We start from the raw sequence: 144,179 nt of genomic DNA on the forward strand, positions 1-144,179 counted from the left end.
ATAGGCTTAACTAGCTCACATCACTATATTTCTGGAATACCTTAGTACTATCTCATAGTACTATAAATAAAATTCTGAACTTAGTATTCCATTTAGCACTGCCCAAATCACCCAAATCCTATGGTACATACTTGAAAAAGACAGCAGAAATTCACTGGAGGAAATTAAAGAAAAAATGTGGGAAGCTCACCTGACCAGAGGTATACAAGCTCCTGGCAAAACCAGACACGACTGAAAACTGCTATGTCAACTATTTGCCACATTATTTCATCATTCTTAGAAGGACCTTCCTGACCAGGCAGGCAAAGATTTCAATCCATTCTAGAGACTAGACAAAATATTATTAAGTAGTAACACATCATGAAGTCTTGGTTCTGATGAAAAACTATTCAGCCTAAGATTGACTGAGAAACCTGTTAGGTACCTGACCCTACCTTACACGGACTGATTTTTGACAACCACTTCCTTTCATAGCAATCACAGTTCTCAAGACGAGAAGTTCTCACTCCACATAGAACAAAACCATATTTCGGAAGCCAATCACAAAAGACCAGAAACGGCAGGAATTCATTCATATTAAATGACCAGAATAGACAAATCTATAGAGACAGAATGTAGATTAGTGGTTCCCCTGGGCTGAGAGGCATTGGGGAGAAATGACAGTTGATTGCTAAAGGGTACAGGGTTTCTTTCTGGGGTGATGGCAACACTCTCAAATCAACTGTGATCATGGTTGCACAATTTCATGAATATATTACAGAATCACAGAATCGTACCCTTTCAATGGGTGAATGGTATGTGAATAATATCTCAATAAAGTTATTATAAAAACATATTAGGGAAGGAAGACAGGCCCCCAAAGAGAAGAAAACAGGAGGCTCCTGCAAATCAAGTCATACCTGAGGAAATGGTAGACAAACATGATGTAAGGAACTTGTTTCTCATACACTATTTCAATTTAATTATGATCACTTTAGCTCCTGACTTCATATTTTTAATTCATTTCTAAATCATTTTAGGTTTTCAACAGATTTCTAACTTTGTTCTCCTTAGAGAACAGAGTCAGTGTTCCACAGACAGACTGAGTTGGCAAAACAAAACTAAACAATGATAGAAACCGAAAGACAAAATGATCTTGTGCTTCGGGGCTATGTGTTACCAGGCAGAACAGAGGAGCTGAGGTTCATTTCTAATGGAAAAAAAATGCCATCGAGTATAAGGGCATCTTATGACTCTTGCCTAAAGCACATTTCCTTTTCAAATCTGCATACAGTTATTCCCTTTACACCTATACAATTCGACAAAAGCAATGTTGTCATTCCTGTGCAATTCAACAAAAGCAACATTTTCGACAAAGAAATGTCAAGCTTCCTGCAGATCAAACAGCTAGACACATTTCCCTAAAACTAAAATTACTGTTCCTAAAAAAATTCTGCCCTGTACCTTCATCTTCACCTTCAGCAACATACAATGAAGACGGAAAACTCTAAGCCTGCTACAAATCAGAAGCTATTAAACAGTTTCCTAAATGACTTTCCTTTTTTAAAAAAATTAAAGATATTAGTTCCAAATATTTAGAACATATTTGGCCCAATTCCTTTGAAGTCGACCTTTAAGAAGACGTTTCCTTTATTTTTACTAATTCACTAGCTTGATATGCAATAAAATAACAGACTTTGAATAAGTTAAACTGGCTAATGACAATCAGTTTTCCTCAGTGATCACTATTCTTCTACATAGGCAGGATGATTAATTCATGAATAGTCTTTTTGGTCTATCTTCAACTATTCTTAGACTACATAATCAGTTAGGGAAATTTTTTACAGATAAATGAAAAGAATACAAGTAGCTTTACAGCAAGTTGAGTCTGTTAAGTATATTTGTTATGACAAAGGATTTCTGACACAAAAATTGCTCACTGCACACAGAACCCCAGAGAAGTGATGAAACAAGACAGCTGATGTTAAGAGGTATATGGGAGCGGGGTAGGGTAAGAATTCACAGAAAAATTAAAAACTGGCAAGTATCTGCTAAAGCAGAGCCACTTTTTAGGGGGCATAAGAAAAACTGATAAGTCACCATTTTGGTCTCCTTAAAGAAGTCCATTTGTTGTTAAGAACTGAAGACCATTTACTGTCGTTCATGCTGCAAAATGCAGTAGTCACACTATTTCGAAAAGGATCCTAAAAACTGTAGTGCAAAAGAAAAGAAATCTAAGAAAATAAATAATTACAAAACCATTAACATTTTTCAAAGAAATGTGTTCAAAACAGTGACTCTTACAAAAAATGTGAATTTGTTTTAAATGAAAGAATTCTCTCTATGAAAGATCAGACTCATTTCACAGATAACTTATACTGCATTAATGATTTGATTAACAGTGTACAAACAAGGGCCATAGACTTTTTCTAATTAGGTCTGAAAGATCAATATAAATACTGATGGGGGGGGAGTGTTTTGTACCCCAAACTCCAATATTCCAGCTCTGTGTCCTGTCCTATTATTATAATTTGTAAAAATCTTAACGACGCAGTGATTCAAGTTTTCGTAACTTCAATGATGTGTTAGAGGATAATGCATCTTGGTTTGAAGAATTTGTTGTATCCGAAGGCCGGAACAGTACTCGACCACGATGATTAAATACATAAAATGACGGGTGATTCCTTAATGTGTCAAATGTCCTTGAAAGAAAAAAAGCATCAATTTTAGATAAACCTTTATAAAAGCCTATTTGAAAATAAGTAGGCTTCTAATGAATTTGAATTTGCTGTGGGTTATATTTTTAACTAAGTTTAAAAATCCATAAAAATCAGACTATAATTGGTAATCATACCATATCTCATTTTTTTTCTCCTATACAAAGAAAACAAGAACTGGAAAAGCAACATAAAACCCTCAACAATTTTTTTATTCAGGCATTCCTTCCAGGATGCCTATGAAAATACAAACAATCACTCAACTTTAATCACTTCTATAAATCTAACACTAGCCCATGCCAAATAGTCCTTAAAAAAACAGTATATAGATTGTACCTTTGATTATTCTCATTTGTCCCTCGCTATTCAAGGCATCTGATCATTTCACAGATCTGTCTTCCAAGAATCTTTCAACAAAAAATTCCTTTTGGCCCTTCTGTACCCGCTGTTGTCCAAACTCATATATTTTGCTACCACCTACTAAACTCATGCATTTTGCTACCACCTACTTAATGCCATTCTGTTTTACTTCTTTCTTTCCTGGCCCCTTGCCTGTGATTCTTGGTAGACTTTGTAAGAACACTAGTGGGTGGTGATAGTGGAGTATCCTTTCTTCTTTCCAGTGGGATACATGTCATCTAAAAAGAGTTCACAGACACCTAAGTGTATGGTTTTTGGTGTTGGTTTGTTTTTAAATATTAATTTCCTGGGGGAAAAAGAGAACTCTTCTTTTGACAAAAACTCAAATCTCAAAGTCAGTCCCCCTGGAAATCCAAGCATACCCCCATATAAAACAGGAAGCGTGAGATGTGACTATTTAAAATGTGAATTAAAAAGTAATAGTAAAAATGGGGTGAATTTCCTCTAACACATAAATGTTTATTGTGAATCCTTCTAAGGAAATAGCGTGTTAAAATTTGCAGGATCAAAAAGGTGGGTAAAGTCCAGAGGTAAAATCAAACAAAGCTAAAGGATGATATTATGAAAGTGAGAAATATGAAAAGAAAAGTAAGCCAAGCTCATGAAAATAGCTTAGAAGTATAGGAGAAAAAAAGAAAGCAGAATAATGAAATATACTTTAGTCCAGGGACACAAAAGGGCCCAAGAGCAGAATTTATGTCACAGAATAGGTTCAAGTGATAGACGAAGCAGAAAACCCCTTATTCTTCCAAAGACTAAGCTGGGACAAGAGGATAAAAAGAGGAAAAAGGAAAAAAGGGAGGGAGAGAAGGAGGGGGAAGGAAGGAGAAGGGGAAGCAAAGGGGGGAAATAGGGGAGGGAAGGAGGGGAGGAAAAGGAAGGAAGGAAAAAATTCCTGGGGGAATAGCTTCCTAGATATCTTTTTTCCATCCATCAGTCCATCCAATCAACCAACAAGTAATTTTAAGCAATCATAATGTAACATCTTATTCTAATGTCAGTAATCTGTCATTGACCTCCCATTTTTCGTATCATATCAAACAATGTCTTAATATTTTTACCTCATTACTCAAACTGCATACTCAAAATGTAAAAACAAAATCAACTTTTATGTACCAGAAAACATAGATTTTAGATTATGTAAATGAAGCAAAACCCCCATGAAATTAAAAGTCTATGAAAAGGAAAAGACTTACTTATTTTTTAGCTCTGAAGTGGCATCCATGTCTTTAAATTCCCCTGCAATATGAACTATACCGTAACAGGTAACTGCAAAGGCCAGAAGTGTCTGAAGAACTATCTGTGAGTATAAAGATTGAGATTACTAAACAACATACAAATATAAAAATCGCAATTTTCTCTCCATCTCTTTCTAGCCTCTAACAGGTATTTCTCCCAGATCCTATTAAGGAGTCAATTCTCGCTTTAAATGATTTGGACTGAGACACAATAAAACCTTCTATAAGTTCTGTGGATTGGCTGTAAAAATACTTCTAGGTATTGCTGAAATAGCAAAAATAGGTACCAAACCATTTGGAACTTAGTTATCAACAATTATTAGCTTCCAAGAGCAACTAATAATGTTTCAATGTATTATTGCTAAATATCACAGAATATAAGAAGAATAGCCCTTACTCACCACCCAGCTGAAGAAATGGAACATTGCCAGTAGTTTTCAAGGCCTATATGTCCCTCTCCAATTATACTCTTCATCCTCCCTCCCAGTTAACTACTGTGTAATCAGTTCCTTGCTTTTCTTTATAATTTTACCAGCTTTGTAGTACATCTAAACATACATTTCTTACTTTCTCCCATTTTGAGCTTTTGTGTGTGTGTGTGCGTGTGTGTGTGTGTGTGTGTGTGAGATTTCTCCCTATTGTAGTACGTAGTTGTAGTCTATTCATTTTCACTGTGTTTTGTATTTCATTGTATGAAAAAATCCCACAATTGACCCACTCCACTGTTGATGGCCATGTGGGCTGTTTTCTGTCTGTGACTTTTACGTCAGGACGGTATCTTTGTGTATGTCTCCTGGCCCATGGGAGCGCAATCACTGGCATAGAGCATATACAAATTCAACTTTATCAGGTAATAGCAAACTGCTTTTGAAACAGGCTGTGTGAGCAAAAACTTGCAATGTTTGATATTAACCAACATGGGGTTACAGGCATATTTTGTTTTCTTGATTGTGATTTTCTGTATTTTTAAAATTTTCCAATTTGTAAACAGAAGTTATTTTAAAGAGGTGTAAGTGAGAGTGTGTGTGTGCGTGCATCTACCACAAAACAAAGGTGATAGGAGAATTAGTTAATAGCCACAACTACTATAACTTTAATTATAGACCATTAAAATCAAAATTAGCCACAAGCTATTACTCTGCCTTTCTAAATTAAAATCTAATGTCATATGTTATACTGGTTTACATTCCTACCACCAGCACAATGCAGTCATAGGCATCATTCACAAGGATGTGGTAAGTCTGAGTTGTCATGAAAATATGTCAAGATAAGTTGTTAAGTAATAAAAAGCTAATCATACAACTACACATATATACACATGATAATTTTTTTAAAGAAAAACTCTCTATGTTTGATTAGATAAAACTATACGTACACAAATAAAGATAATGTTGCTTACGCATAGGAGAAAACTAAACTACTAATATACTTCAAAGTGTTGGGAGTAGAAGCAGAATTGTGAGCAATGGGGTCAGTTGGTTTTTGTTTTTTTAATTGTAAAAGGTCAGTTTTACTTTTGACGCTTACTCTTTGATTCTGTTATAAAGAACTTACTACTTTTGTACTTTAAAATCCAATAAAGATTAAAAACTGTGAGTGAAGCTCACACATGATTTCAGCTTTAAAAAAGCACTTCCTTGTTTTTCTTGTTTTGAATATATCCCTAAAAATATTTTGTTAGTTTTGGTTGTTTTTAAACTTTATACTTAAAATGAACTTTTCTAAAAATAAAAAATACAGTCAAATAATCAACTGGTTAAGTCCATCTCAGACTATGGACAGAGCAACTTCTAGAAAGACTATTTAAACTAAGTTCTAGAAACCAAACAGAGAAATATTTTGTTTCTGAATCTTTGGGACTTACAGTAAGTCACAAAAAGTAGGTAACAGATGCTATTTCATGTCTGGAAAATTAAGAGAATAAAAACCAGTTAAAAATTGTAAGCTATGTGGCTAATTTTTAAAATATATTTTTTAAATTGAGGTATAGTTGATTTACAGTATACTGTTAGTTTCAAGTATACAACAAAGTGATTCAGGTATATATATTTTAATGGAATATAAATAACCAACTTACATCTATTGGCAGTGATTCATCTTCCTTTTCTGTTAATCGCATATAAGAACGATCTATAAACCAGAAGCATACCATTAAGGAAACTGTAGCCCATTTTTCTTAAAATGCAAGCAAATCAATACACCAAAGAAGCGACTGACTTATATGCTACAAAAAATAATGCTAATCCCAGATTCCTCAAAAACCTCTGTCTTCTAAGGCAGTCAGTCTGATCTTGAACTATTTTATTCCCATCATGACCTGCTTTGTCACTTTATAAAACAGGAAAAGAGTGAAAAGTGAGCAAACATGAGGAAGAAATACCTAAACATAATTTTTCTTTCATTAGTACAGGAAAACTAGAATTCTCTGAAATTTTTTCACTAACTGGTCAAAGAAATCACAATTTTATTTAAAAACTGAGTCTACAGAAAATCCCAACTCTTAAATAGCACCACCATCACACAAAATGGACAAAGCAGTATTGGTATGGAAATGTTTTTCTTGAAAAAATACGCTGGGGCAATGTTGGAATAGGAGACATTCCCGGACATCAATTTCTGCTTCTATGATTTAATTACAATTCTGCTACTGCCTTAGCCTCAGAAGGCAGCAACATATGAAGGAAAAGGATCGGGATTTGGAAGCTGCAAAGCCTGGATCATACCACCAGCTCTTCAACTTGTCTTAATGGACTATATCTCATTCAACGTAAGACATCCTTGTGGATTGCAACATTTATCTCAATTTCAGAGTGTTAAAATGTAGGAGTGGGAGGGGGAGTGCATCTGAATCAAAGAAATATAGTATGTATCTTTTCATTGTCTAATTTTCCGTAGCAGTAAAATGGCAATAATATGAGGATCAAATGTAACGCATGATAGGTGCTCTGTGGTAACAAAGTTCATCACAGCAAAGACCAGCATGCACCGTACCTCCGCGTGCTATCTGCTGCCCAGTGTGACAGGATACAGCCTCAAAGGTAATTACTGGTCTCTTTCCAACATGAGCATTATAAAGAGGTCCCACCGCAGTGACAAATGCCACAAGGCATTCCCACCTTGCATAAAAACACAAAATTCTAATCCTAGAGGAATCTTGCACAATCCCTACTGGTTAATAACATGTTTAAAAACCCAAATCATTGTGAGTGAGCATATATTGCCTCTTAGAAGAGAACGTATTTAGAGACATTTCTGAAGGTTATTTCACATGTGTTATCATAAGGACTGGTGTAAAAGAAATCAAATCCATACCAAAATAGGCTTTGGCTAACTTCCTACTGACCATTCAATTTCCAGCTACCGTTCTTCCTTGCATGAAACCTAATCTGACTCTAGCATTACCTGTGGTCAGGCATTTCCTCACCTGTAAAACAAAGGGGATGGACTTCAGTGATCTATTTCCTTGCTCCAGTACTTTAAAATTTTACAGCTGATGTCTACTATAGAAAATGTCGCAGTACTCCACAGTATTCTAATCTTCTGTAGGGCAACGCTTCTCAAAAGAACATGCAAATCACCCGGGGATCTTATTAAAATGCAGATTCAGATTCCACAGATCTGGGGCAGGACCTGAGTTTCTGCATTTCTAACAAGCTCCCAGGTGATTCTCAAGATGCTGGTCTATTGACCACACTTGCTCAGCAAGGCTCTAGGATACCTTCCTTAACCCCTTTGCCCCCCGAAAAACGACTGCCCTCATCTCCGTGTATCTTTACATACTTTAGCATAGCATCTATATCACTTTACTGTGACTGTTTCTTGATGCACTTGTTTCTCCACTTCACTTGAACTCCCTCAGGGCATCACTGCACCTTCTAGCACCTAAGCAGAGCGCGATTTCAACCAGTTACTTAAGAGTGAATTTTACCAAGCAGTGTAGCACACAGGCTCTATCAAACTGCCTGTCTTTGAAGCCCGGCCACGCAACTTATCATCTCTGTAATTCTGCACAATTTTCCTAGCAGTGTGTCTCAATTGTTTCATCTTTCAAAGGCGATAACAACAATATCTACTTCACAGGAGTTTTGGTAGGATTGAATTATATAATACATGTAAGGTGCTTAGTTCGGTGCCTGGCACATGGTAAGCGCTTAATAAATGTTAGCTACTATCACTGTTATCATTAAAGATTAGAATTTTGGAGAAACTGTCATAAAACAGAGTAGCCTGGGGAAACATGACAAGTAAATGTAATGTGATACCCTGGAGTGATTCCTGGAACAGAAAGAAGACATTAATAGGAAGACTGGTGAAATCCAAATAAAAGCTAGACTTTAGTTAATAGTAATACACCTATGTCCATTTCTTAGTTGTGACATTATACCATAGTAATATGTTACCAATGGGGGAAACTGGGCAAGGGGTATTCGGTAACTCTCTGCACTGTCTTTGCAACCTTTCTATAAATCTAAGATTTCAAAAAAAATTAAATAAAGCTGATTTCTGTCAGACAAATCTCATCATACTACATGTATGTAAAAAGTAATCTTAATAATTGATTATATTAATTATATATAATAAATAAAACAAAAGGTTTTTATCTTGAAAACAATTGGAGCTTTGAAGAAATTCACATTCCATTTTCTACTTTATTCCTGAAGATGGAAAGTAAGCTAGCAAATAAAGTAATAAAGTTCAACTCTGAATTTATTTCCTTCATTCAACAAATTTATTGAGTACTTACTGTAAAGAACATTGTGCTAGACACTGAGATCACAGCAATGAACAAAATATATATTGTCCCTGCCCTCGTGGGCTCTATAGGTTAGGAAAGAGGTCAGGAAACTTTACCTGTAAAGGGCCAGATAATAAATATTTTAGCCTTTGCAGACCTTACTATCTCCTTTGCAACTACTCAGCTTTGCCCTTAGAAAGCAGTCAGAAAAACCTAAATGAGTGAGCGTGGCTGTGTGTCAATACAACTTCACTGATGGACACTAAAACTTGGATTTTACATAACTGTCATGGATCACAAAAATGGTATTCTTTTGCTTTTCTTCCCCAACAAATTAAAAATCTAAAAGCATGCTTAGCTCACTGCAAAAACAGGAGGGATGCTGCACTTGGCCCACATGCCAGAGTTTGCTAACTCCTGGTCTAGGAGAGAAGGAAGACCTCAAAACAGATCAGCTGTCACAAGACTGGACTGCATCCTCTGCTGGATTCCAAGTTTCTTCCTGGCAATATAATTGTGTATGTATGATAAAGTATTTTTACTTTTTTTTCCGTTTAAACTTCCCAGTCACTCTTCGACATAGAAAGGGCAAGAGTTAAAATCCACTTCAATGAAGCCTCAAGGAAAAGATATGATGCGCCCAAGGTCACAGATTTAGCGGTAAAGCGAGTTTTTAATAACCAAGCCCTCCAGTCTCCCAGTCCAGTGCTCTTTGCCCTGTATCACAGTGCCTCCCTGAGGCAAATGGTCACTTATCAGTCTGCCTGGACAGCCCAGGAGTGCCTAAGACGTTGTCCACCTAGTTGTCATGGGACCATGAGCATCCGAGGTCCTCGATCTGACACTTCGCCTGATCAGCCCCATGCTGCATCTGACATCACTTGTCGGGGATTCCCGGGTAGACTCCCTCTCTGCCCACCCTGCAGCGTGCCCGTTCTGCTCTGTGCCCTCCGCCCGATACCCCGTTCCAACCCTGCTGCAATCCCAGGTGCCCCACTCTCCTCAAACTCAGACTCCAAGCCTTTCCACCAGGGAGCCTCGCACCACTTCTCACTGTCACCCCAAACTCTAAGGTTTCAAATGACCGTTCCCGGGACACTCGGTCTGACACTCCCTCAGGGGTGCGCCCACACGCCGCCCCCGGAGTCCCGCACCGGAGCGGTCCCTGTCCCCCAGGCACTTACGCTGCGCAGCGGAAAAGGCCGCGTGGGCTAGGGCAAAGAGGCCGATGCCCACCAGCCCCTTCCACAGCGACGGCGCCATGACTCCGGAGGAGCAGCAGCCCAACAAAAGAAGCAAAGGGCGGCGGAGCTGTTCCTTCCTCCACCGGCGGGTGTCCGCGCAGCGCAGAGAGATGACGTCACTGAACCCCCTGGGCGCGAAGTGTCTCAGAGGTGGAAAAAGCAGGGAGCCGTGAGAAAGCGGAAACAGGAATGCCGGGAAGAAGGGGAAACCGACACGGAAAAAGGTCTGCGAGTGCCCGGGAGCCGGGCCTGCGCTGCGCTGCTGCTCTGCGAGGGGCGGAGCTGAGCGGAGGGCATAAACGAAGAGGCGCAAGCGGCTCAATGGGGAAGCGGCGAGCAAGGGCGCCAGCGAATGAGCGCGGGCCGCGGGGCAGGGGCGGGGCCTGTGGAGGGTGCCGGGCGGGGCAGAGGGACCAGGGCCACTGGAGGCGGTGGTTAAAGGCGCTCAGCTCTGGGTACCTACCCCTCCGCAGGAGAGTTTTGTTTGTTTGTATTTCTTTTCCATCATGCTGTGCCCTTTGTTTTCTGTCGACCTTTCCTGTGCTTCAGCCTTCTGGGAACCAGCACTGCGGAAGGAGGCAGGGGTGTGAAAGCGAGGAGGCGGGTGGGTTGGAGAGGAAAACCACCCCAGATTTGGAGCCCCAAACACGTGGCACGCGAGGGATGCTCAGTAAAAGTTACTTCCCTTCAGAAGGTCTATGTAAGATAAAGATTTGCCCCCAAAGGGGTGTAGCGCGGCAGGAGTGTTTTGTCACGAAGAGAACCAGTTTACATTAGGGAAAAATGAAAGAAGACTAATAAAGGGAAGCTGACAACACAGGCCCATCTTCTCTGTCTCTGATCGGAATAAAATACACTCTTTCTCAGCTTTTCTTTGTCTTCATCCCCGAAAATGTAGACATTTTACATTGACCTCTTTCCACTCTGCTCTCCTTTGGCCAGCTCACCTATTCATTCCCACCGCTTTCAGCCATCGTCGGTATTAGTGATTCCAATCTGACATCTCTATCTCAAATGTCTCTCCTTAGCTCCAGACCTGCATTTCCAACTACCCGCTGATCATTTATTTTCTACCCTGTGGCACTTCAAACTTAATATGGCCAAAATGGAATTCATCCCTTTTCCCAAACTCCCCACTAACTCCTCCAGTGCCCCCTGACTGGTTGACACAGCGTTGTAAACTGCATATTACAAGGTAAATACAAAGTATAATCACCATTCTTTCCCCCTCAACCCTTTCAGAATTCTACGTTTTAGCTGCATCAATTTCCTTGGTCTCACTTGCTACTAGATACCTACCCTGACCACCCTTTTAAATGTGCAGTCTTCTCATTCCTGATCCCCCTCACCTGCTCTATTTTTATATCACCTTCTAACATACTCTATAATTTACCTATTTATTATGTTTGTTGTGTTGTTATTATTTACTTTCTCTCTCTTTCCCCAGGAATGTAAGTTCCAAGAGGACAGATTTCTGTCTATACCTAGAACATTGCCTGTCACATGATAGGCATTCAAAAAGTGTTCCCTGAATGAATGAGTGAACTATGGGAAAGAAAGGGGGAGGGATGTATCCCTGTTTGAAAGGATCGCTATAGAGTATCCTTCCATTATTTTGAACTGGGCTCAAAAATCCCTGTGGACTTGTACACACCCTTAAATTTTGATAACATTTTGACTGATGACAAACATTTTTCTGATATACTTGAGCTTCCTCAAAGGTGAAAAAAACTAGAAAATAAAGAAGGCGGCGAAGACTCATCAGAGTTCCTCAACTTCACCTATATGGTTTTTGCCCTGGATCCTGTTTTCCAGACATTTAATTATGGTCATTATTTTTCCCCTGGTTCTCTCCAATTTCTTCACCTCTAAGCCAAGAGTTGACATGGTACTTGATGAATGTCAAGTACAGCATATTGTATTCCTTACAAATGTACCTTCTTATAAACCTCACAATCAAGAAGAACCAGGAAATAAACTCTCTGTACTTGACAGGAAAGTGCTTCCTTCTCCACCCCGAAAGGTGGCAAGATAGAAGAGATAATTGATCAAAAAATTTTTAAATTTGTTTTGGCTTTGATAATGGTCAAATTGAAATTAGCCTTTTCAGGTACTCTATTAAATTACTTCATCTAATATTAATTTATCTAAAGCAGAAAATGATTAGGAGATTTCTTAGAGGAACTGAGATCTGGTGATTTCCTCTTAAAAAGATGAAGTTATAGAAAAAAGAGCCAGTAGGGAATCTGGTATTTGTATAAACCACCCATATATTATCCTAGTCTTCGAGGAAGTGACCTGTGTCCAGGCATTGAATTTTGTTTTTATCATTACACTCTTAAAATGCATTCCCCATTCTCTTCTTTTGAATCTCTTACCACATACTGAATGCAAGAGAAACTAGGCTAGTTTTGCATTTTCTAGAAATAGTTAACTCATATTCATAGAGTGGGATTTTAATTGCCTTATCTATAGATTCCAACCTGGAAGGAAGCCAAGATATTCATAGTCACAGTTACCAAGGACTGTATCATTCAAATAAGTACCTTGGGTCCACTCACACAGTGTTCTCTACTTTGGAGTTAATCCCAAAGGTGAAAGGTACAGCTAATGACAGCACTGTTTTCATAAGCTCTTAGAACAAAAGTCAAACCTCATGAGAAAGAGCATTTAAATTCCTAGGTGACCCCAGAAGTGCCTTTAGTTTTTCCAGAGAAACAGCCATTGTCCATATGCACAGTGGATAAATGATGTGGCTGTTATTAAAGGTGAGGATAACCATATCTAAAGCGTTTCCTACGGAGATGGAGATATTGTTTATGAAGACCCAGCACTGTTTCCCCAGGATAGCTGATTGCACAGAGGAAGCACTGTAATCTCAGAATTGTCTTCAAGTTAATTAACTTTGTTACATGCCACCCAACTGGAGGAGTAACTTCATACACCACTCATCCATGTATCCATTGCCCACAAAGATTCCCCCTCTGCATAGCACACTCTGTGTTTTCCTACCTAGTTCAAAAATCCACTTTCTCTAGAAATACATTCCTGACTATTATAGGTATCTGTGTGAGGTATCTGTCTACGGTAGGCACTAAAACTTTCTTCAAGCTATTTATTATAACCTCCCTGGATGACAAATTCTAGACGTTTACTGCCTGCTAGGTAAACTAGTGTTTTCAATATATATATTGAATTTGCATCCTCTGATTTTTTTTCCTTTACAAAAGCGGTGTGTGCTCACTAAGCTAAGTCTAAGAAATTCAAACAACAAAGCAATGTATTCCTCTTAAAGCATTAATTGGTACCTTGGTATATCAGGTTTTGAATCTTAGTAAACAGACTGTGGTTACTTGATTCATATCTTTAAGTTTGTTTTGTGGGAAGGTTTATACTACCATGGTCAAAAGCAGATGATCAAGAGTCAGACTGAGTTTATTTTTCATTGTATTATTTATTGTTTCTTCCAGTTTAATTGAGACATAATTGACATACAGCATGGTATAAGTTTAAGGTGTACAGCATAATGATTTGATTTATATAAATCATGAAATGATTATCATAAGTTTAGTGAATACCTGTAATCTCATATAGATACAAAATTAAAGAAATAGAAAAAATATTTTTCTTGCAATGAGAACTCTTAGGCTATGCTCAACAACTTTAACTTATAACATACAGCAGTGTTAATTATATTTATTATGTTGTACATTACATCCCTAGTACTTGTTTATCTTATAACTGAAAGTTTGTACATTTTGATAACCTTCATCTAATTCCCCCTCCCCCATCCCCCATCACTGGTAACCACAAATCTGATCTCTTTTTCTATGAGTTTATTTGTTTGTTTTTTAAGTATAATTGACCTACAACACTATGTTAGTTCCTGTTACACAACATAGTGATTTAGTGTTTCTATAAATTTCTAAATGATCACCACGATAAGTCTAGTTATGATATGTTACCATTCAAAAATATTAATAGTTATTGACTGTATTCCTCACACTGTATATTTCAGGCCCATGACTCGTTTATTTTGTAACTGGAAGTTTGTACCTCTTAATCTATATGTGTGATTATTTTAGGCTTCTGATATCTTAAGTTCAAACACATTTTAACAACCCTACATTTTTACTCCCCTCCCCCAATGTTTACTGTTTTGAGATCTTATTTTAGGTCTTTTTGTTTTATGTATCCCTTGTTATAGATGATTCTACTACATTTGTCTTTCAGCCTTCCTACTAGCTATATACATGGTTGATTAGTACTACCTTTGCTGTATATTTGCCTTTACCAATGTTTCTAGTTGTGACATTTCTTTTTTGCTTAGAGAAGTCCTTTTAATATTCCTTGTAAATATGATTAGGTGGTGCTGAACTCTTTTAGCTTTTGCTTGTCTGTAAAACTTTTGATCTCTCCATCAAATCCAAATGAAAGCCTTGCCAGGTAGAGTATTCTTGGTTGTAGGTTTTTCCCTTTCATCACTTTAAATATATTGTGCCACTCCCTTCTGTCCTGCGGAGTTTCTGCTAAAAAGTCGGATGATAACCTTATGGGAATTCCCTTGTACATAACTTGTTGCTTTTCCCTTGATGCTTTTAATATTCCCTCTTTATACTTTTTGCCACTTTAATTACAATGTATCTTGGTGTGATTCTCTTTGGGTTGATCTTGTTTGGGACTCTGTGCTTTCTGGACCTGGATGTCTGTTTCCTTTCCCAGGTCAGGGAAATTTTCAGCTACTATATCTTCAGATATGTTCTCAGCCCCTTTCTCTCTCTCTTCTCCTTCTGAGACCCCTGGAATATGAATGTTAGGATGCTTGATATTGTTCCAGAGGTCTCTTAAACTGTCCTCATTTCTTTTTAGCCTTTTTTTTGTTTTTTCTGCTGAGTTTCAGTGATTTCCAGTACTCTATTTTCCAGCTCGCTGATCCATTCCTCTGTATCATCTAATCTACTGTTGATTCCTTCTAGTGTATTTTTCATTTCTCTTATTGTATTCTTCAGATGTGTTTGGTTCTTCTTTACATCTTCTCTGTTAAAAACTTCTAATTTCTCATTCTGTTCATCCAATCTTCTCCCAAGTTCTTTGAATGTCTTTACAATCATTACCTTCAACTCTTTATTGGGTAGATTGCCTATCTCCACTTCACTTAGTTCTTCTGGAGAACAAGTTTTTTTGTTCCTTTTTTTGGAACATGCTTCTTTGTCACATCATTGCCCCTAACTCACTGTTGTTATATTTATGTATCTGGTAGATTGGTTACATTTCCTGACCTTGGAAAGTGGCCTTTTCTAGAGATGTCCTGTGCATCCCAGCAGCACACTCCCCAACTCCCCTCTGGTTACCAGACCCATATGCTCTAGGGGCACCCCCTATGTGGGCTGCATGGGTCCTTCTATTGTGGTGGGCTGACTGCTGTAGATGGTCTGATAGGCATGGCTGGCCCCCAGTCTGATTGGTTGCCAGGCTCTACCTTGTGCAGAGGCTGCTGGCTACTGGTGAGTGGGGTCAGGTCATGAGGCTGTTGGCTGCAGAGCCCCATTGGGTCCCAGGGCTAGTTCTGGCCCACTGATAGGTAGAACCAGGTTCTGGGGTGGGTGGTTGGAGAGCTGAGGTTCCCAGATCTAGTGTTAGCCTGCTGGTGGGTGGGGCCTTTTCCTGACGAGGCTGGCTGTGGGGTCCAGGGTGTCCCAAAGCTGGCACTGGCCCACTGATGAGTGGGGCTGAATCCTGGGGTGGCTGGCTAAGTGTTCCAAGGCACCTCAAAGCTTGTGTTGGCCTGCTTGTGGGCAGGGCTGGGGCCCAGAGGCTCTCGGGGCCAGTGCCAGCTTACTGGTGGGCACAGCCTATTCCTGGGGTCTCTGGCTACAAGGCCTTAGGGGTCCCAAAGCTGGTGTCAGCCAGCTGATGGGTGAGGCCAGATCTTGGGGCCACTGGTTGAGGGGCCCAGGGTGTCTCAGAGCTGGTGTTAGCCTGCTGGTGAACAGGGCTGAGGCCCAGGGGTCCTGGGGCTGTGTTTGCCCACTGGTGAGTGGGGCGAGGTCCCAGGGGCTCCCAAGGTTGGTACCCACCCAATGGTAGGTGAAGGCGATCCCAGGGCTAGGGCTGGTCCGATGGTGAGTGGAGCCAGGTCCCAGGGTCTCTGGCTGCAGGGCCCTGGTAGGAGGGAGGCCAGGGGCTAGTGCCAGTGCAGTAGTGTGCAAGGCTGAGTCTGGGGCCCTTTGGTGATCAGGGCTGGGTCCTGGGGCGGCTGTGGGCTCGGGGGGTGTTAAGGCAGCAGGCCTGGGTGACTGCGTGACTGGGGCTAGGTCTCCTCTCAGCTAGTTACTTGGCTTGAGGTGTCCCAGTACTAGTGCCGTCAGGCTGGTGAGCAGGGGTGGGGCGAGGTCCCTGTGCTAATAAGCTAGAGGGAGGACTCCAAAATGGCACTTGCCAGCACCAGTGTCCACGTGGTAGAACGAGCTCCCAAACATGACTGCTGCCAGTGTCCATGTCCCCAGGTTGAGCTCCAGTTGCCTCCTGTCTCTCCAGGAGACACTCCATGAACAGCAGGTGGGTCTGATCCAGGTTCTTTTCAAATTACTGCTTCTGCCCTGGCTCCTGGAGCATGTGAGATTTTGAGTGCACCTTTTAAGAGTGGATCTCTATTTCCCACAACTGTCTGTGTCTCCCAAAATTAAGCCAGCTGGCCTTCAAAGCCTAATGTTCCTGGGCCTCATCTTCCTGGTGCAGGATCCCAGGATGGGGAGCCTGATGCAGGGCTCAGACCCATTTCTCTTTGGGGAGAACCTCTGCAATTGTAATTATCCTCCCTTTTGTGGGCTTCCCACCCAGGGGTGTGGGTCTTGACTACACTGCATCTCTGCCCTCCTACCTGTCCTTTCGTGGTTCCTTCTTTATATCTTTAGTTGTACAAGATCTTTTCTGCTAGTCCTCCAGTCTTTCTCGTCAATAGTTGCTCCATAAATAGTTGTAATTTTGGTTTGCCCCTGGGAGGAGTTGAGCTCAGGGTCTCCCTACTTCACCATCTTGGCCACTTTCCCCTAGAATCAGATTGGGTTTAAACCCTGGCTTCTCCTTTACTACCTCTGGAAGATTGGACAAGTTATTTCACTTCACTTTGCCTCAGTTTCCTCATCTGTAAAGTGGGAATAATAGTACTTACCTGATGAGATTGTTGTCAGGATTGAGTGGGATGATGCATATGAATTGTTTAAAATAATGTCAAACACAGGGAGCACTCAATAAATGTTAGCCATTATTATTGTTGTTGTTGTTGCTGCTGTTGACTCTTCTAGCTATTTTTCCAGACTGAAGAGGTTCTTTATCCCTTTCGTCTTTCCTAAAACATCAGTTGGTTCTCTCTTTTGATTATTTTAATTGCTATTCTCTGGACTGTTTCCAGACCCGCTAATATTTCTCATGGGGTTTCATTACTACATCTGCACAAAGTATCCTAGGTTACTTGTCTGAGGTTAATGTGATTATTCACTTCAAACAGCCTTGACACTGAAAATGACACCAAAAATCTTAGTTGCTTTTTTAGCACTTTGGGCTGGTATGTTCAGGAAATAAACTGAAAACTCCAACATAACTATATTGGGTTTTAACTGATAGGTGTCACCTCTTATTTCTTCTACACTTTGAATATAGGCATTCTCTATACTACTGCCCGAGGACTGGCTCTCTTTCCACTCCCTCTTCTTTGGAGAACACATGACTCCCATAGCTTCAATATTGTGCATACAGCTCCCAAATCTATCACTAGTCCTGACTTCACACCTGAACTCCAGACCGCAGCTTCTAACTGCCCATTTTGATACCTCCACTTGGATAGCCCACCAGGCCCTTAAATCCAACTTGTCCAGAGCTGAGCTCTACCTCCTTACTCCCATTTTAATGCTATTAGCAGTCCTATGTTTTCCAGTTATCCAAGGTCAAAACCTTGGAGTCATCTTTCAATCCTTCTTCCTTAAGCACCCAATCCACCCACCCAATCTGTTGCCAAAAACAAGTTAATCCTACCCCTGCCTTTGCTTTCGCATCCAACCTTCCATTTCCATTCCTACTGCATCTGATGAATTAAGGCCTCATTACTTTTCAGCAAGACTACTTTTCCAACTTTTTAACTCGCCTTCTCTATTGCCCATCTCTCTGCAGTGCATCTATCCCCCTTTCAGCTGCCAAATTAATACTGGAGAGGTTTTGATCAGGGAAATGAATGAGCTAAAATTTTCTGCAGCATAAAGGCCTTCTACAATACGGCCTCAAGTTAGCTTTTCAGCCTTTCCCCCAACGAATTAGTTCAGTGTTTATCACGCACCTCCAAAGAACCAAGGACTGCACTCAACATTGGACTAAAAAATGTCAAAAGTATTCTTAGTTGTGATACAGGAAAAAATGGGGCATGAAAGGATAACCATATCTCAGGTCTCGTTCAGGTCCCTGGGATTCGTCCCACCAAGTGAGGGCCCTTGGCCTCACACAGGAAAGAATTCAAGAGCAAACCATAGTTGAGTAAAAGTAGATTTTTCAGAGAGCTGCACAATCCATAGACCAAGTGTAGGCCATCTCAGAAGGCCAGAGAGGCCTTGAGGCAGAGGGTGGGGGGGGGGTGGGACAGTTGAGGTAAAAGTAGATACTCCATAAAGACAGTGTCAGCTGTCTCAGAAGGCGAGGCGACCACAGGTATGGGGTGGTTAGTTTTTATGGGCTTGGTAATTTCATACTCTAACAAGTGGGAGGATTATTCCAACTACTTTGGGGAAGGGGCAGGGATTCCCAGGAACTGGGCCACCGCCCTCTTTTTGACCTTTCATGGTCAGTCTCAGTACTGTCATGGCACCTGTGGGAGTGTCATTTCTCATGCTGATATATTACAATGAGTATATAATAAAGCTCAAGGTCTACTGGAAGTCAAATCTCCCACCATCTTCGGCCTCCTCTGCCATCTTGGTGCTAGTTGCTGTGTCATTCCCTTTAATGGCTGTGCCCTGCCCCCTTCCCTCCTGTCTTAGTTGCAGGTTGTACCAAAAGAGGCAGCAGGCCGGGTTTGGCTGGCTGACTGGCAGATGGGAGCATAGAGCTTGTAGATGACTCTTGAGAAGCTCATGTCTGAAGGGGAGGAGAGAAATCATTTGATAGTAGAGGTGGGTATGGATAAGGGGCTGTTTCTTAGAAGAGACCTGAAAGTGGTTCTAGAGAACAGAAGGGGAGTGTGAAGATGGTGGAGGGAAATGGTTGTTGGAGTGGATCCCAGAAGAGGCAGGAAGGAGGTGGGGGAATGCAGAGTGCAGACGGAAGCGTAAGCTTTATAAGGGAGGAAGGAACACCTTTTTCATGGAGGATGGAGGGAAGAAAGAAAGGATGGGATACTGAAGGAGATCGCGAGGTGAGGAAGGTGAGATCTTGAGGATCTTGATTTTCCCAGTAAAAAAGCAGGCAAGGCTCAAATTCCAGGTGACTTACTAGTAAGAGTGTGAGCATCAAAGGCAGGAGGCGGGGCTGAGGGGGAGGGTAAGGGTAGACCTCCGGAGTGGAGGGTGAAGAGGCTGTAAACCAGATACCCAAGCTCAAGCTCTCAGTGAATGTGTGAGAGTGACCAGAAAGTCACTAGAGGACAAGGAAAGGAGAGGGTGTTAGAGCTTCAGTGAAGGGCAGAGCAGTAAGGAGCTTGGAATGACAATCAATGGGGTGTGAGTGGAGTGCCAGCTCCTCCTTCAGGCCACATGACAGGACGTGAGTTGTGTGCCTGTGTGTGTAGGACAGTGGGGTGGTGAGGAAATAAGCAGCCTCCACTTGAAACAGCTTCTGAGCATTTGATGTGCTGGGCAAGATTTAGGTACCGGGAAAAGGAGGAGATGGAGGGGGCACCAATGCAGCAACTGAGAGGGTTGGGTGATTTGTCCCTAACAGAAGGCGTTCCAGAAGCATGTGACAGGACTGTCAGGGGGAGCAGTAGTCAGAGAAGCTGGAGGGCGTGAGTCACAGAGGGCTGTGTTAGGTGGAGAGAGAAGCACATTCCAAGGTTAGCCAAAGGCTCACGGGGGTTGGCCAGCTCAGTAGAGTTATTGCTATCCCGAGTCCTCCTGGAACTCTGCTATAAAGATATAAAGTTGCTGGGGGTGGAGTCAGGTAAACAGGTAGAGTCTGGAGCTTGAAGACATTTGCTAACTGTGGTCAGGCAAGCAATCTGTGTCTTGTTGTTTTTTTTATTTTCCCAAGTGTCTCCAAACACTTAGAGAATGAAAAATGGTTTTGTGGCAGGGCAAAATAGCCTTGGACTGGGTGGTTAGGCTTGAGTAAGCAGGACTACTCACTCGCTAGGCCCTCTGGGGAGACAGAGCTAGATCTGGGGAGGGGGCAGTGGGGGGACCGGGAAGGACTGTCATGTGGTCTCTTGCCTCTACAAAGCCTAGCCCTGTGTGAACAGGGCACTGTGGTCAGGCTGGAGGCAGGGGACAGGGGACAGGCAGACCCAGGTACTAAGAGGAGAGAATGGGCCCACAGTCTTGGGACAGCTCCTGACCCGACAGGAGCACGATTCCAGCACTTTTTTTTTAGCTCACCATCCTCACACAAGTTAATGAACTGGTTAGAAGGAGTGAACCCATACTGTGGCAGCTTGGAGTTGCCTGAGTGTTATTTCTCTTAGCAAGGAGGTTATGAGGCCATGAGAGGAAAACGTTTGAGAATCATGACTTGTAGGCAGAATGATAGGAATTGGATTGATAGCTAGATGGTATGAAAATATTGAGAAAGAATACGTGTTGATGGGGGCAAAATGAGCTCATTTAAAAACGTTTTCAGTTTCTGAGATTGGTAAAAGCCTTGACAGCATTTGCTCCATATCCAACAGGTAGAGGCCTGAAGGGAGGGTGGCAGGCAGGTCAGGGCTTGGGGTTTGGAGTTCCTTCATCAGGAGGTAGACAAGAAACTGTCTAGAGAAAGTCTAGCGAAAACAAAAAGCCCACACAGATTAGTGAGTGATCAGAGAAGAATCAAGAAAGTAGGAATCCACCATTTTCAAAGAGGTGAGAACTATGAAAATACTGGAGCGGGAGGTTGAGAGGCTGAGAATAGGGAAAATACTCTTTGAAGAAGAGAGATGAGAGATGGTGTCAACGGTGGCTTGCGAGCTGGGGAAATATGCTTTAAGACATCAAGGAAAAGGTGCAAGTGGAGGAGAAACCCACCACCCCACAAAAAATTTCTTCGGGGAAGGAGGAGAGTGCTTGGAGTACGGGTAAATTTGAGCACAAACCGACTGAATCTTTGCGACATTGAGTTTATCTGTAAGAGATGACTTACATCAAGTGTTTACGTGTGAAGAAAACCAAACATACGGACATACATAATCCTTGCCTTTGAGTCAATTATTTATGAACTACTACCGCGCTGTTATTTTTTTCCCAATGAGGACAGAACAAGGAGAATCCGATTTAAATTAGAGATGGAGATTTAGGCCTCTCCCGAGGGGACAACTTCTTATCCTGTTAAGAGACACTGGGGGACAATATTGAGATGGGTTATGAGAGATCGATTTCCCCCGAGAGCCCTAAGAATAGGGTCAAAGTAGAGCGCAATCTGCCTCTGCTTTGATTACGCTGAGCCCAGGTTTCTTTTCCAGAAGGGAGTGGGCTAGATTCGACGGCCTTTCATTCCCTGGCGGTGGGACCTAGGGGGAGCTGGTGCAATGGGGTACAGAAGGCCAAAGGGATGGTGCCGAGCGAGCAGGGAGAGTTGCGTCTCCTTTAAGAGCGGCGGTGGCGGCGGCGGCGGCGGCGGCGGCGGCGCCGCGCTCTCCGACGGCTTCCCTGGGGCCCCGCCCCTTTCCCGTGAGCCCTCGGGGAGTGGTCCGACCGCGGGCGGCTGCGGGTGAGGAGCGGGGCGGGGGGCGGGGGGAGTCATGGCTCGGCGCGGCTGGCTGCGGGCGCCCCTCCGCCGCGGCGTCGGCGGCGGCGGGCCCCGGGCCCGCGGGCTCACGCGGCCGCTCTGGTTGCTCCTCGCAGTGGGCGTCTTTGGCTGGGCCGGGGCTTCGGACGGCGCTGGCGAAGCAGCGAGAGCCATGGACGAGGAGATCGTGTCCGAGAAGCAAGCCGAGGAGAGCCACCGGCAGGACAGCGCCAACCTGCTCATCTTCATCCTGCTGCTCACGCTCACCATTCTCACGATCTGGCTCTTCAAGCACCGCCGGGCCCGCTTCCTGCACGAAACCGGCCTGGCTATGATTTATGGCAAGTGCCTCAACCCCGTGTCCGCCCCGGCTCTCCCCCTTTCTCTGCCCGCCGGCTGCTTCGCCTCCTCTCCTGGCTCTGCTCGGCCTACGTTCGGCTCCCCTTCGAATTCCTTCCATTTTCCGTCTCGCCTTTCTCTTCCACCCCCGTTTCTCTTCCTCGCCCCCTTTTTTTCTGCTACGCCCCACGCTTCTCTGCCTCACCCCATTTACTCCTCAACCTCGCCCCTCATTTTCTCTGCCTCGCGCCCCCCTTTCCTTTGCCAGTCCACACCTTTTTTCTCCGACCCCACCCCCTTTTTCTTCGTGTGCACCCCCACCCCCCCGCCGCCTCTGCCTACCCGAGCTCGAGACCTGGGACTGAGGATGGGAAGGGAGTGGGTGCGGTGTCTGGGATTGGGCTGGGAACTGGGGGAGGGGAAGACAGCATAGCTAGCCATTTCTCTGGGGTGTCAGTTTCTTTAAGGTCTGTTGAAGCTGCAGTAGTATCTCTACTGCTCAGAATCTGGCGTTCTTCTGGAGCCAGAGTCCACCTTTCCCCATCACTGAGCTATTGCTACGCCCTGTCCTTTGGAGGTTGAGAATGAAAAGCCGACTCCCGTGTAGCCCAAGTAAAAACCTGAACGCGAAAGAAGCTAAAGCAGGCTTAGGGCATTTTTTAATGACGTCCTGATTTATTGTACTATGCTTGTAATATTTGATATGGATACGCAGGGCTGACCCTTCTAATTCACGCCGTTCCGAGGTGAGGACAAGGAAGAGTTAAAGATCATCCAGCACTATGTTGTACTATAGGATGATCAGGACAGTTCAGCCAAACAGTAATTAGGAACACCACGCATATGCAGTATTATGGGTGACTTGGTGGTGGCAGTGATTACTGACAGATCGTTGAGTAAATGGCTTCAGTCCTTGTGCCTCTGTGCTTCCTTTTTGAGGTTTCTTATTTATCTTTATTTTTTGGTCATGGTGAGAGAAGGGCAGATCAAACCATGGACTCAGAGGCATTTTGGTCTGTGCTGGGGCCTCATGAAAGGAAAAGATGCACATTGCTGACTGTCTTAATCTCAGATGACTGGGAGGACATATATGGCCGGAGAGATGAGGGCAGACAGTCCTTTCTGTGCAGTACATGAGTGAAGATTATCTTCATCTGGAACAGGCTTAAACTGATGAGCTTGTTAAGCTTTGTTTCTCAGACTTGCAGATAGGTGGGAGAAGCCTTGGCAGAAAAAGACATTTCTCCACGCACCCCCTCCCCCAACCTCCACCCCTTTCCAGTAAATACGGACTTCTGGAATCTGCAGCTCAAGGGTAGCATAGCAAGGAAAGGTAATTGTGGGCATCAGGAAAATGCATGAACTCAGGCTTATTTTTCATTTGTAAGGTAATAAAATTCTAAACCTGTGTGCAAAATATCTCTGCTCCCTGGGAGTCTTAGTTTTTAGACATATTAGGTGGTTTTCATTATTTTATGTTTTTTGCATTCTATTTGCAGCACTCCTGAAGCTAAATTGGCCAGATAAGCTGTACATCTCTATATAATATCTCTGCATAATAGTGTATGATTTATTTACTATCCTCAACAAACATTTGCTACTCAGCCTACTGTGTTATGCACAGAAAATACAAAGAAATATATGATCCCCGCCTTCAAGGAACTTATCCTTCTTGGGTAGACAGGGCATATGAAGAAAATAAAGGCATCTTAAATCCCATTAAATGCCAAGTGAGTATTACGGTGTTAAAATAAGGAACCGATCACAGAAACCTCTTTCCTATAGAGAGATGGTGTGATGAAGTGGTTAAAGATATAAGGCTTTATACCAGAGGTCTGCAGATTTTTTCTGTAAAGGGCCAGATGGTAAATATTGTCGGCTCCATGGATCACATCAATCTCGGTGTTGTGAAAATGTGTTGCGTTTTCTTATTTTTTTCTGTTTACAAACCTTGAAAAATGTAAAAGCCATTCTTAGCTCTTGGGCCATACAAAAACAGACTGCCACTGTCATTTTCCAACCCCCACCTTAAAGTCAGCCCCAGGTTCCTGTCCCACTGTGCCAGTAGCTCTGTGTGACCTTAGGCAAGTCCCTTACCCTCTTATCCTGTCATCTACAAATTAGGAACAATGATAGTAGAATTATTGTGAGGAAGAAATGTTTTTAATTTAGTTCCTGACCTCTAAGTAAATGCTCAGTAAATGAGAGCTGCGGTACTACTATTATTGCTGTTAACACTGCATTTTCTCAGGTTAGGCTCAGAATAGTTCTTTTAATTGCTCAGTCTTGTACGTTAAGAGACAGACATAGTATTTTTTATAAAAATCAAGGAGGGACTTAGAATTAGCTCTGAAAATATTTGCTCTTTGGTAGTTGATATCATTAACCTCTTCTAACTCTTGAAAGGTGGGATAACTGATTGCATTTCTTGACATTTCTAAGTTAATGAAAAGTGATGGAGTACTTTGGTGTTGGTATTTTGTGAAGGAAAAACAAGGGCATCTCTTGTGGAATATACACTGAAAGAGTGTTGTCTGGGAAACAAATTGGGTTGATTTGCCACTACTTGGCATTCTTTAGCCTGTGCCATTTTCTCAGTATGGGCTGGGGCGGAGGGTGTGGTGGAACAGCCTCCTGACTGACTCTGAAGTCCAGTTTGAGAATAGATGGGATTGGGTCAAAGTATTTTCAATGCCATGGAAATTGACATTTTCTAATCCTAATTACCACCTGCCATTTACCTTTTCTTACGACTCATGTACCATTGTAATTATTATGTTAATATATTATTTTAAGACCTCTATTTTTCAGCTTGACTCCCAGACGGAAAGGCTTGTTACTCTAGGAATGTCCAGACCCCCCAGATTCAGCCCACTGATGATTTTATTTCTGTGATGTCGGCTTAGCTACCTAAATCCCAGAAAAATGCTACTTAAAATAAGCCTCTCCTTTATCTTTTTGAGAAGCAAGAGTCAAAAAAAGGGAGATTATCCTCTTAAAAAAAATCAGTAAACCTAATTACCTCCCCCTCCTGCCAAAATAAAAAAATAATTAAGTAATATAATAATAAATCAATATTTTTTAAAAGAATTTATTTTTTAAAAAGGGAGATTAAATTGCCAATGTGGTCAGTTTCTAGATTGTAATATAGCCTAATTGCTCCAGTTACAAACACAATGTCAGAGCACCCAAGTGTTCTGTTCATTGGGCTGGCTTGCTTAAGAAGCTTAAAAGTGAGTCACCATTAGTAAGTCTGAAAAGTGATCACTCACTGCAGTGTGCTTACAGATGGTATAAAAAGCAAAAGACAGGAAAGTAATATTTATTATGCCTTAAACTACAGCATCTAGAGTCCTAGGTTTAATTAATGTGATTCATCAATAAATATTTATTAAATGTCTTTGATGTATGAGCTATAGTGGGAAACACAGATGTGAGCCATCATCCCTGCCCACAAAACACTTACAATTGAGTGACTTATTAGGTTGTGTTTACTGAGCATTATAATGTGTTAGATACAGCTAGGTGTTCTACAAATATCATTTCATTTAAACCTCATAACAACCCTGTGAGATGGGTAATATCTTTGCCATTTTACAGATGAGGAAATTGGCGCACAGAGAGGTTAAATGATCTGCCTGAAGTCACATAACTTGGAAATATTAAGGCAGGTTTCAAACACAGCCTGCCTGAGGAGCCCCATTGTCTTAGTCCCCTAACCATGTTACCTTATGTTGGAGAGAGAAAACCTATCTGTAAAGACAACAGGTTAGTATTATCATCACTACATATGAGGAAACTGAGGTTCAGTGAGAGGTTATCTACCCTAGGACCAGAGACTAGACTTTGATGCAGCTGGAATTCATGTATCTGTCTGACTTCCAAACTTGTGCTTTTTCTCCTACCCTCTACTGCACTAGATTTCATAAGATCAAATATGAAGGAGTTAATACTTACAGTTATAGGGGTTTTGGAGGTGGGTTGTGAGGGAAGGCTCTGAGAGAAAGGAGACCTAAACCACCAGAGAACAAGTTAGTGGTGATACGAGAGCAAGGAGGTGATTAGAAAATTATGGAGGCTTTGGAAATAGAAAACCCAGATTTCAATTCTGGTGTTGTCACTTAATGCCAAATAATGTTGGGCAAGTCATTTATCCCCATTTTATAGATGAGAAAATTATGACTGAGAGATTTATAATAATTGAATTAGCTTTTAAGACAATCTAACAGCATTCTTTTTTTTAATTGAAGTACAGTCAGTTATGTCAATTTCTGGTGTACAGCACAATGGCCCAGTCGTGCATATGCGTACATATATTTGTTCTCATATTCTTTTTCATTATAGGTTATTACAAGATATTGAACATAGTTCCCTGTACTATACGGAAGAAACTTTTAAAATCTATTTTTATATATAGTGGCTAACATTTGCAAATCTCAAACTCCCAAATTTATCCCTTCCCACCCCCTTACCCCAGTAACCATAAGATTGTTTACTATGTCTGCAAGTCTGTTTCTTGTAACAATATTCTTCAAGAAGTAAATAAATGTTATATACACACACATATATGTATATATATGTGTATGTGTGTGTGTATATATGCATACACAATATGTAAATATACTTTTTAACCTGTAGAAATATCAATTTTGGCCACACTTAATACCCCAGTGATGTTCCTTCCATTTTTGACTATCAGAGGCTTCCAGTGTGATAAGCGGGAAGAATGTGCTGAGCTCTATTAGAAAACCACTTTTTACTGTGAGGCTCATATAGTGGTGGGGCCTTGGGTGATCCTGAGTTCTCTGTCCCTGGGAGGGTCTCCAGCACAAGAGGGTCAGGAATGTATAGGAGGGGTGAGACTTCTCTGTTTTGTGAAAGATATCTCTTTGTGGTTTGTACTCTTTGTTGCCTGTTAGTGGTAATTTTAAATTCCATGATATCAATATTTTTGTGCTTCTGTCTATGTGGGAGGCTAGAATTTTCTGCCTTATTCCCTTAACAAAGCACTCCTTTTGTGTACTTTCTCTTTACTGAGAATTGCTTTAACTCCGTGATTAGGATTTGACCTTTCACAGAACGCAAGTTAACTTGATCTGTCAGCTTTATCAGAGAAATTCCAATTTTTCAGCTGTCTGATGCTGCAGTAAAAGTATCTTAATTTTTTCCAAACTAAGTAATTATTCTCCTTGCTGGTGTTTTAACTGCCAAGGTGTGTGTTTCAAATTTGTCCAAGAGCTGAGCCCTCCCTAGGGCATCCAATGATATTTCAGCATCGGCTCGGGGTACAGTAGAGCTAGTGGGTATTCTTCCTTACACAGTTGGGTTTGGGGGCATGGAAATAATTTATGCTATTATTACTATTTGTAGTAGCTTAACTGTGATTTTTACACATAAATGTAAGGGGATAACTTAGTACTGAGCCTCTTAATTGGGAGGTTTTGTGGGATAGTAGAGAAAAGAGCTATTTCTCTATCATATAAGCAAGGTGACTGTGGATCTATAGCCTTTTCTCTCCCAGGTTATGTCTCTCAAACACAGTTGATACCGAGATACCACTTTTAATTTTGTTTTTTGGGGTGAGATATTTTCAAAGTGTATCTTTCACTTATTATTTTTTAAATTTTAAATAAATTTATACCTCCTTTACTCATTTCTCCCACCTCCCATCGCTGTCCCCCTGCCTCTGGCAACCACTAATCTGTTCTCTGTATCTATTGAGCTTGCTTTTTTTTTTTTAGATTCCACATATAAGAGAGAGAATATGGTATTTGTCTTTCTCTGTCTGACTTATTTCACTTAGTATAATGCCCTCAAGTTCCATCTGTGTTGTTTCAAATGGCAAGATTTCATTTTTTATGTGTAAATAATATTCCATTGTGTATATATACCACATCTTCTTATCTGTTCATCCATAAATGGACACTTAGGTTGTTTCCATGCCTTAGCTATTGTAAATAATGCTGCAGTGAACTTGGGGGTGCATATATCTTTTTGAGTTAAGGTTTTCATTTTCCTTAGGTAAATATCCAAAAATGAAATGGCTGGATTATATATAGTAGTTCTATTTTTAATTTTTTGGGAGCATCTATACTGTTTTCCATAGCGGCTCCACCAATTTACATTCGCACCAACAGTGCACCAAGGGTTCCCTTTCCCAGCATTCTCACCAACACTTGCTATTTTATGTCTTTTTGATAATTGCCATTCTTACAGGTGTGAAGTGATATCTCACTGTGGTTTTGATTTGCATTTCCCTGATGATTAGTAATGTCGAGCATCTTTTAATGTACCATTGGCCATCTGCATGTCTTCTTTGGAAAAATGTCTATTCAGATCCTCTGCCCATTTTGTAATCAGATTGTTTATTGTACTGTTGAGTCGTAGAGGTTCTTTCATATTTTGGATATTAGCCCCTTATCAGGTATATGATTTGGAAATATTCTATCTTTCATTTGTTTTGTCTGAACCTTTGTTAAAACTTTCTAGAGTTAACATCATTATACTGTTTACCAGTTACTCACTGCTGCTCACTTTAAAAAAAGTATGTGTGACTCTAAGTTGACCAGTAGTCTCCTTCATCGCTGCTTCCTTTTCCTTCCCAGCCAGCTACCTCTCTTACACTCTCCATTTCTGCTTTATCACTTCCCACTCTGGCCTGGCTTCTGCCCCCACCGCTCCACTGAAACTGCTCTTACCAAGGTCACCTATGACCTTGTTGCCAAACCCAATGGACACTTCTTAATGCCCATCTTCCTTGACTTTGCTGCAGCATTTGCTAGTTTTCATCACTTCCTCCTCTCTTCTTCCTACTCCTGTGGCTTTTCTTTCTTAGACTCTTTCATCATCTCCTTCTCCCCTACCAACCCTTTAATTTTGGCATAAAACTCTGGGCATATATATCCATAGCCCTCTTTCCACTTTATTTTCTCCCTAGGTAATCTTATCTGCACCTGGCTTCAACTATCTTACGATTGCCAAGTGTATATCTCCACTTGGGACTCCCTTCTTCCTTGAGCTCCAGATCCCACATACTCAACTGTGTGTGTGTCATGGGTACATCACACTCAACATATCCAGAACGGAACTGCGCGTTTCCCCCTGTCATTCTGTTCCCTGTCTCACTGACTGACCCTCCTACCCACCTGATTGCCCAGGCCAGTTTACCTGCCTAGTTGCCAAGTCAGTTTAGGTTCCTCTTAGTTTTTCATCTCCCTCCCTGTCTACTCAGTCACCAAATCCTTCTACAAGATAATACGTTCTAAAAAACCCCCTTTCTCCCTATCTACTCTCTTAGATCCGACCCTGCACTCTTAGTGCCTGAATGACTGCACTGGCCTTCTCTCTGGCCTTTGTGAACCTCTGTAGTCTAGGCCAGTCTTTCTAAAATAGAAATCTGATGTCGAGCCGCTGCTTCTAACCTTTATATGGCTTCCCTTTGTTTTCAGGGTAAAGTCTGAACTCCCTTCCCCAACATGCAAAGTCTTTTATGATTCAGCTCCTGCCAGGCTTTCATACCTCAACTCTTGCTGCTCTATCTATATCCCAGCCATACAGAACTAGTTATGAGTCCCTAAACGGGCTGTGTTTTCTTACTCTTCCTTGATTGGATATGTATTACTAGTCTTCCTACCTGGAAAACCATTTTCTTTTACTTTGTTACTTGCTTAGTTGACACCTCTGGAAAGACTTTCCGAAAGTCCCACTCCCTTGGGCTTGCTTAGATACATGTTTTCTGTTTTCATCTGTGAACCCCGGATGCCTACTTAGCGTAGTAGTCCATTCACATATGTTAAAAGAAGGGCTGACTGGTTACAGTGAAAGGAGATGGGGAGGTGAAATGTAACTAAGAGTAGAGTTAAGGAAAGTTCCAGACGTTTGAGTTCAATTTGCAGTTGAGGTCTATCTATACAATAGAACAATATTTGACCATAAAAAGGAATGAAGTTCTGATACATGCTACAGCATGAAAAGCCCTGAAAACATTATGCTAAGTAAAAGAAGGCAGACATAAAAGGTCACATAGGATTCTGTTTATATGAAATGTCCAGAATGGACAAATCTATATAGAGAAAAAGTAGATTAGTGGTTGCCAGGGGATGGGAGTTGGGGTGGGGGAAATGGAGAGTGACTCCTAATAGATCTATGGTTTCTTTTTGAAACAATGAAACTGTTTTGGAATTGGATAGTAGTGATCAATATACAAGTTTGTGACTATACTAAAAACCACTGAACTGTACAGTTTTAAAGGGTAAACTTTGTGGTATGTGAATTATATCTCAACAAATTCATTGTGAAACATTTTGATCAATGTAGGCTTATAGTACCTAGAACATTATGAATATTTAAATATCAACAAGTAAAATTCTAGCAATATGTTGATATAGTGTCAGAGTCACGACTTCTATTCCATGTTTTGATTTTGAAACATATATTTTTAAATTAAAATCTGACCTTTTAGTATTAGGGGAACTCAGTCAATCTACAAACATCATTGACTTTCCAATTTGTAAAATGTGTATTATTTGGCCAGCCATGTGCTTGAGGAATAACTTGAGAAATGCGTGTGTTTAACAGTCTTGTGACTTGATGGATGGATGTGGTAAACACATTTGTAATGTGATTACACTGTCAGGTTGGGACGGCTTGGAACATATTTTGTGTATAGATGTTTTGAAAGTGTTTCCTCATTTTGTTACCTTCCTAATCACTTATATCTTGACCTAGGAATGCAATGATATGTGTTGTTACCCTAGGAAATGTTTTTCTCTCCTGTCCCACTGGATTGTATGAATATTGCACTCTTAGATTTGTGAATTTAGTAATACTTTAAAATTTAACTGCATTTGGTCTAAAAATGAATTACTCTAAAGGTATATGTGGGGTATAAAAGAAATAGTCTCTGTCTAAAAGAAGAGCTTATATTCTTTTATTATTTCCAGGTCTTTTGGTGGGCCTTGTGCTTCGATACGGCATTCATGTTCCAAGTGATGTAAATAATGTGACCCTGAGTTGTGAAGTACAGTCAAGCCCAACTACCTTATTGGTAAATGTTAGTGGGAAATTTTACGAATATACACTGAAAGGAGAGATTAGTTCACATGAACTCAATAACGTTCAAGATAATGAAATGCTTAGAAAGGTAAGTTCATCATTAAAGGGAATCTTTGGACTTTTTTTTTAAAGTACAGAATAGCAGCAAATTGATTCAGGAGGAAAAGACTGAATTTTTAATAATATTTAGAATAATCTGTCTTCAACCTCAATTAAGGAACGTAATGCAATGCTAAGGAAATTGACATGTCTGTAGTTTCATTTTCTGATTGAGGCCAAGTACTATAACCCTTTTTGTTTTACTCTGTGATATTTACAATTGTAATAAATGGTGACCAGTATTGAGTTAAGCTGAATTTATAAGTGTTTCTTCCAATTTGCTTGTGGCCCTTGGAGTTTTATCGTACTTCAGCACTTTTGAGTTTATTTGATAATACCTAAAATATTCCATTAATATTTTTTGAATTCTTTCTTGTCTTGATTGTGTTCTATACTGAGCACAATTTAATCTTTCTCTGACTCACTATCTAGCACAACTTCAGGGGCCTCTGTCTGAGTATCAGTTATTGTACCACACTGTGCATGAAGCTTGATGTTGGTTAGGTTGCAGTCTTACTGGCTCCTGGACATACCGGGCGCTTCTTTCTCCTGTTCCCTTCATAGTTTCCATCCTAAAGCTTCTCGGGGTCTCTTTGCTCATGTCTCTGTTTTCGCCCACCCTTGGCCATTCGTCTCCGCCTTCTACATTGGCAGGACCTGGCTTTTCTAGCTACTTGGTTGTGTTCCTGGCCATCTTTAATGCTTTGTAAAATTTCATCCAAACTTAAAATTTACTTTGCAGCAAGAGTTCTTTCCACCTGTGGAAAATTCCAGGTCCTTTAAAGTTCTAGGAAGTGAAATTTTAGCATGGGTATGTGTGTAGCTGCTTTGTGTTCATGTCAAATCCCACTACAGCCTTATGAACAGAAGGGGGCATCTGTGTTATTACATATTGAAAGGAATGGGCTCTCAGGACTAAAAACTTTTTACCATATTAGGTTATATACCTTTAGAGGTGTTACCTGTGTAAGAAGTCTGTTTCCTCTTGCCAACAGTAATGCTGTACCCCCAAATTTTATGTTACCAGTTTTGGGTCTCTTTTATATAAAGCAAAGATGTGTTCATGCTTTCTCTTATTTTAAAGATTTTTACTGTCATAGTATTTTAACATACTTTGCACAGATAAAATTTAACTGATTGTTCCAATGCTATCTCCTTGTCATGTGGTTGAGCAGTGGAACAACAGCTACCCTGTGTGAAATATTTTTCAGTTACCACAGTGGTAATATTTGTGCCTTTTGCCGGTTTAACATTTTTTCTTTTTTCTTTTTGCTAATGTAATATGAAATCTTCTGAAGGAATTCATCTAAAATAACTCTTTATTTCAACAGGTTACTTTTGATCCAGAAGTATTTTTCAACATACTACTTCCTCCTATCATATTTTATGCAGGATATAGTCTGAAGAGAGTAAGTGTTTCTGTATTTCATGTACTTCGAACAGGCAGTTCTTTCCAGGTTCCCTCCCTCTTCTCTCTCCTTATCCTTTTGAGTTGCTGAAATTTATGTCTATATAAAAATCCTTTCTCTTATTTATTTCCTTTAATGAATAATGCATTTAATATAACCATAATACATTAGAATAAAAAACCCTTTTTTTAATAATTGCTGAGTATTGTAACACAGTGTAACTTTTTTTTTTTTTTTGTCAGAGACATTTCTTTCGAAACCTTGGGTCTATCCTAGCATACGCTTTTCTTGGAACCGCAATTTCTTGTTTCGTAATTGGGTGAGTACTTGAAGCTTAAAACACTTTAAGCCTTCAAATTATAATTTAAAAGTAATGCATATTTGATTTATGCAGTATTGTATTCTTGAATGTGTCTAAGGACTTTTGCAGTAAAATATATTCACACAGATAATAAGTTGAATTTTCCTTGAGGCTGAGGTATTACCATATTAAATAACATGAAGCAAATTTGGGATTAGTCAGAAAGTACTACAGTGGACTGATCTTCTGATCTTACTGTATTCTAACTTCTTTAACAGTTGATGTTTTTTCTAAAGTAGAAATATGTTTATTGAACAGATCAATAATGTATGGCTGTGTAACCCTGATGAAAGTAACTGGACAACTCGCGGGAGATTTTTACTTTACAGATTGCCTGCTGTTTGGTGCCATCGTATCGGCAACTGATCCAGGTATGTTTGACATGAAAGTGGAGCTTAAGTACTTAAGGCATACAGTGTTTTCCCATCAAAGCACATGTGGCTATTTCTTCCTTTGAAATGTAGAATTCAGGATTAGGTACCCCCCATATTACCATACTTTCCAATTGTGGAGAGAAAAATAAATAAAATTCATGGTTCCTTTTGGCTTAAGCACATATTTTTTTTCTTTTTATTTTATTTCCTCTTACTGGTCCACAATTTGATGCTGCTTAGACAAGGACTGTAAGGTATTTTCTTTAGAATTTTGGTTGGTCTCTATTCCCTAGTGACTGAGTATATGAGAAGATGAACTATATTCGTTAAGATGGGTAATAATTACACATTTCCTTTCAAGCTGCTAGAAAACAGCTCCCTTAAAATCTATTTATATTCAGCTACCTGCATTTAAGAGTAAGAAAAACAGTTTTTAAATGAGTGCTATAAGGCCGTTGTGCTACAATATATGTGATTTGGGGTCATTGGTGGGCTATACTATACGTTTAAGAACTGGGTTTTTTTAATGGGCTTTCGGATTATGAAATAGTTTTGATATTAGCATGTCTAGAAGATGAATTTAGTTGTGCTGAGTTAGGTTGTAGTTTTTCTAATATAGTACTGGTGAGCTTCACAGCTACATTCAAATTAAGAATTTAGAGAATGTGTAGGCTGAAGACTTTGGGATAAGAGCACAGACTGCATTTTTTGAACTAAGGACGCAAGTTTTCTTTTACTAGACTTCAGATCCTTGGTAGAGATTTGTTCTGTTTTACCTTTTGACCTTGTGTAAGTTAATAATCTTCTTTAATTATCATACAGCATAATTAAAGGTAGGATTCTAAGGTTATCTCTGCATTCCTATGTTAACTTTGATAACAGAGGGCATTATAAAAAGTAGGAAAATATGCTCTATACTCTGTAAGAGATGATCTTAAAAGCTCAGAGGACATTGTAGAGAGGCATTTGTGTAGTTTGGCATTTTTAAAACTGAAAATCACTTCACCTCCTTAAAGACAGGCAAGGATGCCCCTGTATTGTTTACAGCTGTTCCCATTATCAGTATGAAGATGGGATGGTTTTTCCAAGGTCTCTGTTTTCCGTGTTCTCTCAGTAGAAGCAAAGTCTTTGACTTTTCAAAAGACATCAGAAATCTGAGCCTGTTGGACTAGCTTCATTACTTAAAACTTCTGGTTTTGTCTTGGTGGGAGTATTGCCGGAATGGCTCAAGTAAAACTGTTTTGCTTATATAAAGCTGGATACTTATATTTCTTCTGAATTACAGGGGTATTTGCCCCTATAATAATTCTGTTACTTTGCCGTTGTTCACTTGATAGAAGTGTGAGCCATAGGTTCTCTTTTAAAAATTCTACAGCATTTCTCTTGCCCTCTCTTCTCCTTCTCTTGGTTAGCTTTTGTATCAGTATATTCCAGATGAAATGCTTTGCAGTAGAAACTATATCTTTTAAAATGCAAGCTTCCTGGTTTTTGGTTGGCATTTGAAGAGGCGCTCCCAACTCTGGTTATAATAATCTTTCATGTCTGCTTAGGTTTATTTAGCAAGAGAGCTATATATGACTCAGCAATTAAAGTTATAATGAAATTTCAATCTCTTCTGATTTTCAAAGAATCCTCATGTTTGTTGCCTAAGAGGTTTTTTTTTTTTTTCTTCTCAAGCTATAATAGCCTGATAGTTGGCTTCTTATTAAGTTAAATATAGCAGCTGTAATTCTGGTCATAAATTTTAACCCAACCGAAAACCAAACTTGTGTTTTCATTTGCTACTGTCTTTGCTAACATGGCATGCTGGAAATTTGTAAGTCAAATAGAAGTGAGCTGTAAGAAAAAAAATGAAGTTTGCAGCAGGAAATGCTTTTCATAATAGTCTTCTTCATCGAAGATTAATGATCATCTGGTCTGTAAGAAATTCTGAATGTATTCTTTACGGAAAAGAAATGTACAAGACAAGACTTAGAATTGGCATGAAGAATGTAGGCCATCTCAGTCCTCCAAGGTTATTTGCAGCTGTTTGTAAGAGAGAGAAAGGAGATACTGCACATACACAGTTAGGGGAAAAGAAAAATATTGACATAAAATTACTGAATCTTTAATATGGTAGGAGAATGTTTATTAGGATTGAATTCTGAGATGAAGAAATGAATTTTTAAATAACTATTATGATCATCTATGGAGGGGAATATGTTATATTTGTAATATCTTAATATTCCTCTGACTCTTTCTGCTTGCCAGTGACTGTTCTTGCCATATTCCACGAGCTTCAAGTTGATGTTGAACTCTATGCACTTCTTTTTGGTGAAAGTGTCCTCAATGATGCTGTTGCCATAGTGCTATCTTCGTAAGTGTTCGTTTTCTTGTTACATTCTGTATATTGAATGTTAGGGTTCTAAGAACCAAAAGTCACTTATTGAGTGAAGTGCATTATGAAAGGAAACATTTGAAAAACTGAAGCATCTTTTTCCTGTTGAAGAAATATATACTTATAGATAACATGGAAAATGCAAGGAAGAAAAGGAAGAAAAAAAATGATATGTACTCCTAACACATAAGAAAATTACTATAAACATTCTAGGGCATTTTTTCAATTCTTTTTTTCTATGCATAGTATTTCTACGTAGTTGTGATTGTAGTGTATGTATAATTTTGTATTCTGTTTTCACATTGTAACATGGACTTTTTATTTGCTCATTAAATTTTTGGCATAGATATATATTCACATGATTCAAAAATCAAAACTATATAGAAACATATACATCGAAAAGTCACATTCTTAACTCCTGTACTCATCCACCTGTCCCCTGAGCCCCTTATAGGTAATCATTTTTATTAGTGTCTTGTGTATCATAGTATTTCTTTATTCAAATGCAAGCACACATATGAATAAAATATTATTTGCCTCTTACTTCTCATTTTAAAAGTAGCATGCTATGTATGTTCTATACCCACCTTTCTCTCACCTAACTGTATTCTGGAAATCTTTCTGTGTCAAAACAGGCAGTTTTCTCATTCTTTGTTTGCAGCCACATAGTATTCTATGTACCATACTGTGAACTGTACTATAGTTTATTTAATCAGTCTCTTATTGCTGAAAATAAGGGTTTTCAATCCTTTGCTATCCTAAATAATGCTGCAGTGATTAACCTTGAACTTAACCAGTTTTATACATACATAGGTATATTGGTAGGGTAAATTCCTGGAAGTGAGATTAGTGGGTTAAAGGGTAAATACATTTGTAATTTTGTTACATTGCTAAATTGCCTGTCAAAGGTATTATGCTCTTTTGCATTTTAACCACCACTAAATTATGGGAGTACGTATTTCCTCATAGCTTCACTGACAGAATATGTGCCAGACTTTTGTATTTTTGCCAATTTGATGATTGAGGAACACCCCGTAGTTTAATTTGTACTTCTCTTATTTATCATTTCAGAAACTTTTTAATTTTTAGAAGTGTTAAATAATATACTTTTTAAAGGCAATTAATGAAGATGAGCAACATTTTAATGTAATTATAGAAATTACTATACATGCAACTAGAAGATGTTTGAAGGTGAAAGAATGGGTCTGAATCTCTGAGGAACTTATTCCTGCCAGCTCCCTCCTACTAAGCAAATATCTAACCCTATAGATAGTTGCCTTTATTCCATACCAGAACTTTCTACAAGAGAGAAGTAAAAGCTCTTCACATTTCCTCTTTACTTTTATTTCCCTCATAAATTTCTACTTCATTAACTATAAAAGCACAGTCACTGACTCTAGTTTACATAACTTGATTGCTCCCATTGTCTTACTGCAAAGTGGAAAATTATCCTGAGATGTAACACTAATCCCTTAAATGTTATGTATGAAGATACGCAAAAGATTAGACCCTCTTTTGTGAATGTAATGTATGTAAATTCTACTCCCTCTGCCATATTTATTGCCAGAATTTTTTGCAGCTGTCTGCAATTAACGTAAATTTAATTTCAGAAATAAAGCCCAAAGGCTAGAACTAATATTGATGCTGAACGCATGTACCTTCAAGGATGATAGGTGCAAAGTAAAAGTTTTATATTATTCAAAGGGAGGAAGAAATGGATAGTGTGGTTATAACTTATGTGTTATAAAAAAGAAGCTGTAAAAAAAAAAAAGAAGCTGTAAATATTGTTGAAGTTTTCAGTACACAAGAGCGTGTAAGATCACCAGTGCTACCAGGCAAAGAGGATAGGATACTGCGGTTACTTTTAGCATCAATCCACCGTCCTAGATAATTATTCTGTTACTTAATCATCTTACTAATAAGTGTTCCTTCCTCATTGCCCTAATGGATTAAGAGCCAGGAAACTCTGTTCTGGTCCTGTCTTAAACTGATGTGCCCTGTGCCTTCCATTAATAAAGTAACTTATTTCCTGCAACTTTAAGAACAGTTGAATAGAGTTAAAAGAAAAAAAAAACTCATTAGAAAATTTTGAGCTTGGAGGTGTACATATCAGTGTTGGTGAAGAAAAAATCTGGCAGAAAGAGAATGCCCTTTCCATGACGCTTCTCACAAAAGGAGAATGACTTCTTGTCCTTCTGTTGCAGCCTTTCTCAAACAGGGTCCTGTGAGAGAATTAAGCCTTGTAGAGAATGACTCAAGTGATTCTTCTCTCAATTTTCCCAAGGATGGTACATAGATAGTACTATTCTGGATTCATAGGAGATAAGTTAACTCATTACATAGTCTGGTGGAATCTGGTGGAGAAGGACTGTATCTAGGGAGTATCAATACCAGGGAAATCATTAGCTGTGTAAGTGTCTGAATGCAGGTGAGCAAGTGAATTCCTGCTCGAAGGATGAAGGGAAACCCACTGTGTTGCTGACTTGGGGAGGTTACTAGGTGGAGTGCTCTGCATTGTTTTTCATCATCTTTTATTTGCCTTTTAAAAGTACATTAGATAGAAATAGTCTGCTTTGTGTTGAGTTCTGTTAGTTTGATGATTTTCTAATGTGTATATTCTGTAGAAACAGCATTGTACAAAGAAAGGGACCCTTTTCTGAGGGACCTCTGTTTGGCAATTAACAAGTTAAGATATCCCTTCTTGAAATTTATGTTGGAAGTTGTTTTTGTTTTTTGACCTGTTAACTTAGCAGTACTTTTTTTTTGTTAATATTACTACTTTTAATCTGGTGAGGGAGGAGTGAAACTGGTTCCCTTATATATTGCTGTATGAGGTGGAGCTATATGTACCGAGACAGTGTAATATGTATCTAGTTAGAGATGCGATCTAAGTCACCTAGTGTTTCTTTGAATGGATACACCATGATTACTCTGGAGACTTAAATTCACACTAACTTAAAATATGTTTTAAGGATCATTTGCATTTTATAAAATGTAAGCGTGAGTAAACACACATGATAGACAAACTTTAACTTTACTAGTTACTAGAGATATACATGTTAAATAAGTGGCCATTTTTACCTATGCACTTAACAAGAGAAACAATTGTTAATGAAGATAGTTACTGCTGGTAATTGTCTAGTGCAGTTGTTCTTACTGTATCACTTTTACATTGTTGTTAACATTGAAATTGGTATCACCTACTCTTTTGTATTTTATCTTTTGTCACTGTTTATGATAATGAAATTAATACATGTTTGTAACAAATACTCAAAGTACTTTACTTAGAAAGTAGAAAATTCCTGAAATTTCTGCTCTCAGAAATAATCCCTATTAAGATTTTCATCCAGACTTTTCCCATTAGGATATTAACATGCATGTAAATATTTTAATTTTTAAACAAAAAGAGGCATAGCACTACACATACTTTTCTGTAACTTGCTTTTTTCACTTGGACTTTGTACAATATTAATACCTCTAGTATCCCATTGTATGGATGCACTACAAATTTGCCTTTCCAGTCCCCTTTTGATTCATATTTGGTATTTTCTAATATTGTATTATTGTGAATAGCGTGTAAATTTCTGTGAATCCTTGAGAGTATCTCTGTAGGATATTATTTATAAGTAGAATTTCTAGGCCAATGGATATGATCACTAAAAAGACTGAGAGATATAGTCATATTTCCCTCCAAAAATGTAATGGAGATCGATTTGAAAGCTGTTTCTTGACATTAAAAGGAGCCATAGGTATAGTAATACCCTATTTCTTGGAATGTGGCACAGGGAAATAGTCCACAATTTGTGAAAAGCACAAATATGTTCTTTCACACTGTTATTTCTTTTTTTTTTAAGTGAAAGCAAGTCTATTTAGAGAGATAGACACTCCATAGATAGAGTGCAGTCTGTCTCACTCAGAATGGAAAATGACTTAGAAGGCAAGAGAGAGAGAGTGACCACGAGGTGCAGTTGTTAGGTTTTATGGGCTTGGTAATTTCATACACTAATGAGTAGTATTATTCTAACTACTCTGGGGAACAGGGCAGGGATTTCCAGCAATCAAGCCCCTGCCAGCTCTTTGACCTTTTATGGTCAGCCTACGAACTGTCATGGCACCTGTGGGTGTGCCATGAGACTCAAGGTCTACTGGAAGTCAAATCTTCCACCATCTTGGTTCTAACCAGTTTGTCCTGTCCTCAATTGCTGTGTCATTCCTTCAGTGGTTGTGCCCTGATCCCTTCTATCCTGTTTCATTCCCCTCTCAGACATTTTACTCTCATGATCTTATGGGGATGCAGAAGGGCCCACTGTTATTTATAGTAGAAAAAGATTAGAAGCAACTTATAAATGTCCAACAGTCAGGAAATGGTTAAATAAATTATGTTATATCTCTTTGGACCATTTTTGAAGTCTAACTACAGTTAGAGAGACTAATAATTGTTATGTCATTGTCATTTGAAAAAGCAGAATTCAGGACCGTATGTTCACTATGATTACAACTAAACATGAAAAAACATGTGTGTAGCAAAAAGAGGGGAAAGAAATACAGAAGGAAAATAAGAGACCTGTCAGAGTAGTGGAATGATGGGTTGATGTTTCCTCCTAAATTGTACGTTATATTACTCTCAGGATTTTTTTTAAAGTATTCCTGAAAATGTTGCTGCGTCAAGATAAAATATTGACTTATGTAGAAAAGACAAGTTAAGATTTCAAACCAGAGGCCAGCATTTGACTGGAAAGGAAGAAAACAAACCTCTCATCTGTTCTCAGCCCACCGTGCTTTTCCTATTTCCTTGTACATTTTAGCAATTAAAGAATATAACATAATTATTAGTGTGAATCTTGGATTTCCATGAACTACTCCAGGGAAAGCAGTCTCAGGAGGCATGGCATCAATATTTCGCTCTTGCCAGCATTTTGAAAACTGTCACCAGGGAGAAGGATTGTTGTTGTAGCAATATCCTTTCTTTCCTCTAGCCAGCTGCTATATTTCATGTTTATGTGTTCCAAATCTCATTTACAGTGGTGGGGCCCCTTGTGCGTAGGTAAGTTAGAATGGCGTTGAAGGCCATTTCACATTCACTAAAACAACACCACGTCTGCTACTCCCAAAATGATCTGGTCACTTTGAAGATTGAAATACACATTTTTAAAAATTTTCAGTTCAGATTGAGCCTAGATGCCATTACCAGAAATTCATGTTAGAGCTGTACTTTGATAAAATAGATAAAATGAGGGCATTTTAGTTTGGTTTTAGATTTTGTTTTGTTTTGTTTTTTAACTTAACCAGGAATATATGAAAAGAACTTGGTGTACATGGTATATTAAGGCCACTTTTTTAGCCTTGAGCCAGAAAAAAATCGTTGTAGTAATCACAGGGAGAATTCATTATATTCTTAGGAATGTATTTTTTTCTCCTTCTTTTCTTTGACATGTTTTGTATGATGTCTTTGAGTCTGGACTTATTATAAAAACACTGGTACCTCAATTAACTAAGAACTGACTTAGTAATGGCAGGCACTCCTGCCAGAGACCTGTTGGCAGCACTGATTTTCTCAGCTGTATTTGTTTCCTGTGGCAACTGTTTTAAAAGAAGTATTTTTAGACCAGGTTTGGACTGTGAGTTCAAGATGAAGAGTGTCCCTTGTAATTGCCTGTCTTGGCCTCTTAGAGAGTGACTTTCTTTCAGAAGTTTGAAGTGGAGAATCCACTAAAAGTACTGTTGAGTGGCTTCTAATTCCCTGGAAGGCCTTTCAAGCCCTTTTCCCCATAAAAGTCCATTTCAGTGAGTCACTAGATAGCAGGTATTCTAAAAGTTGAAAGGCTACTTCAGTCATCTCTTTTCTTCCCATAGGAAAAACAGAACATGGCCGAGTTGAGTGTTGAACAATATTCTTTATATTCTTATGCCTCTGTTGGAAGTACATGGAATTTCTCATTAGTTTGTTCACATTAGTATGTTAGGGCTTTCAGACACTCAATAACAGTAAGTCAAAAACAGAGTCACGAAAGGATAATACTACATAATATCTTGAGGCTGGACAGAAAGGCTTGGCACAGCCTTCATAGACAGGATCTTAAAATTAAAATGTTCTACCTTCTGAAATTGTCGTTTAAGAAAAGCTGAGTTTTCTTGCTGGCTGGATCCACTGCAGTGTGTCTGGATAACCTTTGGTCCTTATTTTGGCAATCCAAATCCAAAATTTTTGGTTTTTCCCCCACTCTGATTTCATCTTTGAAACTCTATAGTAAATAATGGATTTTTAATGTATTTATTTTATTATTTTTTAGATAATGTTTTAAAAGTAAAAGTTGCGCCTAGAAGTAAGAACAGTCTTTCTTTTGTAGCTCAATAGTAGCATACCAGCCAGCTGGAGACAACAGCCACACCTTTGATGTCACAGCCATGTTCAAGTCTATTGGAATTTTCCTTGGAATCTTCAGTGGCTCTTTCGCAATGGGTGCTGCTACCGGCGTGGTGACAGCTTTAATATCCTTTTATTATATTTATCTTTTGTTGTTAACTTCACCGAGTAATTGAATACTGTGTTCCGTGGTCTCTCCTAGTTCCATAATAATTGACATTGTGTTACAGTTATTAACCTTATAACCAAGTAGTTGGTGTGAAAACATCAGGCAATCATCTTTACCAATGAATAAATAAAAGAATTTCATTGTTTTGTGTGGGGCTCCATGTCCTCACTCACTACAAAAGTCTAATTAGACACAGTGACCCTTTAGGAGTGAATTTCAAGGTTGTAGACTAAATTGATAGAAAGGTAGGTATATTCCAGAGAGCTTCTAGGTGTTCTGTGCTGCTGTTCAGCCCGGCAGTCTTTTGCTCTTCATTTAATAGGAGAACTAGGAATGTTTGACCTTGATGCCAATTGAACAAAATAGGGCTTCCGGGTTAGGACAGATGGGAGTTCATCTCAGCTCTCACCGATTTTAACCTTTTGCTCTGGAGTCCTACGTACTGCCACTAGTTTGCTATTGGAAATACTGAGCAAGTCATTCTTGTATTTATTTTTTAAAAATCTTGATTACCTGCTGCATGCCACACGCTATGCCCTGTGTATCAAAGCTAAACAAGACAGACGTGGCCTCTGCCTTTTGGAGCTTCTGGTATAGAAGCGGTGATATTTCACCTCGTGGGACCTCAGCGTAGGAAGTAGAGGGCGAGGACAGCCGGAAAATGAGTGGGACTTGATGATCCCTAAAGAGCTTCCAGCTCTAAAACCTCCAGGGTACTTTCATATAAAACAAATACTTTTTCCGAGAATCTATTAGCATGCTATACTTCAGCTTTGTGCTGGAATTGACTTGTCTTAGGGCTTTTTACAGACCAACTGAGGCATAAAGGGACAGTGAAAAGAGTTCTGAAGAAGGACCCAAGACAGATAGCTTCTCTTCCCCAGCACAAGTTCCTTGAGGAGCTTAATTTCTGTGTTGTAGTACACACTTGTTGAGATGAAGGTAGAGTCCAGCCTGAGATTTACCACAGCTTGACACAGGTCCCTCCGCTGGCAACTAACAGATACTTGTTAGAGTGAGCGAGTGATGCCTGTTTCTTCCTCATGGAATGCTGCGCACCGCAGAGGTGTTGGAGGATTAGATAAACATGGAATCTCATGGAAATGATATATTTTTCATAAATGTAAATTGCTGTAATTACAGAAGCTGTCTTGCCTTGGGTCACGAATTACTAGAAGTGGGCATGTTGTGTATCTGCTCTGTCACCCCCATCCTTTTCTGTCCTTTCTGTTCTTTACTGGGTGCTTCCTAGTGAGGCACATGATACCCATAAGACAACTGGATGCACTAAGCTGTAGGACTTCTTAACCAAAGGGAAGGCTGCTGACTCCTTCATACAGTGCTTAGAGTCAGAGTTTCTTCACTTTCCTGCCTCCTTATTCTGTGCCTTTTGTGCTAGAGAGACTAGAGAACCCTTCTTTTGCTTTCATGGTTGCCTTGCTTTGACTTATTTTGTTCTAGCCACATTTCTGTATTACGAGATCTTGTTATCAACCTTGACAGTGTGACGTGACAAAATTCACCAAATTACGGGAGTTCCAGTTGCTGGAGACAGGCCTGTTCTTCCTGATGTCCTGGAGCACCTTCCTCTTGGCTGAAGCATGGGGTTTCACAGGTAGGTTACTTTCTCCTTTTAATTGTAAACTTTACAAGGAGTGACTTCACCAGTCATTTTTTTTCCTTCAGGTGGACCAACTAGTATTTGAGCCTCTGATATTTGAGCATACTTGTTAGGGTTGAGATTTATGCTGTCCCTTTAGAATGTAAAAGATTTTCAGTGGAAGCAGTTCCTCTCAATAAAGTAAGTCACAACTGAAAATTTTAATCCTAAGCATATAATTTACTTCTGTAAAATAAGAGCCTCAGTATTAAAGTTAGGAACTCTCCTTTTATGTGAACTTGGATCTCATTGTTTTTCTAGGTGTAGTTGCAGTGTTGTTTTGTGGCATCACACAGGCCCATTATACATACAATAATTTGTCCACGGAGTCTCAGCATAGAACTAAACAGGTAAGAGAAACTTTATAGTTTGTGAATGAACTTCTCCTCTTTGCAGCGAAACAAATACAAATCTTTGTTTTGTTTTTTTACTGAAAAATAATCTTTGATCTGTTCCAAGTGATGTCTACTCATTTCAGCTCTTGTTTCATTGACTCCAGAAATAGATGGGATTGGCAGGTTGAAGGGTGACAGCTTTTAGGGTAGAGATAGGTCAGCAGAATATTATCAGACTGTTATTATTGTGGCTCCAGTGGTCAGTCAGATAGCTTTCTTTCCTTGTGTTCCTAATCCAATGGCTTCTTTTCCTTCCAGTTTTATGGAGATACAAGTAACTTACAGCACTGTTTAAGTTTAAGATGAACAGAATAATGATGTGACTTACATACATCATGAAAGGATGACCACAATAAGTTTAGTGAACATCCATCATCTCATACAGATACAAAATAAATAAATAGAAAATGTTTTTTTTTCTTGTGATGAGAACTCTTAGGATACTTTCTTAACACCTTTCACATATAACATACAGCAGTGTTAATTATATTTACCATGTTGTACATTATGTCCCTGGTACTTATTTATCTTCTAACTGAAAGTTTGTACATTTTGACCACCTTCATCCAGTTTCCCCATACCCCCATCCTCCACCTCTGATAATCACAAATTGGATCTCTTTTTCTATGAGTCTGTTTATTTGTTTTTGAAGTATAATTGACCTACAACTCTATGTTACTTCCTGTTACACAACATAGTGATTTGGTTTTTCTATACATTTCAAAATGGTCACCACGGTAAGTCTAGGTTTGATATGTCACCATTCAAAGATATTGCATAGTTAATGACTATATTCCCCACACTGTACATTTCATCCCCATGACTCATTTACTTTGCAACTTGAAGTTTTTACCTCTTAATCTCCATCATCTATTTCTTTTCTTCCCCTCCCCCCTCCCCTCTGGCAACCACCTGTTTGTTCTCTGTATCTATGACTCCATTTCTGTTTTGTTGTATTTATTCATTTGTTTTGGCTTTTAGATTCCATGTGTAAGTGAGATCATATAATATTTGTCTTTCTCTGACTTATTTCACTTAGCATAATACCCTCTGGGTCCATCCGTGTTGTCACAGATGGCAAGATTTCATTCTTTTTAATGGCTGAGTGATATTCCATTGTGTGTGTGTGTGTGTGTGTGTGTGTGTGTGTGTGTGTATAAAATCAAAGAAATAGAAATAATGTAGAAGAATGTGGGTGTGTATACACACACACACACACACACATCATCATCACATCTTCTTTATCCAGTCATCTATTGATGGGCAGTTAGGTTGCCTCTACATCTTGGCTATTGTAAATGCTGCAGTGAACATTGGGTGCGTGTATTTGCTGATCTCCTAAGTTCAAATGCATTTTAACAACCCTGCTTTTTTATCCCTCCCCCCACATTTACTGTTTTTTGACATTATATTTTACATCCTTTTGTTTTGTGTATTCCTTAACTATTTATTGCAGCTATAGATGATTTTACTACTTTTGTCTTTTGACCTTCCTACTAGCGTTAGATGTGGTTGATTTACTACCTTTATTGTATATTTGCCTTTACCAATGAGACTTCTCCTTCATAATTTTCATGCTTCTAGTTGTGGCCTTTTCATCACAGTGATGTGTATGAGTGGAGGTGGGTGGGCATCAGGGTGGGGTACAGAGCATAAGACTATAATATGTGAGTCCTTGCTCCCTCAGTGAGGGCTAAGACCCATGTAAAAAGTGAAACCATATGGCAAGGTGGTGTTGTGAGAATTGACATGAAGAACTCTATGCTGGGATAAAGAATTTGAACTGGCTCTTACAGCCTGTGAAGAGGGAAGGGTCTTGGAACTGCTGTATTTAGAGAGATTCATTGGGTAGGGGTATAGACGGTAGGGGTGGCACGTATAGCAGTTAGGGCCCTTTTGCAGCATTATGGATGGAAAGTGATGAAAATTAGACTAAGGCAGTGGCAGGGACAGCAAGAAACATTCCAAAAGAAAAATTGACAGAGTTTGGAGGAGGAGGATAAGAATGACTGAATACAGGGATTGGAGAAGGGAAACTGATTGGGGAAGTGAAGAGGTAACATTTCTGGATTTTTCTGTGGGACCAGAAATGTCATCTCTCATTTGCTCCCCTCTGAATCACATATTTTTGGGGATATACATGAACTTAACATATTTGAAGTGTATGTTTCATTATCTTAGTAATACTTATGTTTCAAATTATGTAACTTAATTTATTTGCTGGACTAACCTTCTAAAATTTCGTTTCAGTTGTTTGAGCTTCTCAATTTCTTGGCAGAGAATTTCATCTTCTCCTACATGGGACTGACACTGTTCACCTTCCAGAACCATGTCTTTAACCCGACCTTTGTAGTAGGGGCATTTGTATCCTTTGTCATGCATTCTATTATGAAAACTTTTTTTTTAAGTGAGATTTGCATGTGTTTTCTGGAGGGGTGGTTGATAAGAATACATTTAAATATATAAAAATTTCCTCCGTGTGAAACAAATAAGGAGTTCAACCCTTTTGTCCATTCTAGTCTATTTCCACTTTTGTTTACTGCACAAACAATACTGGCAGATTGGAATGACAGAAAAAGGTCTCCTACCATCCTGCCAGCCACGAAAGATAAAACTGTCTGTCCTCTATTACTGAAGGGAAGAAAGAGGGGGTGGATGGTGGGGAGCAGTTTGCAGTGTGTGCCACAGGGCAGTGGTTGAAAGATGATGAAAGATTGAAGGAGGCTTGCACTCTCTCTCTCTCTCTCTCTCGCTCGCTCTCTCTCTCTCTCTCTCTCAAATTTTTAAAATCCAGCTGAAAAGGAGAAGCTGAGTACATGAAAGAGAGCAATCAGTAGTACCAGCCTCATGAGAAGGCAGGAGGAGATGGAGTCCAAGGCACGTGGGGAAACACTGGGCTTCAGTGGGAGGAAGCTCAGTTCCGCCATTGTTCCAGGAGAGGGTTAGGGTTTGTAGAGATGAAGGTACATTTGCAAGATGGCATTCCTGTCTGATAACTTCTATTTTTATCTGTAAAGTAGGAGGTGAGATCTGCTGCTGAAAGTGAGATAGGAACAGGTGGCCTATCAGTTATCTATTATGTAACAAATTACCCTAAAATTTAGCAGCTTGAAACAACAAACATGTATTCTTTCACACGGCTTCTGAGATCTGCAGTCCAGGGGCAGCTCAGCTGGGTGGTTCTGGCTCAAGGATCCTTGTGAGGCTGCAGTCGTGCTCTGGGCCGGGACTGCACTCTCGAGACTTGACTGTGGATGGAGGAGCCCCAGGCTGACTCACATGGCTGTTAGCTGGAGGCTTCAGTTCTTCTCCACATGGACCTCTCCGTGGGACAGCTTCCCTCAGTGGAGGCGAGCTGAGAGCACCAAGATGGAGGCCAAAGTGCCTTTTACAGCCTAATCTTGGAGGTGACATCCCATCATCCCTTTTGCCGTGTTCTATTGGTTGCACAGATGGACCCTGGTACAGTGTGAGCAGAGACTACAGAAGGGTGGACTAGTAGGGACCCTCTAGGAGGCTGGCTTCCATGGGTGGTAGGAGTTTTGAGGAGAAGGTTTGGAAATAGTTGTTGCAGAGAGTGGGACAGTGAATTGACCAAAGAAATGCAGTAGGATTGCTGAGCAGTGTTGGGGACCCATTTCAGTTTGAGGGGTTAGTATTAGCAGTAGAATCAGTCTGCCCTGTTGTATGACTCTGTCCAGGAGAGTCTCTATAAGCACAGAGAAAATAGATAGTCATGTCAAGTTGGTGCAATGAAAACACCGAGAGGGACGAGTGAATGTAAGGTATTGGAAAGAGTATTATTAAAGATGTGGCTAAGAAAGGAAGTGAAGAAGGGAGAAGACTGAGTATTTGAGGCAAAAGTAGAGGGATCTTTGGACTGGAGGTCCCAGCGAGGTGGGAGAATGATCCAAGATGGATGAACGTGGAACATAGAAAGATTGTGATCAGAGAGAGGGCTGTTTGAATTAGCGACTTCCAAAAGAAGTAGTATTTTTCAAAAACCACCTCGGAATGAAGATTCTGCCAAAAGAGATTAGCAGAAATATTTTTTAATTAAAACTCTAAGTAGGATCTCTGTTAGAAAGTGAAGTATTACTGAAATGCCATTCTGCAGAGTCTTAGTCTTCTGAGAATGAACTTCAGGCAAAAAAGATAAAGCCATATTAATTAAAAAAAAAAAGAGCCTTAGCTGGAAGACTCCCATGAGATCAGTAACTTCATATCCTGCTCGTCTTTGAGAAATTTTTGAGCATTCAAGTGGCTTGGTCCACTAGACTTATCCAGAAATAAGGCTAAATATTCTCTGTAGGTTTCTGAGTCTGTTAGGAACTGAAGTTCCTCAATACAGAATCCTACCATGAAAACTGACTCTTACCAGGAGAGAATTGTTCTCTTGCTGGCTGTATTACTTAAGATGTAAGTTTAGTTTCATGTGACAAAGACCTAAATTAACTGAGGTTTAAACAAAGTGGAAGTTTCTTTCTTTCTCATGTAAAAGTCTGGACTGATGCAGCAGCTCTGCTCCACAGAGTCATCAGGGACCCAAGCAGCCTTCTTGCAACCATCCTTAGGGAGTGGCCCTTGTTCTTAGGGTCCAAGGTTGCTTACCCCTATGTCTGCCAATTCCCTTTGAGGACACGAGCCACAAAATGCACACATCACTTCCACTTAACATCCACTGGTTACACCTACCTGCCAGGGAGGCTGGGAATTACATTCTTTATCTAGGTGGCAGCGTGCTCAGATGAAAATTGGAGATGAGAGGGAGGAGTATGTGCTCCTACTAAAGGAATGAAGAATAGATACTGGGGGTATAATTAGCAGTTGATGCCACATTGGCCCACATGTTTTGTTGTTACTGTTTTATTTTCTTTTGCTTTTTTTTTCAGGGAATCACTGTTTTTAATAACCTTCATATTCTAAAATAGTTCTAGATTTACAGAAAAATTGTGAAGGTAATACAGAAAGTTCTCACATACCCACACCCAATTTCCCCTATTATTAGCATCTTACCTTAGCATGGTATACTTGTGACAATTAATAAACCAGTATTGATACGTTACTATTAACTAAAGTTCATGTTTTATTCAGATCCCCAAAGTTTCTCCCTAATGTCCAAAGTCCCAGCCAGGCTGCCACGTTTCATTGAATCATCATGCCTCCAGAGGTTCCAGTTGACCGTGACAGTTTCTCAGACATTCCTTGTTTTCGATGACCTTTGACAAGTTTGAGGGGGTGCTGCTCAGGTATTTTCCATAATGTCCCACAGCTGGAATGTGTCTGATGTTCTCCCCATGATTAGACTGGGGTTGTGCATTCTTTAGAAGGAAGACCACAGAAGTAAGTACCATTCTCATGGCATCATATCAAGGATACATACTTATTAGCATGTTAATAATGTTGGTGTTCATCTTAATCACCTGGCCTAGATAGTGTGTGTCAGGTTGCTGTATATATGTATGTGTATAGATATTAACATAGGTAACCATCCCTATTTCTATTAAGCCAAAGGCAAGTTCATACCAGTGTCTCCAACTCTAATCCATTACCACATGGGTAATTCTAGCCTCCTCCTCTTGCTGATCAGTAAACTCCCGTTCCAACAGTGGGAAACCTGACTCCCACCTTCCACCCTCCATTACTTGTTCCATTCCAGCATACATGGCAGTGTCCGGATCGTTACCCAGTGCTCCATGGGAAACAGCTTTATCAATGAGCATGTTAATACTTCTGCGTAGTTCCTTTTACCTTTACTCCTACAGACTCCCGCCCATTTCTAAAGTTACTCAGGTCAGCACTGTTTCCCCTCATCTTGCTTTGTTTTTAATCTTAGATTTCTCCTTTGTATTCCTTTCAGAAAGTGAGGTGGAGACTGTCTTAGAACCCCTGAAATAAAAATTGTATTTGTAAAGGAAGAGCATCTATAGACAGCAAACTGGAGAAAAAGACACTAAGATTCATTTCTAGTTAAAACCATTCTAAATTCTCATCAAGACTTCCCTTTGAAGCAAAGTGGAACTGTAGACTCAGAGGAAGACGCTAGAGCTGGCAGGAATGTCAGCGGTATGAGGTGTCAGAGCTGCCCTGACCTTTGTTCTGAGGAATCAAGGGCAAGTTTAGCCAGTGTTACTCTTTCCCCGACCAACATTGACAATTAAAATGAACTACCCTGTTATATTAGTAATCTTAAGATTATGCCAGAGAAGCTCTGCTTTGAATCATGTTTCTATTCATCTCATGAATTTCCTATATGTTAGACCTGCATAGTCCAGTTTGGTAGCAGCTAACCACATGTGATCATTTACATTTAAGTTTATTAAAATGAAATTTGATGAAAATCCTCAGTTCCTCAGTCACACTAGCCACACTTCAGGCACTCACCATGTTGGACAGTGCAGATACAGAACTGTCGTGGCAGACGACGGAATGCAAAGGCTGTGTGTTAGAATCTGAGCTCCCTAAGATAGTCTTTCACCACCCTGAATGTGTAATCTAAAGAATGTTAATAATAAAAATAATTATCCTTAACCTATTAATAATTTTAGATTGCTATTTTCTTGGGAAGAGCTGCCAATATTTACCCATTGTCCCTCTTACTTAATTTGGGTAGAAGAAGTAAGATTGGATCCAATTTTCAACACATGATGATGTTTGCTGGTAAGTTGTAACTCCCTCTCTTGCCTATTCCAAGAAACAACTCACCGTGCATATACTAGCTTGATTTTAAACGGAAATGATAATGCTAGTAATGTAAGACTCCCTTAAACATTGAAGTTGCAGCCTCCGATAGAAAATTCTTTTTAAAAGTGTTCCATTCCCTTCTTTGGGAATTTTTTTCATGTTCTGGTTCTAAATTCCTGGTTCAGAACTATGTCATGTGTGGTGAAGAAGATAAACCCCTTTTCACACAAAAACCTGTATGTGAATGTTTATGGCAATTCTATTTGTAATTGCCAAAACATACAAACAGCCCACTTGTCTGTCTTCCAATGAGAGAGGGAATAAGCAAACTGTGGTACAGCCACGCCACGGAATCCTACTCAGCACTAAAAAGAATAAACTGTTGATCCACACGACAACGTGGATGAACCTCTGAGGCACTGTGCTGAGTGAAAGAAGCCAGTCTCAAGTGGTTACATACTGTAGGCTCCATTTACACGACATTCCCAAAAAGACAAAAGCATAGCAACGCAGAACAGGTCAGTGGTTGCTAGGGGTTTGCTAGGTGACAGGGAGGTTAGACTAAAAATAGGCAGCACAAAGGAATTTGCTGGGGGGAGGCAATGAAACCATTCTGTGTCTTGGTTGTGATAGGTGGTCACACACCTCTGTACTCATGGACCTGTACACCCAAAAGAGTAGACTTTAGTGTAAGTAAATTTTAAAATAGATTTCAATAAATTGTTAAATGATCAATGCCTGTGGGTGTCATCTACTAATTCTTTTTCTGTTTGTATATACTTGTGTACGTTAATATATATTACACATCTGTTCATGCTCCTCTAAGTTCTCAGAATGTGCCTTATTTCTCTGAATTTATGAAGCTCACACTGTCCTCCTTCATTCCCTTGTAGGCCTTCGTGGCGCAATGGCATTTGCCTTGGCCATTCGAGATACTGCCACTTACGCCCGGCAAATGATGTTCAGCACCACACTTCTGATCGTGTTCTTTACTGTGTGGGTATTTGGTGGCGGCACCACTGCCATGCTGTCGTGCTTGCATATCAGGTAAGTTGTGACTGGGGACCTCCTTTTAATATTAAGTTATAATTCAGGTTATTTTGCCTTTAATCATGAGAAAATTTTAAGCTTTAACCAATGTATAATATTCATTTCTTCCTTTTAACAAGTATATAACGTGTAGTAGAGGGAAAAAATGGAAAATATGTAAAAGAAAAATAAAAACTGTTGTTAACACTTTGAGGGCTGTTTTGCCAGACCTCTTGGCTGTGCATTGTATTTTTTTTTAACAAAAAGGGGCAACACTACAGGTACTCTTCTTTTAACTTTTTTTTGGGGGGGGGTCGGGGGGAGGTAATTAGGTATTTATTTATATAGAGGGCCTGGGGATTGAACCCAGGATCTCATGCATGCTAAGCATACACTCTACCACTGAGCTAGACCCTCCTCCCTACTACAGGTACTCTTGTAAACTGATTTTTATATGTAATATAGCATGGACATTTATGTTAGTAAATATCATTATTTTAATGGCTGCATATATTATAACTTATTAACCAAATTCCTACCATTGGACTTTTGTATTGTTTCTAGGATTATGCCATTACTGTTAACAACTGAGGATTTCACTATTACCATTACCATTAACAGTGTAACACTTGTAAATGCATACACCATTGTGCACTTGTTTATTTCCTTCGGATGCATTCCTAGAAGTGGAATTGCTTGATCAAAGGATATGCATATATTTAAGGCTTTTGATCCGTATCACCAGATTGGATCAAAAATTTCCTTCTGTCTGGAATGTATGAGGCAGTCCGGTTTATCTCAGCCCCAATCAATGACAAGATATTGTCATTCTTTCTCATCTTTATGATCTGCACTGTTTCTGACCTGACAATCCGAGGGCAAGATTGTGAGGTCTTAGTCTCAATGGCACGCTAGTTAATGTATTCAGTTGGACAGCTCCCTCGTATCTCAGGAGTCCTGCGTTTGTTTCCATGGGTACAGCAGTCTGTGTTGCTAAAGCCTTTGTAGATTTCACTTCTGTGTTTGCTGAAACATCATAGACCTTAAGCGCTGCTGAGCTTCCAGAATATGTGGGGTTCATTAGAGAAAATAGTATTTCACATTTTATAGACTCTGTTCTCCATTTTTTTTCATTCTATTATGCCTTTCTTTTAACATTCTAAATAGCAACCAGCCCTTAATCAGACCTGGAATGTTGTTATTATTGTCTTTATCTCTCTTTACTATTGAAATACCTTTTTTAAATTCCAGTGCTGTTATTGTAGATAATTGAAAATACACAGAAATAATGTTCTTATAACCCTGATTATTACCTCAGGGAGTGCCTGACATTTGCTGAGCACCTACTGTATGCTGGACATTGTGCAAAGTGCATTTTTCATATTTCTCTAATCACAATAGCTCCGTTTTACAAGTGAGGAAATAGAGGGTTAAAAAGTTTCTAAGTAGTGTAACAGCTCTTTTAGAATTTGTCTAGCAGGCTTTCCGCACTGGAAAGCCCAAAAAAACAAAAACAAAAACAAAAACAAAAACAAAAACAAAAAAAAAAGTTTCTAAGTTATTCAAGGTCATACAAACTATGAAATGGTGGACAGAGAAGCCACCAGTCTCACTTAATTTTTCCTAGATTGCTGCATCAAGAAATAAGGCAGTCAATAAAAAATTTTTTTTAAATGAGGTAGTCAATTTTGGAAGGATTAAACTCCTTTTTCTCAAGAGCTTGTGAATAAAGTCTTCCTTATTTTACTAAGACGAACTAAACTAAATGTAAGATAATTTAGGAAAAATAACACTTTTAAATTAAATGGAGTCTTAGTGTTTAAGTAGAATCAGTTCTCTTCCCTAACTGCCTTCCACACAAACCAAACAAAATACGCATGCTTACCTGCCCCCCAGAAAAAACCCACCTACTCACATGAAGTCAAATCCAACTCCCCAGATTTGCACATTCCTTGGCCCATCTTGTCTGTCCGATAGTAGTTTGGCATTTAACTGTATACATTACCTTACAGTCAGGTTCCTAACTGGTTGCTATTGTTGTTGTTAGGGGTTTTTTTTTTTTTGGCCTCTTTTCAAACAGAGGAATTTAAGTTTCTCTTACCTCCCCCTAAATTTGTCTAGTACAGTTTTGAGGATACTGATAAATCCTTCAGTTTTAAGGTTCATGCAGGATTAAACTTGACTTTGAGTTCTTGCCCCTTCATTTATTAATTTTGTGACCTTGAGCAAGTTCTTTAACCTTTCTAAGCCTCAGTTTCCTCATCTGTAGTGTCTGTGATAGTACATACCTCCCAGGGTTGTTGCAAGGATTCAGTGAGCTCATATCTGTAAAGCTCTTAGCACAGCATTTCAACTGTGCCTCTTATTCATTCATTCGATAAATACTGTTTGAGCACCAACCATGTTTTGAGGTGCTGTTTTAAGCTCTAACTTAGTGGTTCTCAACTGGGGATGGTTCCCCCTACAAGGGACACTTGGCAGTGTCTGGAGATATTTTTGATTGTCACAATCAAAGAGAGGAGGCTGCTACTGGCATCTCATTGGTAAAGGCCAAGGATGCTGCTGAACGTCCTACAGTGCACAGAGCAGCCCCCATAGCAAAGAATGATCTGGGCCAAAATGCTGGTAATGTGAAGGTTAAGAGACCCTGTTCTGGAGAGGGACAGTGGTAGTAATAACATTGAAAAGTCCCTGGTCTCATTAAGTCTATACTTCAGTGGGAGAAGACAGCCAGTAAACTAGCAAGCAAATAAGTGAAGATGACCACTTTAGATAGTATTAAATGCCATGATGGCAAACGGGGTAGTGTGACGGTAGCTGGGGGTAGAATGTGTTTTATCTAGAAGTGGAGATCAGGAAGGTTCTCTGCGAGATTACATGTGAGCTCAGTCTACCTGAATGACAAGATATTGCCAGTTAAACAGTGAGCAGGAAGACGAGCAGTCTAGGCAGAGGGGAGAGCAAGTGCAAAGGCCCTGAGGCAGGAACAAACTTAGCCTGTTGAATGAAAACAAAAAAGCCTGCCTAGCTGGAATATACTGATCAAAGGATAGATAGGAAATGAGGTGGGCAGGGATTGGCAAACGTGTCCTGTAAAGGGCCAGAGTAAAAATTTTAGGGTTTGAAGGCCTTACGGTCTCTGTCTCAACTACTCAACTCTAGCGTGAAAGCCCCCAAAGACAATATGTAAATCAGTTGCCATGGCTGTGTTCCCACAAGACCTGATTCACAAAAGCAGAATGTGTACCGATGTGGCCTGTGGGCTGTAGTTTGTGGACCCCTGCTCTCAGATCTTGTAGGACATGGTAAGGAGTTTTAATTTTACAATCCAGTTGGCAGTCTTACAGGATTTGAAAGCAAGAGAGTGACACAATCTATTTACAGTGTAAAAGGATCACTCCAGCTGTTGTGTGAACAACAGATCCTCAGGGAGTTAGAGCCAGCCAGCTCTTCCTACGTCCTTCCGCGCAGTTTGTGCCAGTCACGTTTGGCTCCTTGTCATTCACCACACATATCTGCACTTCCCCAACTCCAAGACTTTGCTCATACTGTTGCCTCTGCCTGGAATTCTCTTTCTTTCCCTGAAAATGACACCACTCCAGTGCCTCCTCCCTCTGCCCTCTTCTTTCCTAGCAGAACCACACTTCCGTTTGCTTAAGATGAGGTATCTCTATTATAGCACTTGTTTCAGTCAGCCCTGTAATGACAGTATTGTTACAAGAGCTACCATTCAGCGAGTGTCAGGGATGTATCAGACACTCTGTTTAAATCTTTAGACACATTTTCTCATTTAATCTTGCAGCAACTCTGCGTGGTAGAGATCATCCCCATTTTCCAGGTGACAAAACTGTGGTTCATGGGGCTGCATGACTGGACTAAGTTCACACAGCCAGAAAGGAGCTGAAGTCAGATGGGAGCCCAGCTCTCCCTGACTGCAAAGCCCTGGGGCTTTTTTTCACTTGTGTTTGTCTCCCCCTCTAGTGTGTGAGCTCCTTGAGGGCAAGGTGATGTCTAATTCATGTCTATGCCCTGTGCCAGCACAGCACCTGCAGATAATGGCAGATAATAACTGCTCTTGTAAATGTTTATTATATTGACTTGGCCTCCAGTAATGTTCCATCTGAGAGTTACAAGTGTGCTACCTTCAAGACCACTAGATGTCACTTTAGATACACAAATGTGGTTAGAATTTAATGTGCCTAAGAAAATTAAACAGCTTCTGGCCATTTTAGCAAAGAAGAAATGAGCCTTTCTTTGAATTCTGAATAAGGTCTCGCATCGCTTTCCTCCCTTCAGTGTTACACGTATTCTGCGATGCTCCTGCTGCAGCTTCTCACACTGCAGGTTTTTTTTTGTGTTGTCTGTAGTAGTGACTTTAATCAGTAAATACTTGAGCACCTATTATGTGTCAGGTACTGTTGCTAGACTCTGAGGGTACAGAGATGAAATGAACCATGGCCTTTACCCTCAAGGAGCTCACAGTCTGTTTGGGGAGACTGACAGGTAAATAATATTATAATAGAGGAATCTCGAAAGTGCTATAAAAGCACAGAGGAAAGATGATTCTGCCTGAAGGGTTCATAGAACGGTTCATTTGGAACTTGAAAAAGGAATAGAGAAAAATGAGGGACAGTGCATTTCAGGTCAAAGGAGCAGCACGAGCAGAGGCGTGGAGGCTCAGGAGAGGACAGGACTGGAGAGAGGACACAGCACAGAGTACATAGGAGAGAATGAGGGGGAGGAAGGTTGGAGTGGCGGGGGTCACTAGTTTGTAGAGAGTCTCGAGTGCCACACAGAGGACTTTAGACGTGACCCTCTGGGTTGTAAGCCGCTCTCAGAGTCTTTGGTCAAGGGCATCGCGCAGTGAGTTCTCTGCTTTAGACAGCTGGCTCTTGGGGAGAGCCTGGCAGCTGGAAAACCTTACAGCCCATTGCGACAGACCCCATGAGTCAGAAAGAGGCCCGAGCTTGAACAGTTGGAAGAGAGAGACGGACCGTCTGAGAAACAGTTTAGAGAAAGAATTAACAGGGTTGCTGAGCATTCGTGTCGTGGAGGTAGGGGAGTCAAAGAGAGCTTCTTCATAATGAAGCTGTTTCCTGGGATATGGAAAGCAGGAATTTTAAGCAGAGAAAAAAGAATTATAAAGAACCAGGGCAATGTCTGTCCATTCACCTATGAAAAAACCCCTGTGATTAGACCCTTTCTTCAGTCATCGTAACAGGATGTTGCCATGAGAGCTGAGAGGTCCGAAAACATGCAGCTCCCTCCCGGAACAGCACCGGGCCGGCCTTGGTTTTGGAGCTACCCCGTATTCCTTATTCAGCCCCTGGGGCAGTGCCGCTTTCCCAGGCTCTGCTTCTAGTGGACTTACAGTCAGGGAAGAAAGGGTTATTTTTCTGAAACTGGTAAGTGGGCTGGCGGGAAGAGAATATTAGTAAACCCTGCTTGCCTTAGGATCCAAGCTGTTGCTAAGGAAAGTGGCAGGAGCCAGAAGTCTACATCAGCAGCCGTCTCGAAGCATGGAAATGTTAACTGCTCCATAGCTTCTGTGTTGAGAAAAGTTGCCTGACAATGTACGAATGTGAACAGACCTTTTATTGGCTTCAAGATCTCATTTTCCTTTTGTGTTTCTCCTATAGGGTTGGTGTCGACTCAGACCAAGAACATTTGGTAAATATGCGTTTGTGCTGTCTTTGGGATTTCTGTCCAATGTGCAGTCACTTAGAAACAAAACAAATCTACTGGAGACTTCATGCCACTGTTATTTAGATCCTGTCCTATTTGCACCAGCTTTTAACTGACATTATTCCTGGCTTTTTTCACTGCTCGATAGAGACAAACCAAATTTTAGGCAGCGTGTGATTATGAAGGGTGACAGCTCTCCTATCTGTGGGCCAGCCTGGGCCTTGGCCACAGAGCAGAGCAGTCCCCTGAGCACTGCTGGGTTTTCAAGTGACGGCTCTGGCACAGGGAGCCTTTTTCCACTTTGGTTTGCGCATGAAGGCTTGTCTCTGATGTAAGCCCCACTCCAGCTGCTCTTCCTGTGTAACTTTCAAATTGGATGACCAGCAGCTGCCCTTGAGAACTGCCGAGAAGTTTTGGACTCTTCAGCCATTCTTCCCTGCCTGTTCTGGAGAATGCACTTTCTTGCCCCGGGCCCCAGCCCTGCCCCACAGTTCCTTGCTTCCTGCCATATGTCACTTTCTTGGTTGTCCTCTGAACCTGAACCTAGTAGACTGAGTGCAGTGTAACTCAGTGCCTTCTCTAGACTGACCACCCTTGTATGGTATTTTCCCTCCACTTTTTTTTAATGCTTTTTGAGCACCACTGAATATGTGACTCTGCCCTCAACATGAGAATGGGAAATCACAGAAATTAGGTTTTTGAAGCTAGAAAGCATCTCTTTCAAAACACAGTTCTTTTTTTTGTCTGAAACAAGCCCTGGTCTGTTTATCTTCAAAGTGTAGTTCAAAAAAATTTATCAGATTCATCTCCTAAATGCTAATTTTGCTAACTGTTGAGTGATGTTTGTATGTGACATAGTAAGTACTTGCCTCTTTTGTGGTCAGAACTTTAAAGTCTAATTTCCTGGGCTTGAAATACTTGTACAAACCAGGCTGGATGAATTCTCATGATGCCAGTTGGCTGGGGTAGTTTCCAAGGGGTAATAAATAACTCCTCATTGCCACGACCACCATGTCCAAGTAAGAATAAAGTTATCAGACAGCTCCCCAGACAGATGCTTAATCACCGTCTCCACCTGCTATGTCACCTCTGTCACCACAGAGGAGAAATGGAAGTGAAGTGACAGGGAGAGAGCCAGGTAGGGGAGTGACCATATGTGACATCCAGAAAAAATGCCATTTTCCCCTTGCCCTCACAACTGTATGGATGCCTCGGCTTATGAGTATATTGTTTACTCAATATTTCAAGTGTCCACTGGGAAGCAGAGAGGGATGCTATAGTAGGTATGGAGCGTGGGAGTGGGTGTACAGCTGTTTATGTGGTGAGACGATCATGAGATTTATGGATACATTGCTCTTCAAAAAGCAGAGACATACAAACCAAAGGAAATACAGGTGGTTTGGGGCTCTTGTAAACCCATACAGTGTTCTCAAACATTTTTATGTTACGTGTGTTTTGAGAGGAAGATGGATTTATTTCGAGGATCAGGAAGGACAGGAACCAAAACCCAGAATCCAAACTCTGTGCCCTTCAAAAATCATGGAACTGTAGAACATTCATGATAGAGAGGGCCTCCGAGATTCTCTGTCAAGTTGTATCCTTGAAGAAACTGAGGCCAAAGGAGGGAGAGGATTGCCTAACTGCTTTGTATCAGAGCCGAGACAAATGGCCTAACAGCGCCACTGCTGAGTGCACCATAATACACATAAGGACCCAGTTTGGTTTTGGAAACTATTTTTGAAGAGACCTGCTTGCTATGTTAGTTTTCCCTCCTAGCCAGTCAGGCTTACCATGGAATTTCCCTACTTACTTCCTAGTGTTCTAAGAACCTGGTAGCAACTTTGAAAATGCCGGTTACTTTTGGAACTCCATGGTAGCTCCCCAAGATCGGGATGTCCATGTGATGTTTTCCGCTTAAGGTGTAAGCCTTTTAGATTTAGGGGGTGAATTATCCCACAGTGATTTTTTTTTTAATGACATTAGACTCATAAATCAGCAAGCAGCCTGAGTAATAGATGTGTTCAGAAAAAGATTCAAGTTCTTATTCCAAAGCTGCAATATACAAACTATTAAATTTCTAATGTTACCCATATTGGAGAGTCTTTCATTCATGGTAGCCTATATTTCTGATTCTACAGAGAAATGGCTCTTAAATAAATGTGTTTTTATCTTTGTGTATGTGTTGATTTCTTTATTATCTGTTTGTAGGGTATTCCTGAGAGTGAAAGAAGAACTACCAAAGCAGAAAGTGCCTGGCTCTTCCGGATATGGTACAACTTTGATCATAAGTATCCTTAATTGAGGACAAAGTGGCAATATAGATACAAATAATTATAATTTAATGGGACAACTCTTTTGACCATTCTCTTGCTGAAGTGGAATATAAAACCTACCTTTGATCATCCCTTTCCCCTTCAGTCTAGTGGAGAAAGTCACTAGAGGAAACTCACACAAATGAATTCCTCTGAAAACCCATGAAACCAGTAGGGACTGGTTATTGCAGAAGCTGACTGTGTGCATGGACTCAGGAGCCCTTATGATAGACTTGGTTTAATATATAGGTTTGTTTATTGAGAGAACTTCAACATTTATTGTCCTTTAGCTAGTCCAGTGAATGCTGTAAAAGGTATTTGTTGTTTCTTGTCAGTGTACTTGGTAGGGTAAAAGAGGAAGGGCTGCCTTAGGAAAAAACATGAGAATGAGAAACGCAGTAATTTGAGATACCACGGTAGTCAGCAATCTGCCTATTTTTCTGACCTTTCCAAAGACTGGGGGACTCCTCTCTATTCAGAATGCCCATGCTTCATTATTTACCAAATTTCTTTCAAGTCCTATTTTAACAGTCTTCTTCATAGCTATACTTTGGGTTGGGTTATATCTAATAACCTATTTAAATCATCCCATTTAAAAAATGTTATCACTCACTATTTATTCAAATTACTTTCTTATTTGAATATCAAACTAGAAAAAGGGACCATGGAGTTCTTCCTGGCTGAGACTTACCAGGAAATGAATCAAAAGTAGGTTTATGTTCCATTGAAGCAAATTTTGGGACAACCATGTAAAATGTTTTTTCCTTGCTTTTGACTTTCTAGTCAAAACCTTCTATGTTTAAGAAAAATGCACTTGACATTTATCATTAGAAGCTACTACTTACTATATTCTGTTTGCTGGATTTTTACATTCACCTTTTCAAATGATTCAAATTAAATTACTATATGGAAATACGCATGCAAGCATATCTATGGCATTAAGAGTTTCATTAGCATAACCTTTATTTAATTATTTTTTTAATGGAAGTACTGGGGATTGAACCCAGGACCTCTTGCATGCGAAGTACACACTCTACCATTTGAGCTATACCCTCCCCCAGCATAACCTTTAAAAATTGTGAATCACTATATTGTGTACCTGTAACTTAGATAATATTGGACATCAACTATACTTCAATTAAAAAAAATTTAAAGATATTATAAATAGAAGAAACTATATTCTATTGCTGCTAATTTTGAATGGTGCTGTGATTTTATAATTTAATAATTAAAGCCTGTGAGAATTTTAAAAAAAGAAGGCTCCCATTAGGGGGAGAGATCCTGGCTCTTTAAAACTGTTTAATGATTCTGTCATTACTTTTGGCTCCATTTTTAGCATTTTGGGTATCAGCCACTCCTATATCTCTTAGGGCTTTTTCAATCCCTCTGATTTAACAAAAATTGTTTAGTTTTTCCTGCTGAAATGTCTTGTACACTTTCCGCATAATAGACAAAATAGTTAAATAAACTTCATGTAGAGAAAGAGTAGAATAATAGCTTATTTTTCTGTAAATTCTTATAGAAGTAAACACCAAGAATTGTTTGACTCAGTACTACTAGACTAACCTGGTAATTTTAATACCTAATGCCCTAGTAGAATTAATCATTCATCATTCTAGATTTCAGTTCCTTTGTGCAGCCAGATTGTTTGTTATAATTGAGATACAACTTAAATGCAATAATGTTCACAAATCTTAAGTGTACAGCTTAATGAATTTTGACCTATGTATACACCTGTGTGCCTGCCACCCATATAAAGATAAAGAGAACATTTCAAGAACCCCAGAAGGCACCCCCCTGTGTTCCCTGCAGTCAGTAATGCCTTCCCTGAAGGCCTGCCCCATCCCAGCAAAAAGGCCAACCACTATTCTGATTTCTAGCAACATGGATTAGTTTTACCTGTTTTTGGTCTTCATATAAATGGAATCATATATTATGTATTACTTTATGTTTTGCTTCTTTTACCCAGCATTGCATAATTTATCTATATTGTTGCCTGTACCAGTAATTCATTCTTTGTCATTGCTGTGTAGTATTCCATAATGTGAATATACTACAGGGTTTTGGTGTTTGGTTTGGTTTGGTTTTTGGTCAGATGTTCTACTGTTGATAAATATTTGGATTGTTTCCAGCTTTTGGCTATTACAAATAAAGCTAAACATTCATATGTGTATCTTTTGATGAACATAGACACTCATTTCTCTTGGGTGGAATTTGGAACAAGTGTGTGTTTAGATTTAATAGATATTACCAACCAGTTTTCCAGAGTGGTTCTAACCAGTTTACACCTCTACCAGCAATTTGTTGTTTCACATCTCCCCCAGAACTTGGTATTTGCTAGCCTTTTAAATTTTAGCCATCTCAGTGGGTGTGTAGTGATATCGCCTGTGGTTTAATTTGCATTTCTCTGATGGCCGGTGAGGTCAAGCATCCTTTCATGTTTCTTGGCCATTTGGATATCCTCTTTTATGAAGTGTGTCTGTTCAGTTCTTTTGCTCATTATTTAATTGAACTGTCTTTATCTTTTTCTTACTGACTTACAGTTCTTTCTATATTCCTGAATTGAGGTTTTTGTTAGTTATATGTATTGTGAATATCTGCTCCCAATTTGTAGCTTACTTTTTCATTTTCTTAATCTTCTCTTTTGAGGAACAGAAATCCTTCATTATAATGAAGTTTATTTTATTAATCTTTTTCTTTATGGCTAGTAGTTTTTGTGTCTTAAGAAATCTTTTTTATCTTGAGGTCATAAAGATGTTTTCCTATTTTCTTCTAAAAAGTATGATTGTTTCAGCTATCAGATTTAAGCCTTCAACCCATTACAAATTAATTTTTGCATATGGTGTGAGATATGGGTCAAGACTTACTTTTTTCCATATGAGTATTCAGTTGACCCATCACCGTTTATTAGAAATGCCATCCTTAACCCACTGTACTATAGTGGAACTTTTATTGTAAATCACTTGACCATATAAGTGGGAGGTCTATTTCTGGAATCTTTCTATTTGTCTATTTTTACATCAATACCACACTGTCTTAATTATTATACTTTATAATAAGTCTTACTATCCAATAGGGGAAATTCTATAGGTTTGTTGTTCTTTAGTATTGCCTTGACTATTTTAGGTCCATGGCATCTTCATCTAAATTTTTTAAATTAAAAAAAAATTTTATTGACATATAGTTGATTTGCAGTGTGGTGTTAGTTTCTCATGTGCACCATAGTGATTCAGTTTTGTGTGTGTGTGTGTATATTTTCATTATTTTTGATACTCTTTTTCATTATAAGTTATTACAAGCTATTGAATATAGTTCCTTATGCTATACAGTAGGACCTTGTTGTTTATCTATTTGTATATAGTAGTTTGTATCTGCTAATCCCAAACTCCAAATCTGTCCCTCCCCGCCCCTTCCACTTTGGTAACCATAAGTTCATCTAAATTTTAGAAACAACCTGTCATTTTCTAAACACACATACACATGTGCACACTTGCAAAAACAAAAAACCGCTAGCAATTTTATTGAGTTTGTATTAAATCTATAGATGAATTTGGAGAGAACTGACATTTTAACAATATTGAGTCTTAATCCTTGAACACAGTATATCCTTCCATGTCTTTAGATCTTCAATTTCTCTCATTAATGTTCTGTAGTTCTCAGTGACAAGTCTTGCACATCTTTCATTATATGTATCTCTGAGTATTTGATATTTTTGATGCTCTTATAAATGGTATTTATTTCTTTTTATTTTCTACTTGTTTGCTTTTTTTTTTTTAATGGCATTACTGGGGAATTGAACCCAGGACCTCATGCGTACTAAGCATGTGCTCTACCACTGAGCTATGCCCACCCCACCTTATTTGCTCTTAATATAGAGACAAACAATTGGGTTTTTATATATTGACCTTGTATCCAGCAATCTTGTTAAGTTCACTTACTATTTCTAATAGTTTGTAGATTCTTTTTGATTTTCTGTACAGTCAAGCGAATAATAATGTTTTATTTTTTCTTTTCCAATATATTGTATTTTTTAATTGAAGTATAGTCAGTTTACAATGTTGTGTCAATTTCTAGTGTACAGTGTAATAGTTCAGTCATACATACACATATATGTTTTCATATTCGTTTTCATTATAGGTTACTACAAGATATTGAATATTTCTTTTTTATGTCTTACTACACTGGCTGGACCTCTCCAGCACAGTGTTGAATATAAATGATGATGGTGGACATTCTTGTCTTTTCCCTGACCTCAGGGGAAAGTTTTTCAATATTTCACCATTAAGTATGATGTTGGCTATAGGTTTTTGAGATACCCTTGATCAATTTAAGAATATTTCCTTCTATTTCTGGTCTGCTGGAGTTTTTATCATGAACATGTATTAAATATTATCAGATGATTTTTCTACATCAATGGAGATTATCACATGTTTATTTTTTCTCCTTTAATATGTTATTTTGCTGATTTTCATCAATTGTTTGAATGTTAAACCAATGTTACATTGCTGGAACAAATCCCACTTGGTCATGATGTATTATTCATGGTGTATATCACTGGATTTAATTTGCCAATATTTTGTGTCTGATTTTTGTGTCTATTTTCATGAGGAGATATTAACTTGTGATTTTTTTTTCTTAAAATATCCTTGTCAGTTTCTAAAGATTATGCTGGTTATATAAAATGAGTAGGGAAGAATTTTCTTCTTTTTCTATCTTCTGGAGGAGTTTGTATAAGATTGATGTTATTTCTTCCATAAGTTCCAGGAAGATTTTAACCAGTGAAACCATCTGGGCCTGGAGCTTTTTATATGAGAAAGTATTTTAGTTTCTTTAATAGATACGGGACTAATCAGATTTTCTTTTGTCAGTATTTGATAAGATTTGGTTTTTAAGGAATTTGTTCTTGTAGAGTTAAATGCCAATACTTACTATCCTCAGTGCTACCCTGTTAAGTACCACTAAAGTAAGACCTGGTAGTTTCTGTACTCGATGCACTAGTAGAATTCATCATTCCAGATTTTCAGTGGTTCTGTGTGGCAAGATGTTTTTATTTTTATTTTTGGAGAAAAAATGAATACTGAAATGAGAGTCTAACACAGAGGAACTCATGATATATAATTTTTTTTAATGTTTTTAGGATTGAGTTTCCTTTGATACTAAAGTTTCAACTCATTCAGGAGGCCAGCTGAATCCACAGTAAATAATGAAGACCATTTTTATTACTATATTTTACCACTGGAATATTTACTCTCTTTTCAGACTCTTACCATTCTTTACTTTCTTCCATATCTCCTTCAGTGCTAAATTGTTAGTGAGTTTGTCTTCCTTTTGGTTTTAGTAAAATCAGAAAGGCAATATGATGTAGAAAGGGCACAGGATTTGGAATCAAGCCAATCTGGGTTCGAGTATTTTTGCTCCATTTACTTAATTGTGTGACTTTAGGCAGATCATTGACTTCTCTGAGCCTGAGTCTCCATGCTTATGAAATAGAGATGATAATAAAATCTCCCTCTCATTGCTGTCTCACTGATATAATGCAGTCATGAAATGAGACAACATTTGCTATCTGAACTGGTAGGTACACTTTGATGGTGATTGTTATCAAATGAGTTGTCCTTCTAAATTGGTGGATAAAGGAACGCAGCTCTTCCTTAACCAGCACAGCTATCTGAAGCCTCTGCTGACGCACAGTGGGCCTCCTCTTACGACAACCCTCCCTGCCTGCTGTGGACCCATTGCGAGATGCCTAACTAGCCCCCAGGCTTATGAGGTAAGTTACTTTTATCCAGAACGTGAGTTCTTCATTAAGTTAAATTTCTCTGCTCTATGGATGGGTAACTGGTTTGGTTTGGTTTGGTTTTGCTTTGCTTTGTTTTGCTTGCTTTTAAGGCATAAAAGCCATAAGTGGAAATATAAGCATATTTTCCTTAGCCAGAAATTGCTCTGAAATCTGTAAGTATCATTTAAGTGTTTGAAACATCATTTGAAAACAGATATAGAATAGTCTGTTATCTTACTATCAGTGATTTTACTGAATAATTCTGTTTCCACGTTGGTTTTCATTATGTGCAGTGTGTGGCCTGAGCTCAGTACTAAATGCATATATTTTAATCTGTAAATCGAGGTTGTCACAGTCACACTGAGAGGATTACTAAAACAATTTTTGATGCCCCTAAAGTGCAACAGGTGGCCTTTTGTTTCATACCTACTAACTTTTGGATGTTAGGGAAGGTTTATCTGTGTTCCCCGTCGCTGGGAGGCATGAGCGTATCTCGATATAATCTAGGTTTCATATTTTGTCCTTAGCTACCAACATAGGTTTGGTGATTCAGGAGGTATTGCAACAAAGAAAGAAATAACAAATGCTAACCAGTTTTTATTTTAAAATATGAATATTTAATTTTTCAAGTTCTTTTTTGAAAACCTTTCATTCTAACCGAACCCTTCAAAAATAATCTGTGGCATCCAATAAAGTGCCCATGTTAACAAAACTGACCAATTTTTACTACTCTTATGCAACCCTTTGAGTTGAGAGGTGAGGCTGTGGTAAAGCAGTGTAGACATGCACCCCCGCATGTCCGTATGACCTCCTCTGTGCTGTTTTAGAGCAGATCCCACAGAGGATGGACAGGGAAAGGTAAACTTAGCAGGGGTGGCACCTGGTCAGGGAGGAGTACCCCACAGCTTTGTGCTATGTTGAGGAGTGCACACTTCTGACAGGTCGTGCTCCTGGGGTTGGGGGAGCACCCTGTGTGGTCTCTCCCTCCCGCCTTGCCCAGGCTCCCCTCTCAAGCACAGTCCTCGTTCCATGCAGAGGGGTCAGCCAACTTTGTTAGTTAAGTTGGTGAGGCTTAGCTCTTGGATTCCAGACACACACTCGCCATCACCAAAAGCCAGAAGACTTCCACGATGACTCTGTGTCCTGTGGAATATAGCAAAACACAGCACTGCTGTATTCGTTTCCTTGAGCTGCTATAACAGTACCACAGACTGAATGGCTTAACAACAGAAACTTACTGTTTCACAGTTCCAAAGACTAGGAGTCTGAGGTCAGAGTGTCAGCGGGGTTGGTTCCTTCCAAGGGCTCTGAGGGAGAATCTCTCCCGGACCTCTCCCCAGCTTCTGGTGATTCGCTGGCAGTCTTTGGCGTTCCTTGGCTCGTAGATACATCGCACAGATCTCTGTCTTCCTCTTCATATGGCATTCTTCCTGTGTGTGTGTGTGTGTGTCTGTTTCCCAATTTCCCCTTTTTATAAGGACACCCACCAGTCAGGGCCCACACCAAAGACCTCAACTTGATCATCTGCAAAGACCCTATTTCTGAGAACATCACATTCACAGGTGCTCGGGCTTAGGATTTCAATGTCTCTTGGGGGTTGTAGCCTGTAACAACCATAAAACTTAATTTTTAAATGTTTTTGTTATGTTAACTACTTTTTTAGTTATAGAAGTAGCATGATTATGGCCAGATATTCAAACAGTACGCAGTGTACGAAGTGAGAAATAAAAGTCGCCCTCCTCCTGCCTATGTCCCCCAGAGGCAGGCTTTCTAAAGGTTTACTGTGGATGCTCCCTGATACATTTTATCTACACAGAGTTACATGTGTATATATAGCTTTGCTTGTTATTGTTTTACACAAATGGGCTCATAATAAGAGTATCATCCTGCTAGTGCGTTTTTCACTTAATAATACATCTCAGATACCTTTCTGTGAGTACCTGAGATCCCTTACCTTCCCTCTGTTGAGGGCTGCATGGCGCGGCTTTACCAACACTGATTTAATGTCTCCTATGGCTAGACCTTTAAGTTGTTTCCTTTTCTGGTTTTGTTATTCCAAACAACGTTTGCAGTGAATATCCTTGTATGTGTAAATTTACCCTAGTATATAAAGTTATATAGAATAGAATAGTTATATAGAAGGTTAAATTGCTGAGTCAAAAGGCATATGCATTTTAAACTTTGATAGATACTGCCCCAAACCTCAGGCTTACTAAAGGCATTAGAAGGGGCTGAAAAGCCCCTGCTGACGTGTGAAGGCGCCACGGAGCTTGGTTGTGAATCCGGCTGAACTGAGTGTTAGACACGCTCGTTAGACTTTCTGTTATAACTCGATTGGGCAGGAAGGGATTATGACTGGTTGGTGGAATGGTTTGTTTGGTTTTTAATTCACATGTCTTTGTCTTTGAATATTTAGGCAGATTTCTAGGAACAGTAGTTTTATTTTTAGGTTTTAATTTTTGCCCAATAGTCTCCTCAGTCTCTTTGACTCTCTTAGACAAATTTAAAATTGTCAGATACACACAGGAGAGGAGAGCTGGATGTAAGATGTTTCTATCAGCTCTCCTTTCCTCAAGGAGTATTAGTCACAGACTTTGTTTGCTTGATCAGTGAGTATTTAGAATGATTCTTACTCTTTACATTAAAAAATGACTTTCTGATTTTTAAAAGTAGTATGTCAGGCATAGCGGGGGAGGGTGTAGCTCAGTGGCAGAGCGCATGTTTAGCACGCACGAGGTTCTGGGTTTGATTCCCGGTACCTCCATTAAAAGTAAATAAACCTAATTACCTCCTCCCCCTCCCCCAAAAAGCAAAACAAAACAAAAAATAAAACTATAAGTAGTATGTCTTCATAATAAAATTTCAGAGAGTACAGAGACATAAGGAAGCAAAAACCGCTAGCAGTGCTGCCATGCAGAGCTCGCCGCCGTCAGTTTGTTGAGCACCCTTTCAGGCTTCTCTGTGGGCATGCACATCTTCTAATTTACCGAAATGGCACTGTACATGCTAGACTTTCTTTTCCCCTTTTGTGGAACTTTAATTATACTCTTTTGGCCCCAAAGTTTCCATTAGAACCAGACCTTATTGAGCTGGGTGACAAGTATGTAGTGAGGGTCCAATATATTAGGAGGGACATTGTGTTTCTAGGCACTGTTGATGCAGACGTGAAAGCTTCATTTATATAAATCCATTCAACAATCAGTTGAACTTACCTTTGGTGAATGCTTTCTGTGTGCCCCAGACTGTTAGGTGATCGGACTGCAGCCAACAAGGGCCTGAGAGTCTAGTGGGGGGAGGTCTGGAGCAGACCAGGGCACAGGCAGTTATGCAGAAGGGCAAGTGCCACTGCAGGGAGAGGGCTCAGTACAGGGCACGGGGGGGAGTGCAGGAGGGACACCTGAGCTAGCCTCGGAAGGTCAAGGAAGACTTCTGGGAGGAAGTGACTTTTAAGCCAAGAGCTCAGTGATAAGTAGGCACTCATCACATGAAGGAGGGGAGAGTGGACAAGAGGTAAGAGAAAACCCAAGAGATTTGGGCAGCTGTCAGTGTGCGGGCACGCAGTGGGGAGGTTGGGGTGAGAGAAACAGACTGTGGTGGGAGACGAAGCTGAAGGGCCCAAGCCACCCCATGTCTTTAAGCCAAGGCAAGGACTTAAGACTTTGTTCTCAGCGCAGGGGGCAGTCCCGGGAACGTTTTTAAAATAGACCATCCTTGAAAATTCTCCTACTGGGAATGTTTCTTGAATTTCTTAACAATTCTTAAAACTTACTTTATTTGCATTTAGAACCAGGAACAATTGAAAGACGATGACTCTGATCTTATTCTCAATGATGGTGATATCAGCCTGACGTACGGGGATTCTACCGTGAACACTGAATCAGCAACATCTGGTGCCCCGAGGAGATTTATGGGAAACAGTTCTGAAGATGCCTTGGACCGGGAGCTGGCATTTGGGGACCACGAACTGGTCATTCGGGGAACACGCCTGGTTCTTCCTATGGATGATTCTGAACCCCCGTTAAATTTGTTAGATAATACAAGACACAGTCCAGCCTAAGCTTACTAATTCCTCACTTAGTGATCTGTAAAATTTGCACATGTGATTGTGAAGAAATTCGTACTACCTAAAAAGTCCCAGTGCATGTCTCTGAATGTTCAAGCTGTATAAATGCTATTTATATGGCACTGAAAGACTATAAATACCCTGTACAAGGCAGATTGTGAACAAACTATTCTTTTATGTTTTATTGGCTGCACTATGTAGACCGGATCTGTTTTAGAAAGTTAATTTCACAGTGATGTCGTGTGTTCTGTTAGCCTTATGTCTCAGTTCAAGTATACACGGTGACACATTTACTCTTTCTTATATTTACCTGACACTTAGCCAGAGTACCAAGTTCTTGTGATGTGAATTAATTTTGTTTGGTGGGAGGGGAAGGAGAGGAAAGAGGGAGTGTTATTTCGGGGGGAGCCCAGGTAAGAGAAGCTCCTTTGTCAGGAAACTCGTGTTGACTGCTGCTGCCTGTGTCGTGACCTTTTTCTTTCGTTTTTGTCTGGTGGCCTGTTGTGTTGCGAGAGGCCGGCGGCTTCAGATCTCACCCCATGCAGGTTGTGGAGTGAAGTGTGGGGGCCCTTTTCCCCACCTCACTGTGAAAGAACAGATTTGTTGGCTACAGTCCACCACCATTCGGCAAAGAAGGCTGCAGGTGGCTTCCAAGACTTCATTTCTCTTCTTCCAGATCGAGACCTTGGAAGGAGTCACGTCATCGGGCCCACTTAGCCAAAGTACAGTTGTATATAGTTCAGAGCACTCGATTTTGGTCTGAAGGGGCTGGGGCGGGCAGAGAGGGGGCAGAGGTCAGGAGGGGGAGTAAGGAGAACGGTGGCTTCAGAGATCTCTCTTCCCAAATCTGTAAATATTCTATACCAGATAAGTTTAAATAAGAAATTCAATTGCTGCTTACCTTTTGATTATGTACTTTATCTGTATAGCAAGCTTTGTGGTCAGAAGTTTTTATATCAATTTAAATCGCTGCTCTTTAGCAGCCAAACAGGAGCAAAATGTAAAATTTTTGAACTTACTGTGTCTAATAGTCATTCGTTAGTCTGTAGTTGATGTTAATTTATGAATCCACGGTCAGTCTGTACTACACCTCAGCCAGTCGTAAGAGAAATACAGTGCTCCGGGGAGCTTACTGTAAGGGCGGGTGCTCCCCTGTGTGCACCGGGTGTAGTTGTCTGCATTTTCATGTGACTTTTTAATATGAAATACCTAAGCTGCCATTTTTTTTTTACAGTTTTCAAGGAAGAGTGCATAACAATTTCCCACTTCATATTCAGAGTATGAAAGTGGATTCTATTCTGTAATGCTGAAAATACCTAACAGTGCGTTGAATGCTTAGCAGAGGGATCCTTTCTGACATTGATTCTGACCTGTTAATGTTTTCAGAAGAAAAAGAGAAACTTTTGTGGCTTTTCATCCCCCCCCAGGTCTGAGTAGCATTGCCTTAAATCTTAACCCAATTCGAAAATGGATTTGTTTACATGATGTTCAAATTTTCCAATGCAAAATATCTTTCCAAATAAAATACATACTTATTTTCCCAAAGGTTTCCTCGCTGTGATGCAAACACTCCTTGAGGTTTTAAGGGAATTCTACTGTTGGACCCTTGAGTGGCAGCTCTAACTGTTGGCATAGCCATTTGTTATGTAGTAGTAGTGACTTTCCTGCCATGCAGGAACCCCGTGAAGTGTGCATTTTCTATGACGTGTGCCTCTTCATGCAGTCAATAATTTCTTGTTAATGTGCGTTTGAGGGGCTTTGAACTTCAGTGTCACTTACCCATGAAGTTATTCATGTTGTAAAAGGTTCTACAGGAAATTAACAACTACCTTTTTTATTCTGTCAAGTTACTGAGCTCACTTTAGCAAACGGCTGTAAATACTTAGCATCGCAAATTCAGTAACTCATCTGTTTCAGCATGCATAAGACTTTTTCGTAGGGAAACTGATAAAGCTTGATAAAACTAAATCTGCCTTCGTACTTTATCAGAGGAGAACCAAGCCTGCAGTGCTTACATCAGCATCTGGAAGATTCTCCTCTCCTCTAATCTGTGTGCACATCCCCAAGCGAAGAGGAAAAAAACAAACTGCTCATACATCCATTGTTTAAGACACCTGAATGAACTTGGATGAGGGACAGTCTGAGCTACCATCATGCACAAGTAGAACTGTTCTTGGACTTGTTTTTCTGTTCCTTGTGGACCCTACACGTTTGAATGACTTGAATGTTGCATCTTTTAAATTTATTTTTTAAGGTTCCTTGGCATTTTATCCTAGTTGTCCGTGTTTGGCAGTGTGCTGTTAAAGTAATAGACTTTTAATCTTTATGTATTTTTTTGTTTTCACTTGGAGTACTTGGACAGATGTTATAGTGGTTTCTTTTAGGAAAATCTGTCATTAAAAAAATTATAGCCTTGCAAATAACCACTCACTGCGTCTGAGTCACAGTTTATTCTAGTGAGGAGTAAAGAGTGCTGACTTCATTTATTTTTCTACCTATATACCTAGTGGGAGAAGGGGAAGGCTGATGTTTAAAAAAGCAACAAACAGAAACCTAACAGAACGTAACTTATGGGGTGGCAAATTTTTGGTGTTTATGTGTAAGGCTGGATGTGTTTGCCTATGGTCACAATTGGACCATTTAAGAAACACGAGTCAAAGCAGTCGCGTTCTGTTACATTGATTTGTAGCCTGTTAGCCCAGTGGTGGCTAACGTCATGAAAATGCTCGTTCCATTGTATGGGGAGTACATTTGGTATCCAGCTGGGCAGAAAGGCCGTCCCAAGTTGGGCTGGGAGCACCATCACACAAATAGTCCTTTTTCCAAGTTAAAGATAGGTCTTTCTTTTTGTATATAAGTTTTGTCAGTCGGGGTTTGCTGACAGCAACTGGGCCCAGCCTGTTAATGGCACTGACCGTGGCCGTGATCGTCTTTTGTTGACACCCACTCCAGCTTCCCTGTTTACCATCCAGTGAGAGACCCAGGGTGGGCCTCCACACCACAGGCTCATTTCCTGAACAAACTCACGTTTTCTAGTACAAGTATAAATCCCTCCATTGGGTTTGAGGAAGTTCGTCCTGTACACCTGACTCAATGCACGAATGTAAGGAGATGAAAGCAGGGATGGCTTGACTATTTTAAGCCTCATACCTCAACGTGGCATCATCTGTGTGGAGCACTTCCTGTCAAGGACTTTCTCATGAAGTCAAGTGGTTCCCATTCCTTTGAGCCCCTCTTAGATCCAGACAATGCATATAGGAGGTATTTTTTAATCTACTTTTTAATTAAACATTCGTCATGCTGTGAGGGTCTATTTTATTATTCTCCTTCGACAGGTGAGGAAGCTGAGGTGCAGGGAAGTTGTCACACTGCTAGTAAGTGACAGACCCAGGACTCAATTCCAGTCTTGCTTAACTGCTCCTCCACTAGCTCCAATGGCAGGTGACAGGCTAGTCTAACTAGAGGGCTGATGAAGGGAGTTGCGGACTTCTGCTGCCCACCACCTGCTTGCCATCCTGCCAGGGAAGGGCATGAAGTCTCAGCTCTGCCTCTCCATTGGCTGCACCATTGGCTGCCAGACCCAAGTTCCCCTGGTTGGGAAGTTTCTCAAATTCTTAGTGAAGTGCCCTCCTGTATCTCTTTGAGCCCGTGGGCAAGGCAACCTGGCTAGCACCATATGCCTTCACCCTCTGCCTTCCAACATTTTCACTAAGGGGCCCACTTTTTCTGGCAGAGTGTGTGGTCCTGAACAGTGGCTCTGCGCTCACAGAGTTTGGGGTAGTAGAAAAAACCTGGCTTTGGAGTTACACAGCGCTGGGTTCACAGCCAGGCTCTGCTACCTTACTGTGTAATGTCGACCACTTACATGGCGTGGCTGAGCCCTTACAATGTCTTAGCTATAAAGATAATTCATTGGAGAAATATTTGAGTACCTACCTACTTTGTTCCCCCACAGTGGCTATAGCAGCAAACAATGGCGTCCCTGCCCTCACAGAGCAGGTTTTCCAGAGGATGCCAGCAGCTGTCTCACGGCGGGGAGTGGTTGGGAATCATTCATGCGAGAAAGACTGACTGCCTTCTGGTAGGGGAATATCTATCTTAACTAATCAGCCGATAACATCAAATACGAACATCACAAAGGCTATGATGGAAAAGTACAGGAGGCTCTGAGAGGGGACTGTCATTTGGTGATGGGGAAAAAGGGAGGCTTTTCCTGACAATGGGATATTTAAGGTTAGATCATAAGAGTAAGCAGAGGGTCAAGCAAATGACAGAGGGAAGATGAGGAGCATTCCGGGCAGAGTGGACAATGCCAGCTCTCCGCCTATAACTGATTTTCCACACAACATTCATCCATCAGTTACTGACAGACAGTGGGTACCACGCTATTTACAGAGAATGAGGAATAAAGCAGATGCAGGCCACCCTCCTCACGCTTACATATTAGTGTGCAAGGCAGGAAGTACCTAACAATCATAACCAGGAGCACCTTGAACCCAAATCTGCCCTCGTAACTCCTCTACGTCAGCCCTGCTCCCGCGCCACCTCCAAGGCAAGTCCATGCCCCTCTTCTGGGTTGCAGCCTTCAGACGCTTGAGAAGAGGAGCGGGTCTGTCTTCCCTGAGTCTTTCCACCCCCAGACTAACAGCCCCATCCCCTTCCTGTCTTTCAGACATGCGCCAGAAGTCCATGGTTCTAGACATTTCTATGACTACACCTGAGACCATGCTGGGGTTTTGTTTTAGGGGCCTCAGCCCCCTTGTTTTACAGTGTCACCAGAAAGTCCAGGCTGGCTCCTGCCATCACGAGCTTGCAGTCCAGGTAGGCCAACTGTAAATAAATACGCACATCCCATAGTTAGAGATTGGGATAAGGGACAAATGGGAATGTGACAGAGGGTACTGGGTGCGAGGAGGCGGCGGCCTGGCAGCTGTAGGAAGCTAATCGCTCGGGAGGTGACACCAAAACCAAGGCTTGAAGGAACCCGCCAGGCAGCGAATAGGGAAAGAGTGGTGAAAAGTTCTGGTTTAGGGTTGGAGCTCACTGAATATTTGTTGAAGAGGAGCGAAATGTCCTCCTGACCTTGACCGAGTTGGCTTTGGCAGTCCAGCACCGAGGAACGGGAGAACGGAAAGCCCGGGGTCCCAGCCCTGCCTGCCCCTGGGCGCACTTAGGAAGCCGCCTAAACCTCTCTGAGCCTGTGTCTTCCTTTACAAAATGATGACAGGTCACGGATACAGTAAACATTTATCGGGCTGCCGTCATGTTCCGGCACTGTGGTAGGGACTGGTTTATGATTCTGGCCCCAATTAGCTGCCAGGCCTTTTCCGGGGATGAAATGAAGTGATGGACATTCACACATTTTGACCAGGATTCAGAAGGCTCTTGAAAGCTGAGCTTGAGTCTTCCGTAAGGGTTTGCTGATGAGGGGCTATAGGGATAAAATACGGACAACTCTTTGCAGACCAGGCTTCCACTCTGGGCGACTTTCCTTCAGAATCTCCAATTCAGCAAGTTGGAGGTTTCCCAAGAGGTTGCCAGGGGGAAGGCTGAACTCTGAGCTTTGGCTTAGCTGGGGCTGTCATGGCTGGAGCTTGAATTCCACGAGACCTGACCGTTTCTGGACCATTCTGTCTGTCCAGTGAAAGAGGCCTCTCCTCGACCACACACCCAAACCGCAGTCACAGCCTGGGAGTCCCGCCCTTGGGGTCCTGCTCCTTCCTCACTTGCTGCTGTCCGATGAGCGCCCGGTCCCAGGAGAGAGACACAGCTTAGCGCCATGCAAGTTATTTCTTTTGCAGTGATGGAAAAACACATTGAAAACTCTGTGAGCGCTTCTTGGAAACAAGGTTTAATTTCTCCAGAATTGTTGGAACTGGAGTGCTTCACTGTGTGTTCAAATACTAATCCTACCAAAATTGCTTGAGAAGTATTCAATTCTCAGTTGCTTTGGGAGTCACGAGGCTCTGTTGCCTGATCTTTTTTTTTCCTTTTGTTCGTCTGAATTTCCTATACAGCTGTGTTCCCATGTGGACTAGGCAAAAAGCATGTGAGCTGTTTTTTCATCTGAAAAATCTGGAAGCTTTTTGTCAGATAATGGAAGATGCCTGTTTTTCCAATCTGAGAGCTGGTTAAAGGTAAGAAAGCTGGATAATGGCGATTGGACCCCCTGATTGTGCTACAAAATTGGTTTCTTAACACTTTCTTCAGACCAACAATCAAAACTCTATTTTCTAAGGGGAACCATGAAGTGGATATTTAAACATTCCAGTCAACCAATATTTTACTTCCTAACTTCCAGTCAGCAAACACTGAGCACCTCACAGGGGCTGAGCCCTGGGCCGAGCACCAGGGACACAGACGTGACTAAATCATGGTTTTGATCTAAAGGCAGCTGCAGCCAATCAGGTAAAAGTATTGCAATCGTGGGAAAGCATTAAAAGGGGGCCGCTGTTTGGGATTCAGGGCCCTCACCCACTGCTGCTTCTGCCTGGAACCTGTGAAGAGGTTAAGTTACACAGCAAAGAGAATTAAGGTTGTAGGTGGAATTAAGACAGCTAATCAGTTGGCCTGGGGATGGGGAGAGGAGCCCGGATTATCCAGGTGGCCCCAATCTAATCACACGGTCCCACAAAATCAGAGAACATTTCCTGGCTGTGTTTAGAAAAAGAGATGTGACAACAGAAAGAGATGCTATGTTGCTAGCTTTGAAGAGAGAGGAAGGTGGTCTCTAGAAGCTGGAAAAGGCAAGGAAATAGAGCCTCCAGAAGGAAGACAGCCCTGCTGACACCTGAATTTTTAGCCCAGTGAAACTGTCTGACTTCTGACCAACAGAACCGTAAGCTGACAAGGGCTTGTTGTTTTCAGCCACTAAATTGGTGGTGATTTGTGATGACAGCAGTAGGTAACTCACACGTTGCCTTTAAGGGAGAGGGTATCATCTCTTTTATTATTCAGTTTTGAATGTCTGCTCTGTGTCAGGCCTTGAACAAAATCCAAGAGTCCACAGGCCGGGAGCGGGGCCAGCAAGTGTACAGACAACATGGCACCAGGACGGAGGAAAGTCCAGATAATAAATGCACGGCCAGGGTATGAGTCGGGAGGCTGGGGAAGGCTCTGCCGTTTCTATGACTTCAGCCTAGCTTGAACGAACACTTCCACGTGACTCACTGGTGTAAGGGATTTTCCGAGGCCACCATGCCCACGAGATTACCAGGGAGTAGCAACGTCTGGAAGACACGATCACATATGGGTTCTAGAAAGATCACTCACATTGTGGCCGCAGTGGGAAGGATGGACTATCTGGATGGAGCGAGAGTGGACACAGAAATCATGAGGGAAGCTGAGAGAGGGTGTGGCCTGAGCTATAGGAGCACCCCTATGGCTGGAGAGGAGGGAAGCTACACAGGAGACATGCCGTCAGTGGGCTCAACGGGCCTTGGAGACTGAATGTGGTGAGTGAGTGGGTGGGGGGGTGGGAGGAGGTTACCACGATTCCCAGAGATCTCGCTCGAGCAAATGGGTGAGTGGAATGGTAGTACTACAATTTTAGAAAATACCTTTTATGACAAAGAATTTCAGAGAGGTAGTCAGTAAGGGTACGAATCTAAATTTGCCTCTGGGAGGTAAAAGAAGATGGAGCCCAATCAGAAAAAGTGCCGTAAGAGAGAGGAACCAAGGGCCCACACGAGAAAGTTGGGAGCGGATGCGAGCTTGGAAAACAACGGGACTTGCAATCCATCCTCCCATTATGACCTAAGAACATCTGGAGTTTCTGCTCTTGGTGGTGTCTGGGGAAAATCATTGCTTTAACCAAAGTACAATAGATGGAGAGGAAAAAAGAAATTACTTTCCCTCCTTACAAAAAGCAGAAAGCTTCCAACATTCTCAGGGAACGCTGGGTGGTGTTATTAGGAAACTGAAAAGCACGTCAGTCTGGATTTCTGTGTCTTCTCCGCTGTTCCGGCCAGAAGAATGAAAATATACATTGCGGGTGCTCTAAAATGCAGTTCTTAGCATTTTCTGAGAGGGTCAAGGGCCAAGGAACGAATCCTGGATCTGGAAAGGAAGCCACGGCTAGTTGGCCAGACCCATTCTGGTTCTGGGGAGGTTTACGTGCAAGCAAGGAGACTGCTTCACTTTGTGCTTTTCCCCAAAGGCGGCTGCAAGAGGTCTCTAGCAAATCCAGTCTAACGTCCAAAGCCCTCTGGTATGCGGTCCTCAAACCCCGTGGGCCGTGAGCTTGCCGAAGCGGTCGGTGCCGGAGCTGCAGCCTCGGTGGAAGTTTGAGCCAAATAGCAACTGTTAGGACAGAGTTCATCAAACACGCAGAGCTTCCAACTTTTTAAAAATTGATTTTTGCCTCAAGAGAAGGAAATCAGCAATCGAGAGTGTAACTGACAACAGAAAGCAGAGAGGCCCGTATTAAGATGAAGGAAACATCTGGTTTTTGTTTTCTTAACTTTTATTAATTCATCTGAGGTGTGAGTCACCAGCTCACCCAGCCAATGTTTCCAAAATGAGGTCTTCCTTGCCTCCGGAGTCACTGGGAAAAGTCACTTCAGAACTACCTTGAGAGAAAGATGATCCACGGAGAGCTGCCATTTTTTTAAAAATGTAATGTTGGTCCTGATAGGTTATTTCCTAAAATTGCTTTTACATTAACTCATGGTTACATTCCTTCTTCAGCAGGATTTTATTCCTCCACCCAGAAACCATAGGGCTGATGTGCTGATCTAAAAATGTGTACAAACTATGCCCTTCACCTACATAGAAAAGCTCACTGGCTCACCTCAGTCTTTCGCAGTAGAGGGTGGGGTTAGCTGAGTAGCCCCTGGAGACACTTAGGAAAGAGGAAGGTCTCTCCCTTTCCCCAAGGTTTTCTTGAACCAACACCAATCCCACCCCAAAAGGGGGCTCAGATAGAGACATCAGTGAGAGAAGATTACTTGCTGGGTTCCCACCCACTTGATGACCAACATGGCACTTTCAAGGTGGCTGGTCAGAGTTCACAGTTGACCTAAAGTTACCATCCAGGACAAGTCTGGCTGTCTGTGTAATGATGGAGCCAGAAACTTTGCTCTCATCCAGCCGAGCTCTACTCTTTTTGACCTATTGGTAGGAGATGTCAGTAGGGAAATTCAAACCTCTGCCTTTCATAGGAGACCAATTACTTGATTCTACTAATCATTCATTCATTTATTGATTTATTCAACAAAGTTTATCTGAGCACCTACCCAGGGTTCTAGGAACTCAGAGGTAAATAAGGCATGGTTCCTACCCTCAAGAAGCCCACAGTCTAATAGTAGAGACAGACTTGTAACTAGATGAATTATTATTCTATGATTCCTGAGGAAGTTGGTATTGAATTGAACCTTAAAGTATAAGTTAGATACATAAGCCTGAAGCACAGGAGATCTAGACTTTGAGAGTGGATGAGATCACCAAGAGAAAGTGTATAATAGAGTCCTAGAAAAAGACACAAAATAACAACAACAAACAAATAATTAAAGAGACTAGAGAGGTGGGGAGAAAACAAGAAAAGAGTGGGGTTACAGATATCAAGGGAGAAAAAGGATTTTCATTAGGAAGAGATGGTCAATAACATCAACATCAGTAAAGAGATCAAGTCATACAAAGACAGAAGAGCATCCATTGGATCCAGGAATATGGAGACGTCGCTGACCAATGGTAACAGTAAAGGAATGGCAGGAGTAGGTTTAGGGGAGAGCTTTTGATTGCTTGGATATGGGAAGGAAGGGAGAAGGGGATGTTAAGGATGACTGCCAGGTTTCTGGACTGAGTGATTGGTGAGTGGTGCTTCCATTCACCAAGATGTGGAACCCAGGAAGAGCAGACCAGGGGGAGAGGGAAAAGGAAGTTCAAGTTTGGACACACTGAGCATAAGGTACCCATGGGACAGCCAAGTGGAGATGTCCAGTGGTCCACTGGCTATATGGGTGTAGAGCTCGAAATTCCTAGTTTATAAATAAAATAGACTAACATGGCCATTTTCTCTTTCTGTAGAGAACTCCATGCCATCTTTTCATTATGCCTTTTACCTGGATCAACCGCTTAGATATTTTCTAATTTTCAGTGTTTCTCTGTGATTTCTCAACTGATTTTATTTGAACCAGAAGCATCTGTACGTGCAGTTTTGTACCATGCAGTTGGAACCACTTCTAAAGAGAAACAGAAGAGTTTACAGGTTAATTAAAAAGTAGCTGGAATAGCTCCCCTTACTGGATTGAGCCAGTTGCCCACCTCCTTTCCATAACACTGATCTGTTATAGAACCTTCTCTTGTTGCTGTTCACCTAAGAAAGAAGCGGAAGAGTGGCTTCGATTCTACCTCAATTATAACAGCATCTAATGTCAGTATTTATGGACCATGATCCGATTCAATATTACATAAAGGGCAAAGAAATCTCAAATATTTAAATGACATGACTGAATTGAAAACCAATGTCTACCCTGGTCATTCCTGGGAATTGTAGCACTCGTCCCTAAGCCATAGACACAGGGAGCCCTCAAGTACTTTATGCGTCAAGTAGGGTCTGTGTCAAGGCATCTCTCTTTCCTTTTACAGACAATCTTAAGTTCTTGTCAGCTTCCGGCTCATGTTGTTTCCTACCCGAAGAGAGTCTTTCTGTTGTGTCCACTGCTGTAAATGAAAATCCCAATCTTCGTAAAGAACATGATGTCACTGGCTTGCCCTTTTCTCGACTCTCCATCAGATTGAATTTAGATATGATACTGGCAAGAGCAACAGGATAAATGATCAATTTGTGATGTGTCTGGTCCAAGGGGGATTATTTTGACAGTCTGTTCTAACCATACAAGCAATGTTTCTAATAATAATGAAAAGTTTTATTAGGTGTTGTCACAGATGTAAATGTTTCATAAAGCTATTGCTCCAGTTGTAAATCATATGCTTGAATACATACTCAAGTCACCTCATTAAACACCAAGAAAAACTGTGTCTTTCACATAAATCTTGGTCTCAAATGACTTTAAAAAAAGGATCAAAGAATAAAACACAAAACTCAAGCCCCAGCCATCTAAAGCTGAACTTGAAGAGACTGACAGGAAGATGAAAATTTCCTTTATCTCCTTATTTAATCTTCCCTGGGAGATCATATCCTCCAAGATTTTTATTATCTTCTTAGGTTCATTGGATTCTCCAGAAATAATAGAACTAGAGAAATGATCCAGACTCTAACTTTTAAAAAAATCTCTGATTTATTGAGGAACGATTTATATACAGTAAAATTTATCCTTTTTAGTGTGTAGTTCTGTGAGTTTTGAAAAACACATACAATCGTTTATATCAACGATCAAGATACATAACATTTCATCACTCCAAAAATATTCACCTGTGCCCCTTTGTAGTGAGTCCCTTCCCTACCCTGGGCTCCTGGCACCCATGGACCTGTTTACTTTTTCCAGAATGTCATATGAACAGAATCATACAGCAAGGCAGCCTTTCACAGACTCCTCACTTTTAAAATTAACATTACTTTTCAGACAATAAACATTCACACATGTTCACTGTGGAAAAATGAAAAAAAAATTAACTAAGAGAGAAGAATATATAAAAATGCTTCCCAAAGAGAGCCATTGTTCACGTTTCAGCGTTTCCTTCCAGTCTTTTTTTCTGTGTGTGCGTGTGAACTTGCTCATATAGAAACGAAAAAGTACAAAATGGGCATCCTACTGCGTACAGGATTGGGGATTTTTATTTTGGATTTTGTGACAATATTGGGAGCATTTTCTTAAGGACTAACTCTTTCTTGGGGGTTGTAGCCAAGAGCCCGATCAGCAGGCTCTGGAACAGATAGGAAACAGCAGAATCACCATGACCTGGAGGAAGCCGGTCAGAGCTGCCCCTGCAGGCTCAGCCCTCCACATCTGGCTTCCCGGGCTGCTGAGTTCCAATTGTCTTCCTCAAAGCCTATTTTTTGTTGTTGCTCCTGGCTTTTTCTCAGCTAAAACAAACACGGTCCCAGGATAAGTTCAGGTCTCCCCTCCCACAGAGGACTTTCCACACCACATTAGATTTCTCCTTTATTTTGTCCCTCTCCCCTCTCCCCTCAGATGGTGAGTCCCTCAGCCCCCCTGATTATTTGTCTCATTTCCCCTCCGCCTGTGGCATACATACTACTCAGCAAAAAAGGAGACAGTGACTAAGAATGCCATGAATGAACAAATGCATAAACCAAGATGAAAGTCTCTTCCCAGGCCTGGCTGCTGCCACTCACTTATTTTTTTTTCCCCCTCTTCTGCTTTACACTCAGAAGATGAAGGGAAAGAAAACCTCTGGGGGTAAGATTTTTCGTGGCCATCATGGAAGGTGTGGTTCTTGCTTTCAAACGTGTGGGCATTCCTGACTCACAGCGACACAGCCTGGCAAGATGGCCAGCGAATGACTTTTCCCAGTGCTACGGCCAGCCTCAGGCGTTGCCCTGTGGCGCCAGGCCAACATTGCCTGGTCAAGGAGAGGTAAATGGCAGAAAACGGGAAAATGGACCTGGCAGGGAATGAAGAGGCAGTCGGCTCAGAGCTGCTGCTGATGGGCACACAGACCCCGAGTGATCAGCTGAGGCTTTTCCGTGGCCGACTCGCCCCTTGTCCTGCCTGTCCTTCTGGGGATGGGGAGAAAATTGAAAGGGTCTGTGTTGCAGAGCATGGGTAAGGTGAGAAGAATGAGGGCGAGGGCAGGCAGAAGTCCAGCAGAGTTAAGACTTCTCGTTTTCCCCTTTGAGCCTACTCATTTGATACTTTCCACCTGGGGGAGTCATAGTAACAGTTGCCGGTTATTGAGTCCTTCGTGTGGGCCGGGGGCAGGGTTAAGCACTTCACACACGCTGCTTGGTTGAATCTTCAGGACAATCCTCTGAGGTAAGCGCTATTGTTATATCTCTTTTACAGATAAGCAAGAAATTGAGGCACAGAGAGGTTCAGTGACTGTCCAAGGTCACACAGCAGCTTACTTACAATACCTGGGCTACAGTGAACACTCTTATTGATGGGGGTCATTACAGATATTATCGCTACTATTGATCCGAAGAGATGGCTGATAACAGGCTCTGAGCTGCATACTCCCGTAGGCCTCCTGAAGCTGTCAGGGGTCTGCCCCACGGCCAGTAGGCCCCCAACTTCCCTTGCTGCCTCTTCAAGACTTGGGAAGATGGCTCCTTGGGTGGTGGGAAAAGTGATGCTGGGCTTGTGTTTGGCTCCTTCTTGGTTCCCACAAATGCCCTTAACATTTTCCATTTTGTGAGCTCTTTTGTGAAACAGCTATGATGTGGTTGACGGTATTTGTAGTCGGAGCCAAATCAAGCCTTCCTCTGGAGGAAAGCTGGAAGCCTTTAAGGGTCTTGTCAGTGCTCGCAGAGCCCACAGGCCCCTTCTCGGTGGCGCCCAAGGCCGAGCTTTCCCGGCAGCCGCCGCCGAGCACAGTGCGCTCATTGATGCTCGAGCTGCTGCCCTGGGCAGGGAGACCAGCACAGTATCAGCCTGGCTTGGCCTCGTCCGGGGCCTTTCTCCAGGGAGGCCTGTGCTGGAGCCTCGGATCCGCCCTTGATGCTCTTAGTGGTTTGGGAACTGCTACAGACAGCTCGAGATCATTCCCCTTTCTGCCATCTGTCTTTTCCGCAGCATTTTTTTTTCCAGGACCCAGGAGAATCTTTGAAACTTCAAATCACCCGCGTGCCAGGAATCCCCACAGCCTCCTTGTGAGCAGTAGATGAGCACCATATGCTGTTTATATAAAAATAAATGGCTTCCCCCCATGAAGCACCCAGGCCTGAATCACTGGCTAACCCCTCTTTTACCTTAGCAGCTGGAGCAAGGGCCTTGTGGATAAGGATGCATATGCAGACAGCAATTTGGCTCAAAAAAGCCTCAGTTTGTTTGTATGAGAGCCGCGTCTCCTAGGGAGGCAGGTGGGCAGGCCAGTAGCCCCTCTGTGGGGTCAACTGAAGAAGGCAAGAGGGGAAGGCAGACAGGTAGCGCCCTACAGTGACCTGCTTCCCCACGCAGACTTTCTCAGGGGTCCCCCTCATCCTCATGACCCCTCCGGACATCAGGAACCCTAGGGATGGGAGGGGCGGGAGAGGAGAATCTCTTTTTTTGAACTTCAAACACCATAGGCTTGACTTAGGCAATAGCTGTTCATTCATTCATTTGTCAAACAATTACTGAGTACATCTTGTACATTTCATGTACATCTTGACACCGCACGAAGTCCAGCCCCAGCTGTTTGTCCCCAGTGATGACCCAACCAGGACCTTGGGCCAAAACGAAACATCTGGAAGCAACGCAGGCTGAAACTCAACATCTCGGGCAGCTAGTGAGTGACGGTGTCAGTTGGTGCATTTCAGTGGGGTTTCATTCATTTATTCATTCATTCAACAAACAATTCCTGAATGTCTACTGTGTACCAGACACTGTGCTAGGCACTTGGGTTATCCAAAGGGAGAACCTCGGCTCTAATCAAGCAGAATTTCAGCAAACAGTAGCTAACATTTATTGAGTGGAGGAGGGTATAGCTCAGTGGTAGAGGGCATGCTTAGCAGAAATAAATAAACCTAACCCCCCCCCAAAAATAAACCAAAAGTAACTGCCACTTTAAAAAAAATTTAGCATGTATTAAGTGCTTACTGTGTGTGTCAAGAACTATGCTGAGTTCTTCCCATGCCTCATCTGTTTGAATCCTCATTCCAGAGCCGGCAGGGAAGTCCACACAGATGGAGCAACTGAGGCTCAGATTCCACTGACTTGCTCCAGGTCATGGAGTCAGAAAGTGGCAGAGGTAAGCTTAAAAAATCCAAGTGAGACCCAATACCTAAGGCCTGGTTCCTTGTGCATGACTGCCTACTGCGGGGACCAGTCAACTGCAACCCGCAGGCCAAATCTGGCCCACCACCTGCCTGTTTTTATATTGCCCAGGAGCTAAGAATGGCTTTTACATTTTTAAATGGTTGGGAAAGATCAAAAGAGGACTGTTACATGACATGCAAAAATTATATGAGATTCAAATTTCAGTGTCCAGCAATAAAGTTTTATTGAGACACAGCCGTACCCATTTATTTACATATGGTCTAAGGCTTTTTCACTCCAATGGCAGACTTGAGGAGTTGTGACAGAGGCCCGATGGCCCACAGAGCTCTTTACCAGAAGAGTTGGCCAACCCCCTGGCCTAGCAGGTCACTGGCAGAAAAGGAAGCAGCTCTCAGCCCCTGTCTGAACTCCGATGGTTTCCAGAGCCCTGTCCTCCCATCCCAGCCTCTCCCTTAGCCGCATAGGGAGATCTCCAGGGACCCTCAAGCGAGCATGTCCATGATGGCCGCCTTTGAGTTATTTTCAGCACTTCTTTTAAGAGTCTGAGATGTTTAGGGTGGTATTAGGTTTTTCCTCAAATGTTTAGATGAAAATGCAGACAGCATATCTGGGGCTATTGGTGAGCAAAGCCCTGAGAGCAGCACTGTTGGTCTTTGCTGAGAGGTGCCAAATTATCTCAGACTCCGCTGGGAGCGGCCTGCAGGGCCTTATATGGGCATAATCTCTGAACCCGGGCTTGCCTCCCTCTGCAGTATGGTCAGATCCACTTTTAAGGTTATGTGTGAACATTTCTGGTCTTCCCGATTGCTCAAGCTGTGGGGAATTTAACTTCTGCTGCCCTCTAGGGAAAAATGAATGCTGTCAGCTTCTGCACACGTCTTATTTGTACATGAAAGATGACAACTGCCTTCTTTTGGGCTTTCATCCCCCTTCTCATTTCTCTGGAGGTGGAGGGAAGCATTTTTGTGAGCGCTGGAGCGTGAGAAATGTGGCTTCATTATCCTAGCTGTTTCCTGGGATTAGTGTGTTTGAAGAGAGGTCGATCAGCAAACATTACGGTCTGCCTGTAGGCGACAGCTACTGTGGGAGGCGTCCAGGTGTGTTATGTGGCTCAGACCTCACAGTGCTCGTTCATTCAATGGATATTGCTTAAATGCCAACTCCATGCCAACTAAATGCCAACTCCTGTTCTAGGCCAGCGCTATGGCAGTGAATAAGACAGCCCCTGTCCTCGTGGAGCTAACCCTCCAGTGAGAGGCAGACAACAAAGAAGGAAAGAAATGTAAGAAATCATTACAGATTCTGATGAGTGATATAAAGCAAAAGAACTATGTGCCAAGACATAGTAATGGGGAGACCTACCCGAGACTGGGGAGCCAGGGAAAGCCTCTCAGAAGAGCAGACATTGAGATGAGGCTGAAGGATAGATGGGAGCTGGCGGGGAGACTCTCAGTAATTGGACTGGAAGGCTTGGTGCATTGGGGTAAAGTTGGGTTGAAGTCCGTATAAGAGCTATGTCAGTGACTCAGTTGACTGAAGCTTCATGCTGAGGAACCAGGGCTACAGATGGTTGTTTTAGAGACCTTAACCTAGAACCCTAACTTAAGCAAACCCTGGGAAATGTAGCTCTGGTTCAAAGGAGAACACCTGGCAACACGGCGCCCCTACTGTTGGACATCCAATTCCACAAATGCTTATGGAGCTCTTCCCACGAGCCCAGCAGCGTCTCGGCTCTGGAGATCCAGATGTAGCAGATAGTAAGGAGCTCATGGTCTGGTGGAGGAAATCATATAATCAAACAAATGACTTGATAGAGTGGTAAATACTGTGGGACAATTATGTACAAGAGGCCTAGTGAGCACAGAAGAGGAGGTGCTGGACACATTTGGGAGGGCTGGGGAACAGCCAAAGGAGGCTGATTTTGACCTTTTTTAATTGAAGTATAGTTGATGGGCAATATTATACTAGTTTCAGGTGTACAACAGAGTGATTCAGTATTTTTATTGATTATACTCCATTTAAAGTTACTATAAAATATTGGCCCCATTCCCTGTGCTTTACAATACATCCTTGTAGCTGATTGATTTTATACATAATAAGAAGGCTGAATTTTTGAAGGGCAAGAGGGAACTTTTAGAACAAGGAACCCCATGAACAAAGGCCCCAAGGCACAAAACCCCATGGCCCTGGGCCTCTGGGGAATTAGAAGTCATTGTGTTCCACACTTTGGAGCCTGGAGTACAATACAGAGGGTGCTGGGCGTTGAGGTTGGAGATTTCAGCAGGACCAGGTCACAGGAGGGCTTTGCGAGTAAGTGTTGGGGATTTGAGCTCCACTAAAGGTATGTAAACACAAGACACAAATCTCCCTGCTGATTTGCCCTGAGAATGCCCCGCTCATTACCTAATCCACTGGTTTAGACTCGATTTTCTAGGAAGCTATGGTATTTCAAAGGAACTGCCTGATCCTTTTCTAGACAAATGTCGTGCCTTTTGGAAGTAGCTTTCCTCTCTAAGTAATTTATACTTTTCTTACAATGTTTCAAAGCATCTACCATATGGTATTTCTCCCAAGTGAGAGATTATTACCCCCTTTATTTGGGGGGGGAGCTGAAATGAAGTCATCTGTCCCCTGGAGTGACAGCTGTGTGGGGAGGTGTGCTCTCGGGGGCAGCAGGCCGGTCCTCTGAGCCCTGCCTGGGCGCCTCCTCCGCAAGAGGCTGTCCCCTCTTGGCCGCCCATCGCTCCCTTCCCTCTTCCCTTGCTTCCCAGTATATAAGAGCATTTTTGCCACAATGAGCTCTGGCCTTGTTCTGAATATTTTAGGTGTCAAACATCCTGTTTTTCTCTGAGTAATGTGACCCTGTCAGTGACCCACTGCATTTCAGAATGACATCATGGGATTAAACTGAGAATGGTGGAAGAGGAGCGATGATGAGCATCTAGGGACCTCAGCTTATCCCTTTACCTTTCAGCAAGTTGGGAGATGCTGAACAAGAAGTCTGCAAATGCGCGATGGCATTGCAGAGGGCAGAGGTCACCAACTCTGGACTGCGGGCCAAATCCAGCCCACAGAGCCAAGCCGGTCTGAGCTGTTTCTGCAAATAAAGTTTTATTGGCACTTAGCCATGCTCACTGGTTTGCAGACAGTCTGCTTTGGTGCTGCCAAGGCGGAGTTGAGCCTGTGTGACAAAGCCCACATAGCCCATGAAGCCGAAGATAACTACTCTCTACCCCTGACAGAGAAAGTTGGCCCAGCCCTGCCCTGAAGCCTTCAGGGAAAGCGCATCTGACTTTAGTGGCCTCTCCCAGCCCCTGGCCCTCCTCCCCAAACACCTGGCACCACAAAAAAGCAGAGATGGATTTTTAACAAGCATATCAGCGCTTTCATAGTTCTTAAATGACATCAGAGCTTTGACATTCAGTAACTGAGTGTTGCCTTTACAAGAAGTCCCCTCGGGAGACTGCACACAACTTCCGACACGGCTGCCAGCACGCGGGCCATCGAGGGGGCTGCTCCTCGGAGCCAGGTTATGTGACACCTGAGACAACTCCCTTCACCTTCTTTTTTTGGACCCAAAGCAGTACAGCCTTGTTGGAACATCTGCCTCGTGGCCATAGATCAAATGTTGACCGATTCTTTTTTTCAAAAAATTCAATCTAGCACTCAGTTTATCCCAAGGAATTGGCTGCAGGTTCTGAAGGTAATTTCCTAAAAGGTGCTCCACATACGAGGTCTTCACAGGCAAGATGGCCTCACCCACGGCATTGGGAGGCAAGGTTACATGATGGAAACACCTCTGGGGATTTTGCTGCAGGTTTTCTGCGCTTGGGCCATTTGATTTCTCAAAACCTGACACACTCAGCGGGGCAGCTCTCTCCTCCCTCTTTCAGGACTGCTTCCCCACTGCAGACGCCTTCCCCATCTGTCCCCCATTTCCCCATCTCTTTTGCTCACAGTGGATTTCACTGTGGTTTGGTACATTGGACCCATTCGGCTAAAAACAGCCTGGGCTCAGGGTTAAGGGCGTCCTTTGCTCAGCTCCATTTCTCACAGCCAAGTTTGGATGGGAAAGTGTCCCGGGGGTGCCGGGATGTGGTGTGCTGTGGGTAGGCCGGGGGTTGCTGGGAGAGAGTGGAGGCAGTAGGCATGGCAACCCTTGGTGGTCCCGCTTGCCTTCCAGACCGCGGTGTGCTGGGGCGGGGGGTGGGGTCTGGCGCTTGGTGGTTTCTGCAAACCATGAAATGCCTACTTATTGCTCCACATTTCTGCTTTCTCATTTTCCTTTAAGCTCATTCTGGAACAGGGATAGTGTGTGGCCAGCCCTGGAGCAAAAAGATAACCAGTTAAGCAAGTTGCTTTTTCTGTTGTCCTTTCTTTCTTTCCCCCACCCCCAAGAGCCACTGCCTCCCACACAAAACGTCTCCATTTCCTGAGCTCACAGTTGCTTCGCTGACTTCCGCACAGCTAGAGCTCAGGCACGGGCCTCCTAGGGGACTTTCTCAGATCCAGGTTTTTCGTTCTACTTCTCATTAAAGTAAACGCACTTGCGTGCTGGAGTGTGATCCAGTGGATTACTGAGAAGCAGGGAGGATTAGGCTGGAGCCACAAGTGGAAATTCCTCCTGGATTCACATCCCACCCCGCCCGGCCTCCAGGGTAGGGCTGGCCATTTCCAGTTGACTCTCCGTTAACAAACACTCCATTGCGGGGGTTGTCTGGGACGCTCTTTGCATCTTCTGAGATTTTCTTGTTCCAGGGACCAGAATTTTTTTTTAATTTATTTATTTAATGGAGGTACTGGGGATTGAACCCAGGACCTCATGCATGCTAAGCATGCGCTCTACCACTGAGCTATCCAGGGACCAGAATTTAAAACAGCCCTGGGTGAGGAGGGTGGCCTGGTCCTGATGTTTTAGAGTCAGGCCTTTTGTGTCAGGGGACCCCGGGAGAGCTCAGCGCACTCCCCAGAGGTGGTGCGGAGAGAGAATGCTGGTCACACCATGTGTGTCTGCACTACAGGTTTCTTCATTAACACATGTGGCCTTGGCACATATGATGATCTGGCCCCACTGGACCCTTTCTTTTTTTTTTTTTTAACATTTTTTTATTGATTTATAATCATTTTACAATGTTGTTTCAAATTCCAGTGTTCAGCACAATTTTTCAGTCATTCATGGACATATACACACTCATTGTCACATTTTTTTCTCTGTGAGTTATCATAACATTTTGTGTATATTTCCCTGTGCTATACAGTGTAGTCTATTCTACAATTTTGAAATCCCAGTCTATCCCTTCCCACCCTCCACCCCTGGACCCTTTCAAGGGTAAGAATTATGTCTTCTATTGTTTGACAACATCACACAGGGTCCCTTGGACTGGAGGGCACATCGTATGCACTGAATTACCTACAACAATATATGAAACAGCAAGCAAATGGGACTTCGGGGCGTTTGGTTTTACATTTTGGGTCCTAGTGTCTACTCTGACAGTGCTTAATAATCGAGTGGTCTTTGGGTGTGAATCCTCTAAGGGTCGAATCCCACAGGACTTTCATCAATCAGGCAGCATTTGAGGGAACTTGTGCTTTGTTCATAAAAAGTCTGGCATAAAAAGTCTGGTCCTTGGGAGGTGTCCAAACTGGCATGGCTCGCCACCAAGGGGGGAGGGGGGAGGAGGCTCTTCACGAGAGAGTGCTTTAGTTTGCAGTTTTAAAAAAGGAAAGGAGGTGGCTTCAGAAATGTTTGTGGGACTGCTCAGAACCTCGATTTTGATGCTGAGTGAGGGGGGAAGTTCTCTTGGCCAGGCCTCCATTTACATTTGCTTCTTAGTATTCACAGAAGTGAGGAGCTCAGTTTAGTAGGTTGGACACGTTCCTGTAGCCAGAGCTTCTGGAGATGGAGTCATGACTTTCTGTTCTTGCTGTTGGCCGCCTGAGGGTGGAGGACAGGAAGCGGGGAGGTGAGAGGGTTGAAGACAATTTGAGGCAGGGTGGAGATGGAATGATGGAATGCAGGGCTGGTTGGCCAATAGTCCTCTTCACTGCCCTCCAGCAAAGCTGAGACTGTTCAAAAGGGCCATTAGACATCCAGGCAGTTCAGTCCTGCCCTAGGTCTCTTCATTCGCCAATGGTTGGCTGATATTCATGATTATCCATGTGACATCTGTGTACCAGGTCTTACTTGTCACCAATTAATCAGCGTCCAGCACCTACCAGAAGTTCTGAGAAGCCACCCTCTGGCAGCCCCTTCCTTTAGCAGGCCATGGGGGGGCCCTGGGAGGCTATTTTTCCCTCTTTCCATACCAAAGATCTGCCCCATTTGGAAATCAAAAAAAAAAGAGCCTTCCCCAGCATCCTCCTCTCATGAGTGCCCGAGGCAATTCATGCTGGAGAATGGAGGCCACAGTCCCTAGGGAACCACTGATGCCCATCTAAGGCCCCAGCCTGTGAGGAGGCTACACAAGCTCCTCTCTTAGTTTACAGCTTCCGCTTGAGAATTTGAGTCATTCATTCATTCGTTCGTTCATTCATTCATTCACTCATTGGTTCATTCATTCAATTCATCCAAATGTATTCAGCCCACATTCAGCCTACTATTTGCCAAGCTTTAACCTAGGTGCTGTGCTACAACGTGGGGCAAAACGGGCCAAGGTTCCTGTTCCCATGGAGCGGCTGGTCCTGCTGGGGGAGACAGGTGATGAACAGACAGAAGGGAAACACACAAGCAAGGACAGTATCCAAGAGCAGCGAGTGCAATGCACAGAATGAAAGTAGGGTGATATGATAGAGCGACTGGGTGGCTAGCTCTGCTGGGGTGATCAGGGACAGCATCCATGAAGAGATGACCTTGAACCTGAGATCTGAAGGATGAGCAGCCAGACTTTTAAAGATGAGGGTGAAGAATATTCTGGTGTAAGGATGAGCTGGTGAAAAGAGCCTACTACGAGCTAGCCACATGGCATACAGAGGGGCACAAAAGACAAGAGGTCCTTGCACTCCAGAGCTTCTAGTCCAGATGGAGAGACAGAAAATAGGCAGTGACCATGCAGTCAGATCAATGCTATGACCAGAAGAGTATGTAGAGAGCTCTGGAAACAGACCAAGGACACCAAGGGCTGAGTGTGAGGGTCAGAGTAGGCTTCCTGGAGGAAGTGGCATTTGAGCTGTGACATGAAGGATGAGAAGTCAGCCAGGTCCACAGGGTGAAGGTGAGGTGGGGAGAAGGAGGGACAACATATGTGAAGGGCCTGTGCTCCCAGTGCATAAGCACATCTGAGGGACCAAGAAAAATTCACAGAGTTTGAAGGATGGGGAGGAGTTGTGGCAGGGGAGACCAGAGAGGTAAACATGGACACGTTGTGGATTTGGGATTTGTATTCCGATGACAATGGAAGGACCATTAAACAGTGTTGAGCGGGTGAGAGACATAATCCAATTTATGCTTTGAAAAGACCCTTGAACTGGCTGCAGTGGGGGGACTGGACTGTGGGGGAGCAAGAGCAGAGGCAGAAAGATCAGTTAGGCGATGAGTCCTGCCATCCAGGTGAGAGATGATGTCAGCTTGGCCAGGGTGGCAGATGGAGACAAAGTGGACGGAGTCATGAGATACTTAGAAGGTAAGACTCACAGGGCCTGATGAGGGATTTCCAAATGAAGGGGGGTGAAGGAGAGAGAGGAATCGATGGTGCCACCTGGGTTTTTGGCCAGAGTAACTAAACTATGCTGGTGCCATTTAAAGAGATGGGTGAGAGAGAGTCTGAGATCTGGTGATGGGGTGGAGGCAAGATGAATAGCTCTGTTCTGGCCATTTGAGTTTGAGGCAACGTCTAGCAGGCAGATGGAAATATGGGAGTCTGGAGCCCAGAGAAGAGTCCTGGCATGGGAAGAGCTGTCAGCAGGTGGATGGAGTGGTGGTGGTGGAGGCCATGCCAGTATGCCAGTGGGGAGGCAAAGCCAAGGGAAATAGTCAGAGACAGGATGAAGGCAGAGACAAGGAGAGGACCAGAGACTGAGCCCTGATGTCCTCATGGCCACATTTAGAGGTCAAGCAGAGGAGAAGGAGTAGCTAGTCAGATGGGGTAAGCCCGAGGTATCTCCACAGCAGCTGAGACAAGAAAGCGTTTCAGGGAGGATGTCTCATGTTGCTGGCAAGCACCGAGGCAGAGACAATGGAACAACTGTGGACTCGGGTGCAGGAGGTCATGGGTGCCCTTGACCGGAGCTGTTTCAGTAGCGGCCAGGGGCTGTGGCAGCCTTATTGGAGCCAGTGGAGATTAAAAAAAAAGGAGGGGGATGTGAAAAGGTGGAGATAGAGCCCGGAGGAAAGGCAACATTTTGCAGGTTGGCGGGCTGCCCAAGGTAGCGTTACTCCTCTGCTGTCTGGGAACGAAGAATGAAGCCTCAGTGGGCTGTGTGGGGGCGGGAGGGTTCACTTGGGTGAATTCTAGGTTCATTCAACACATAACACCCAACACTCTCCCGAAGGAGAAAAAAAGTGGCCACACTACCAAAATTGAGGACTCACAACTGGTTTCTCTCTGCACTTCACAAAAACCCCCTTCACAGAAACCCTCAACACCAGCTGACATGGGCTCACCCTTCCCCAAATGCATTCTGCTCACCCAGCTTTCCAAAGATTTCCTAAAGGGCCCTCCTGTCCACTGAGAAGGCGGCACACTCATGATAAAAGTCATTCGTTCTTTTTTTCATGATTTTTCAACTGCCTCTTATTAAGTGCACTGTGGGCGCCCTGTGAATAAAGCATGGGACAAGATGGAGTCATGGAGTCTGGATTCTAGTGGAAGAGGCAGACAATAAGGAAGAAAATAACTAAATAAGCATGATCTTTTCAGACAGCGATGACTGCATTAAAGAAACACAGCAGAGTAACGGGATGCACATGATGGGAAGGGGAGGCGCCAGCTGCCAGAGCGGCTCATTGGACCCAAGATTCCAAGAAGAGTTCTCTGAATGGGAGACTTCCAAACTGCCAACAGAGCTGCACTTGTCGCCTTCCCCCCAGTAGCAACAACATCTGCTGGGGCTGCCACCACAACCACAATGTCTTCTACTAATACGTCCATGGCCACTCCAGTGTCCACCCCTAGCCTCTCAGTTCCTTGACCCTCTTTCCTCCAATGATTGTGGCAACCCCACCCCCCTACCTCGGCTGCTCAATTCCATGATCACACCATAGACCCTTGTCATTAGTTTTTCTACCCAAATTTTCAGTGTCTCCTTCCAAGGCTAGATAGGAGACTAGCACCTCCTATCTGTCCAGCTCCCCCACAACTATCGTTTTCTGGTTTTTGGCTTTTTGGGGGGTTTTCTTGGGGGGTGGTAATTCAGTTTATTTATTTATTTATTTTAATGGAGGTACTGGGGATTGAACCCAGGACCTTGTGCATGCTCAGCATGCGCTTTACCACTGAGCTACACCCTCCCCCACCTCCCAACTATCTTTTGACCCCATGAGACTTATCATCCATTGATCCTACTATTTTTTCGCTGTCCTTCACCCCATTGATGCCCCTTCTCCCCTCCTTACAGAGTTTGCATTCCATACTCCAGCACTGTAATCACTCCCTTGTATGTGCTCCAACCTCCCGCCCTTCTCACACCTCTGTACTTACTTGGCAAAACCCCAAACCTGGTTAAGCTCACCTCTCTCCCCTCTCTGCACCTGCAGCTGAATGCTCGCTGAAGGAAAACACAAAACCATGATATCTGGTCTCACTTTAAATTCAAGACCACTAACCACAAGTGGGTCCTTGGAGTTGCCTGGCAACCAAACTATTTTTCCTCAACATTCACTCTCCAACCCCTGTGGAAGCCCATGTCCCATCTACTCCTCTCACCTCAGACCTCTGACATCTCTTCCCCCATTTTCACTCTCAGTAGGTGACCTAGTTTCCTATTTTATTGAGAAAATAGAAGCTAGCCGCAGATAAAAAGGAATTCCCAAAGCTCCCACAAGCATATCAGTTACATTGGAAGAGGTATCTGTTTTCTATCTAAGGGTAACTCTTCCATTTCCTCCCTAGATTCTCACCTGCTATCACCTACTCAGAGACACAGCTCTGACAGTTCCCTCCTCTCTTCTAAATCTGCCATTTCCTGCTCTACCAGATCATCCCCTTCAGTGATCATACAGGTCTCTTGACTCACTTCCTTCTCTGGCAACTGCCCCATTTTTCATTTTTCTTTTTCATTTCACACTAAAGCTCCTTGAAAGAGTTGTCTATACTCACTGCCTCTAAGTTTTCTCCTCCCATTTGTATCCTCCCTCCCTCCCTCTCTCTCTTGCTCTCTCTAGTTAATCTATCATCCATATATGAAAAAGATGCAGAAAGATGGTTAGCAAGGAATGCACAAAGTTCTAGAAGGCAGTGGAAATGGAAACTGTACAAAGTTAAGACAAAATTTCCTCCCTTGAACAGTGGATCAGTACTAGCATCCAAGAGGAATATAAAAATATTCCTAATAAAAATCTAACCTTGAGTATTCCTTGGAATGTAATTCCATGGTTGTGATGAGACTTCCTGAGATATACAATCAGAATTCCAGTTGTACCAGCAAAAATTTCTAGACATCATAGGCCCAGGAATGTATAAGCAATACTTTAAGATTCTTCTATTGGAATTTTTTGAAAGGCTATTTTTTACAGCAGTTTTGGGTTCACAGCAAATGCAGAGGAAAATACAGAGATTTCCCACATACCTCCTGCTCCCATACATGCATAGGCCCCCACCATTGTCAATACCCTTCATCAGAATGGGACATTTGTTACAACTGATGAACCCACATTGACACATCATTATCAGCCAAAGTCACTGCAGAGTGAAGTGAATTGCTCAGACTCACACATCTGGTAGGTGCTAGAACTCCAAGTCAGGCTTCCATAGGGTCACAGTGTGGCAGCTCTGGCCTCCTTTCAAGCTGCCTTGTCTCAAAAGAGTATTATGCTACGGGTGTATCTGGACTCTCAATGCCAACATGTAAATGGGACCAAAATAATGACGCTTACATTTTAGAAGCTGTCCAAAAGCAGGCTGTGCTCTATGGGTTTATTTTTCTTTCCTGGTTTTGCATCTTTGGAGCTATAGCCGCAAAGGACCAACTTGGTCCTGCTCAGGCTCCAGAGCTGACAGAACTGATATACGCATCAGTGGGAAAGAACAATATGATGGGAGTGGGGGATGAATTCTGTTCTGGAGTGAAAATTGTCTACAGCAGAGGCAATTTATCATGTCATATCATCACTGAAATTATCACCCTGCTGCCTGCCAGCCCATCACACACTTTGCTTCGGTGGCTTCCTTACTGCTGTTTAAGCAAAAGAAATATGCTTGCTTCTAGCTTTATTTGTTTATGTAATATTTTGTACTGCTTTAGTAAGAGGCTGTGTTTTAATAACATTATGTACTTGATAGATAGTCACAGATACTTGTGACAACATTTTTGCAGCTGTGTAATAAAAATAAGCATTGCATTCTGGACAGGGTCAGATTGACCAATACTGGCTGCCATAATCCTTTAGATTTGATATCAACTCTCCTAAATTAAATACAGTTAAAGCAAAATCACTTTATTGTGAGCAGAAAAATCTGGTGGATTTTCTACATAGGTGGACTTTAGTTTTTGAGGGGCAAGAGGAGTGTAGTTGAAGAGAATGTTCCCCAAAAGAGTCATACGGTGTTTTCTCTGCTGCTTCACAGAGGCAAGATTTTTAAATGGGTGGCCCTGTAAATGGACTAGAGTCTAGACAGCAACTGAAACTGATGTCTCGCTTCTGAAAACAAGATGCTGGGTGTTGACATTAGCTGGGTCTTATAAGAGGCACCTCAGGGGAGTTACAAAAAACTTACTTTCTATTTCTGGTCCATTTCTAGTTAAAATGTGTGATACTTTACCTTGACCGGCATCCTTACTGACCACTTTTAAGAGATTGCAAATGGATAATAATGACTGAACATGGGTCAGCATGTTTCCTGTCTTGTTATCTTTGAGATTTCACCTTCCTTCTGCTCCGTGCCATTCTTGGCTTCTGTACATCTGGAAAGAGGCAGCACACAGCAGGAGTCCTCTGAGCACTGTCCAACCCGAAGTCACGCAGCAACTGCTTAAACTCTCCCATGACAGCCAGCTCTGTTTCTTTTGCAGAGCCCCAGACATCAGACGTCTCCTTCTTAATACAGAACCCAAGTCAGTTTCACCATCATACCTACCGCAGGTTCACCTCTGCCCTCGGGAGTGAACAGATTGCCCTCTTCCATATACCAGCCCTCCCAATATTCAAAATAAAAGCCCTTCCATGTTCCTCCTTAGTTGTTTGTCTCAAGTTCTTCCATATATGGCACAGTTACTTCTCATTACCATCCTAACTCTTGGCCTCTGGTTCCTCTTAAATTTGTCAACAGCTTTCAAAAAGTGTTGCATCTGGTCTCTAAATCTAATTCCAGTCACAAAGAAAAGAACTCATTGGACTTCTGCTCAACTTTAGATTGTTGTCTTAGTGAGAAAGATAATTCCAAGGCTTTATTTTCCTAGTTAAGAGTTCTATCTCTGACCCCATTTTGTCCTACATGACAGAATTAAGATCCACAAAGATTTGAAAATGATGGGCTGGAACCAACAAGATGAAATATAACAGAGACTTTGCTTCTGCTAAAGCCCCTTAAATTACATGCACTTTTAAAATTGCCATGTCATATAGCTGATCATATAGAACTTGTGGTCAACTGAAGCCCCCAAGTGTTTCTCCATGGTGCCAAATCAGGTCTTCCTCATGCTCTATTTTTATTTATTTTTTTTAACATTTTTTATTGATTTATAATCATTTTACAATGTTGTGTCAAATTCCAGTGTTCAGCACAATTTTTCAGTTATTCATGGACATATACACACTCATTGTCACATTTTTTTCTCTGTGAGTTATCATAACATTTTGTGTATATTTCCCTGTGCTATACAGTGTAGTCTATTCTACAATTTTGAAACCCCAGTCTATCCCTTCCCACCCTCCACCCCCCTGGTAACCACAAGTCTGTATTCTCTGTCTGTGAGTCTATTTCTCATGCTCTATTTTTAAATTGTTAGACATTAAAGATCATTTTGTTGGTTTCAACTCATTCTCCTAGCCTGTCTGAATCTTTTTATTATTTTAATTTTTTTATTAAGATATTACTTAAGTGCATAGGTCTTAACAGTACAGCTTGATTGATCTTTACTTGCATGTGCGTGCAAAGACACACACACACACACACATACACACACACCCCTGTAACCACCATTCATATCAAGAAACAGAACATTACCAGCACCCCGAATGCTCCCTTGTACCTCTTCCCAGTCAATAACTCCCACCCCAAGGTAACTACTATCCTGTTTTCTAACAGGATTAGTTTTGCCTGTTTTTGAACTTCATATAAGTGAAATCATACAGAATATACTCATTTGTGAATGGCTTTTTTGCTCATCCATTATGTCTGTGAGATTCATTTATACTGGTACATATAGTAGTAGATTATTCTTTTTCATTGCTAAGTAGTAGTACATTGAATGCACGCACCTCTATTTATTAACTCATTCCCCTGTTGATGGAAAGTTGAGTTGTCTCCAATTTCAGGCTAATACAAATAAATGCTGTTATGAACATTCTTGTACATGACTTTTGGCAGATAAGTAGATTTATATTAGGTGTAAAACTTGCTCAGTCATAAAGGACTTGTATGTTTATCTTTAGTATATGCTGTCAAACAATTTTTAAAGGTGAATGTGGTGATGTGGGTCTGTGATGGCTATTTTAATATGTCCTTGGCTAGGCTACAGTTCCCAGTTATTCAATCAAAGACTAATCTAGGTGTTGCTTCTAAGTATTTTGTAGATGTGATTAAAGTCCATGATCATTTGACTTGAAGTAAGGGACATTATCCTAGATCATCTGGGTGAGCCTGATTCAATCAGTTGAAAGGTCTTGAGAGCAGAGCCAGGGATTCCCTGAAGAAGAAATTCTGCCTCTGGACAGTAGCTTTGGCTCATGGCCGAGAATCCCAGACTGCCCTTCCTGTTGGTCTCCTCTGTGGATTTCAGACTTTTCCAGGCAGCTCCCACAATTGCATATGCCAATTTATTGCAATAAACCTCAACATATATTTTATACTGGTTCTGTTTCTCTGAAACCTTACTGATACAGATTTTGTACCAGGAGAGTGCTGCTGTAACAAATACCTAAATTTGTGGCAATGACTTTGGATGTGGGTAATGAGTGGAGGCCGGAAAAATTTTGAAAAGCATTATAGAAAAATCCTACATTGGCTTGGACAGACTGTTGATAGAAACAAAGATTCTGCCAGGGAGGTATCAGGAAGAAGTCAGGAGCATTGGAGAGAAAGCCTGTATCATCTTAGAGAATTCATATGGCATCACAAAGAGAATGTTGGTAGGATAATTTATCCTCTTCATTTTTCGAATATAGATACATTAAAATGTAATTCTAAAAAATGTTCAAGTGGTCCACAGGAAAGCAAGAAAAAAAGAAAACAATAAAGTGGCAGACTTAAGTCCTAATATATCAATAATTATATTAAATTTACTGAATCTAAATATATCGATTAAAAGAAGGAGAATGGCAGGGTAAATTAAAAAGCATAACCCAACTGTATGCGCTCTACAAGAAACCAACTTCAAACACAGCATAAGTAGGTTGAAAGTAAAAGGATAGGAGAAGATATATTGCACACTCATTAATTTTTTAGAAAGTAGGAGTGGCTATATTAACATCATATAAAGTAGACTTCCGACAAACAACAAAAACTTACCAGGTAAAAGAGGAAAATTACATAATAATAAAAGGATCAATCCACCAAGAAGACACAGTAACCCTAAATGTGTATTCAACAAACAACAGAGCTTCAAAATACACAAAGCAAAACCAGATAAAACTGAAAGAAGCAATAGAAAATCCACAATTGCAGTTGGAGACTTTAATATCCTACTCTCAGCAATTGATAGAAAAATTAGATAGAAAATCAACAAGGATACAGAAGAACTCAACAACATCATTAAGCATCAGTATCTAATCGACATTTATAGAACACTCCACCCAATAACAGCAGATTACATCTACTTTTAAAGTGCCCGTGGAGCACTCATCAAGATAGACTCGATCTCTGGCCATAAAACAAACCTCAACAAATTTAAAAGAATTCAAATCATACAGAGAGTGTTCTCCAGCCCCAACGGAATCAAACTATAAACCAACTAGAAACTAGAAATGAACACAAAGATAACAGAAAAATCTCCAAACACTTGGGAACTAAGCAACATAGTTCTAAATAATCCATGGGTCAAAGAAGGAGGCTCAAGGGAAATCAAATAAAACATTGCACAAAATGACAATGAAAGTACAACACATTAAAATCTGCAGCACACAACTGCCGTAGTGCTGAAGGGAAATTTATTACAGTAGATTCATACATTAAAAAAGAGGAAATGTCTCAGATCAGTAAGGTAAGCACCATTCAAATTGAAATGGAAAGGCAAGACCTTAGAAGAGCTTAAAATAATTTTTGAAAAAGACTGAAGTGGGAGGGATCGTTCTGCCACCCAGCGTAAGGCTTACTGTGTAGCTGCCGTAATCAGGTCAGTGTGGTACAGGTGGAGGCATAGACACACAGACTGGTGTTTAGCTGGAGTCAGGCAGGTGTTGTCAGAAAGGTTTTCTGTTCCATTAGGCCACCTTTCTCTGGTCCTTTGTATCAGGAGAGCAGGGCCTTCATGGAGATTTTCTTGTCTGTGCCTATTGGTGGTTCCTGGATACAGGCTTTCCCAGCCCCCGTCCCGGCTGCACGGGAGGCAACGGGAAACCCAGAGAATGCACTGCCTTGTCATTCTGGAAGTCCTGAGGTCTCTAGCCAAGTCCGCCTTCTTCTTTTCACCTTTTCGAGTCTTCATATGTTTGTTTATGTCCATGGTTTTTTCGTTGTTAGAGAGGCTTTTCCATCTTGATTGGACCAGGAAATCAGATTTCTTTCTGGGTCTTTTTGAAACCTGATTCTGGCATGCAGGGTGTTCAACCATCCCTCCCAAGCTGTGTGCCCCTTTCAAAGTCAGTGAATTTGCCCTCTAGTCTTTCTTCCAGTTACTGATATGAAATGTTGAGCAGAACAAGTGATAAGGAATCTGTCCCGGTTTCTCAGTGGTTGTGCTTTATTCCCAGTGTATTTTTGGCTTCCTACAGTTTTCTGACTGACACCCCCAATTCTACATATTGGCTCCAGTTTGTCTATTCCATGATTATACTGTTCCTATCAATTAATTCCTGGTCCAGCACAAAATAGCCCTGCCAAGTAACCACCATTTACAGGTAAAATATATTTTAAAAAAAGCTCTTGCTTACATGAAGATAATCTGATGATGGTGGCTGTGTACATTAACATGTGGGAACACCATTTGACTCAGAGGATTTTCTTCTCCTTCCTCACCCTTCTCTTCTCTGAACTCCAGCCAGACCTGGAGCATAGAAACAGTCCAGACTGCCAAGGAATGCTCACAGGGGATGCATCTTTTTTTTTGTCTATGATTATTTTCAAAATCTGTCATTTATGATGAATTACCATATGCCAGACACGGTGTTAAGAACTTTGCTTATACTGTCTCTAATCCTCACAGTAGTGCTAGGAAGTAGAGACTAATACTATAATCATTTTTTCAGAGGATGGAAGTAAGGCACAGAGAAGATAAGTAACTTTCCCCAAGTCACACAGTCAGGATTTGAACCCAGGTCTCTACGAGAGATCCCAAACTCTTCTTCATGATGTTATATTGCCTTCCCTAATGACTTGGCAATAAAGAGATTTAATCCTTGACTTGGCTTAATAACCAACCCAACTGGCTGTACTAATTCACCCTAAGCCATTGTCTCTCATTGCTGCCTTAGGGTGACTTATCAGGGTACCGTGGGGCCAAGTGCAGCCTGGGGCTAATGATGGGAAGGGGACTGGCTGGAGAGCGAGACCAGCTCAGGTTTGGGTTTTTTTTTTTTAGCACTGTAACATTTTTTTTTGTATGTTTGAACTTTCTTTTTTTTTTTTTAACATTTTTTATTGATTTATAATCATTTTACAATGTGTCAAATTCCAGGGTAGAGCACAATTTTTCAATTATACATGAACATATATATATTGATTGTCACATTTTTTTCTCTGTGAGCTACCATAAGATCTTGTATATATTTCCCTGTGCTATACAGTATAATCTTGTTTTTTAAACATTTTTATTGATTTATAATCATTTTACAATGTGTCAAATTCCAGGGTAGAGCACAATTTTTCAATTATACATGAACATACATATATTCATTGTCACATTCTTTTTTGCTGTGAGCTACCATAAGATCTTGTGTTTATTTCCCTGTGCTATACAGTATAATCTTGTTTATCTATTCTACATTTTGAAATCCCGTCTATCTCTTCCCACCCTCCGCCCCCTTGGCAACCACAAGTTTGTATTGTATGTCTATGAGTCTGTTTCTGTTTTGTAGCACTGTAACATTTTTAAATGTATTTTTTATTGAAGTATGGTTGATTTAGAATATGAGATTAGGTGTGCAACATAGTAGTTCAAAATTGTTATAGATTATACTCCATGTATTGTTATTATAAAATAGTGGCTGTATTCTGTGTGCTGTACAATATATCCTTGTAGCTTATTTGTTTTATACATAGTCGTTTGTACCTCTTAATCCCCTACCCCTATCTTGCCCCTCCCCCTTCCCTCTCCCCACTGGTAACCACTAGTTTGTCCTCTAACCTCACCTGTCGGTAACAAGCTGTTTGACTTTGGTGGAATTACCTGGCCTCTCAATTGTGTCGTCTGTCATTGAGAGACTCGGAATATCAGAGGGTGCACGTGGGTGTCCTGTGGGCTGAGTATCGTTTTGTTTGGATAACTCAGTGTTATAAAAGAGTTGATTTTAGGCACCTGTAGGTGAGACACGTGCTTTCCAGATCAGCGCAGGCTCCGCCTCGCTCTCAGTTTTCCCCTTGGTGGCTGCACTCTCAGTTCACCTGTCAGCTCCCAGAGGCATTTTGGGTTTTGATCACTGGCCTGGCTCCTCCTCTCAGCTTCCTGAAGACATGTCCAGCCCTAATCTTCCATGGATGTTACATTCATTGCAAAGTAAATAAGTCTAGCCTCGCAGGCCCCGCCTGATAAAGGGGAATGAATACCAGACTAGGAATCAGAAGGGTTCTAGGCCCGCATCCGCTGGACACGGACACAGCTGGGTGATCTCAGGCAAGTCAGCTAACTCCTCTGATTTTGTTCACTTATGTGTGAGGTAACATGCCCCGCTATGCTCACAGTGCTATTGTGGAAACCAAATCATACGAATAGTATGAAGAAAACTCTGAAAACCAAGCAGCCACTCAAATGTGAAGGATTAGTAATCAGTTACTACTGCTCTGCTGCCAATAGACACCAGCACAGCAGTGCTGGCTGATCACAGTGAGTACCGTCCCGATGCGCTGCGGCGTCCATCCTGATGGATCGGTACCTGCATCAGGTCAGTTGTTCAATATTTTGAGTATCGCCCCAGTGGTTGCCTGGAAAGAGACAAGGACACCATTGTCTAAAAACAAACCTGTTGGATATACTTTATAATATTTCAGTGCAAGAATTTATGCACACCTAATTTGACTTTCTCTTTCTTCTGTGTAAGGTCTGAGGCATTTGAGAAGGGCTATGACAACATTGTAAAATGACTATAACTCAATAAAAACATGTTAAAAAAAAAAAAAGAGAGAAGGGCTAGGATTCTGGACAAGTATGGGGACTCAAATGTGGTTGAGGCTCACGAAACGTCGATGTGGGCTATTGAACATAAGTGAAGCTCCCTGTCAGCCTGAGTCCACAATCTTCTTTATTTTGGAACGTGGTCCTGCTCTAAGGCTCAGCAATGCTGCCCACCACTCTGCTGACTCGTGCAGTTCCAGCCACTGTGGCCTCCATGCTGTTCCTCAAAAATGTCCAGCATGATACATTCTCATGGCCTTTGCACTGGCTGTTCCCTCTGTCTAGAACACTTCCAGATACCTGCATGCCATGCTCCCTTTTACCTCATTCAGGTTTCCCCCCAAATGCAGCATCTTCTCCAAGACTCCTTTCCTCACCACCCTCAACAGGCACCTCCCCGTCCCTCTCTCTGTCGCCCTAATCAGCTTTATTCTCATGTAAAGGCTTTATCACCACCTGACACGTGTATTTGTGTATACGTCTCCCTCCATTAAAAAGTGATCTTCAAGGAAGCAGAAGCAGAGATGTCTCCTTTGTGAGCTGCTGTATCCCTGGTACCTAGAACAGTAGGCGCCCAATAAATATTTGTTGAATGAATGAATTAGTAGACAGTCTAGCTGAGTAGAGTGGTAAACCTTCAATTACAACGCAGTGTATTCAGTGTTACGCAGTGTTTTTACCGGGTGTTTAGGGACCCCTAGTCTGGCTGGTAGGTGGAGTTGGAGTAAGAATTATTAATAAAATCTTCTTGGAGCAAGTAACATCTGAACAGAATCCTGAAGAATGAATAGGAGTTTCCAGGTCTAGAGGGTGGGGGAAGGATTATCCAAGGAGATTATACAGTGCTGTGAAGTCCTATAGACCAGAGATCTTAGAAAGTTCAATAGTTGTGTGACAGAAAGGAAGAAGTCGGGGAGAGAAGGAAGGATGGAGGGAGCGAGGGAGAGCGAGAGGAAGGGGTGGAGGGGAAAGGAAGAGGAGGGAGAGAAAGAAGGAAGGAAGCCCATACTTTTAAGAAGCTCAAAATGTAGTACTAGGAGATAACCAAGTAAACAATTTAAATGCAGTTTGGTAAAGCCAGTGGTAGAGATAGTTTCAGGGTTCTGTGGGTACCCCTAGGGAGAGGTCCTCCTCCTGTGAAGGAGGCAGGAGCTGTGGAGTGAAGGCAAAGGCTTGCCAGAGAATCATTCATTTGGCAGACAGAAGAGAGCAGGCCCGACAGAAGAAGTCCCATCAAGTCTTGCAAGGAAAGGAGCGGTGAGCGAGCAGCAGCAACGTGGGAGGATCAGAGTGCGCTCTGCCAGAGAGGAGAGCGGTGTTTGGAGGCATGTAGGCATAGAGACCATCAGCACCACAGTAAGGGGTCTGGATGGTATTCTAAGAACATTAGAAGCCATTGGGGGAATTTAAGTAGAGAGAGGGGAGAATGCTACAGATCTACAATTAGCTTCTAAACCAATCATTTCTAGCTTCTCTACGAAGAATCAGTTGAAAATCAGATCAAGCCTGGAGCCGGAAGACCAGTTAGAAAGCTGCTGTCAGTATCCAGGTGAGACTTATTACGGTGGCCTGGACCCTGGCTACTCAAAGTGTGGTCCAAGACCAGCAGTATGTGCATCACCCGGGAGCTTGTCACACGTGCAGAATCTCAGGCTCCACTACACACCTGTGCAATCAGAACGCACTTTATAATACGATCCCCAGGTGACTGATGTCGTATTAAAATTGAAGAAGCATCAGCTAAGACTAAATAAGGATGGAAAGGAGGGTACAGGCATGAGAGAGCTACTAAGATGGAATAGACAGGACCTAGCATCAGATGTAGTGATCCTTTCAAAATGAACATATTTCTCCAGCTGCTGACATTTCCATTTTTTCATCCGCTAGAGCACCCACTGACCGCGTGCTGTCTTGGACTGGGTTCACACCACAGCTGAGGAGCCAGCCTCTTTTTGGCTTTGGAACTATCTGTAGACAGAAAATTGGTTTCTTTACAGGAGCCCCAGCAGATGGCCCCTGATGCAGCTCAAAATCAATAAAATATAAAATAGAACAGTGTAGGATAATTTCACATTTTTTTTTGTTTTTGCCAAAGCAGATTTAGACTCCAGCTGTTTCAATCATTTCTTTAAGTCTCTTCAAAGACAACAGTTGACTTTCATTTAGAAACATTGGAGGGGAGAGAGGAATTGAATTACCTTGAGATGTTTTGAAAAGTAAAATGTGATCTCTTTATTCTAGTTGCAAAGGACGAAAGTATCCTTGCCCTCATTGTGGCTACATATCTTACAAGAAGGAATTCACAGGGTTCTAGAACTGTTGTTTAAAATACGGGGAATTGGGGGGGGGGGGTTTGATCTGGAGCATCCTTAAATGCTGGAGGGTCCAGAGAAGAAACCCTCCCCATGAATAATGATTCCCATATGCCATTTTAAGAAGGAAACTGACTTCACCCATGAGTCAATATGTTTATTCCTATTAGATTAGGGTGACAGTTACTTCAGCTGCTGACCTCTTGTTTCTTTGTCCTCTGAAAACTCCAAGGAAAGCTGTTAATTAACGAAAAATAATACTCCTCATTAGACCATGGCAGCCATGGTGGAAAAGCATGGGACACCTTACTAACTTCGTTGGGAGGAAACTTATTCAGACACTTATTTAGCAAAAATCTGTTGACTGCCTACCAAGTTCAAGGTATTGTGCTAAAAGAGTTCTTAGCTGCAATCAACAGAAACCAACTCTGGTTAACCTAAGGAGAAAAGGAATTCAGTGGCAGGAAATCAGGTAGCAGAGTTGACAGGAAGGCTGGTGAGCCAGGCTTAGACACTGTCTGAGACTGCGGGATGCTCAGGGGTCAGCGTCCCAGCCAAGCTCACACCCCAGGAACGGACTGGACAATGCATCCTGAGACTGTCATCATCAACCACCACCAATGACCACTTGGATGCTGCCATTAGAAGGAATTTGGAACTGTCCCTTGCTTGTTTGCAGCACTGGCTCCAGATTCAAAGTCCTGTACAAGAGTCCTAGGTTGACTGAGCCTAGGGGGGACAGGGGGAGTGGTAATGAGTGCCCTGAGCTCTCTGCTTCCACATCTGATTTCCCACCAGAACTCCCATTGCCTGAACTCAACCAGAAATCAGCCAGCAAAGGGGCCTTGGGGATGCTGTCTACAGGGATCAGCTTTCAGGGTCAGGGAAAGGCTGATAATGAAATGGGGTAAGAGGTAGAGAGGTAAAGGGAATAACCAACACACCTTCTGACTGGTCACTTTGCTTCTACTCTTCCCAATGCCCCAAATCTATTCTCCACAGAGCAGCCAGAGTGATCCTAAATAATGCAAGTCATGCCTTGGGCCTGTTTAAACCCCTCCAGTGGCTTCTCATCACACACACACAAAATAAACTCCAAGCCCGCCACCATGGTCTATATGGCCCTACCTCTTTGACATCATCTCCCACCACTTTCCCTTTGCTCACTAAGTTCCGGGCATGTGCCAAACTCATTCCTATCTTAGAGTCCTTGTATTTGCTATCCCTCTGTCTGGAACATTTTCCCCTGAGCTCACTGCACGGCTTCCTAATTACTCAATTTAAAACACTCCTTAGAAGCTCCAGTGGCGCAATTGGTTAGCACGCGGTACTTGTATAAAACACTCCTTAGTCCAGCCACTTTCTATCACGTGACTTTCTTTTATTTCCTTCGTGGTGTCAAAGGATTTTGAGAGCACCCTTCAATATCTGAGTTTCATTGGAGATGCTTATGTACTCATCCAAGTAGTGATGTCAATGAAGTAGCTGGATATATGAAGTCTTTTTGTTGTTTTTTCAGGCTTTAGGGCTTTATTTTTTTATTCTGATTGAATTTTAATTTCATTTTTAGTTTATAAAAATTTATTAATTTAAGTTTAGTGAATTATATACCTCTGCATAGCCAATACCTCTATCAAGACATAAAACATCTCCATCACTCCAGAAAGTTCTTCCATGCCCCTCCCCGACCCAATGTTCTGATTTCTATCCTATAGATTAGTTTTGTGTGTCGTTGAACTTCATATAAATGAAGTCATATGGTGTATACTCTTAAGTTCAATGCCATATTTTTGAGATTCAACCATGTTGTTGCATGTATCAGTAGTTTGTCCCTTTTACTGGAGATTAATATTCCAGTGTATTAATTTACCACAGTTCTCCCTTTTTCCTGTTGGTGGATGTATATTTTGGTCCTCCACCCCTAGTTTTTAACTATATAAATAAGGCTGCTGTAAGCATTCTTATTTGAGTCTTTTTGCAGACATATGCTTATATTTATTTTTGATAAATACTCAGGAGTAAAATTATTAGGTCATAGGGAAGATATATGTTTATAAGGATATGTTACATAGCTTTTCAAAGTGGTTTACCATTCTATATTTCCACTAGCAGTGCATGAGTTTACCAGTTGCTCCACATCTTTGCTAGCAGTTTATGCTGTCAATCTTTTTTATTTTAGCCATTCTAGAGAGCACGAAATTGTATTTCATTGCAGAATTAGTTTGCATTTCCCTGATGACTAATAATATTGAGAACTCTTTTTTTAAATATTCTAACTGGAGTTCAATTAAAGCCTCTGGAACTCTTTTTTTTTAATTTATTATTTAGTGTTATTATCTTTTTTGCAGGCGGAGGTAATTAGTTTTACTTATTTATTTTTTTGATGTACGTACTGGGGATTGAACCCAGGACCTTGTGCATGCTAGGTATGTGCTCTACCACTGAGCTATACCCTCCCCACCCCCACAGGCTTCTCATGTGTTTATTGGCCCTTCATCTACCTTTTATTGTAAAGTGTTGAGTCTTTAGCCCATTTTTCTGTTGGGTTTTTTTGTCTTTTGTCTTTTATCAGTTATATGTATTGTGAATATTTTTCCCAATCTGTGGCTTGACTGTTCATTTTCTTAATGGTGATTTTTGATGATAAATTTTTAATTTTGATGAAGTTTCATTTATCCTTATTTTTTCTTTTTTGTCAGTGCTTTCTATGTCTCATCTAAAATACTGTTGCTTATCCCCAGATCATGAAAATATTCTTCCATATGTTCTTCTAGAAGCGTTATAGTTTTTAACTATATCTAACTGCATTTAGGTACATGATGCATCTCAAATTAATTTTTAAGTAAGCAGTGAAGTAGGGGGTCAAGGTTCATTTTTTTTTTCTTAAGAATATCTGTCTGTTCCCAGTACCATTTGTTGAAAAGACTGTCCTTTCCCTATTTAGTTGCCTTTGCATCTTTGTTGAAAATCAAATATATATAAAATGGGCTCTCTACTCAGTTCCATTGATCTATTTGTCTATCTTTATGCCAATACCACACAGTAGATTTAGAGTATGTAGGTATTAATTCAGACAGTGTGCATCATCCAAAGTTTTTCTTTTTCAAAATTGTTTTGGCTAGGTCCTTCACGTTTTCATATAAATTTTAGAATCAGCTTGACAATTTCTACAAGAGAAATTTGTTGGGATTATAAATGGGACTGCATTAAATCCATAGATCAATCTGGGGAGAACATACATCCTAATAATATTGATTCTACCAATCCATCAACATGATGTACCTCTCCATTTATTTAGGTCTTCTTTAATTTCTTTTAGCAATGTTTTTTTTTTTTAGTCTAGAGAGCTCAAATGCCTTTTATTAGATTTTTTTCTGGGTGTTTGAAGTTTTTTGGATGCTATCATAAATAATAATGTGTTTTAATTGTTCATTTCCCACTTTTTCATTGCTAGTGTATAGAAATACAATTAATTTTGTATATTGGCCTTGTGTCTTGTGACCTTGCTTAATTTATTAGCCCTAATGATTTTTTTAGATTCCTTAGATATTTTTCTATACACAATTATGTTATCTGAATAAAAAATTTACCTCTTTCTTTCTAATTTATATACTTCTTATTTCTTTTTCTTGACTTATTGCACTGGTTAGGGCCTCCAGTATGATGTTGAATAAAAGTGATGAGTGGACATCCTTGCCTTGTTACCAATATTAAGAAAAAGTACTCAATATTTCGCCAGTAAATATGATGATATATAGGTCTCAAAAAGAATACTCTGGCTACCATCTGAAAAAAAGGGCTCAGTGGATAAGAAAGACAGTGGATAAGAAAGATAGAGACGGAAATTTGTGATTCACAATTATGGATAGTATTTAAAGTATGAGTCCTGAGGAATAATGATATTTAGAAATTGGGTAATAACTTAAAATAAGAATAAATCAATAGGAGGACTGGAAAAATGAAAAAGATGCCATCAGAAGATCAGAAATAATAATAGATATTATTTATTAAGTTACTATTTACCATGAACTATTCTAAGCACTTTTCATGTATTATCTTATTTACTCTTTGCATAAATAGAGAAAGAGGGGGATCCAGCAAAACACACTGATGGAGAACGTTGAAGAAATTCCAGATGTGAGATGTCACAGGAACCAAGAAGAGAGATTATTCTAAGAAACAATGACTGACTTCTGGATATCACTGAGAGACAAAATAATATAAAGACTGAAAAAAAAATGTTCCTTTGACTTGCCAACATGGAAGTTGGCTGCCTCAGGGAGAGTGGTTTCAGTAAAGTACAGTCTGGAAGATGGATTGGAATGGGTTGAGGAGTGGATGGGTGCTGAGGAGGACAAGGCAGTGTAAGAAGATGATTCTTCGGAGAAGCTGGGCTGTAAAAGGGTCAGGAAAAAAAGTATCTGATGGAGAGGGCTGTAGGGTCAACGGAGGAATGTTCATGCCCCCAGGGCTCCTACAGCACTGTCCTTCTCACATTTCTTCCAAATTTGCCTTTATCCATACTATTCTTTCAATTGAAGTATAGTTGGTTTACAATGTTTGTTAATTTCTGACATATAGCATAGTGCCTCACGCGCGCGTGTGTGTATATTCCTTTTCCATACTATTCTTTCCACATGCAAAGTTTTTCCTCCACGCTTCTCCACCTGGCGAGCTCTTATCCTTTAAGATTCATGTCAAATCTCCCCTCCTCTGTGAGGACTTCATTAAGTCACAGTAAAGTGAGCCACTTTCCCCACCTTGTCCCTAGGTGCCATGTACACAATTCTATTAGAACACCCAGCGTGTGGATTATAATGTAATCATTTTGTTTACCATCTGTCTCCCCTATTGAACTATGCCTTCCTCCAGCACAAAGGGCAGGTCTTACTCATTTTTGCTTATTCCTTTGTTAAAAATCCTCCATTGTATTTATACAATGGAATACTACTCAGCCATAAAAACTGACAACATAATGCCATTTGCAGCAACATGGATGCTCCTGGAGAATGCCATTCTAAGTGAAGTAAGCCAGAAAGAGAAAGAAAAATACCATATGAGATCGCTCATATGTGGAATCTAAAAAACAAAAACAAAAACAAACAAACAAACAAAAACAAAGCGTAAATACAGGACAGAAAGACTCACAGACAGAGAATACAGACTTGTGGTTGCCAGGGGGGTGGAGGGTGGGAAGGGATAGACTGGGATTTCAAAAGTGTAGAATAGATAAACAAGATTACACTGTATAGCACAGGGAAATATACACAAAATGTTATGATAACTCACAGAGAAAAAAATGTGACAATGAGTGTGTATATGTCCATGAATGACTGAAAAATTGTGCTGAACACTGGAATTTGACACAACATTGTAAAATGATTATAAATCAATAAACAATGTTAAAAAAAAAAAAGAAAAAAAATCCTCCATTGGAAATGAGTGACTGGTTACACAGTTGTGGTCAGCTTGTGAGAATTCACCAACCTATACACTTAATACATAACAAAAAGGGTTTTTTTAATGCACAAGCAAGAAGAAAATAAAATACTGTTTCCCTTCCCCACTGTCTTCAGATTAAAATTTAATTACTGATTCAGAACTGTGCTAGGTTCTCAGATGATCCCAGCAAGCACCTTGTGACCTCCCTGTCCCTTTCCAGCTCTTAGTCTGTGCTGGCTGGGGTCTGGAGAGATCAAACACATGTCCTGCTCTGGGACTGCAGTTTCCAAAATGGTCAAATCCTTGCTTGGCTCTGTAGAATACTTTACAAGGAGTTTAAAAATGCTGGATAAACAAAGAGGATTAATTTATAAATGTTTTGGACTGCATGTTATAGTTCTGTTAATATATTCTGGAAAATAGCAAGGTCTTTTGCAACAATATCTTCGTATTTCACTTTCTGCTTGTGAGCAATTATCTATACATTCCTGTTGGGCCACATGCCATTAACCAAAGTTCCAAGAAACTGATTTCTGGACCAATGCGATGGCATGTTCTACCTACTTTTTCAAGGTTCAAAACAAACTTTCATACGTTGCTCCAAAAATAAAAGAGCAAACATCTTATGTCTTTATTTATAGCATTGGAGTGTATTACTCACACTTAATCTGTGTTTAGCAATCTGAAATGTGGCCTGAAGGGTGTTTGAATTCCTGGAGCCCTTTCACATTTCCGGACTTCAATTGAGTGAGATGAACACACTACAAGAGTAGCCATCTGTAAGCAGGGAAAATCAACCCATATTAAGCAATTAGAATTAGAATATGACTTGTGTAACAGTCCAGTTTTGAAGTCTAGCCCTGGCTAAATGTCTGACTTCTGCTAAATTGTTTAATTTCCCTGCTTCTTAAGCTCTCCATTTTATAAAATGAAACAAATACTATAATCTTTAGGATTAGTCATTTGAAGGACTATGCTAACAATTGTAGAGCTGCTTGCTAGGAGAGAGTATGATTACTCACATGAATCACTTTATTTGAAGGAAAGATAATAATTTTGTTCTCCGATTACAAACCTCCTTAGGTGTTCTTATGTAGAAGTCTCTAAGAAAATATAGGGACTTAGGGAACTGTACAGTTAACACAGGTGAATTTTACAGCATGTAAATGACGCATCAATAAAGCTGCTTTTGAAAAAACACCTAGGTCCACTTCAGCACAATGTCCCCAATCTAATAGGACCCACGAGAGAAATTTCTCTCAGGCGTCTATACCAGGAAAGGCTGGGCTTATCCTGAGCCAAACTATGGTTTCTCTCTACAATACGAACTTGGTCTTGCTTCCTTCTGTCCTTTGTCCACCAGGCAGCCCAGATGGAGGTTTGAGACCCACTTGTAGCATTTCAGCATGCTGTTTTACCTTGACTCTCAGTTTTTACTTTTTTTCCTACTTGTATTTTCCCTCAGTCATGAACTTTATTGATTTTTTTTTTATCCTGGTATAATACATGGACTTACATGACCCATATCACATCCTCTTTGGAAGCAGGCAGCACATAACTGACCAAACTACTACCCTAGTTACTTATTAGCAGAGGAAGGCAGTACTAACTTAACAAATACTACTCCATGTCAAGAACACCATCCTTAACCATTTTAGAGAAAGTGGAGGAGGAATGGACTCAAGCTCCACTTGCTTTACCAGGTTACTTGGTCATAATAATCCCCAAGAGGAGGTCTGCATATTACCACTGTATTCAAATGTTTAGTTGGACATCTGCGAAATTTTTGAAGCCGAGGCTAATTTATTATGCTTTGAGACTTTTCACATTTCTCACTGACAACCTGTACCCATCTGCCCGAGGAAAGTTTAGAGAGAGAGAGACCAGTCTGGACCAGAAGGCCAAGGAACAGTAGACGGCAAGCAACTTTTCTCTTTGCTCAGGGCATTTAGAATAAGAACCCTGCTCCTCAGCGTGGGCTGGAGCCGGCCCTTATCTGTCTCTCCAGCCTCCTTTTCTTCCAATCTGCCTTTTGTTCACTAGGTCACACTGGCCTCCTTTCTGGAAATGACCAGCTTTTTCCCATCTTGGAGACTTTAGATTTTCTGTTCCCACTGCTTGGAATGTTCTTTCCTCCGTTCTGGGCTTGGCTAGTTCCTTCTCACCCATGGGGCCTCCGCGGAAATAGCGCCTCCTGGGAGAGGCTTTCTCTGACCACGCTTTGTGTCTTTCATCGTAACCTCCAATTAGGGTAATTCTTTTGTTTACTTGTTTGTAGTCTGTTCCCCTCACTACACTGAAAACTTCTCAGAGCAAGGCTGTCTTATTCATATGGAAAATGTTGACCCTCCATAGTAGTACAGCCCACCCCTCTCCACAATGACTTTTCCCACGCCTCCCTATTTATCCCCATCATAGCACTCCTTACAACCCGAAATCTTCTTTCCTTGTTTTCTACTTTACGGTCTGGCTCTCCCTACTAGACTGTGAGCTCCCTGGGAGCAGGGAACAGGTCTGTCTTATTCGCTTCCACATCCCCGGTACCCAGCACAGGCCCTGACACTGGATCAACGACAGAGCCTCAGCATCTGTGTTTAGGGCAGAACACCACGGTCACCTCTTCCTAAGCACTGCATGCTTTTAACTGTCTAGTCTAAAATTGCAATGGTGTTGGCTGTTGATTCCAAAGGTGTCTTAGTCTAGGCTGCTATAACAAATGACCATACACTGAGTAGTTCACGAACAACAGAAATTTATTTCTCACAGTTCTAGGGGCTGGAAGTCCAAGGTCAAGGTGCAGAGAGATTTGGTGTCTGGTGAGAGTCCTCTTCCTGGTTCACAGAAGGCCATCTTCTCGCTGTGTCCTCATATGGCAGAAGGGGCCAGGGAGCTCTCTGGGGTCTCTTTTAAAAGGCCACTAATCCCATTCATGAGGACTCCACTTCCATAACCTAGTCACCTCCCAAAGCACCCCCCATACCATTGTATTGGGGGTTACGATTTCAACAGATGAATTTGGGGAGTGGGACATAGAAACATCCAGTCTATAACAAAAGGAGCAAGAATAAATGAGAGGTGATCTTCCTATTCCTGTTGTGCACCTAAATCATGGAGGACTTAAGTACAACCTTTGAATGGTATCACAAGAATGCTGAAATGCATAAGCAAACGTTCAGGAGACTGGAAAACTATTTGTGTTCCTTAGAAGCTGTGCTGTTGAGAAACATATTTTATGCTTTGTGTGCTCTGTGAAAATACAAACAGTCCCTCATTTTTGAGCATTCTCCCAGCTCTTAATTTTTAAAATCCTTTTCGTGTTACAGAAGTAGCAATGAAAACAAACCAGAAAAATCCAAGCTACATGGACCAGCTGACAAATTCCCAAGATCAACGGGGTTAACTGTTACAAGTTGGAGCAAACTGGGAGGATCCAAAATTTTGAAAGAGGTCTTCTTTGAGGTGGAGGAGCTGTTGAGGGTTGTGGTGGGGTAGACCCTGCTTCACACCTTGTATCCCACCGCCACTAACATTATTCTGGTCTTTCATGCCTGTATCTGGTGTCATGCCTTGGTAACTTGTATTCATGCAGTTAACAGATCTTTTTTATTTTACAGTTACAATATCATGTCATACTCAAATAATAAAACTCTAAACTTAATTGCCTAGGGATTTGCAAACACTGTACATGGATGAGTTGATTTGGTCTATAACCTGCCCAGCAATTGCTGAGATGGTGGGGTTTATACAGAAATCTGCCTTGCTTGTGTCTTTTACCACTGGTACTTTTGCTTAAAGTTAAATCTTCAGAGTTCTCAGAGGATTCAGGAAGTGGGCTTGCAGACTAAATGTACTCTCAGTTGTTTTCAGCTGGGGTGTAACCAACATCTCTTTCTTATTTTCTAATATATTAATGCAGAACTCGTGTGGCATTGCTTATAGACAGTTGTATAGCTTGATACACTACTTCTCAGGCCCTGAGCCTCTTGAGCTACTGCTTTCTCAAATTCCAACTAAGTCCTTGGGGACTCTGTACAAAATTCTGTTAAAATACCTTGTTTGAGAATATCCAGATCATGATTTTTCACCTCTGCATGTGATCCTGGCCTATTTGCTAAAGATAAAGACAATGGAAGCTTGGAAACCTGAAAGCTCTTAGGTCCAAGTAGAACAAGCCCTATCCACCATCCCCACTGACCATTTACATGGGGATACACATGGCGGCATCACAGATCTTGTCTGTGCTCCTGTAGCGAGCTGTCGCTCTGCTTTCCGTAAGATGAAGTGGAGCTCACTCTGTTCTGTCTTTTCTTGGAACAGGAGGGACAAGAGTGATGTAGCTATTGTTTGGTTGTGGTCTTAGGGAGCATTTGTTTTAGAAATGAGCATCACCTTAGGAATCAGAAAGAATGCAATTTGGCCTTGCAAAACTATGTCAAGATTTATTCATTCCTTCACTCAACAAATATTTATCGCGCTCCTACAGGTACCAGCCACTGTGCTAGACGTTAGGAATACTGCAGTGAACAAAATACACAAGGACCTTTCTCTGAAGGAGATGACATTCTAATGAGACTTCTAACAGAAAAAGGTCTTCACGAACATGGATGCAATAAATCTGGTTGAACACTTGTTTGCCCGACCAGCCGAGTTCAGACCCTTACCTCTTGTCAGAATTATCACACTATCCTTCTAATTCAGTGTCAGCCCTCTCCAGGTCAAACTTCCCAGCGCATCCCGGGCTAGATTTTTAAATAATTGCATAATTTAAAACATGTGTTCATAGGAAGGAGCGTATAGCTCAGTGGTAGAGCACATGCTTAGCATGCACAATAATAAACCTAATTACCTCCTCCCCAAAATATATGTATTCATATATGAAAATTATAAAAAACGAATAATTCAGAATCAAATATTGCATAATGAAAAGCCACAGTCCCTCTACCCACATTTTCTCACACCCTACTTCTGTGCCACAAAAGCAAGCAGTTAAATACTTTTAGCTGTTTCTTCTAGTAATTATGACTGCATTTCTTTAAAGTATGATTTTATTGGTATTTCTAGATTTCAGACATTAGACCGTTTCAGACATTACCTATTGACTTTTTATTGTGCTAGAAGATCACTAAATAGATGAAGGTCTAACAATCTTACACTATATAGTAGTGTTGTAATTATATTTTAAAATAAAACAAGCATTTACACCGTCATCACAACTATGTTAATATCATTTATTGTGGAGTCAAGTAATAAGATATTTTTTTCTTTCTTGTAATATATTTTTTTCCTGGAACCTCTAATTACCTTGTATTTTGTTTTCTTTTACCTTATGTATCATCCACATATCCTAAATTCTTTATAACTTCTCCATATATTAGATATTCCATCAAGTCCTCTTTTTCACCCCCAGAAATCACCTTCCTAGGGTCTCCCATCTTCCCGCACTGGTCTACACTTCAGGTCTGCTGCACAGCTGTCATCCCAAAACTTCCCCATGCCGTTCTCCCATGTGGGATCTTGTGTCCTGAATCCCATTTCTTCTCCAGTCTTGTTTAATTTCCTCCCTTTGCTAGAGCATATCATCCAATAGTTCCTAAGATGCGCACAAGAGAGTTTCTGATCCTTTGCTTTTGCAACGAATTCGTGGTTGAAAATTTAATTTTTCCTCACATTTTTTATGACATGGCTCAACGACCTTCTAGCGTCTAGTGTTCTTGAGCAGTCTAACACTGTGCTGATTCTCCTTTGTATCACACGTAACTGCTTTTCCGGAAGGTTTCAGATCTTTTCGTAAATCCCTATTGTTCTGACCTTTCAGCCTCCTCTGTGCTGTGCTGTGCTGGGTGTCTTCAAGTCATGAGCTTTTCTAGTCCTTTTGCTCAGACCTCCTGCTTGAGAACGAGAGGTGTAGATAGTGCCATGTAATTCAGGGTGAGGGTTGGGGAGGAGGAGGGGACAAGGGTATCTGTCTAAAGCACAGTTCTGCTCAAGTAACGCCCCTGCTCAGAAGCCTTCATGCTTCTTTCTAGCCCAGTGAGGCAAGTCCAAAATCTTTAGCATGGCATTCAGTGCCCTCCAGGATATGACATAACCTACCTGTCCTGACTTAGGGGGTCCCTAAACCGTGATTTTCACCTCCTGGCCAACTGGGGTAATTGACATGTCCTAAACACAGTAGGTGCTTCTCCCTCCCATTGTTTCTGCTGTGCATTGTTACCCCCATCCTGCCCTCCCCACCACGCACAGCTAGAATGCCTCTCTCATTGAACTACTCCTGTTAACATCCCCCTCCCTTTCAATGCCTCAAATGATGCCACCTCCATTAAGAATTGATCTTATCCTCATCAGAACCTGTGGTACCTCTCCGGGTTCAGGCTTCAGTCTTTTCCATGTGTTATAGTCATTGGTGCACATATACTGTACTGAAAACTCTTTGTGACAATACCGGTGTAAAGTTTTGGGCTCCAAAGTCACCTAGCACACTACATGGCATCTAGTAGATTCTCTATCAATATTTGTGAAATAAATAAATCTGCGATCTTTGGAAAGGTAGAAGAATACCATCACATTTTAACAGCTTTATTGAGATATAATTCACATGCCAGACAATTCACCCATTTAAAATGTATATAGTCCGATGGGTTTTAGTATATTCATAGCATTGTGCAACCATCACCACAATCAGTTTTGAAACATTCTCAACATCCTAAAAAGAAACCCTGTAGCCATTAGCAGACACCCTCCCCTCCGCTGCAACTCCCTGCCCTAGGCAAACACTTACCTACCTTCTGTCTCTAATTCTGGACATTTCATACGAAAGGAACCATATATATGTGGGGTTTTGTGACTGCTTTCTTTTACTTAGCATATTTTCAAGGTTCATCCATGTTGTACCACGTATCAGTACTTCATTCCTTTTTATTGACGAACAATATTCCATTATATAAATATACCACACTTTATCCATTTATCCATTTAACATTTGCTTTATTTCCACTTTTTCACTATTATAAATAATGTCACTATGAACACAGTATGTATAGCATGTGTTCACATGTTTTCTTGGATGTACACCTAGGGGTAAAATAGCTGGGACATGTATTAAGTCCACATTTCGCTTTTTGAGGAACTGCCAAACTATTTTCCAAAGCGGTTGCTGTTTTTCCACGAGTAATATGTGAAGGTTCCAATTTTTTCACATCCTGGGGAATACAAGTTATTATCTGTCTTTTTGATTATAGCCATCCTAGGAGGTGTGAACTGGTGTCTCGTCATGGTTTTGACCTTCATTTCCCTAGTGGCTAAAGATGTTGAGCCTTTATTCACGTGCTTATTGGCCAGTTCTATATTTCCCTTGGAGAAGTATCTATTAGATCCTTTGCCAATTAAAAAAATATTTCTATTTGTGTAAAATACGCAAAACATAAAATTGACCATCTTTACTATTTTTAAGTGTACAGTTCAATGGCATCAAGTAAATTCACATTGTTGTGCAACTATCATCACCATCCATCTCCAGAACTCTTTTCATCTTACAAAACTGAAACTCTGTACCCATTAAACAACACCTCCCCATTCCTCCTCCCCTTAGCCCCTGGCAACTGCCATTGTATTTTCTGTCTCTATGAATTTGACTACTCTAGGTACTTCACATAAGTGGAATCATACAATATTTGTCTTTTTCGACTAGCTTATTTCACTTAGCATGATGTTCTCAAGGTTCATCTATGTTGTTGCATGCATCAGAATTTGCTTCCTTTTTAAGGCTAAATAATGTTCCATAGTATGTGTATACTACATTTTGTTTATCCATTCATCCGTCAATGGACACTTGGATGCTTCCACCCCTTGACGGTTGTAAATAATACTGCTATGAATGTGTGTATACAAATATCCCTTCGAGAGCCTGCTTTCAATTCTTTTGGGTAGATAGCCAGAAGTGGAATGGCTGGATCATGTGGTAATTCAATGTTTAATTTTTTGAGGAACTGCCATGTTGTTTTCCATAGTGGTTATATCATTTTACATTCCCACCAACAGTGTACAGAGTTCCAATTTTTCCACATCTTTCTCCAACATTTGTTATTTTCCTTACTAAAAATAATTTTCACTTAATTTCTTTCCAGTTTTATTGATATGTAATTGACATATAACATTGTATTAGTTTAAGGTGTACAACATAATGATTTGATATATGTACACATTGCAAAGTAATTAGCACAATGAGTTTAGTTGACATCCATTACCTCACATTGTTTCAATTTTTTTCATTGTGACGAGAATTTTTAAGATCTACTCTGTCATTGTGGTGTTGATTTGCATTTCTCTAATAATTAGTGATTTTGAGCATCTTTTCATGTGCTTATTGGCCATTTGTATGTCCTCTTTGGAGACATGTCTGTCCAAGTCTTTTACCCATTTTTTAAAATTGGGTAGTCTTTTTATTACAGAGTTGAAAGTGTTCTTTATATATTCTGTATACAGGTACCTTTCCAGATATATGATTTGCAAATGTTTTCTCACATTTTTATGTTGTTTTTTCACTTCATTGATGGTGCCCTTTTGAAGCACAGAAGTTGTCAGTTTTGATGAAGTCCAATTTATCTATTTTTCTTTTTGTCCCTTGTACCTTTGGTATCATATCTAAGAAGGTTTTACCTAACTCAAGGTCATCAAGATGTACTCCTATATTTTCTTCCAAGAGTTGTATAGCTTAGCTCTTACACTAAAGTCTTTGATCCATTCTGTGTTAATATTTGTATATGGTGTGAAGTAGGGGTCCAAGTTCATCCTTTTGCACGTGGATATTCAGTTCTCCTGGAAACATTTTTTAAAGGCACTGTTCTTTCTCCATTGAGTTGTCTTGGCACCCTTGTGAAAAATTAACTAATCATAGATGTTTATGGGTAAATTTCTTGACTCAGTTCCATTCCATTGTTCTATATGTCTATCCTTATGCCAGTATCACACCATTTTGATTGTTGTAGCTTTGTAGTAAGTTTTGATATGTGAGTCTTCCAACTTTATTCTTCAGTATTGTTTTGGCTATTCAAGAATACCTTTGACTCCATATCAATTTGAGGATAGGCTTTGCCATTTTTTCAAAAAAATCTGTTAGAATTTTGATAGAGAGTGCATTGAATTAGTAGATCAGTTGAGGAGTATTGCCATCTTAACAATATTAAATCTTCTGTTCCATTAATGTGGAATATCCTCATTTATTTAAGTCTTCTTTAATTTCTTTGCACAATGTTTTGTACTTTTCAGAGTACAAGTTTTATACTTTTTTACATTTTATTCCTAAGTATTTTATTCACTTTGATGCTATTATGAGTGGAATTTTTCTTAATTTTATTTTCAGATTGTTACTGTGACATTTTGAATAAGAGCTAAAAATTCACCACAAGCAACCTCTAAGTTTAAAATCAAAGATGGTTCATATTTTTAGGTTGCTGTTTTCAGGGTCCCAATGTTTTACAACGGTCTGCACAGTAACAAAGCTTTTAAAATTATCTCATTAGTATGTTTTGGTAATGTGGAACTAATTGACTTCACTAGTGGATTTAATATTAAAAAAAATTCCAAGCCAGCCCCATCCTGAGAAAAGTTAATGTGAAACTGCCTACTTGTCTGCTAATAAATTATTTAATATGCTTCTTGAATGAACAAGTATTTCTATATAGTTTTTTTTCCTAGAGGACATGGGAAATTCCTGGGTGCCTGTATGAATCTCCTTTCTTTAATGAACTGAGAACCTGATACAATGAAATTAAACTTTTTTCACAGACCAAGTTCAGGACTCTGCTGTTAAAGTTCTGGATGAATTCTGGATTTTGCACTAGAGATAATTTCACACCAAGTTCTCACCTATGGAGGTTAGTCTCTCCAGCTCTTCTCCACCTTAAGACATCACAGCCAGCATACTCGCCTCTCCTTAGGTCTTCGGCTCCCCTTGCTCTGTGCTTAATTAAATAGTGAACAACTTCATCAAAACATCTAGTGTGTTGGTCAGAACTCAAGTACGCTGCGAATATTAATTCCTTTCACTTGAAACAATGTCTTCTTTTGATCTTAAAAAGGCTTCTATGCTAATGAGGGGTTTTCAGTGTTTACCCAGATTTTGTATCAACTTTTAAAAAGAAATTTCATAGACTGGAGGCATTTGAGAAGTTGGAAGGAAATTTAGAAAGCCAGGACAGGGTCCATGAGCCAAAGTCAGCCTGTAGACATGTTTTATTTGGCCCCTGTGGTATTTTAAAACTATTTCGATTAGTTGCCAACATTGAAAAATCAGGCAGTTTCACGTAAAAATCTGAATTTCTGGCTTTTCTTGAAGAAGTGGGTAAAGCTGGCTGTGTCAGGCCCGCACAGCAGCATGGCACATGCAGGGGCCACCAGGCGCGGGTTGTCAGGTCCTCCCTGCATGACCCATCTGGCCCCAGGTGACCTTTGAGTCTGTGACTCCTGAGCTAATTCAAACCCCTCCTGACATTTAGAGAAAAGCGTGGAGAAATCATTACTTGCTCAAAACTAGTCAACCGCTAATGAGTTATCAATTCCTCACTTTGTTTTGACTCAAATGCCAAGAGGATTATTCATAAACAGATGAAGTTAGGGAAGGGCTAATGATTCTAAATGTTCAAAGGGTTTTCTTTGCTGGAATGGCATCTCTACAGATGTGTTTGGGCTTTTTAAATATAACTAACTGACAAAGGCGCTCAAATGTGCCACCGCTAAGCAAAGATCAGTCACATCTAAAAACAATAAAATGTGCTCTGAATCATTACTTTAAAAGCCTGTCTCCCAGTTGAACTCTGACCTCCTTTTAAAATTTTTCTTTCATTTCTCTCCTCTTCTTCTGAGCCCCTAAGATGTACTTATAGACCCAGGTAACAAGTAAGTTAGAATTTAATCATCCATTCATGTAACAAATATTTATTTGAGCACGTGTGAGATGCCCCCGGCTGTTCTAGGCACTTGGACTGGCACAGAGGACAAGAGACAAGAGTCGCTCGTGCAGCTTATGTTCTAGTGGGAGAAAGAGACAACAGGTAAATAAACAAGCCCAGTTCTGATAGTTCTGGGCACTATGATGATAGAAACACCGGATAATGCAACAGCGACCCGGAGATGGGTACTATATCCACAGATGGGTACTATACCCATAGGGTAGTTAGAGACTTGATGACAAGGAATCAGCCATATGAGGAGGTGGGGGAAGATGGTTCTAGGCAGAGAGAAAAGCAAGCACAAAGGCCCTCAAGTGGAAATAAGCTTGATGTGTTCGAGGAAGGGAAAGGCCAGTGTAGCCAGAGCACAGGGAAAGAGGGGCACCTGGTAGCACCTGAGATGGAGGGGGAAGGCAAGGGCCAGGCAGGTCATGGCAAGAGGTTTTGATTTTATCCAATTTTAGAAGCCATTGGAGGGGTTTCCATGATATTGACCATGCTTATATTTCTTCAGAGTCTTCCTCAGCAGACCGCCCCACGCTAGGCATTTAGTAGTATGTACAGAAATACTAATCAATTCATTGGCCAATTGATTATTGAGTCAGAGACCCCAGACAATCTTCTAGAAGCAGGCTGTCAGTGGGAGAGCCTGATCCAGCAGGGATTAGGAACGCCCTCTTTGCAAGAGCTACTGTCCCTACGGAGAAACCAAAGGGAATAAAGCATGAGTTCTTTAGGCTTTACATCTCACGTGGTGTCATGAGAACTCTGTAATGCCTCTATGGAAAGGTGAACAGACCTGCAACTCAGCCCCACAAATGAGAAAGGAGACGTTGTAATTGGATGTCATCAGTGTCCCTCCTCTTGGGTATAAAAGATAGAAACAGGTCTCTTCTAAGAAGGGTAGTGACCAGCTGGGGCTCCAGTGTTTGGCTGTGGCCAAGCCTCTTAACATCTGGCCCTTAGAGGACTGTGTGTGGCAGTGGCCGTGTGTATTGGTGTGTGTGTGGTGGGGTCGGGGGTGGCCTTTGGAATCTGCTCAGACCTTTGAAATAGTTCAGAAGTTAAGACAGAAACCTCCCAACAGAGATCAGAGAGACCAGAGCTGGTCATATCTGATCATTACTAAATCATACCGTGAATAAAAACTAAAAGGGTTCCACCAAGAACTCCTTCCGGCTGGGGTCTCAGAGTTCTGAACCTTCCATTCACTAATTTATTAAAAGTGACAGGGAGAAGGGAATCTTGCCAATCTATGATCAAAAATCCCCTCCCCCACAAACAATTATGTAAGTCAACAGTAAATCATGGTCCAACATTGCCTAAAAAAAATTACATGCCACGGTGAGGAACACATATATGAAAAGAAGTCAATCTATGCAAGCGTAGTGGAGTCAGAGTGCCTGGGCTTGAATACTGGTCACCTCTCTTAACGGTGTGACCCTTGGCAAGTTGCTCAACCTCTCTGAACCTTCAGTTTCCTCACCTATTAAATAGGATAATAGGGTTACTGGAAAGACTCAGTGAGACTGTATATGTATTGAATTTGCAGCAATTAACAATGTGCTTTCTGACTAAGAAATTGGGGGGTATGGCAGAGAAGAAAAAGTGATGCCTTAAACCAACGATAATTTCAGGCACTGTCTCCTGCTTAATAGCCGTCTTCATGGTGAGCTTTGTAGCGAAGCACATCTTACTCATTTCCCAAATATAGACCTAACTCCACCGAGAAAGGCTCTCACTTCTAAATCATTCCAGTCTAGAAAACAAGTCAAGAATTCATTTGCCTCTATTTTTGTTCAATTTCGCCAAAACCCTTCATCAATAAACAACATAAATCATCTAGCTCTTCAGAATTCAACTGCTGTTAATAGTCTGCCAACTCTAAGCTCGATTTAAACCCAGGCTGAGAGAGCTATGTGTATTCGTACCATAAGCATATATATATTTGGACTAAGAAAATAATTACATTGACATGATTTAACCCCAAACAGAACAACCCTCCCAAGCCTAAGCTGGCGCTTCCTCACTGGGTCTCTTTGGCCTTCCTCAGCTCTCGGAATTCTAAAAAGGGAACATTAGGCTATGATGCCTATGACCGCATTAAAAAAAAAAAGTTTTACAGTTATCAGTGGCTTTCAGTTCTGAAATAACAGAAAAATGGTTGACTATTACAGTTAAATATTCTGAATAGGTATGTGCTTTTTTGTGGCACTGCCTTTTCACCAATGATACCGTTTGCTCTGAAACAGTGAACAACTGAAAAATTAATGGATGAAAAGTAATGTTCAATTAACTTGTTTTATCAGACACCATGTCCACCGCTATATTTAGCAAGTGAGCTAATAGAGAAGGCTGCTGCAGAATTAGTCAGCACATCAGCCTGTTAAATATCAAAGAGCAGAGGAGGACTTTTGTCTCAGTGTTGAACCAGAGACTGAAAATGCATCTAATTTTAGCATTTCCAGAGAAAGATAAAAAGATGCGATACACAATAATCAGGAAAAATGTCACACACACAGCCTAAGAACACGTTCATCAGAAAAGAAATACCCAGAGGCCAGAATTCATCATCACAAGTAAATTCTTTAAAATAATTTACCATTAAACCAAAGACTCCCACCTACACAAGAGGTCATAGGGACTAATACAGAGTATTGAGTCGGTGGCAGGGTTTTTTCTAGAAGCAGTTTTATGTGGTCTACTTTAGTATTCAAGGGCTCCAGACTATCATGAGTGCAATTGAAGGGAAGAATTAAAGGAATAAAGGAAAAGCTTTCTTTTCAGGGTGAGTTTTTATTTTCTGCAGAAAAGCTTCATTTCTTTTGAGAGTGTGCACCCAGGTCCAGGGAGGGGAAGGAGAAAGTGGGTGAGAGGGGCACTCCAAGTCATCCCAGCAATCCGAATATATTTTAATGGTTTTATTGTATTATGAAGGCAAAGTTCACATTCTTAATAAACATAGTGGAAAGGAAAAGAAAGGGAGCTTTGATTACTTATGATCATTTCCTTAGTTTATTTTGGTATCCCAAAATTCTAGACCAGTGCCTGGCACATAGTAGGTCTCAATAAACAATTGTTGAATAAATGAATAAATGGTTTCATGTGGAGATGCTGAAGTGAGCATATGTATAAGTCTCCTCACATTATTTCAAACACATAGGAATGATCTATGAAGTCTTTAAAGATCTACTTAAAAATACATAATGATCAAATGTGAGAGGAAAAATGGCATAGACATAAACTACAGTGGTAAGACATGGGCAGCTGGGGCCAGGACTTCCGAGTCCATAGGGGAATGGGGCCAAACATGCCCACTATGTGGTACAGGACTGGATCCAGGATCCCAATGTGAAGCCATGGCCTAGGACCATTCTCCCTGCAAGCAATGGCTAAAAGAGCTCCAAGTACCCACCGGGATTGGGCCAGGATCTCCTGTTTGCCCCAGGTAGGAGCTGAAGCAGAGAAACTCTAACATGAGACCTGTACCTGGGTTTGTGCCACGTGGATATGGGCATTAGAACTGCTAAATCCTGCAGGAAGGAGCCTTGAGCTGAGCTGCTCGTTAACTCAAGGAGCCAGACCTGAAGCAACTGAGAAACCACCCCCATCAGGGATGGGCACGTGGAAGAAACTCCCTATAGAGGACTAGCTCCCAAACAAAACTGTGCCATTTATGGGAAGTTGGGCAGCATGAAAAGTGGCCAACCGACCCAGTATTGGAGGAAATGAAGATAACAGAATGATCTAAAAAGAACTTTGAAGCAAGGTCGTGTAAAATCTTCAAAGACTATATTATATTTGCAAGACACCAAATACCATATATGGTATGCTACCTTTTGTGTAAGAAAGAAAGTGAAATAGGTATAAGCTAATGTCTGCAAAATATATTTTGCAGGAAGGATAAACCAGAAATTAAGGAAATTGATTGCCTAAAGTGAGAAGATGGGAGGCAAGAGAGGGCAATGGGACTTCACCGAGTGTGGTTCTGTATATTTTGTCTGTTAGCTACATTAATATTTTACATATTCGGGAAACAGAATTGAATTAGTATGAGAAAAAACTAAAGTTCAATATAAACAAAAAAACTAACCTGAGTAGGAACTCATGATTTTAAAACATATATAACTACTAAAAAGGGCCTAGGGGTAATGACATCCCAGTTGCAATGAGCACACAGTGCCTAGATCTTATATTCTAAATACCGCATGCGTTGGGTTGAGTGCCTCTGCAAACAGGCACTGGGATGGAGTTTGAAGTACAAGTTCTTACTAGGGATCAATAAATGCATAAAGATGGGGAGAGGAAGCAGGATTGAGAAGAGGAAGAAGATTGCAAGCCTGACAAACTTCAATCAAACCAACAAGGAGCTCTGGAGCTGGTATTTTGCTCCAAAATACCTTTCCTACATCAAAGTGAAAAGCTGAGCCTTTATACCCCTGTCTCACTCAGTCTCTGGATGTGGGCTGCCCCAGGAAGGGCAGGTACATGGGTAAAGCGGTTTTGCAGCTGAGGCAGACCCCGAAGGAGCTGACAGCTGGAGGCTGCCCACTGACCACACTCCCTACGGCTGATCAGTAAGTCCTTTCCTACAGGGTGATGTGGACAGCACATCTCCCTATCTACCATGCTGTTCCTCACCAAAAGAAGCTTGATCTCCTTGAAGAAGTGGCTCATTCCATGTTCAGGGCAAGGAATTTACAAAGTGAGCCTGGAACATCTTATGTGAAAGAGCAAAGAAATGCCCCAAATTTAATAGACTTTTATAGAAAATAAAAGACGCAGGAGCTGGCTAGAAGGGGCCCCCACTAGCTAAATTTCAGATAATGTGAGTATCAAAATGAATAATAGCAGAAATGAATTACAACACATTGAATAATAGTAAAGAACCTATGAGTCCATACTAATACTGGAAAGACAGGTCAAAAGAAGTGGGAGGAGAAGGGAAAGCTCTTATTTACAGGATAATTCTGACCAATAAATGTAGAAGAAATGACAGAACTAGAAAGTCATTTTATAACCACCACACTAATGACTGATTCAGGCAAAAATCATCAATGGATGCTAAAACTATCAGGTGAAAGCATGTTGAAGACTAGGATATTCACACTGTCTCAGAATATCACTTCACAGATTTCTTATTAATTACAAGGGGAAAAGGAACCCTTACAATGGAGAAGTATGGTGGAAACCACCTGAACCAAGCTGATGTCGTGTACCTTCTGATGTAACGCACTAAGAACACATCACTTACCCTGTATTCCTGTCAAAATGTAAACAGTCAGACAAATCTAAATCGAGGGGCATTCTAGAAGAAAAACTGATCTGGACTCTTCAAATTGTCAATATCATGAAAGTGAAAAAATAAGGCTGGGAAATTGTTCTAGATCAAAGCAGACTAAAGAGACATGACACGCAGTGCTGGATTCTTGATTGGGTTCTGGATTTAAAACAGCTGAAAAGGATATTATTGGAACAACCAGGGAAATTTGATGATGGATGCAAATTCAATGATATTTTTATAACAACGTTAAATTTCCCAAGTGTGATCATTGTCGTGGGGCTATATAGGCATACACCCTCGTTTTTAGAAAATGCATGTTCAAGTATTTAGGGGTGAAGTGTCATATCATATGTAACCACAAGTACCAGATAGTGCAGACAGACAGATAGACACATACATATATAGATGGATATAGACATCCACACATAGATAAAGCAAATGTGGAAAGATAATAACAGTTGGTGAATTTTGGTGAAGGGTATATGGCTTTTCATTATACTGTTGTTGCAACTTTTCTAAATGTTGTCAATATTTCAAAACAAAAAGTTGAGGAAAAGAAAGAATATAAACAAAAACCCCACAAAATGTCCAAAGATAAAGAGAAATTAGCATACATAAAATTATATATTTTGTATTTTCAAAAATAGTAGATTTTGAAATCAGAACATATGATCATAAATCAATTGAAAAAAAGAAACCAATTGAATAAAGAATAGAAAATCGATACAACAAAACGAAAAGATGTTTCTTTGAAAATATTAACAAAATTGAAGGCCTTTATTTAGAATGACAAGGGAAAAATAGAGAAGACTCAAATTCCTAAAATCAGAAATGAAAGAAGTTACATTACTGCTGACCTTACAGAAATTAAAAGGATAATAAGTGAATACTATGAACAAATATAGGCCAACAAATTAACCAAGATGCTATAGAAAAATTCCTAGAAAGACACAAACTGATAAAATTGACTAAAGAACCAGGAAACCTGAAAAGTGCTATAATAAATAAAGAGACTGAATTAGTAATTTTAAACTTTCATACAAAGAGAAGCCTAGGACTAGATAGCTTCACTGGAGAATTTTTATCAAATATTCAGAAAAGAATTAAGACCAATTCTTTACAAACTCTTCCAAAAAGTAGAAAAGAAGAAAACCCTTCCTCACTCATTCTGTGAGGCCAGTATTGCCCTGATACCAAAGCCAAATGAAGACATCACAAGAAAGAAAAAACTATACGCCTATATCTCTGATGAATATAGATGCCAAAATCCTCAATAAAATACTTGCAAACTAAAGTTAACTATGTATAAATATATAAATAGTATTATACACCTGACCAAGTGAGATTTATCTCAAGAATACCAGGTTAATTTATTTAACATCAGAAAGACAACTACTGTAAGCCAACATATCAACAGAATCAGTAGAATTGATATAGGATATCTACATCAATGGAATAAAGGACAATACACTCAATATACTCAGAAAAAGCATTTGACAAAATCCAACATCCCTTCATGATAAAAACACTCAACAAACTAGCAAGACAGAGAAACTTCCTCTACAAAAAAAATCCACCACTAACATAATATTTAATGGTGAAAACCTGAAAGCTTTCTCTGTAAGATCAGTTACAGGATAAGGATGTTCATTCTTAGCACTTCTACTCTGCTTGGTACTGGAGGCTCTAGCCAGTGGAATCAGGCTAGAAAGAGAAATAAAAGGCATCCAGATTGGAAAGAAAGAAGTAAATCTATCACTACTTACAGATAACGTGATCTTGTACGTGAAAGATCCTACAGAAGCCAGAAACAAACCTATTAGAACTAATAAATGAGTTCAAGAGAGTTGCAGGGTAGAAGATCAATACGTACAAATCAACTGTAATTCGATACCCTAGCAATGAACAATCCAATAGTGGACTTAAGAAAATAATTCCATTTATTACAGCATCAAAAGGATAAAATGCTCAAGAATAAATTTAACCAAAAAAGTATAAAACCTATATTCTGAACACTAAAAATACTGTTTAAAGTAGGCTTAATAAATGGAAAGACACCCCGTGTTGATGGATTAGAAGACTTAATTTGTGAAAATGACAGTACTTACCAAACTGATCTACAAATTCAGCGCAATCTCTATCAAAATGCCACGTGGCTTTTTTGCAAAGATTGACAAGCATCATTTGTCGTTAGGGAAATGCAAATCAAAACCACAGTGAAACACACTTTACACACACCAGCATAGCTATACTAAAAAAGACAGGCAGTAACAAGTGTTGGTGAGAATGTGAAGAAACTGGAACCTTCATATTGTTACCAACCAGAGTTCTTGGCCTCCTTAATCAATAGAAATTGATAGGAGGTCAGACGGAAAATTCAGGCAAGGTTTTATTAGGACTTGTGCTGCAGCGGGGGGGAGGGGGGGGGGACGAAAACCGGTAACAGTTTCCCTTGCTCACTCCCTGAGGGGGAAGGGGGGTGAGCTGGTTCCTTAGATGGAGTGAGGGTAGGGGCGGGTCCAGGTTCGGGCGGGAGGGGTGGCTTGGGTGGTCTGCCCACCCCCTTGGTGGTGCTGTGCACAGGGATCATGAGCAGTATCGTGTTTCTGCTCCTGGTACCCTGCTTTTGCTCCCTACACCTCAGAAGTGGCGACTGGGTTTTTGATCTTTTTGTATCTTACTGTTCATAACTCGCCCCAACTGCGCATGCACACAGTTATTTTTAGTCCCTTATTGGTTTCTTTGTATTCTGTTGCTCCCTCCCAGTGCAAATGTTGCAGACCAGGGTCCCAGGTCCCAGGTTCCAGCCTGCCTCAGTACATTACTGGTGGAATTGTAAAATGGTGCAGCCGCTTTGGAAAACAGTTTGGCAGTTCCCCAAAAGTTTAAACAGACTTACCATTTGACCCAGCAATTCCACTCCTAGGGCTGTATCCAAGAGAATTGAAAACATATGTCCATACAAACAGTTGTACACAAATATTCATAGCAGCTTTATTCACAATAGCTAAAAAGTAGAAACAACTCAAATGTCCTTCAACTGATAAGTGGATAAACAAAATAGAATGGACAAACAAAATACCCATGCAATGATCAGAAACATAAAGGCTGAACCTTGAAAACATTATGCTAAGTGAAAGAAGCCAGACACAAAAGGGCACATATTGTATAATTTCATTTACATGAAACATCCAGAATAGGCAAATGCCAGAACAGGAGAATGAAAGTAGATTAGTGGTTGCCAGGAGCTGGAAGGGAGGATGGAACATGACTGGGGGAGTGACTGCTAGTGGGGTTTGTTCTGGGGTGAAGGAAATGTCCTGGAATTAGATAGTGGTGATGGTTGCACAACTCTGTGAATGCTAAAAACTAATGAATTATAGACTTTAAAAGGGTGAATTTCATGGTAGGTGAATTATACCTCAATTAAAAAACAAACAGGCTTTAGTTAAGGCTATAATGGCAGTTATATTGTGATAAATACATCAAATCAACATATTGCAATATACAAATGTACCAAGTCAACATGTTCTATGAAACAAAACAAAACAAAAATTGGAACTAAAATCACAAACCACAAAAACACCAGACTTGGGGGTGGTGGGGGGAGAAGTTGTTTGGGAGAAGGATAGAGATGCTCATTCCATTGGACTAAATGATCTAAAGAGAATGTATAACCTCTAAAATGATGGTGGCAGGGAGAGAAGGAGAGGAATAAATAAAGTCATGATGTTGAGTCAAGCAGATAAACAAAAATAAGTTGCAGAATGATACATACTAATGGTGCCAGTAGTGTACGTTAAACATAAAATCAAACCAAAACCAACTCATAAGAGTGGTTGATTCAGGAGAGAGAAGGGGGTAGGGCTGAAGGCAGTGGCCAATATTAGATATTTAACTGTAATATTTAATGATCTAATTTTCCAAAAGAGAGACTTAAAGTAACTATAAAGTGTTAACGGGTGTTAATTCAGAGTGGCAGGAGCATGAGTGTAATATTATTCTTTGTACTTATTTAAAATGTCTGAAAGTTAAAAAAAAATACAGAGGAAATGTCCTGAATTCAATTTTCAGCTCACTTTTATTGATTTCATGTGTAATTTTGAGCAAGTCATATAACTTACTTTCTAACATGATTTTTAGACTGTAAAAAATTATCAATCATATTTGTGTAAAAATGGGCATATCAAGGTGAAAAGGTGGAGAAGGAATTTAATATTTGCTGAATACCGACCTTACATTATACTAGGTTCTTTACATGTGATATATAATTTAATTCCATCCTCATATTTATCCTGTGATTTAGATAATGCCAGTCCCAAAATGCAGATGTGGAAACTAGGATGAGGAAATTAAGTCAAACTAGGTTATGAATATCACTGGGGATATGCAAAGAATTGCAAGGAGTTCATAGGCACATTCAGTTGTACAGAAATCAATTTCTAGACATTCAACTTCCTACCATGGATCTCCAGAGAACACTGTGTCTCCTGCAAGTGGCTGCTCCTTTCCCACCCTGTCTTTGTCAACAGCTCTTCTCTCATTTTGCAAAAGAAAAACATTCCTCTCCCCTACCCGCTCCCCCCCCCCCACCCTGCCCCCTCGGTCACTAATCTGACTTTCTTAGGATCTCTGGGTACCTAAGAAAGAGACCAGCCAAAATAAGGGTATTGGTGTGGAAAGATGAATGACCCTAATTACTGCTTAACAAGACCTTTTGCAATACAGGTGGTTTCTAACTCTTGGCTTTCAACAAAATTGCTGAAGGATCTCATGGAATTGTCAGCTAACAAAGCATTAAAATTAATTTTTGATGATAGATCACAATGGGATTTTGGGTACACAACTCAGAAGAAATACAAAGAATTGTGTGACAGTGCTGTGAGAAAAATTCTCATTTCTTTCTAACACCTTCTGTGACCAAAGTTTCTTGGTGTTTACATTTTTAAAAAGTAAAAAAAGAATAAAATAAAATCGATACTGAACCCTATCTCATTCTAGCAATAAGTACCATTTATACACAAATGCATGAACTAATTAAGAAACACCTCATCCATCTTTAAGATACATTTCCAAAACTTTTTACACTGTATATTTAAATTATTTTTCGAATTTTATAAAACAGTTTTTTTGATCAATTATGTATTAAAGATAATTCCATGCAGAAAACTTTTTTTTAAACCCATAGGGCCTTATGGTGATGGGAAATTTTAAAACTTCAATTTAATTGCTCTGGCTATTGGTGCGAATGTAAATTGGTGCAGCCACTATAGATAACAGTACGGAGGTTCCTCAAAAATTAAAAATAGAACCACCATATGATCCAACAATTCCATTTCTGGGTATTTATCAAAAAAAACCCCCAAAACACTAACTCAAAAAGATATATGCATCCCCATGTTCATTGCAGCGTTAATTGCAATAGCCAAAATGTAGAAACAACCAAACTGTCCATCAATGGGTGAATGGATAAAGAAGATGTGCTTTTATATATACAATGGAATATTATTCAGCCATAAAAAAGAATGAAACCTTGCCATTTGCAACAACATGGATGGACCTTCAGGGTATTATGCTAAGTGAAATAAGTCAGACAGAGAAAGATAAATACTGTATGATCTCTCTTATATATGGAATCTAAGAAAAAAACACAAAAAACCAAGCTCATAGATACAGAGAATTAATTGGTGGTTGCCAGAGGCAGGGGGATCAAAAGGTAAAAAGAAAAGATTAATTTTAATTTATGTTTATATGTTTGTTCCAGAGAATTATAGAGAGAGATCAAAAACTGATTTATAAGCATAAAATGTTATATTATGACAGTCTGTGGGAAAAATGGAATGGAGATACGAGTTTAAGGAGAAAAAAGGAATGACATAAAATTTCCGAGTGTTAAAGATATTCATCATGTATTTTTAAAACAGCCGATGGTGGGTGTGAAATGGCTATTGTATTCAGATTCAATTGGACAGACTCAAAAAGTGATGTAACCATTTTATTTTAGAATGTCAATATTTCCTCTATACTAGAAATAACTTCCTTTGTAACTAAACACGCAATGAAAAAAGTTTAGATATCAACCTACAATATGTGAGAGGGTAAATAGGTTTTCAAAATTATTTTAGGGAGCATGTGAGCAAAACGTTTTGCTTTAAAATTTTTTTTTGTTGTTGTTTTTAATCTCTTTTTTTTCTTTTTACTATAGTCACCAGAAAAAAAAGTTTGAAGACACCTGAGTTTATAACAGGTGGCCAAACTCACTAGCTACACAGCAGTGATGAAGGCAGTTTACTTACTTCAAGGAGCTGGAAACTTCATAGGGGAGATAAGCTATCTTGACAAAATCTTTAATACATTAAATGCAATACAAGCAAGAGACATTTATGAAAAATGCTATGAGAAAAGGGAGAGGTTATTTTTAGCTGGGGTATCAGAGATGAGCCTGAACAGATTTTGGCATCAGATAGATGGGTCTTTGTAAAATGGGTACAATTTGGACCAGGGGAGAGAGAAGATATGAAGGCTTAATTCATCCATCCATTCATCCAAAAACTATTAACTAGACACATACCAACCAGATACAATAAACGAGCCTTGAAAATATCCTGATTGGAATAAACAAAGTGTAAAAAACATCTGGGAGACATCTGGGGAATTCTGAATCCTAACTGGGTATTTGTTGATATTAAAGGATTTTAGTTCATTGCTTTGAGGGACGGTGAGGTGTGATAATGATATTGCACTCATGTTTAAAAAGAAAGAAGAAAGTCTTTATCTCTTAGCAACATTTACTTCAATATTTCTGGATGGAATGATACGATGTGTTGCATTTGCTCTAAAATAGTCCAGGGTGTGTGTGTGCGTTAGAGAAACGGCTAGGGGAATGTAAATGAAACAAAATTGGTGTTGATAATAGTTGAAGCTGGGTGTTGAGTACATGTCAGTTCATTACACTATTTTCTCTATTTTGCATATGTTTATATTTTATGATGAAATATTTGTAAACAAAATATTAATTTAATGCCTACCATGTTCCAAGAAACTAAACATATAAACAGGAAAGTCACATTGCCTGCCCTCAAGAAGCCTATGATCTGGTGGGGCAAAGAGATCCCTGGAATCAACAGGTTTGTAAACGATTACCTGCCGTACTCACAGTTATAAACCACTTGCCATGGGAACACCTAATTCTGACTGAGTTGGTCAGGGATGACTCAGAAGAGGAGGTATGGTTTGATGGTTTCACAAGTAGGATTTACAGGACTTGGTGACCTATTGTAGGTGGAAGAAGGAGTCAAAAGAAATGGAAGTTTTAACTTGGGCACTAGGTGGGTGGCATGACATTAGTGAAGACAGGGAATACAGGAAAAGAAATAGGTCAGGGTGGTGGCAGGCAACAGGAAGATTCCTATGGAATGTAGACATGTCCAGGAAGTCATTGAAACTGTGTTCTAGGCAGAAAGAACAAAGGTCTCCAAGAAGGATGCACAGGGTGTGTTTTAGACCCTCCTAGACCCCAGGCTGATGGCCCACAGGGTCTGAGAGGAAAGAGGTGGGAGGTAAGGCTGGCCGGAGAGGTAGATGTGCTCACTCGGAGCTGGGCTCCACCAATGCCACCATGTGTGATGATCGTGAAATGGGGCAGTTGTCAGTAGGCTTGAGGCCCCTTGTGGAAGGAGACACTTCAACTGCGTGCGTTCCTTTGATAGGGAAAACTCATGAAGATGAAAGAGTTAGCATCACTTTGAAAAAAATCGCTTACTAGAAAGAAGCAGCCACTTTGGATGACCATAGTAAAAGTGATTAACTCTCTTTCATTGTTTTGGAAGTATGGTGTAGTAGTTTGGAGTAGGGGCTCTGGAGCCATGTTGCTTGGTTTAATCCTGGCTCCAAAGTTGCTTAACCTCTTTGAGCCTCAGTTTTCTCATCTGTACAGTGGGAATAATAGTATCTAATGTGAAGAACAAATAAAATGATGCATGTAAACTGTCTGGTATATAATACACATGTTCAATAACTTAGACTCATCAGTCATAATGTACTTTTTGAAGAGAAGGCAAAGGATTTGATTACTTCATATGCTGATAAATGCTTCATATTTCCTTCCAAGGATGCTTTAAATTCTGTTGAAATCTAAGACTCTTCTTCTCATGCCTATTTCATTACTCAAACAGAAATGAAAAAGATCTGATCTGAGATCATACCATCTGATTTTAGTCTGTTTAATTTGTTTTCGCTTCTTGATGCTGAAAACATTAGCAGAATGTAGCACACAAGTTCACAATTTGGGCAGCCTCCTTCCTTTTATCCATTTTGCTTATTCTGCAATATAGTCCCCCACATATTTTAAGTGGAACAATGTGTTTCCATGAGCCATAAAAGTTGAGTTCAAATCCAAGGAGATGAAGTGTTAAGAGGCAGACAGGACTGGCCTAGGGTGTAGACCAAGTGTGGGCAACGCGGGAGATCTGTGCCTTGCGCCTAGTCTAGGAGCACATCCTGGATATTTGCAGGAGGGGGGAAAGAAGTGAAGGAGGTGGGAAAGAAGATGGGGGGCAAAAAGAGGGGGAAGAAAAGAAGGAAAGATGGAGAAAGGAAGAGGGGAGGAAGAAAAGGATCTTATGAAGAATGAACCACAACTAACACTGATGAGTGCTAAAGGATGGCCAGAACTTTCCCTGGGAGAGGGCCTTTCATCTGGAGCCCTTGATCTTGGATGCCTCTTGGCTATCTGGGTGCCAGACGCTGGGCTGGTACTCTCTTCCAGGAGTTGCCTGCAGCGGAGCTAATTGTTTAGAACCTTCTTGGGATCAGGGTGGGGCTGATCGATTTCTTTTCCTAACAAGTGTGAAGCCAGAGCCTCTCTTTCCATCCAGAAGGACCAAACTTCAGTGCTTCTGAGGGCTTGGAATGGGAAAAGGAAAGGGCCACACTCCTGGTGCTAGGGGGAGAGGAGGGAACCTTGCAAAGGCTTATGCTCTCTCCTAAGGGAGGCCAGCGCCCCGTTTGTGCACCACGGGGGAAAAGAGGAGTCATCAGACAGGATTTGTCTGATCTGTACATGTACGGCTGGCCGCCCCCTACCCAGCCCTCTGATCAGCATACACTATCACGGTCCTTACCGTAGAGAATGCTCTTCAGCAGGTGTAGGGCTCATCCTCCTCGTGGAACCTGGCTGTCACTTCCTCTGGGCTACGCGGGGGTGACTCCTTTAGTAAGCCTTCTTTCTCATCAGCAATCCCTTCCCTACTGATTATTCCTAAACACTCTCATCTCTCAAATTAAAAAGAGAGAAAGGAATCTTCCCTTGTCCCTACTTGTCTCTCCCATTCCACTCCACTTCTGTTCCCCTTTACAGTGAAAGGTCTCAAAACAATTGTCTGTACTATGCTGTCTCCAACTCCAATTTCCTCTCTGAACCTGTTCCATCAAATCCTTCCACTTCCCTCCACAGGCACCACCCTAATCTAAACCACCATCATCTTTGATAGGGACTGTTGGGAAAGCATCCTCACTAGTTTTCCTGTTTTGATCCTCAGTCTCCTTTGAACTTTTCCCCACATAGTAGTCCAGGTGGTCTTTTAAAAACACAAATCAGACCTGGAATAATACTACGCAGCAATAAAAGAGAGCAAACTATGGATACACACCATTTGGATGACTCTCAAGGGAATTAAGCTGAGCAAAAATAACCAACCCCCAGAGTTTACATACTGTATGATTCATTTACATAACATTCTTGAAATGACAACATTATAGAAACAGAGGACAGATGAATGGTCACCAATGGCAAGGGACTGGGGGGACTGGGGAGGTGGCTGTGGCTACAGAAGAGCAACAGGACAGATTCTTGTAATGATGGAACTATTTTGTATCTTGATGATGGTGGTGGATTCATGAGCCTACCCGTGATAAACCTGTAAAGAATGAAATACACTCACGAGTTTAAGTAAAACCAGGGAAATCTGAATAAGATTGGTAGACTGTTTTAAAGTCAATATTCTGTAGTTTTGCATTGGGGGAAACTGGGTAAAGGGTACATAGGATTTCTCTGTATTATTTCTTACGAATGCATGTGAATCTACAATTATCCCCAAAGAAAAAAGAAACATAAATCAGATCATGTCATGCTCAGGGGGAAAGCTATTCATTCACTTGCCTCCTATTGATTTTGGAATAAAATGGTCTGCACATTGACTAGGATGCGATCCACAATCTGGTTCCTGCCAACCTGTCCAGGCTGATGGTACTCTCCCCAGCTCTCCTGGTGCCAATCACAACCGCCACCTCTTAGTTCCAAGTCGGCAAGATTTGCCCCCTCCTGGCTTCCACACGTCTGTTCCCTCTTTCTGGAGGGCTTTTCCCTGGCTCTTCCTATGATTACTTCTTTCATAACTTTCAGGGCTCAGCTTAAATGCCACCTCCTCCTTTCCTAACCACACAATTTGCATCCTCTCCTTTTTCTGCACAGGCCTAATCCAAATGTGATTGATTATTTTCTCACTTCCTGATTGCCCCACTAAATTGCAAGCTCCCAGGGAAAGGTGGATGGTGTTCTGCCTGACCCGTTCTGTATCCCCAGCGCCCGGCACAGTGCTTGGCACACGGTGAGGGCCCGATAAACCAAATGTTGAGTGAATGAATGAGTGGCCACGTGCCGCTTTACCATCAGGGCTTTTCTGAGCGACGTAAAACCCTCTGGATGGTAGCACTAGGCTCATGGATGGAGCTTCTTTCGTTCCCTCCGGCTGGTGACTAAGGGAAGTGTCGCCAGTGGTTCTTCGGCGCTGCTCAGAACCGCGGGGTTCCCGCAGTATGAGGCAGAATCGGGGTACATTCCGGACCTGGGTGCCTTTGCAGGCGGTGCGCAGGTTAGAGGAGGCTCCTGATGAGGCCACCTTCTCTTGACTCTCTTTGTTGCTCCCATCTCCCGGCCCGGCCGCGGCTGCCTGCAGTGACTCGTGACTCCCCGCCAGCCTCGAGGGCTGCGGCGCGAGGGAGGGGAGCTCCAGGCGCCCCCAGCCCTCCCTCTCCTCGGGCTCCGGGGAGGGAGCCGGCCCTCCGGGTATACGCTCGCCACCGCCTCCTCGCAGCCACCTTCCACGCGCGCCCGCGCCTTGCAGGCAGCGGGCTGCTCCCGAGGCGGGGGCACGTGGCCGCGCGGGGTGCGTGGCGCTCCCGCCCCCGCCCCGCCCCAGCCCCACCCCCGGCCGGGCCGGCTCCCGCGAGCGCGCGCGCCCCGCACCGCAGACCCCGCGGGCCGAGCCCGGGCTGGCGCGCGCCCCGCCCCGCCCCGGGCCAGCCGCGCCCGCACCCGCGCGCGCGCGCCCCTCCCTCCCCACCTCCCCCGCGCGCCCCTCCCCGCCTCCCCCGCGCGCCCCTCCCCTCACGCCCCTCCCGCGCCCTACATCCACCGCCCAGCCGAGGGGGCTCAGTCCGCAGCCGCCGCCGTCGCAGCCGCGCCTCGGCTCCGGTGCAGGCAGCTGCCGCCGCCGAGACAACCCCGCGGGCGAGCATCCTCAAGCAGTAAGCCCGCTTTCTCTCCGCGTGTGCGTGCGTGTGTGCCTCCCGCCCGCCGGGCCCGCGTCCTGGGAGAACGACTGCCCTCCTGCCCCGCCGCCCCGCCCGCCCGGCCTCCCGAGGCCGGTACCTGCGGCCTCGGGCCTCGGCCGCCCAGCCGGGGGTGGGGGCTGTGGGCGCACCGGGTTGCGGGACGGCCGACAGCGGGGTCCCCTCCCCTCCGGTGCGTGCCTCAGTCTCCCTCGAGGTTTCGCCGCCGGGGTGGCGGGCGGAGGGGACCGAGAGCGCCGGGAGGTGGGGGGAACGGGCAGGAGGAGGGGAGGGTCTCCCTGCTTTACTCTGCGGAATGTTGGGGAGTGGGGAGAGAGAGAAGGGAGGCCCTCGGTTTTCACGCCGAGGATGGCGGGCAGTGGGGGGTTGGGCGAGGTGGGGGCACCTCTCCGTTTTCTCAGCGAGGATAGCTAGCCAAGGTTGCGGGGAGCGGATGAAGATGAAGTGGGGGGCTCCCCTCGGTTTTCCCTTCGAGGATGGCGGGGTTGGGGGAGGGAGGGAGAGGAGACCTGCCTCGGTTCGCACAACGGGGATGGCGGGGGTTGGGGATGGGAGGGAGTGGAGGTGAGGGGGCTCGCCACGGTTTTCTCGACGGGGATGCTGGTGGGGAGGGGTTCAGAGAAGTGGGGGTGGGGTTCAGAGGGAAGGAAGAGGAGGGGGAGGGTCCGCTGTGGCTCTTCTCTCTAAGGGGATGGCGAGGGGTTGGCGAATGGGGGTGGGGAGAGTGGGGGAGTTCAGCTCCAGCGCGGAACCTAGAGAAGCAGGAGGAAGATTCTGTCACGTGAGTTAAGCCTTAGAAGGTGGATTTTCGAAACTGCAGGGTGTGACCTTTCGTCTCCAAAAGCATGAAATCCCTCCAAGGTGCCGTCTGTTCTAGGCTCTGGGAGAGCGGTTTCTGCTTTCGAAGTTTCTCTTTCTCTCCCATTCCTCGCGGCCTCTTAGGCATCCAGGACTAGGTAGAGGTTTGGAAATCATCAAGAGAAGACTGTGGTTCGTATTCAGTGCTATATATATATATATATATTTTTTTTTTTTTTTTTGCATTTGGGACTGTGCGAGTTTCTCAGGTTTGTTTTGCTTGCCCTTTAAAATAAAAACCCTGTACCAGCGAGACCCCTTGGGAAAAGAAGAGAACAAGGTTTATTAAGGGGACTCCAGGTTTGGTTTTTGAATTTCCTGAAGTGCAAGTGATACGTCATTGTAGCATTTTGCTTGGCTTTCAGAAGAGGTAGAAATAGGATAAACGTATGTCTTTGCTGGAAGTCCCCTATATTTATTTAAATTATTCCATCGGGATTGTCTGAGCCCCCTTTGATTTGAATTTGGACTAGATCCAGTTTTCCTAATTGGAGCCATCATTTTGTAATTGCCTGTAATTCTTCCCTGGGTTATCAAATCTATGGCAAGCTTATAGAGCAGCAGGAATAATTTTTTTCCGTTATCTTGATTGAGACGGTTTTAATGTAAATTTTATGTTGTTCACTGGAAATGTGAACATTTGCAGAATAGCATAAGTTTAAATTATGAGCCCCCTTGGAATTTTTCAGAGCCTTTCCCTCCTCAGCTCATCGCCAGGAACACAACCCTCCCCATTCTTTACACTGAAGAAGCAAGGGCTTCTGGGATGGTAGCTTCGCCTTTGGAAACTCATGCGTATTTGCTTCAGAAGAATACCTATTGAAAAGGCTTAGGCCTTTAATGTGGTGAGGCTATACGTGCTTTCCTATTTTGGTTACATACAGTGCCAATCTAGCCTTACCTTTAGTCTCTAAAAGTGCTTATTTAACGTTTTTAATAGCAAATATAATCTTTATGCATCAGGAAATTGGTCAGGTCATGATTTGTGCAAACCACCTGCCTATAAGTATACAGCCCAAGACTACCGTATAGATTCTGTAACGGTATATGGTCTTTGAAATTCAAAGCTACCATTCCCGTATTGAATTTTTGGAGGAAAGGTTTTTTTTTCCAACCAAGTCTAGGTTTTTGAGTGAAACTTAAAAAAAATTGTGTAAGATTTAAATTGGTTAAATTCTTCTTGTATGATACCAGTAAATTGAAGCTAATTTAATATGTATCAAACTAATGGACCACTTAAACAAGATAATTTATTTGTTTACTGGAAATGATAGGCTGGAAATGTTTTAAGTGGAAATAGAGATTTTGGTCTCAAAGATGGATGAGAATGTGTTTAAACACTATTCTTTACACCATTTCTAATGTTAATGTGCTACTCATTGTATACACAAGCAAGGATCAAAAATGATAAATTAAAAATACGATTTAAGTCTGACTTTTTTTCTCTTATGAATAGAATGCTGGGAGTGGTGGAATCTTTACAGAGAGAAGCATGTGATGGTGGTGGGTTTTAAGTTTCTCTAGACAAAAGGAGTAAATGGAGTGTCATTTACCCAGCTTTTTGTTTGCCCTGTGGGACTGGAGGAGGGGAAAGAGATGAAGCAATTTCAAAAATTAACAAAAATATGATCAGATAGCTTTCTAAACATTCTTAAAGATTTTTCTCATATCCATTTGAAAAGTAAATCAAGCCTCTGCCTACGAAATGGACCCTCACCTCTAAAGTTTTGACATTTAAAAAAATAAGCATTCGTTGAAGGACAGCCGCTAACCATCTGAGGCTGATGAATCCCTGTCTTCCTGCTTCCCACGTCCAGGTTCCCGTTTTCTCCTCTGGTGCCCGCAGACTTGGCTTTTATAACCTCGTGGGAGCTGAACAAATGTCTGTGCTTGCTTGAGCTTTAGGCCTTATCTATCTGCTGCTTTCCCCAAGTTTTGTCTGCAAAATTTTTTGGTTAATTGAACTTTCCGGTTGTTTGGATTTGGAGTAAAAAGGAGTAGACTCTAATTGATTTCTCTTAAAAGATCTTTTCAGCTCCTTTTGGATGAGAGCAAAGAAAGGTTTATTTATTTATTTATTTTGTCAATGGAGTACTTAATTAAGCACAATATATGACCATTTATTTACTCAACCAACATTTACTGAGTTACCGCCTCAGTTGGAAGCTCTGCTAGGTGCAGGGTGCCCAGTGGGTAAGAAATGGCTCCTGCTTTCTGGTGTAGTTATTGAAGTGAACATAGACAGTAAGTTTGTTGTGAATAATCAAGAGTTGTCCACGATCTTCTGGACTTGAACATAGCGCTTTGTGTGCAGTAAACATGCTTCATCCGTGCAGACAGGGGAGCCGGTTCTTTCTAGGGTATTAGTCACTGCATAAATTCCATCTCACCTTCCCAACTAAGACATACTTTGTCATTTTGGGTAATTACATCGTTTATAAGTCATCTTAAGGTCAGTGGGCTTTTAAAATTTTATGTAAAGTAAATAGGACGTAGCAGATTTCTTGATATTAAAGTTCAGCATTTTGTATCACTATATAGAGTAGTGAAAAGGCACCCAGGCCAGCATTCCTTCCTGTGGCTTAAAGCAGTTTCTGACGGCAGATTGGGCCAAAATATTTGTCTTCCTGTGGTCAGCTTTGAATTATGGACACTAATGAATGATGGAACCCAGAGGAGCGGATAACACTAAATGGTAGGGTGAGTAAACCTTTGTCCTCCTGCAGGGCTGCCTCACGATACCTATGAGATTTCCCATCTGTGGATCGTGCTAGACCAGTGGTTTGTAACTGGGGCAGTTTTGCCCCCTAGGGGACATTGAAAAATGTCTAGAGATGTTTTTGGCTGTCACAGGTTGGGGTGTGGCCAGTTGATGTAATTTCCTCTACAAAACACAGTGAAATAACTTCAGGAGAGTAGACTGACAGTTCTTGACATGACCTAGTAGTTGGCTGACTAGTCTTAAAAGTGACTAGTTTCTGAACATTGACCTGAATAATTAAAACACCAATAAAAAAATACCCTTCATGGTACTTTCTCTATGCCCGGTGTTATATATGTTGCATAGTCTCTTCATTTTGTAAATGAGAAACCAGGCCCAGAGAGGTAAAGTAATTTGCCCTAGGTGTCACAGCTGGTCAAGGTTGGAAGGGGACGTAAAAATTAGGTTTGTGTTACTCCTCAGAAGTTCAGCACGTCGTACTGTCTCCCTTGTGATGCACTCCATTCAAAGTCTTACTTAACAAAATTAAAATTACCACATGTCCTATACACCATTGAGCTTGCTGGAGAGTAATTAAAACCATAAACGTTAAATTTGATCATACTTGGGAGTAAGTGGCCAGGAGTAGGAGGAGAAAGGGAACTGACGTTACTTGAAGGCCCACTATAGCTCTAGAAAATATGTGAGTTGAATTTATACCTGTTAGGTCATGTGATCCTCATGGCATCTCTGCAAAGTGGTTATGGTGCGCAGCACACAGTGAGGTTGGTGTGGGGTTGCTGAAGCGGGTGAGTTGGGGAGCCTTCTGCAGAGAGGTGAGTGACTGGTCCTGGGTGAAAAGTGGCTTCAGAGTTAAGTTGTAGATGATGGATTGTATTTAGGTAGAGAATGGAGAGGTGAATTACTATACATTCCTCAACTGATAAGAATTGAGTTCAACATGGAGTTTGTTGTAGAGATCCGCCCGAACTGAGCCTGCGTTGTCATTTTGGAGAACTTTATTTTCTATCTTACTT

At 41.3% G+C, this 144,179-nt stretch overlaps 2 protein-coding genes and 1 pseudogene across 3 annotated transcripts in view; 2 read left to right on the forward strand and 1 right to left on the reverse strand.

The window, feature by feature from the left end:
- MMGT1 (membrane magnesium transporter 1) overlaps positions 1-10,574 on the reverse strand; it is a 10,944-nt gene extending 370 nt beyond the window's left edge. The window contains exons 1-4 of the mRNA XM_006195386.3: positions 10,274-10,574; positions 6,432-6,484; positions 4,313-4,416; positions 1-2,681 (exon numbers count right to left, since the gene is read on the reverse strand). The exon at positions 1-2,681 is cut by the window's left edge and continues 370 nt beyond it. Of these exons, the coding sequence (XP_006195448.1) occupies positions 2,522-2,681; positions 4,313-4,416; positions 6,432-6,484; positions 10,274-10,352 (396 nt within the window). The 5' untranslated portion in view covers positions 10,353-10,574 and the 3' untranslated portion in view covers positions 1-2,521. The remainder of the gene's footprint in view (positions 2,682-4,312; positions 4,417-6,431; positions 6,485-10,273) is intronic.
- An 11,541-nt stretch (positions 10,575-22,115) lies between these two features.
- SLC9A6 (solute carrier family 9 member A6) lies at positions 22,116-72,814 on the forward strand. Of its 2 annotated transcripts, XM_032474529.1 has the most exons (17): positions 22,116-22,216; positions 22,351-22,575; positions 31,516-31,715; positions 33,058-33,135; positions 33,378-33,454; positions 33,755-33,867; positions 36,121-36,226; positions 42,595-42,736; positions 44,290-44,395; positions 44,702-44,790; positions 47,086-47,199; positions 51,384-51,495; positions 52,413-52,566; positions 58,188-58,218; positions 60,442-60,521; positions 66,210-66,315; positions 70,109-72,814. In XM_032474529.1, exons 2-17 carry the CDS (start codon positions 22,407-22,409, stop codon positions 70,379-70,381), a joined length of 1,950 nt encoding a protein of 649 aa, XP_032330420.1. In that variant the 5' UTR covers positions 22,116-22,216; positions 22,351-22,406; the 3' UTR covers positions 70,382-72,814. The 2 variants fall into 2 exon arrangements, with proteins under 2 accessions (XP_032330420.1, XP_032330419.1); XM_032474528.1 differs by lacking the exon at positions 22,116-22,216 and having other exon boundaries at positions 22,224-22,575.
- On the forward strand, positions 53,995-54,051 carry LOC116662282 (annotated as a pseudogene).
- Positions 72,815-144,179: the final 71,365 nt, after the last annotated feature.

The sequence above is a fragment of the Camelus ferus genome, chromosome X (assembly GCF_009834535.1).
Source record: "Camelus ferus isolate YT-003-E chromosome X, BCGSAC_Cfer_1.0, whole genome shotgun sequence".
Lineage (NCBI taxonomy): Eukaryota > Metazoa > Chordata > Mammalia > Artiodactyla > Camelidae > Camelus > Camelus ferus.

Bases quoted from the DNA above. Each gene is read 5' to 3' on its own strand.
- SLC9A6 (XM_032474528.1), top strand. From the start codon at position 22,248: ATGGCTCGGCGCGGCTGGCTGCGGGCGCCCCTCCGCCGCGGCGTCGGC. The intron at 36,227-42,594 runs GTAAGTGTTCGT...TTTCTTTTGTAG, and splicing joins GTTGCCATAGTGCTATCTTC to CTCAATAGTAGCATACCAGC. The intron at 47,200-51,383 runs GTATCCTTTGTC...TAATAATTTTAG, and splicing joins CCTTTGTAGTAGGGGCATTT to ATTGCTATTTTCTTGGGAAG.